This window comes from Phocoena sinus, chromosome 3 (assembly GCF_008692025.1).
Source record: "Phocoena sinus isolate mPhoSin1 chromosome 3, mPhoSin1.pri, whole genome shotgun sequence".
Lineage (NCBI taxonomy): Eukaryota > Metazoa > Chordata > Mammalia > Artiodactyla > Phocoenidae > Phocoena > Phocoena sinus.
The window spans coordinates 78,027,207-78,149,102 of NC_045765.1; the positions used below are offsets into that span (position 1 = coordinate 78,027,207).

At 36.9% G+C, this 121,896-nt stretch overlaps 2 protein-coding genes across 3 annotated transcripts; both read left to right on the forward strand.

The window, feature by feature from the left end:
* Positions 1–24,741: 24,741 nt before the first annotated feature.
* On the forward strand, positions 24,742–55,172 carry CCDC112 (coiled-coil domain containing 112). Its single transcript, XM_032629214.1, has 10 exons — positions 24,742–25,010; positions 38,127–38,248; positions 41,856–41,977; positions 44,800–44,889; positions 47,393–47,468; positions 47,866–48,256; positions 51,389–51,802; positions 53,244–53,339; positions 54,230–54,348; positions 54,562–55,172. Exons 1-10 carry the CDS (start codon positions 24,894–24,896, stop codon positions 54,590–54,592), a joined length of 1,578 nt encoding a protein of 525 aa, XP_032485105.1. The 5' UTR covers positions 24,742–24,893; the 3' UTR covers positions 54,593–55,172.
* Positions 55,173–58,074: 2,902 nt separating this feature from the next.
* PGGT1B (protein geranylgeranyltransferase type I subunit beta) lies at positions 58,075–114,652 on the forward strand. Of its 2 annotated transcripts, XR_004349321.1 has the most exons (10): positions 58,092–58,239; positions 66,121–66,239; positions 77,649–77,716; positions 81,462–81,613; positions 83,221–83,353; positions 96,285–96,330; positions 103,838–104,022; positions 109,535–109,643; positions 112,077–112,247; positions 113,229–113,358. XR_004349321.1 is itself a non-coding variant. In XM_032627948.1 (9 exons), exons 1-9 carry the CDS (start codon positions 58,100–58,102, stop codon positions 113,408–113,410), a joined length of 1,134 nt encoding a protein of 377 aa, XP_032483839.1. In that variant the 5' UTR covers positions 58,075–58,099; the 3' UTR covers positions 113,411–114,652. The 2 variants fall into 2 exon arrangements, 1 of the variants encoding a protein (XP_032483839.1); XM_032627948.1 differs by lacking the exon at positions 112,077–112,247 and having other exon boundaries at positions 58,075–58,239; positions 113,229–114,652.
* The last annotated feature ends 7,244 nt before the right edge of the window (positions 114,653–121,896 follow it).

Here is a 121,896-nt window from a genome sequence, read left to right on the forward strand (position 1 = left end):
AGTCTGACATCTTGTTCTGATCTTTCAGTTCTGCATAAAGGAAGATGAGTGGTTCAGAACTGTCACAAGGGAAAGACTTGCTAAGAATCTTTACATAGAAACTCTCTAGGAAATTTTCCTCTTTTGGAAATCTCTGACCCTGAAATTTGCCAGTGGGCTCTGTGAAACATCATCTGTCACGCTAGTTTTTTTTTTGGTTGAATGCGTGGGTCATGGGGGCAGAGGACATAGATTTTTATATCATCCTAATGGATTAATGGCTCAAAGTCAAATCCTGGCAGAGTATCAAAGACTCACATAAGAAATGCAAGGGTGAAAGTTCCCTCTCTTGAAAATGTATAATTTGGGACTTATTTTTTAAATGTTGAATATATTTATCATTTTCTTTTAATCTAAGAAATCAAAAGAAAACCACATGGTGCCAAAGTAGGAAAGAAAGCCTCCAAAGAACACAATAATTTTGGAAGCAGTAAAAATCTACTTTAAAAGATTTGCTTGTTTTGAAGAGCAGCTAAATGACCTCATGTTTCATAGCAAATTCTCAAATCTGAGCATTTGTATTCTGTCTGCTTAAAAGTCCTGTACGGGAGTCCAAGCAAATGCTTTGTTCAGCTGCTTTGTGCCCTGAGCTGCGTCTGCTGTGACAGGATTTCACCTGCTTCGGTTGGCAGGAAGGTTTCTGGCCACAAACTCCATACTCAGGGCTGGATCTCAGCAACGTTGTGAAGTAAAGAGATTTTTTTTAGCGCCCGGCTTCCCAGTTTGAGCAATCTTTTTCTTCTTTCTCTGCATTTTCTTCTGTCTCCTACCTGTTAAAAAACTTTGGTTCTTTGTTAGATTTAGGTGCAAATAACTGACAGTAGCTTAAACTTTTACCCCTTTAAAAGTACCTGCATTTGATCATTGGTGCTGTAACTGTGGCATCCTGGCGTCAGCAAGCAGGTGAGGGGCAGGTGAAGCAGGACTCTGTGGGCACCAGGGCCTTCCAAGTCCCACATAGTGAGGGGGAGGCTCTTTCATCTGCTCGTCTGGGTGCCATTTCTCTTCTCACCAGGACTCTCACTCCGTTGAGGCCAACAGGGTAATACTTCTGTGCCTCTTCTGTTCAAAGGAGAGTCAAAAGTCAGCAGGGCTTCATATAGTAACTGCTTCAGTATGAGCCCCTCGGAGGCCTCCAGTGGAGGGAATTGGTGAGAGCAGATGGGGCTCTGGCCCCTCCCCAACCCTGTTCTTCAAGCAAAGCAATTAGTTTTTCCTTTTCTTCAGTGTAAAATGTTTGAAAGTGGGGTTCTGTGGCCAAAAGAAAGATAGAAAACAACAGTGAAGGAGAAAAAGCTCTCTGGAATGGGAAAGATCTGGGCTCTAACTCCTGCTTCCTGAAGCTCAGGTGAGTTCAATATGCAGTGACTGATATGAATGAGTCTCAGTGCCTCGTCTGGCCAAAGGAGATTGTGCCCTACAGCCACATCCCAGCTCAGGACACACATTTGTAGAGAGGGGATCTCTGCACTCCATTCTTGGGACAGGAAGGATAATGTACATGAGAGGGACATTTTCAGTAAACATAGAAAATCAGACTGTGGTAAATGACATGTGATATTTTCACTAACTCTCCAAGCCTCAGTTTCCTCATCTGTAAGATGGGAGTGATGGCAGCATCCTCATAGGGTTGTTGTGAGGATTGAGTAACGAGTAACATGCAAAGCTCTCTGCCCAGTGTTTGGCCCACAATCAGTGTAAGTGCCAGCTATTACCATTAAGTATATGTTGTTCTATTTCACTCTCCAGTCTCTTCATGTGGGACCGTGTGTCTCCCAGCTGGACAGGAAGTGTTTGGATGGCATTATACTTCTTATCCTATATTTTTAAACTTCCATTTCCCTACAATACCTAGCGCAGTGTCTGGCATATCATGGGTTCTCAACAAAAACCTATCAGTTGAGTCATTAATATTGCAGCTGAGATCATTGACTCTTTTTTCTTCTGCAGTCCATGAAATTGTGTCACCTCGGCTGCCCTCATTTCTGTTTGTTCTTTATATACAGAATGCTACCTTTACTTCTACCTTTACTTTTGATTTTTTTTTTAGAAAAAGAAGTTTCTCCTGTTTGATCTTTTGGTCTACCTACATGAAAATGTAAAGGAAAAAAAGGGATAAAAATCAACTTCTTCTGGGTTTTTTTAAATGTACTTTTAAGTCAACTCAATAAGACCTTATATTTTCTGCTCTTAAACTACAGGATATTGGAAGAATCTTTTTGCTTTATACTCTTTGCTTTATACTGTCCTCTTGTAAAAAGAGGAGAAAAACATGTTCTTGAGTGCTGCAGAGACTGTCTTGTTTTTATAAGATTAGAGAGGTAAACATCAATAAAGATGAACTGTGTAAAGTGTATTCAGTAGTAGGGACATGAAGAGGATTACATTCTCTTCCATCATTGGGTGGAATTTAAGTTAAAAATAGATCTGATATAAGGTTAACTTTGTAATTTATGAGGTGGCAAAGTAAACGGTTTAAGTTTTTTAAATATGAATCATAAACATTGTAGCTAATATTGAATAACAAAGGAGTTTTCTTATTTAATGTATGCTTTAAAAACAAATAGGAATAAAATGGTAGAGTTACTCCAGAATACCGTTGGGTAGTTTCTTTAATACTAAACACGCACTTACCACATGACCCAGCAATTGTACTTTGGGGCATTTATCCCAGAGAAATGAAAACTTACGTTTACACAAAAATTTGTACATGAATATTCACTGCAGATTTATCCACAATAGCCCCAAACTGGTAACAACCCAAGTGTCCTGCAGTGGCTAAATGCTTAAACAAACTGTCATCCATCCATACTCAGCAATAAAAAACCCAACTATTGTTACACACAACAGGAATTAGGCTGAGTAAAAAAGCCAATCTCAAAATATATGATACTACATACTGTATGACTCCATTTGTGTAACGTTCTTGAAATGACAAAATTAGAAGGATGGAGAACAGATTACTGGTTGCCAGGGGTTAAGGAGGGAGGGCATAGCTATAAAAGAGTAGCATGAGGCAGCCTTGTGTTGAGGAAACAGTTCTGTGTCTTGACTGTGGTGGTGGTTACGTTCATCTACACGTATGATAAAATTGCATAGAGCTGTGCACACACACATACACACACACACACACACACACACACACACACAAGGGCATGTGAAGCTGGTGAAACCGAATAAGCTCTGTGTATTCTACCAATGTCAGTCTCCTGGCTTTGGTATCGAACTATAGCTGTGCAGATGATACAGTTGGAGTAAACTGGGTAGAGGGTATTTAAGACCTCCCCATGTATCTAACTCCAGATATGTCTATTAATCTCTTAAAAATCCAGGCGCGTTCCCCAGCACGGCTATTAAAGAGCACACATACTTATCCATATTTTTAGAGAAATAAAATGAAGCAGAAAATGTCTCACTGGGTGTATAGTTTATGCTACCGAATTTCTGTTATCCCAGAAATCCTTTATTCTCCACAGCTCTCTATATTTCTTTCCCTTTTATTTGATCTTCACAATAGTCACATGAAATATGTAGGGGAAAAAACAGAAGTACAGAACTCTTAGGCTGCTAATACTACAGTTCTGTGAACTGCCAAGATGATCACACATATCCAGGCACAGGTGTCCTCAGTAACCCAGAGACCCCTGGTACCCCTCAAATATTACATCAGAAGGACAAGGACACAGAAATGTGGAGTGACTTGACCACTCCTCCGAAGCACTGTGCTGATGCGAGCATTGTACTGTTCGGTTCATTCCGTCCCCCAGCCTTTTGTTCTTTCACAGTCCTATGAGGTGTAGGCATCTTATAAAGAATCCAGGTAACTTGTAAACTTTGATGAAGTCTGTAGACGACTGAGCGCAGGGCTAGTCCTGGCCATGGCACACTTGAGGTGCCTTTGTGCTCAGTGCCTGGAGTCACTCTGTGTGGGTGTGAACTTCAGCTCTGCAAGGGATGAGCTGTGCCATCCAAGCCAGTTACCTGGCCCCTCTGTGCCACGGTTCATTTGTAAATTAAAGGCTATAGAGTGTTTTGAGGATCAAATAAGTTAGTACATGTAAGTCACTTAGACCACGGGTCATCAGTAAGTCATTTAGATCAGGAGCCGTCAAGCTGTGTCCTGTGGGCCACATCTGGCCCCACCCCTGTTCAGGAAAATTAAGTTTCGCTGGAACACAGCCAGACTCGTTCCTTCCGTATTACCTGTAGCTGCCGTCTTACTACAGCAGCAAAGTTGAGCTCTGCTAGCAACAAGACCAGATGGCCCACAAACTGAAAACACTTTCTGTCTGGTCCTTTACAAAAGTTTGCCAACACCTGAGTTGGATGAATGCTTGGCGAAAACTAAGTGCTCAGGAAGTGGTGACTATTGTCACTGTTATTGTTAAAGTTGACCCTGAAGTCTTGGAGAACAGGCTTGCGCCATCCATTGAGGGCTGGCACAGTTCATACTTCAAGTAATTTATCCTTCAGTCATAATTCTGAAGTCTCTCACTTAGAAAACCTATACAGCTAGCCATGTTTTAGGCCTGTGTCCTGAGGGCAGTCACCTGGTAGAACTGGTTTATACTTTCAGGGAAAACTACAGTCACTCTAATTAATCTAGTATAGCTGACCTGTCAAAAATTCTTGGTTTTTGGCAGAGTTGCAGCATAGCTTTTCCAGGTCAGACAAACAAATGTGTTTGCTAGGAAAGCATGAGGCAATGGACTGATTTTCTCCTATACTAGGTCATGATGGTCATGTTCTCTGGCGCTAGGAGAGGTCATCACCTAGAAGGCCCTGCTGTTTCTGGAGGTCAAGTCTAAAGATAATAAGGAGAAACAGCAGAAGCTAATCTGGATTTGCAAAAAATAGAAAATAAAAGTAACACTGACCCCAGTAGAACTCCTGGATGAATTGGGATCAGCCCAAATTATAGAGCTAAAATAGATCCACTTGTCACATAGCATGTAGCTCCATCTTTGACAACAGAGCAGGTTACATCCCTCCCTTGACTAAAATCTTCCACCAACTTCTTTCTAGCATAAAGTCAGAATTCTACGATCTTACACTGCTACTTCTCTGACCTCGATCTGCCACCAGTCTCCCCCTTGCTCACTTGGACACATCACATAAGCTTTCTTTCCCTCCCAGCACGTCCAGAGGCTCCTGCCTGAGCTGTTTGTACTTGCTTTCCTCTCTCTTCTCTCTGCCTGGAAACCTGTGTCCCACATCTCCACAGGGCTGGTTCCTGCTTATGTTGCGGGTCTCAGCTCAAATGGCACTTCCCCAACCAATTTTCTCTCAAGATCACCCACTCACATTCTCCATTACATCTTCCTGTTCCATTCTGTTTGTAGCCCTCCTCACTAACTGAAATGATCTTATGTATTTGCTTACTTGATAACTGTCCTTCACCATTAGTATCCAGGCTCTGTGATAGCCTGGAATTTCCCTTGTACATAATCGGTGCTTAATGAATAGTTGTTCAATGAAGAATGAATGAGCCAGCAAGGTTTTTACCTCACAACTTACCAAAAACGTCTGAGGTAAAAAAATAACTCTCTAGGGAAAATTAATTTAGGTCAAAGAGTAGGGTGTAGTTGGAGTGCAGTAAAGTAGCAGAGACTGTGTCAAGCAGAGCTCTTTGGGATGTGCTTTCGAAATGTGATCTACTGATACATGCATCCTGTCTCCTCCCATTTAGGCAGGACTTTTCTTCTTACAAAGTCTATGGAACTGTGCTTTACCTAGCAATTCCATTCCTCCTTGTTAATCGTCATCAAGCTGCCTTTAAAGCCAGCAGACAAATGGAATGTCCCTGAGTGTTGAGTTCACCTAAATGCCTGCAGGTAACTTTTCCTTTCAGGTAATTTTTCCTCTGGCATCGTGGTCAAAAGGTCATGTCCCTCTTTCAGTAGAGAACAAAAATCACTTATAAACACTTTTTGAACTTTTTGTTAATCGTTCCATTTCCAGTTTTTTAAAAAATATGAAAAGTTATTAACACATAAAAGCCCATTCAGGAAAACAATTTTGTATCTGAGAGTAGTTCTGTAATATTTTCACAAAAAGTAAAACCGGATTGTCATATGGAAGAAATGATGTCATTAACCCTTGGAAAGACCTCTAACAGAAGTTCTTTTGTACTACTACCAAAATTAGACAAACATTCCACCCAGAATGAGAGATCTAAACAGCCCCTTAAATTATCTATACTGGCAAAATAAGGCTGCTGTGAGAGCAGGCATCCGTTCTTCAGGAATCTCTCTTAGGACCAAACATGTCTAGTTCATTTGTCAATAGCACATGGGTGTTATCATTGAAAATATATTTAAATTTTCATACAAGGTAAAATGTACACAGTTCATACATGTGAAAGGTTCTAGATTAACTTTAGAAATGAAAAAGAGAGGAGAGTTAAAAATAATTAAAACTACTTATAAAACTCAGTGCATTTAGATGAAAAAAGCTTAGCCTAGTACAGATCTTATTTTCTAGCCCAGATACTATTTTTTTAGTTGTGTGGTAAAAAGCTTACTGGTTCATTCACCATTCATGCATTCATTCATTCAACAGTGACCTATTAAGTTTCTATTATGTACCAGGTGAAATTCTAGATTCTCACAGGACTTATATACTAGCGAAGGCAGACAAACAATTAACAAGAAAGAAATTTAATTTCAGATTTAAAACTGGAAGTTTTAAATGTCAAGCAAACTGTCTGAAAGAGTTATAGTCTTGACCAAGCTTTAATATTCTTCATGTAAATTATTGGACATCGATCTGGGCAGACTTAGGGAACATTAATTCTAGCAAGAATTCAGAATTTCACATAGACACAGATTTGAGTGAGAATTTCAAAGTGGGACAGATGAGAAGTGTGTCTTACAGTAGGATTTTATTTTTATTGAATTGAAAGAGGATTGGGCCCAGATTTTACTGAAACAAATTAAATATTGGGCATTTGCTCTAATTTTGTAACTAAATGCATTTTGTAAATGGAGGTTATAAAATTAAAAAAAGCTTTTCATCTATTTGGTGGATTAGAAAGACCAGTCTTTCATGGAGTGATACGTTTTGCTGTTCTCCATGGAGCGCTCCTCTGAGATGGGTCTCTGAGGGGGAGCACACGTGTGTAGGAAAACTCAGGGCCTTACTTGCTGACTGCTGGGTCTCTGCCATGTGTAGAGGGCTTTATAGCCATCACCTCATTTAAACCTCACAGACAGCCCACCAAGACAGGTAAAGGAAATGGACAGAAACAGAGAAGTAATTTGCCCAAGGTTTGCACAGCTAGTAGGTTAGTGGGAGAATCTAGATTCAAATTTAGGTCGGACTCAAGAGTCCATAAGCCCTCAGCCACTTCACTGGGACCTCTCGCAGTTGAGAAATGTGTGGTGAACTTGAATTTGAATCGAGAAAGCGTTAATGGGCTGTTTGACTATTTCCCTAAAGGGAACTGCGCAGATCCCCTGGACAAAACTCCAGGCATTTGACAGGCTTATTTTGACAATGCCTGACAAAGGTATTTGGTCCCAGTACATAGTTTTCACTATGGATCTTCACTGTGGGTTTTGCCTTAAATTTTTGTTTTTCCTACAAATTTGTTAATAAACCATATCAAAAGGAAATTCGTGACATATTTAAATGCTAAGAGACCAGGGGACAAACTTAGCACTGGAAATAGTGACCTGATTTCACTAGACATTACAGGAAAATTACTGATTTATAGGTCACTGTTTTTTTTCTACCAGAAGTTTTTGACTAAATTAGGTTACAGCCTGCAGGCCCTTCACCTGTCTCTCACATAAATAAAATTTCCCAAGAGTGCCCTCTCAGCCCTACTCACTGCATGGCTGACACAAAGACATTTCAGCTAGTATAAACTACCTTTTTGTTTGTTTGTTTATTTCAGGAGAAACTCCGTTCCCTCACATGGGTGTGGGAGTGATATGAAGATTTGCTCAAAGCCAAAGGTGAGTGATAAAACATAATAGTCTCTAAAAGGATCTTTCTATGATTCTAGAATTCTTTGATTATAGGATATGTAATAGAAATTAATGAGACATGTTTCACATAAATGAGCAAATCTAGGATTAGAAGTATGTCATAATTTAAAGACAACCCCAAATTTATTTTTAGGCTGCATGAATCCTTCAGGGTCCTTGATTTACAAAACAAAAACAAAACACATTCTAGTTTAAGGGAAAAATATTTTTTTTATTAAAGGTTTTAAGTAGTTCTCAGAATCCTGGTGAGGGCCAGAGAATCAACTATGGATGCTCTGAGACCAGGAGCTACATGCAGCTTACATAGGAGGATGGTCCTAGGGGATACCTCACTGTCCCTAGGCCTAGGCAGCTCATCTCTTGCCCCCAGTGGTGGACCCTAGAGGCTACTGCCAGGACCTCTGGTCATGGTCTCTTGAAGGTGCTGCTTCTCCCTCCACCTGCCATGATGGATTGCATGAGGTACCTTCTTCACTTCCACATGGAGTTCTCAGTCAAGTGGGTCTGACTGACAGAACCTGGACCCTATATTTGGACATCCTCCAAATATAACATAAGCCCAAAGATAATGAGTAGCCAAAAAACATGACAAATGCCCACTTCAGTAAAGCAGTATAACCTCAGCTTCCCCTTGGTGCCTGGAGACACTGAGTCATGCCTTTCCAGGGTAGTTAATGCCCCACAGGCCCCACTGTTGACCAATGGCAAGTGAGGAGTGGGAAAGAGCTGACAGATAAATTCCTTTCCCTTCCCTTCTCCTGATGGGCTGCCTTGAGATGCAATAGCTTATCTGGTCTTACTGAACACATCGCATGAGATGGAGCATTAGCTATACTCGTTACCAACAACAGGCTGACTGAAGCCTCCCTCACGTTGCCTCTGCCTCACTCCTTTCCCCCTCACTCTTGTTTCCCTGAGATTATACCTCCCTAGAAAGTGGCAGCTCATCAGCTTTTCCCTTAGGCTCTGGTCTCTCGCAACCCAGGCTACAAGAGCATCTCTTGCAGTTGCAGTGTATTCTCACTAGAGTCTTTGCCTGGCCTCTAAGACCAGCTTCAATTATTTTCTCTAGAAAACTAGTAATAGTAGCTCGTGCTGATTTGAAAACCTGCGTTTGCCATAACTGTCACTCATGTTGAAAACTTTTCTACTGTCTCTATTTTTTCCTCATGCACAAACAAAAAAGAAAGAAAGAAAGGAAGAAAAATTCACCGGGAGGTTGGGTTGTGAGAGTGGGAGTGGAGGCATTAACTTGTCATTGAGAGTCTCCTAGCTTCTAGTTAACTCTCTTCTAATTCCCTAAACAAGCCATAGTGTCTCATTTCTCTGCGCCCTCCCTCAGGTTATTTTCTCTTCTAAAAAGCTATTTGGGGCTTCCTGGTGGCGCAGTGGTTAAGAATCTGCCTGCCAATGCAGGGGACATGGATTCGAGCCCTGGTCCGGGAAGATCCCACATGCCGTGGAGCAACTAAGCCCGTGTGCCACAACTACTGAGCCTGAGCTCTAGAGCTCACGTGCCACAACTACTGAGCCCATGTGCCTAGAGCCCGTGCTCTGCAACGAAGAGTAATCCCCGCTCACTGCAGCTAGAGAAAGCCTGCGTGCAGCAATGAAGACCCAACGCAGCCAAAAATAAATAAATAAAATAAATTTATTAAAAAAAAAAAAACTGTTTGCCTTTTCCTTATTTTTACAGTTAAATGTTTCTTGTCCTTGAAGACTAATCTTGGGTGTCTCCTCTTTAAGGAAACTGTCTTGACCCCCGACCCAAATCTAATTTACACTGAGCTGTGTATTCCTATGGTACCCTGTACATTGCATTTATGTGGGCCATGCTGGACTTCAGCTATTGGTCTTCCCTAAAAGCCTGTCTTTCCTAAAAGATAGTAAGCTTCTTGGGGACAAGGACCATGTCTCATTTGTCTTTGCAGCCCTGGCTTAAATCAGTATAACTGGCACATAATGATTACTCAATTTAAAAATAGCTGTTGAATATGTGATTAATATATGTGGAATAACTGGTTGAATAATTCCATTCAGGATCCCTGTGCCATGTTGTGGCAGTGCCTGGAAAAATCCCCCATCTAAGCCCTTGGCTGGGTGGAAGAGTTGTTTCACCCTTGCACCCACCTAAGAGATAGACAATAATTGCACTGCACTGTTCTACTTGACAAATTCCAGTAATTTCTCCAGGAAAGAAGAAAACCCTATGAAAGGATTTAGTGTTGTATTTTTTCTTGGTTCCTAAGTGAGTGAGTGAGGGTGATAAGAAACAAAATTTCTACTAAAAAAAATAAGTGAAGTGTAATTTCACCTAGAACTTGCCTCATAGGTAACCAGTGTTTTCCTCATCTGCATACCACTTGGCCAGTGGACAAAAATAGCTGTTAAAAAAGACATTTATTTGTTCCCGTGTTTGGCAGCCCTGTCTAAACTTAATCCTCATTTCATATATGTGTCCAAATGTGTTCTAATTTTTTGTGTAGAAGATATCTACTCACTCATTTATTCATGGATCCATTTAACAAATGTTTATTGATGCCTGCAATGGGCTTGTGTTGGGCTAAGGATGCAACAGTGAGCAGAACAAAGCTCATTCCTCATGGAACTTGCATTCTAATAGGGGAGGTGTACAAACATTGTAATCCATATTCAGTAATTCTTTCTTTAAATAAATTTTAAACATTATTTATTTACAAATAAATAAGTAAATATAAATTTATTTATATTTATTAAGCACTGCTGATGACTAGATGGTAAATATATGGGTGCCCCATGGAGGCTACTCTCTAGATCAAATCAAATGCTGACAACTGTTAATGAAGGAAGGGATCCAAATTTCGGTAGGGGTGGAGGTGGCCAAAGAAGGCTTCCTTGGGAACTGACATTCAAACCGTGTGCAGAAGGATCATGACTAATAAGATAAAGGGAGGGTTAGAGGTTCACTCTAGATTGCACTGCTAACATAGGCAAAGGGATACTTGGCACATTTGGGGATCTGAATGAGGCCCAGGGTAGCTGGAGAACCAGGAGAGAAAGAGTGGGAAACAAGAACGGTGGTCAGGGCCAGATCACACAGGGTTTGTAGATCATTTAAGGAGTCTCGTCACACACACCCGGGGATAATAGACTATCGAAGACTGAATGAGACTGTTGGTAAAAATGAGTTTGTGAACTTCAGAGTTACTAGTATCTATTCTTTTGGCTTACATTCTAGTATGAGTAGTTGAGTTTTTTAACTGTTTACATCATGTAGAAATTAGTATTAAAAGCTGTTCTAACAATTTTCACTAAAAAGGACTCTTATATTTAGTATAAAATTTGGGAAACTCAATCTATTTAAAAGACTTGAATGTCAGTTGACTATATTTGAGAATCTGAATATGAGAGTAAATGTTTTTACTTTTCTGTCTGGGTTTTAACTGGTATGTGCCTTCATATCCCTACTGCTGGTATATCCTAGCAAGAACTTTCTAATTGTTATGCATAAAAGATGAAAATATTATTCTTTTGCAAAGAATCAAATATAGACTCCCCACTGTTGTTTATTGTTTCTCAGGTGACATCTGGTGGATAAAAACTGAAATGCAGAGTTCTCTGTAGTTTAGGAAAGGTGAGGTTCTCAAATGTCTTTGGGAGGAAATCATTAAAGAATATGAGCTGAATTGGTTGAAGATTAATTTTGCTTACACTTTTGGCATTATATTTTCTGCATTAAGTAAGCATTATGGTATCAGATATAATGGAGAGAACACTCCAGTGCTCTGCTGGATTTGGCAGGCTTTGAGTTCTGCTCAAACCTCTGACAGTAAATAACAAAGTGATTTGCTATTGTTTTTGCTTTTTTAAAGAGCTTCAAAATTAAAGCAAGAGATTAGCTACAGATGGACAAGAATCAGATAGCTATTGGACTTCTCAGTGGCTATACTGGATAAAAGAGACAAGAGAACAATATCTTCAACATTCTGAGGGAAAATTTCTTTCTATCTAGAGTCCACTACCAAATCAGGCTCTCCTTCAGGTATGAGCAAAATAAAAGCATTTTCAGACATGCATGGGTATGAAAGTTATCCTTTTGTGTAAGTCCTCTCTGAAAGAGTTACTAATTTAAAATGTTGTCTTTGTTAAGCACTATGTTTCAGTTTATTTTTAGATATTTTCTTTTTTGCTGTTGCAATTTTGGTCTTTATTTCCATTATGTTTTCTTTTTTAACTTTGAGATGTAATTGACATATCCATGATGTTTTCTAACTGGTTGTTTGTATAGATGAAAGCGATTAAATTTTGCACACTAATTTGATACCCATCCATCTCGTAAGTCCTCATACTGTTTGCAACAGATTTTTAATTGAGTTTATTGGGTTTTCCAGGTATACAATTATCTATAAATAGTAATAAATGTACCTCTCTTCCAATGTTTATACCTCTTATATCTTTCTCTTGTCTTATTGCATTGGTTAAACCTCTAGAGTTATGCTAAATAATAGTGGTGACTGTAGACATATTTGTATTGCTGTTGATTTTAATGGGAATACTTCTAATGTTTCCTCATTAAACATAATGCTGGCTTTTAAGAAATATGGATCTTTCCTATTTTATGAAGATTTTTAAAAATTAATTATGGATACTGAAATTTATCAAATGCCTTTCCCGCATATTTGAAGAAAATTGTACATTTTTTCTTTCTTTTAATCTGTTTTATCATTCAGAGTTCACTTGCAGAAAACAGAAAGGGATTTAATACATGGAGTGAACTGCTTATAAATCAGTGGAGAGCTAGAGGTTCAAGCTCTCTAGAAATAACTCCCAAATCCACACTGTAGAACTGGCCCACCAAGAGTGCTGCTCCCTCTGCCACAGTAGAAAGTCATGTTCCCACCGTTAGCTCCAGGAACACACCATCTTAATGTGATCTGGGAACGAGAAGTTGCCACCAGAATTCTTAGCTGCCAGAACACACCTTCTTATCTGTCACCTCTGAATCAGAAAACTAATGCTAGAACTGTCAGCTGCAGAGTTTTACTATGTCTGCTATAATATGTCCCAGCAAAATGTGTGCCTTGCTGCTATGTCTTCCCCTATTTAAATGAGTTCTGAAATCGAATTTCACACAAGTGTATCTGATTAGCAAAACATAATTTACATTGAGGAACCTAGCTGCAAGGGAGCCTGGGAAATGAGGGTTCTGAGCTTTCCAGCCTCTGCAGTATACATGGCACACTAAAAAGAGGCTGAAATAGATGCTGAGTGAGCCAACCAACTGTACCCAACCACTTCCTAACATAGGAAATGAAACTGAATCATTCTTATGATACTGGGAGTGGGGGGAACTAGTTTTCTTTTAATTCTTCTAAGATGTTGCTGGATTCAGTTTGCTGAAACTTGGTAAACATTTTCTGCATCAATATTTATAACTGACTTTTGTCAGTAGCTTGCTTTTCGTGTTATTGCTGTCAGTTTTTGGTAACAAACGTATGCTACTGTTACTAGAATTCGGAAGTTTTCCTCTTTTTGTCTCTGCTCTGGAACAGTTTAAAAAGCATGAGAGTCTGTTTATTCTGTAAAATTTCCTAAAATCAGCCTATGAAGCCCTCAGGGCCTGGTGCTCTTTGGGAGCCTACCATTTTAACAATGTTTTCCTTTTTCTTAGGTTTTTAATATTTAATGTTTAGATTTTTAATTTGCCAACTTTAGTAAACGGTGTTTTCTTAGAAAAATGATTCATTTCATCTGGATCTTCACATTTATTTGCAGATAATCGAAAAAAATAGTCTCCTGTGATTCTTTTCTTTGTATTTTTATTATGTATATTTGTGCTTTCTTAATTTTAATTCTTGATCAGGTTAGCTAGTGGTTAATCTGTCTTAACTGGTTAAATTTATCCATTAGGATTATCATTCCTCTGGTTTTTATTATTTTTTTCTTTCACATTTCTTAATTCATTTCTCCTTTTTTCCGTTTTTGATTATTATTTTTTCCCCTATCTTCTTCAGCTAGGTGGTTAGTTCATTTATTTTTATTCTTTCTTATTTATTAAGGTAACTACTGAAACTGCTAATTTTCTGCTGAGGATGGCTTTAACTGTATTACTTGGATATTGGTTTGTAATATTACCAATGTTTTCTAATTAAATTGCAATTTTAGTTTTGATATCCTCTTTGACTCAGGATTTTAAAAATTTTATGTGATAGGGTCTTTCTGTCTTCTCAGTTGATTTCTTTCGTGACCAGAAAATTATATCTGCATTATTTCTGCTTTTTGACATTTATTGAGGTTTTTGTGGCCTAAATATATGGTCATCTTTGTGAATATTTCATGAGTGTTATAAAATATAGTCCCTATTTTCAGTGAATAGAGTTCAGGATATGTCAAGTAGAATTACCTTATAAATCTGTCATCTAGTCTACTCTTTATTGAAAGCCCCTTGTCTGTGACCTTCTCCAGGTAGTCTCCCTGTGGCTTGGCAGCCTTAAAGAAGGAGAGCAATTCTGATATAGGTGTCTGACAGCTACAGTCCCAAGCTCTGCCAAGAAAGTGAACATCCCTGCCTCCCCAGCTAAGAACTAGTCCTTGCAGAAATATTGATAGGCAGGGGAAAGAAATCTGCAAGAGCTAGTCATTATGTCTTATTCATTTACACTGACCAATAGCCAGGTCAGGCACACACTTGGCTTTACATATTTGTACAAAACCAAAACCTTTCCTTTTTTCTTTCTTTCTCTTTTGATTCCACTGAGGTTTCCACCAAGTACTTCCTGCAGACAGTTGTGTAACACCCTCTGAGCAGTCTTTCAGTGCTGCCTACTTCCATGCCCAAGTCAGAATGGCACTTCCTTGTATTTCCCTGTCCTTGGAAACCTGGTTTGGTGTCTGCAGTCTTCCCCTGATCATGGCCTAACGCTTGTTGATTTTCCTTCCAACATGAGCAAGCCATACAGTGTCTCTGTGCTCCAGATTCTGCCCATCACTAGACATTTACTGGTGTTATAAGCACCAGCTAGTGTTAAAATGTTAAGTTTATCTCAGTCTATGTGTAACAAAAATTCAAAAAGCACTGGTTTTAAAAATAGTTCTTTTTCTCACATAAAAGGAAGCCTGGAGGCAGCTGGTACAGCTGCTCAAATTAATACATGATAATTGTAAAAAATCTCAAACATTACAGAAGTCCCAACCATTCAGTAATATTTTCTTTATCATTTTCATGATGTACAATTCCTTAACTTCCACATTTATATACAGAGATCTGTTTTTGATTTAAAATTCTCAAGCAAGAGTTTAAATACTTAATTGAGAAGTTATTTTGTTCCTGTGAGCTAGGAGTTCCTGAAAATTTTCCCATAAATCCAAGGGAATATATAGATGATATATGAGTTTAATTTTCTATCTAACTGTAGAAGAATGACCCTGTGATAACTTCTGAAATTAATTTTTTAACGATAGGTTCATGTTCATCAAATGGGTTTGAATTTTCAGGGAAAAGTGCTCTATTGGGACTAAGTGGTATAGTCATAAAACTGTCAACCATACTGAAGATTTTTCATTTCCCTGAGTCTGATCTGAAGGATGTAAACCTGGGACTACCTCCAAAAGAATAATCAACATCCATTCAAACACAAGTGATTATCTTCTTTATTTTCTACTGGCTTCCAGGAAAAAAATTACTTTTCAAAAGAAGAAAAATAGACTTGGAGGTTTTTTTTGCTTTAGGAAAATAAGTTTTAACTATTAAGTCAGATCCAGGCTTGATGCTTGGCTCTGCCATATTCTAGCTGTATTATCTTAGAAAGTTTATTGACTAAGATTCTCAAACTTTATTTATTTACAGCAAAGAGTAGCTGTGTGTGTTGTTAAGAGTGTTTGGCACATGATAGGCCATCAAAAGTAAGGATTATTATTTTTAAAGTAAATATTCACATTTTTTCCTTTTATCTAGACCTACCTTTAAATTGTCTTAACAGCTACATTTGGTGTAAAGATTCACTGTTGTTGCTTTAGCTGTTGTTGTTGTTACTGTTCAACAATAAATATTTTTGCCCCATCAGGGAACTGACAATCTGTTGGAGAGTGTCTGATTAGGGAACTCTGATATTACCGAGGAACTATAAAAAAAGAGCTGAAAGACTGGGAAGTCTTTACACGACTTTCTCTTTTCAGTTTCTATAAATATAGTTAAGTTTAAACAATTGAACATTTTGTATGGGGATAGTCATTTAAAGGTCAGTGGAAGTTCAACTGTTTTTATTTGAGAATAAAAATTGTGGAGGAAGTTATCACCCCTTACATAAGTAATATTGATTAGCTTTTTTGTTTTCCATTAGGGATATCAAGAGGTATCCTTTTTTTTTTTTTTTAACATCTTTATTGGAGTATAATTGCTTTACAATGGTGTGTTAGTTTCTGCTTTATAACAAAGTGAATAAGCTATACGTATACATATATCCCCATATCTCTTCCCTCTTGCATCTCCCTCCCTCCCACGCTCCCTATCCCACCCCTCTAGGTGGTCACAAAGCACCAAGCTGATCTCCTTGTGCTATGCGGCTGCTTCCCACTAGCTATTGATTTTACAGTTGGTAGTGTATATATGTCCATGCCACTCTCTCACTTTGTCCCAGCTTACCCTTCCCCCCGTCCATGTCCTCAAGTCCATTCTCTAGTAGGTCTGCATCTTTATTCCCATCCTGCCCCTAGGTTCTTCATAACCATTTTTTTTTTAGATTCCATATATATGTGTTAGCATACGGTATTTGCTTTTCTCTTTCTGACTTACTTCACTCTGTATGACAGACTCTAGGTCCATCTACCTCATTACAAATAACTCAGTTTCGTTTCTTTTTATGGCTGAGTAATATTCCATTGTATATATATATGCCACATCTTCTTTATCCATTCATCTGTCGACCGACGCTTAGGTTGTTTCCATGTCCTGGCTATTGTAAATAGAGCTGCAATGAACATTGTGGTACATGACTCTTTTTGAATTATGGTTTTCTCAGGATATATGCCCAGTAGTGGGATTGCTGGATCATATGGTAATTCTATTTTTGGTTTTTTAAGGAACCTCCATACTGTTCTCCATAGTGGCTGTATCAGTTTACATTCCCACCAACAGTGCAAGAGGGTTCCCTTATTGATTAGCTTTTATTCTGATTTCAGAAGTCAATATGAAGCAACCTTATTCCAGACCTGTCAGTTTATACTGGTGAATTCTATAGCTCACCATAAAATTATCCATTTGTTAGTGTATTTAAGACAGTAATACAAATATTTTGTTAATAATTAAGCCTATATAAAAGAATAAATCTGGTGCCCAGGCATAAGAGTCAATTTGATTTTGCCTAACTGTCGAGCAATTCCACACATTTTCAGCATATTATTATGTAGCTTTGGGATGGATCATAACTGCTTCACCATTGTTCAGTTTGCAATAGTGATCTCTACATAATTATTAAAACAAAATATTTGCCTCTTCTAAGTCCTAGTTTCATGATCTGACTTCAGGGGAACCCAAATTGAAAGCCTTTCTTTTTAAGTTAATTTTTATTGGAGTATAGTTGCTTTACAATGTTGTGTTAGTTTCTGCTGTACAGCAAAGTGAATCAGCTATACGTATATATATATCCCCTCTTTTTTGGATTTCCTTCCCATTTAGGTCACCACAGAGCACTGAGTAGAGTTCCCCGTGCTATACAGTAGGTCCTTATTAGTTATCTATTTTATACACAGTATCAATAGTGTATATATATCAATCTCAATCTTCCAATTCCTCCCACCCCCCTTCCCCCTTGGTATGAATACATTTGTTCTCTATGTCTGTGTCTGTATTTCTGCTTTGCAAATAAGATCACCTATACCATTTTTCTAGATTCCACAGATATGTGTTAATATACGATATTTGTTTTTCTCTTTCTGACTTACTTCACTCTGTATGACAGTCTCTGGGTCCATCCACATCTCTACAAATGACCCAATTTCAATCCTTTTTATGGCTGAGTAATATTCTGTTGTATATGTGTACCACATCTTCTTTATCCATTCCTCTGTTGATGGACATTTAGGTTTGACAGCCTTCTTCCATCTTCCTGTATGGAAGAAGTGTGAGAACTGGAAAGAAAGCGATAACATGATCTCTGTTTGCAGATAATGTAATAGAATACAAGGAAACTCTAAGATAATCATTCTAAAAATAAAACCAAAATTAAGAGAATTGATTAAAGTAGCAGCATAAAAAACTAATAAAGAAAAATCAATAGTTTCATATATCCGAAGAATAACTAGCTAGATGATGTCAAGGGAGCGGAAATCACACTTGTAGTTGCAAGAGAATATTTTTTTTTTAAACTTAGGAATAAGCTTAAAATGTTTACTCTTCAAAGATGCAAAAGTAGACTGGAACAAATGTAAAGGCATCCCTTGTTTATGGGTAGGGCAACTCTACATCATACTTATGTTAATTCTTCCCAAGTTAATAAAGAAATTTAATGTGATTCCATTAAAAATATTGAGATTTTTCTCTTAAAGTAGACTGTTGAGTCTAAAGTTCTTTTGGGAAATGAGGAAGCAGGAAAAGGAAGGGAAACCCAAAAACAAGAACAATGAGAGGAGCTAGCCCTGTAAGATGTTAAAACACTGTATAATTTCCCTATAAATAAGAAAAGCATGTTCACTGATACATAACTAGATATACAGAATGATAGAATAGACAAAAAATTCAAAATAGAACAATTATATGTGAAAAGTTAAGTGACACCTCAATCACTGGGGAAATATACTGTTTTAAATAAATATTTTTGGCATAACTAGATAGCCTTTTGGGAAAAAGTAAAATTGAATCCATATCTCATCCTGGATATCAGAATGAAATCCAAATTATCCAGATATCTAGATGTAAAAAGTAAAACTGTACAAGAACACAAGGATTCATTTCTTTATAAACTGGGAGTGAGAAAAGCCTTTCCAACTATGATTACAAATCCAGAAGCATCAAAGAAAATACTAAAACATTGACAAACTTGACTACATAAAAATAGAAAGAACCTTTTCAAAGCAAAAAAAAAAGCAAAAGTCACTAAACAAATTAAAAACCCAGAAGAAAATATTTTCAATTTATATGAAAACATTATATAACAATCACCTAATTGATAAAGAGCTCTTAAAAACTGGGAAGACCGTACACAAATATAAACTCCAAATGGCTTAAAGACTTAAATGTAAGACCAGACATTATAAAACTCTTAGAGGAAAACATAGGAAAAACACTTTTTGACATAAACTACAGCAAGATCTTTTTTGACCCACCTCCTAGAGTAATGGAAATAAAAACAAAAATAAACAAATGGGACTTAATTAAACTTAAAAGCTTTTGCACAGCAAAGGAAACCAAAAACAAGACAAAAAGACAACCCTCAGAATGGGAGAAAATATTTGCAAATGAAACAGGCAAAGGATTAATCTCCAAAATATACAAACAGCTCATGGAGCTCAATATCAGAAAAACAAACAATCCAGTTATAAAATGGGCAGAAGTCCTAAATAGACATTTCACCAAGGAAGACATACAGATGGCCAAGAGGCACATGAAAAGATGCTCAACATCACTAATTATTAGAGAAATGCAAATAAAAACTACAGTGAGGTATCACCTCACGCCGGTCAGAATGACCATTATCAAAAAATCTAGAAACAATAAATGCTGGAAAGGGTGTGGTGAAAAGGGAACCCTCCTGCACTGTTGGTGGGAATGTAAATTGATACAACCACTATGGAAAAAGTATGGAGGTTCCTTAAAAAACTAAAAATAGAACTACCATATGACCCAGCAATCGCACTACTGGGCATATACCCTGAGAAAACCATAATGCAAAAAGAGTCATGTACCACAATGTTCATTGCAGCTCTGTTTACAATAGCCAGGACAGGGAATCAACCTAAATGTCCATTGACAGATGAATGGATAAAGAAGATGTGGTACATATATACAGTGGAATGTTACTCAGCCATAAACAGAAACAAAATTGAATTATTTGTAGTGAGGTGGATGGACCTAGAGTCTGTCATACAGAGTGAAGTAAGTCAGAAAGAGAAAAGCAAATACCATATGCTAATGCATATATATGGAATCTAAGAAACAAAAAATGGCACTGATGGACCTAGTTGCAGGGCAGGAATAAAGAGGTAGACATAGAAAATGGACTTGAGGACATGGGATGGAGGGCAAAGCGACAGATATACACTACCGAATGTAAAATAGTTGGCTAGTGGGAAGCAGCCGCATAACACAGGGCGATCAGCTCAGTGCTTTGCAATGACCTACAGGGGTGGGATAGGGAGGATGGATGGGAGGCTCAAGAGGGAGGGGATATGGGGACATGTGTATGCATATGGCTGATTCACTTTGTTGTGCAACAGAAACTAGCACAATATCGTGAAGCAATTATACTCCAATAAAGATCTATTAAAAAAAAAAGAAACTGGGAAGAGGAAGACTAAATACCATTGGGGACAGATGTGAACAGTTTAAAGAAAAAACTGACATTCTTCAACTTACGAAAAGAGGCTTCATTCATAACAAGAGAAAGGTATATTAAAATTACTGAGAGATACCATTTTTCACCTATTCAGATTGCCCAAAATACAAAAACTTGAAGAAATACTGTGATGGCAAATAATAAGGAAACAGGCACCCTCAGGCATTGCTAGTTGGAGTACAAAATGGTACAACTTCTATGGAAAGGAATTTAACAATATCTAACTACATTGCCTTTGCATTTATCACTTGACTCAGCAATTCCACTGAAGATACACTTCCCCAAATATGAAATACTTATCATTACTTGTGATGGGGTTCAGGGCAGGCCACTCCAAAATACGCTACTTTGGCATATTGATTGCTTTGAGTTCAAGTTACTTGAGAAACAGCCAGTGCAAGATGGACTCCCTGACCCTGCCCTCTTTCCGCCTGAAAGCAGGAATAAATTTCCCATCTGAAAGGCAACCTCTGAGCACCAAGACTTAGTGACATTCTTACCTCCAGGGATAGAAAATTCAGGGTGGAAAAGGCTATGTAAACTAATTCCGCTTAGTTTCTTCACTAATTAATACCCAAGCCTAAGTGTCTTTGTCAGTTCTTCACAAATTAATTGTTTCTTTGTCTAAAAAGTATAAAAGCTGCCTGCTTTGGTCATTTCTTTGAGTCTCCTGTTTCTGTGAACTCCCATATGTATGAAATTAAAATTTGTCTCCTGTTAATCTGTGTCATGTCAATTTAATTATTAGACTCTCAGAAGAACCTAGAAAGGTAGAGGAATATTTTTTCTTCCCCAATACTTGTCACAGCAAAAGACTGGAAATAACCCAAACATCTGTCAATAGATGCCTGGTTGAGTAAAATAGAGTATTATGCATCCATTAAAAAAATGAGGAAGATTTCTGTGAACTTACATCAAGCGAGTTGTAAGATATATTGTTAAGTGAAAAATGTAAGGTGTAGAGTATTATATGTGTGTTATGAGTTGAATTGTGTCCTCTAAAGAGATATGCTGAAGTCCTAATGCCCAGTACCTGTGAATGTGACCTTATGTGGAAACAGGGTCTTTACAGATGTAATAAAGTAAAGATAAGGTCATACAGGATTAGGGAGAGCCCTAATCCAATGACAGGTGTCCTCATAAGAAGAGGGAAATTTCGACACAGAGACACAGACACATAGGAGAGAAGGCCATCCAACCATACAGGCAATGACTAGAGTAATGCTTCCACCAGCCAAGGAATACTACTGGGTGCTAGTGACCACAGGTGCTGGGAGAGAGGCATGGAACAGATAACTCACTCTCAGGAGAGGAAGGAACTCAGGAACCAACTGTGCCGCCACCTTGATTTTGGACTTCTGGCCTCCTGAACTGTGAGAGAATACATTTCTACTGTTTTAAACCACCCAGTTTGTGATACTTTGTTATGGCAGCACTAGCAAAATAATACAACATGCTACATGTTTTTGTAAGAGAAAAGGAAAAATAAGAACACATATATATATACTCATTTTTGCAAAAAGAAATGTAAAAGAGCAAGCCAGAAATTAATAAAAAATGGTCACATATAGAGGATCAGTTGAAAAGGCCATGGAGAGGGTGTGTTTGGGGGCAAGATTTCCTTAAATATGTCATATCATTTTGACTTTACATACATTACATATGTTTTACATAGTTTTTAAAAAGGATACCATAAAGAAAAAAAATAGAGGAAACACTAAAAGTGAAGACAAATACAATCAAAAGAATCTGACTACCTAAAAATAGATTCTGTTACCACCCAGAAAAGAGAAATTTCAGTAAACTCTTGAACACAACACTCTGACTGAATATCCTGTGCGGGACATATTCTTAGGGGCAAAAAGAACTACAAAATGATCTCAAACTTCTTTCAGTAGGTTTACTGTTAGTGGTAATTTCAGAATTGTAATTTGAAACTACATAATTGTTGCAAGAAAAAGCAAATAAGTAAATATGTTGATATTCTAAGGAACCAAGATTTTTAGTGTTTAAGAGAAAAGAAATACACATATAAAAGAAATTAAGGAATGACAAGCCTCTGATGTAATGTTAGAACTGGTACAAAATGTAAGAAATGAAACTATACAATGAGAATATATTCTGTAGCTCTGGCCACTGAAAGGGCCCCAAAGTGAGGGCCCAGGCAGCTGCCTAATCTTCACGTTGCAAAGGCCTGCTCTGGTTTTCTGTTTACGAGATTCTTAATCATTTTTTGGAATTTTTCGTCCTAATAAAACAGTAAAAATTTTAGTGGCCATCTTGTGTGTTGTTACTATTAATAGATTCCCTTATAGTATCCAATCCAGTGTTGTCCCTGGCAGAGACCACTCAATTCAAGTAATAGGTTGACTGTTTTCCCTTGAGGCTACCAGATTATTCTAGACGAACAGTTACAGGAACTCAGACAGTGCTGTGACAACAGACCTCATTTTGGGTGAAAGGTAAGTACATAAGTTAAAGAGGTCTTACCTTCTCAATACCCGGAAGCTTCCCTCTTCCTTCTAGTGCATGGGGAAAGGAGAGCAGCCCATCTTTTGTCTCCAAATCTACCAACCACCTTGTGCTGCAACCCTCCAGTAAGGAAGAGCAGGTGCCCCTCTTAGAGACCAAACTTTCCATCTGTGACCTAGACTCCAAGGTACAGATGCCCTCCGCTAGTCCCCAGCTTGAAACATACACACACACACACACCACATGTATCTTCTTTGATCACACATCTTCAAGCTACCACCTCATTTCACTGATCACCTGCATCACAGAATCATCAAAATAGTTGTCTAAAGACATTATTTCCACCCCTCACCTTCATCATCTCCTCAGCTGTCTCAGCCAGGCTCACCACCCCACTGACGGTGCTCTTGTCAGGGTGGCCAGTGGCCTCCTCATTGTCAAATCCAACCATCAGCTGTCTGTTTTCATGTCACTCAACCTATGGGCAGCAGACCACACAGTTGATCATTCTTGAAACACTTTCTTCCATAGGATTCTGGCTTTCCTCCCTTCTCACAGACCTCTCCTGTCAACTCCTCCTGTCTGTGTCATCTGTGTTGGAGGGCTCTAGGCCTCTGTTCCCAGACTTCAATTTATACTCTCCCTGACTAATCTCATTCACTTTTTAAGATGTTTTCTACTTGGAGATGAAGACCAAATTCATATATTTAACTCTAGTCTCTTTCCTGGGCTCCATCTGCCTGTTTAACATCTCTACCAGGATGGTCTCTGGAGTTAGACCAGCTAGGCTTATATCCCAGTTCCTACTTGTATATGGTCTTGTGTTACTTAACATTATCCGTGAAATGAAAATGATAATTGTACCTACTTCACTAGATTGTTTAGAACAGTACTGGCACAAAGTAAGTGCTCGATAAACACCCCGTTTGTTTACTTGTTTGAATTCCCTGGTAGAAGTTTGGAGAGAAGGAACTTCGCGTGTGTGTCTAATTCAACAGTTAATTCTCAAGGTCTGGCGTATAGTAGCAGCTGGATATTGATTGAATTAATGAATCGATGAATGGATGAATACATTCCTTTAAAGGAGGAAAACGCAGTGCATCCACAAATCAGCTGAATTGCCACTGGTTGCCAATGCCTTGACTGCAGGAGTCATCTCTGGCTTTTCTCAACCTTCCCAACACTGTATCTTTGGAGTCTCTCTTCTAAATGGCCAAGTCCTAGGAGTGTGACATCCCTGCGTCTGATATCTGATAGTGTAGGGCATGCTCTGTTTTGTTTGAAAATGTGAAATATATTGTTCAGGCTCATCAATAATGTTTTTTAATTTAGACTCAGTTTCACCAGAACTTAGTAGAAACCTAGAAAGAAGTTCTATTATGTAAAGTATATCTCTCTATGGATATATAGATATCTATGTATATCATATATCTATATATAACACGAATAAATTTAAGTAGGACAGTGAAAAACAATGAATTTTCCCGGTGGTTAGGGGACAGGGGCCGGGGAGAAAGACTTTTTGCCAAATAGAGAGTAGATAACGTGCACTGTAATGCAACTGCGCCGCAGAGCACAGCGAAGCCGAGCCCGCCACCGGCCCGCGCCCCGGCCCGCGCTCGGGCCCCGCCCCGATGCCGACCCCGCCCCTCCTTGCACCGCGGCCCACCTCCGCCCTGCACTCCCGCCCCGCCCTGCGCTCCCGCCCCGCCCTGCGCTCCCGCCCCGCCCCACATCTCGGCAGCGTTCTCCCTGCCGGGGGAGCCCTGCCGCCCCGCCAGAGCCAGAATCTTCCCCCGCCCGAACCCCTCCACCCCAGGCCTGGGGGGCCGCAGCGTACCGAGCGGCTCGGCGTGGAAAGATGGCCGCCCTGACGACGGTCGTGGTGGCTGCGGCGGCCACAGCTGTAGCGGGGGCTGTGGCCGGGGCGGGCGCGGCCACCGGGACCCGCGTGGGAGCAACGCCTGTGCCGCAACAGGTAAATGGAGGAGGCAGACGTGGGCCGGGAGGCTGCAGGCGCCAGAGGCTGGACGGGGCCCCAGGCTGAACAGGTGTGCTCTGCAGCGCAGTCCCGGGAGGCGGGAGCCCTTTGCTCGGGGCCTGGCACACGCCAGCGTTTCGCTTTGTTCGCTTGTGCGTTTAACTGCTTTTACGGAGCCGCCTCTCTTGAGGTTTTGGAGTGGAGGAAGATCTGGGTGGAAACGCTGGCTCTGCCTCTTCCTAGCGTGTGATAGGAACATATTTAACCTCTCGGTGACTCAGTTTCTAATCGAAACGTTGGGACTGATAATATGCAGCTTCCCGAGCCGTGCACATTGTCTGGGAAGCCCCTGGTACAATGCTTGGTTGGAGAGAGATTCGGTGCCCAGTGACTGGTGGCTGCTGTATTATTGTATCAGCGCTGGGAACACAAGGAGGAGTCAAACATGGGATGGTCTGAGGCTGATGTGTTTCCAGAGATCTTCTCAGGACCCGTTTCTCTGCAGTGAGGACCAGAGGATCCCCCAAAGGAGAATTGTTGGATCCAGCTGCTCAGGTCAAAGAGCACCTCTGCTTCTCTCACAGCCCACACCCCAGAGCATGGGCAGTTCCTGTCTGTTCTACCTTTGGAATAAGTCCAGAATCCCACTCTTCTCACCACTTCACATGGTGGTCCACAGCATCATTTCTCCCCCAGCAGAAATACTTTCCTAATTGGTTTCTATTCTTCCACTCTTGCCTCTGTCAAGTATTATCAACAGTCAGGTGATTGAGTCCAGTAATGACACTTGTCTGCTCAGATCCCTCAGAGTAAAAACAAACGTTTTTACCATGGTCCACAGGGCCTCTGAGCTGCCCCTACCACCTCCCTGTCACCTCATCCCCAGTCCCCTGCTCTGAGTCGGCTGCAGCCATACTGGCTTCCTGGTGGTCCTTCGGACAGGTGGAGCACAGTCCTCTCTCAGGATTTTTGCAGTTGCTGTTCCCTCTGCTTGGAATCTCTTTCCTCATGGTCTCATGGCCAGCACCATCACCGCCTTCAGATATCTTTGTTCAAATGCCATCAGCTCAGTGATTCTTTCCTTGACCTCCCCTTACAGAATCCCCCTACCCAGCACACCCTGTTGTCTTTTCTGGTTTTGTTTTTCTCCATAGCACTTATTACCATATAATATATTACATATTTTATGCTTACTTTTAAATTTTTCTCCACCCTGCCTGGGAATGTAAACCCTGCCCTCTATGAGGGAAGAAACTTTTGGAAGTTTATTCACTACTGTATTCCCGGCACCAAAAGCTGTGCCTCTTTAGTCCAGGAACATAGTAGATGCTCATTAAATATTTGTGGATTAGTCCAAACCTGAAAGAAGGCTGTTACGAGCTGAGGACAGCTTCTATCATTTTCTTCCTCTAAGGAAATACAGTGTCTTTACCTGTTTCAAGAAATTCAAGAAATTCCACCTCAGACAAATTTTCTCACACGTCCTCTGTATTTCTTTTTATTATCTAACTCTGGCCCAAATGTCTCAGGAAAAAAATATAAAATACAGAAAAATACATAATAGATATATAATTTTTTCAGATATATTTAAAATACTTTTAAAATCTTTTTAAAAATGTATGGCCCTAGTGTTTTAGTCCTCTTGGTGGCTCTCTCTGGCTTACTTTAGTTGAAAATGATTTGTTCTCCAAATTCTTATAACCATGTTTAACCTCCTGGTTTGCATTTCTCACAAGTTGCCCAATACTGTTATTGATGCACACTCTTGCCGACTACAGTGATTCTCAGAGGTTTGCCTTCCTTGGTGTTGGATCAGAATCACCTGTGGAGCTGTTTCAACTGTGACATCGGTTTCTCACATTCAGCAATGTCTGGAGACAGTTTTGGTTGTCACAGCTGCAGGTGGACTGTGGGGTGTTTGTGTGTGCTGCTAGCATCTAGTGGGTACAGGCCAAAGGACAGCTCCCCCAAAACAAAAAATTACCTGGTCAAAAATATCAGTAGTGCTGAGGTTGAGACACCCTGCTTTATATCCTCTCACCAGTTTAGGGAAGGCAGAGCCTCATGACTGACAGTCACAGCAGTAGTGAGGTAGAATTTCTCAAGGGTGTTTGGGTTTAAAAAAAACCAATTACAATCTCTACTGTACCATATTGTGCTTTTTGAGGAGTTTAACTATGTGTTATCCCTCTGTGTATTCCCCCCAACATACCACATACACATACACACAGACACACACACATACACACTATACACTCAAATTCTACATCCTAGAACTGAACTTGGATATTTGTCATAGGATTTCATGAATGAGTATTCCTATTGACTCTAACAGTGAAACCAACTAATGTTTTCCTGAGAAGAGATAATTTTCCTCATGATATTAGAGATGTCCGCCAAAATATCTAAAGTTCCTATATTAGCCTGCTAGGGCTTCCATAACAAAATACCATAGACTGAATGGCTTAAATGACAGAAGTTTACTTTTTTACCATTTTGCAGGCTGGGAAGTCCAAGATCAAGGTGCTGTCAGGGTTAGTTTCTGGCTTGTAGAGAGTCACCGTCTTGCTGTGTCCTCACATGTGCATATGCAGAGAGAGAAAGACTTTTCTGGTGTCTCTTCCTCTTTTTTTTTTTTTTTTTGGCGGTACGCGGGCCTCTCACTGTTGTGGCCTCTCCCGCTGTGGAGCATAGGGTCTGGATGCGCAGGCATAGCGGCCATGGCTCAGGGGCCCAGCCACTCTGCGGCATGAGGGATCCTCCTGGACCGGGACACGAACCCACGTCCCCTGCATCGGCAGGCAGACTCTCAACCACTGCGCCACCAGGGAAGCCCTCTTCCTCTTTTTATAAAGACACCAGTCCTAATGGATTAGGACTCTATCCTTATGATCCCGTTTAACCTTAATTACTTCCTCCAAATCTAGGGCCTCAACCCGTGAATTTGGGGGGTGATAATTCAGTCCGTAACTGTTTCATTAAATTATTTTGGAATAATTATCTTTGAAGTTTTAGAACTATTTTATATTGTGTTTTATTTTACAACCTCCATAGAGTGTGGAATCCCATAAATTTCTCATTCATTTTGGAAAGAAATAATGTACCCTATCTGTGCATTTTAATACTTGTATATTATTTGTCCATAATTCTCCTCAGCCATTGCCTTTCAAGGCCGAAGACCATGAATCTCTTGATTGTCCTCTCAGATGCCCTTTCCCTCTTGATCTTTCCAGCAGCTGAATTATAATTTTTTTGAAGTATCTCTAGCCGTATCACCTAGTGTATGTTCTGGTTTTGTACCAAGATAGAGCTGTGTCTTCTGTTTGATTTGTTTCTAATGACCTTCCTGTGATGACTTGTATTTTATGGCATTTGGCTGCCTGGAGTGGTCCTTCAGTAATAAGCACATTACTTTTCTGACTTTAAATGATTACTCAAAATGGATTTCCTCTAGAAGATCACACACATGAATAGGGCTGTGTGTGTGTGGTAGAGTGCAGAATTCCCCTCCCCGCTCAAGGATAGTCACATCCTAATCCCCAGCACCTGTGAATATGTGACCTTACATGATTAAAGGAACTTTGCAGATATGATTAAATTGAGGATCTTTAGATGGGGAGTTTATCTGGGTGGGCTGATATATTCACAAAGGTCCTTGTAAGAGGGAAGCAGGAGGATCAGAACCAGTAGGAGAGGTAACAGTGGAAGCAAGAGGGTGAAGTTATGTGAGGAAGGGGCCATGAACCAAGGAATGAAGGTGGCCTCTAAAAGCTGAAAAAAAGGTAAGGAAGTAATAGATTCTCCTCTGAATCTCCAGAAAGAACACAATCCTGCCAACACCTTAATTTTAGACTTGACCTCCAGAATTGTAAGAGAGTAAATTTGTGTTGTTTAAGCCTCTAAGTTTGTGGTAAACTAATCTTTGGTAAGTTTGTTATAGTAGTGATAGGAAATGAATGCAACCAGAGAAGGCCTAAGAAGGCCTGAGCTCTCACCTTTGGCTGGTCTTGAAACTCTGTGCAACAGGAAGTGAAGGCTAAAGTAGAGTTTTAAACTGCTTGCCCGGGTACTGATGGCATGCTCCAGCATGTACTTAGACCACCTCAGCAAAGACTGGGGACTTAATTGGTTCAAGACATCTAAGAAAATCTTTGACCAACTGATTGTTCACTGACAACTAAGCTAACAAAACAGGGATTTCAATGCCACACAAACAAAGAATACAGACTTTACCGAATTGGTTCAGAAAAGTGACTAAACAAACAGTGACAACAAACAACCTTGGAGAGGGGAAAGAATCTCATTTTCAGAGTTGCCACATTATATTATTTAAAGTGTTGAGTATTTGATAGACAAATTATGAGATGTGCAAAGAAACAAGAAAGTATGGTCCACACACAGAAGAATTAAAAAAAACAAGAACAATAAAAAGAAACTGTCCCTTAAGATGACCAAACGTTGGACATAATAGACAAAGACTTTAAATCATCTACTTTAAATATGTTCAAAAATCTAAAGGAAACCATTTCTAAAGAAATAAAACAAACTATGAGAATGGTGTCTCACCAAATAGAAAATATCTATAAAGAGAAAAATTATAATAAAAGAATCAAATAGAAATTTTGGAGTTAAAAAATACAAGAACTCAATTCACTAGAGGGACTCAACACTAGATTTGAGCTGGCAGAAGATAGGTCAGTTCAGATTATCCAGACTGAGGAACAGAAAGAAAAAAAGAATGAAGAAAAATGAACAGAGCCTTAGAGACCTGTGAGATACCATCAAGTGTCACAGCTAATGAGAGTCCCAGAAGGAGAGGAAAGAGAAAAGGGGGGAAAGGAATATTTGAAGAAATGATGGGTGAAATATGAATCTACACATTGTTGGAACTCAGTGAACTCCAAGTAGAATAAACTCAAAGAGATCCATACCTAGACATGTCATAATCAAACTGTAGAAAAGACAAAGACAAAAAGAAAATCTTGAAAGCATCAACAGAGAAGCAACTCAACACATACAAGGGATCCTCAGTAAAAACTGGTTTCTCAACAGAAACCTTGGACTCCAAAGGCATGGAATGATAGACATAGTCAAAATGCTGAAAGAAAAGGACTCTCAACCAAGAAATCTGTGTCCAGAAAAATAATTGTCTAAAAATGAAGGAGACTACATCAAACTAAAAAGATTCTGCACAGCAAAGGGAACATCAACAAAATGAAAAGACGACCTACTGAACGAGAGAAAACATTTGCAAGTCATATAAGGAGTTAATATCCAAAGTATATACCTGTACAACTCAATAGCAAAAAAAAAAAAAAAATCAGATTGGAAAATGGGCAAAGGAACTGAATAGGCATTTTCCTCAAGAAGACATACAGATGACCAACAGGTACATGAAAAGATGCTCAGCATCATTAATCATCAGGGAAATGCAAATCAAAACTGCACATTTTAGAATAGCTGTTATCAAAGGGACAAGAAATAACAAGTGTTGGTGAGGATGTGGAGAAAAGTGAACCCTTGTGCACTGTTGGTAGGGATATAAATTGGATTAGCCTCTCTGGAAAACAGTATGGGGGTTCCTCAAATAATTAAAAATAGAACTGCAATATGATCCAGCAATTCCAATTCTGGGTATTTATCTGAAGGAAATGAAAACACTAACTTGAAAAGATACATGCACCCCAGTGTTCACTGTAGCATTATTTACAATAGCCAAGAAATGGAAGCAACCTATGACCACTAATGATGAATGGATAAAGAAAATATTATACACACACACACCACTGGAATACTATTCAACCATAAAAAGAAGGAAATCTTGCCATTTACAAAAATGTGGATGGACCTTGAGGACATTATGTCAAATGAAATAAGTCAGACAGAGAAAGACAAATACCATATGATCTCACTTAAATGTGGAATCTAAAAAAAAAAATTAAACTCATAGGTACAAAGAACAGGTTGATGGTTGTCAGAGGCAGGGGATAGGGGCTGGGCAAAACGGATAAAGGTAGTCAAAAGGTACAAACTTAGTTATAAAATAAATAAGTCCTGGGGATGTAATGTACAGCATGGTGACTAGTTAACAGTAGTTGCTAAGAGAGTAGATCTAAAAAGTTCTCGTCACAAGGAAAACAATTTGTAACTGTGGTAATGGATGCTAACTAGACTTGTGGTGAGCATTTTGCAATATATACAAATATTGAATCATATTGTACATCTGAAACTAATATACTGTTATATGTCAATTATATCTCAATTAAATATCAAAAGAAATTGGAATTCAAAGGGAGCTTGGAGTTTATCTAATAAAATATTTTCATAAAAATAACTTTAAAAATAAAGTTGAGACTTAAAGATATTAAATAATTTGCCTCAATTTCTGTTATTAGATATACATCTCAATAGAGGCTCTGTTTCCAGCATAGTGTTTCTGCCAATGAAACATGCTAACTCAAGCTCTAAGTGAGTTGATTTGTTAAAAATATAGTTTTATCCCTTACAGCCTAGTAAAACCCAAAGACTTTCTTGTTTGCCAAGTTATTTTTCATAAAAAACATATAAAATGGAAACCTAGGTTACAAAATTTGCTGCCACTAATTATAAGGACATCTTCACTCTATTGTCCCCAAAATATAATGGCAGTAAAATATAATGGATAATGGTAGACTATGGAAAATTGAAAACATATGCACAGGTCCTCTATTGGCTCCCATGTAAATTCTCCTAGAAGTCCGCATCCCTGGAATTCACATAACTAGAACAAGTAAGTGTACTTGACCCTTAAACAGCACGAGGGTTAGAGGCACCAACCCCTGCATAGTCAGAAATCTATGTATAGCTTTTGACTCCTCAAAAACCTAACTACTAATAGCCTACTGTTGATCTTTTGGTCAGTTAACACATATTTTGTTATACTGTATTGTATACAGTCATATAATATGACTGTATTGTATACAGTCATATAATGACTGTATATAGTCATTATACTGTATTGGTACAATTAAATAGGCTAGAGAAAGTAAAATGTTACTAAGAGAATCATAAGGAGGCAAAAATACATTAACAGTACTGTACTGTACTTATCGATACTGTAAGTTTACATGATTTGTTTGTAAGATGAATTGCCAGTCAGTATCTACATCAGTATTGTCTTATACAAAACACTATAGATGTTGTATGTATTACTAACACTAGACATCAAAAATGAAAACATAATGTGAAGAAGAAATTCATATTTATTTACAAATATAATGGTCCATGCACTGATAATGAAGAGCAGCAATATGATTGCTTTATGGTAGCCTAATATAGTCGATATGTTTGCTTCACAATAGCCTAGCCTATACACCAATGAATGAATCATTATAAAATTTTTATGGCATACAATATTATCATCATATTCATAATGTAACATTGGGAACATTGTTCCATTTTTTTCAAAAACCACTTACCTCTGATGTTAGGCTTCTAGGCTCTTTCTCCAATTAAGAGAGAGAAAAGCATACTGTACGGTAATGTAATTCTTTGAAAGCAAAGTTATAAAACAGTAAGAAAACTAACGCATTATTAATTTTATATGACTATCACTCACCTTATGCCTATGTCAGGATAGACTAGTATCTACATATATTTCATGCATTCATGACATACCTTTTTCTTAATTTTTTTGATATTTCTAGGCTGTGTGATTCGTCTGTTTTTTTCAAATTGTCACAAATCTCCAAAATTTTTTCCAGTATATTTATTGGAAAAAATCTGTGTATAAGTGCACCTGCTTCAAATCTGTATTTTTCAAGGGTCAACTGTATAGTACTTCTCAGAATTGGAGCATATTTTCCTCAGCTAAACATAATTTCCCCATATGATCAAGATTATATTATACTTATAAGCTAATGAACAAATTTTTAAAAATTGTATTCTCTACACACATTTCTCAAGTAAAATGTAAAAATCTTTAGTGAAAAAAATGGAGAAATTTAGACAATCCCAGATTTTAAAAAACTGAGAGGATTCATTGCCAGCATATCTGCCCTACAAGGAATACTAAAGGAAATCCTTCGAGCAAAAGTAAAAAGATACTAGGTAATAATTCAAATCCAAGTGAAGAATAATATCAATAAAGAGTACTGGTAAAGGTAAATATAGAGGTAAATATAAAAGTCAGTATAATGTAAAGGTATATAATAATAAAGGTAATGTATGATAATATAATATATTATTATAATAAATATATTATATTTGTAATATTATAAATATTTGTAATATTATAAATATAAAATAATATAATATTTGTAATATATAATAATAAAGACAAATGTAGAGGTAAATATAAATGTCAGGGTTTTTTTTGTTGATAACAAATTTCTTTCATAAAATAGAGAAGGGAACACTTCTCAACTCATTCTATAAGGCCATTGTTACCTCGATACCAAAATTAGACATCACAAGAAAGAAAATAACAGATCAGTATCTCTTATGCATACAAATGCAAAGATTCTCAACAAAACACTATCAAGCCAAACCTAACAACATAGGGGAGGATTTTACACCATGATTAGTTGGGATTTATTCCAGGTATATGAAAATCAATCAACATAATAGAACATATTAATAGAATAAAGGACAAAAACCATATAATCATCTCAATAGATGCAGAAACAGCAACTGAAAAAATCCAGCACTCTTTCGTGATAAAAATATTTGACAAGTTAGCAATAGAGGGAAACTCCTCTGCCTGGTAAAGGCATCTATGAAACACCAACCTCTAACATAATACTTAATGACAAAAGATTGAAGACTTCCCATAAGATCAGGAATAAGATAAGAATATCCACTCTCACCACTTTACTCACTGGAGATTCTAGCCAGGCAACTAGGCAAGAAAAACAAAAAGCATTCAGATTGGAAAAGAAGAAATAAAACTATCCTTATTTGCAGATGACATGATCTTGTATATAAAAAGTCCTAACTAATACTCCAAAAAAACTATTAGAGCTAATAAACAAGTTCAGCTGTTTGCAGGAACTTGCAGGAAACAAGAGCAATGTACAAAAATCAGTTGTACTTCTATACAGTAGTAATGGACCATTCAAAAATGAAATTAAGAAAATAGTGCCATTTTGGAGTATTACTCAGCAATAAAAAAGAATGAAATATTGCCATTTGCAGCAACACAGATGGACCTACAGATTATCATACTGAGTGAAGTAAGTCAGACAGAGAAAGACAAATAGTATATGATATCGCTTATATGCAGAATCTAAAAAATAATACCGATCAAGTTTTACAAGACAGAAACAGACTCACAGAAAAAACAAAAACAACAAAAAAAGTATGGTTACCAAAGGGGAAAGAGGGGGAGCAGGGATAAATTAGGAGTATGGGATTAATGGATACATACCACTATATATAAAATAGATAAAGAACAGAGATTTACTATATAGCACAGGGAACTATATTCAATATCTTGTAATAACCTATAATTGAAAAGAATCTGAAAAAAATGTAAGAATCATTTTGCTGTACATCTAACACAATACTGTAAATCAACTATACTTCAATTAAAAAATTTAATATTCCATAGTATAACGAAGAATAAAATACATAGGAGTGAATTTAGCAAAAGAAGTGCAACACGTTTAAGTTTTTGAAACATATGTTTCGAAAACTCAGAAACATCATTGAGAGAAATTAAAGAAAACCTACCTAAACGAACATTTTGTGTTCATGAATATGAAGACTTAATATTCGTGAGATGGCAGTACTCCCTGAATTGATTTACAGATTCAATGCAATCCCTATCGGTATCTCAGCTGTCTTTTTTTGTTTTTTTTTGCAGAAACTGTCAATCTGATCTTAAAATTCATATGGGAAATTGAAGGGACCCAAAATAGTCAAAACAATCTTGATAAAGAACAAAGTTGGAGAACTCCCACTTCTTAATTTCAGAATTTACTGTGAAGCTACAGTAATCAAACAGTATGGTACTGGCACAAGGATAGACATACCAGTGAGAGTTAAGAGTAAACCCTTACATTTGTGGGCAATTGATTTTCAACAAGGGTGCTAATATAGTTCAATAAGGAAAGAATAGTCTTTTCAACAGATGGTGTATTCACATACAAAAGAGTGAAGTTGGACTTCTCTCACACACCACATATAAAAATTAACTCAAAATGGATTAGAAACCTAAATGTGAGAGATAAAACTGTAAAACTCTTAGAAGAAAACTTAGATGTAAGTTCTCATGACCTTTAATTAGGTAATGGTGTCTTCTATATGACATCTAATGCACAAGCAGCTGAAGATAAAATAAATTGGACTTCAGCAAAATTTAAAACTCTGTGCTTCAAATGACATTATCAAGAAGGTGAAAAGACAGCTCAGAGAATGGGAGAAAATATTTACAAATCATATTTTGATAAGGACATATCTAAAATATATAAATAACTCTTACAACTCAAAAATAAAAACACAACCCAATTTTAAATATAGGGAAGGAGATAAGTAGATATTCCTCCAAAGAAATAGCTAATAAGTACATGGAAAGATGCTCAGTATCATTAGTCATTATGGACTAACGAAAAACCACTGTGAGATACCATTTCACATCTATTAGGATGACTGTAATAAAAAAAGATAGACAATAACAAGTGTCAGTGAGGATGTGAAGAAACTGGAACCCCCATACAGTGCTGGTGGAAATGTAAAATGGTGCAGCCAGTGTGGAAAACAGTTTGGCACTTTTTCAAAACCTTTGTGCTTCAGAAGACATTATCAGGGAAGTGAAAAGGCAACTCAGAATTGGTGAAAATATTTGCAGATCATTTATCTGATAAGGGACTTATAAGAAGGCTTACAGCTTAAAAAAAAAAAATGAAATTTTTAAATGGGAAAGTAAAAATGAGTTACCTATGATCCAGAAATTCCACTGCTAGGTATATACCCAAGAAAATTGAAAACATATGTTCATGCTTAAACTTGTACACAAGTGTTCTTAGTAGCATTATTCATATTGACCAAATAGTGAAAGTAATCCCATTGTCCATTAACTGATGAGTAGATAAACAAAATATGCTAGATCTGTATGGAATATGACTTAGCCATAAAAAGGAATGAAGTACAGATTCATGGTACAACGTGGATAAATCTTAAAAAACATTATACTAGGGACTTCCCTGGTGGCTCAGTGGTTGAGAGTCTGCCTGCCAACGCAGGGGACATGGGTTCAATCCCTGGTCCAGGAAGATCCCACATGCCATGGAGCAGCTAAGCCCGTGCGTTGCAACTACTGAGCCTGCGCTCTAGAGCCTGCGAGCCACAACTACTGAAGCCCACGCGCCTAGAGCCCGTGCTCCGCAACAAGAGAAGCCACCGCGATGAGAAACCCATGCACCGCAACAAAGAGTAGCCCCTGCTCGCCACAACTAGAGAAAGACCGAGCAGCAACAACAACCCAACGCAGCCAAAAAAAAAATAAATACATTAAATAAATTTAAAAAAATTTACTAAGTGAAAGAAACAGACAGAAAAGGTTGCATGTTGTATGATCCTGTTTATATTAATTGTCCAGAATAGGCAAATCAAGAGCTGGAAAATAGTTAATGGCTGCCTACGGGTATGGGGAGTGACTGCTTAATGAGTACAGGGTTTCTTTTTGGTATGATGGAAATATTCTGGTACTAGATACTGTTGATAGTTGCACGACTTTGTGAATATACTAAAAACCACTGAATTGTAAACTATATGTATACATTTTATATGGTAAGTGGATTATATCCCAATTTTAGAAGTATTTCCTAAATTCATTACTTTATTCTTGCTTGCTTCTCAAAATTTAAAGGCTTGTTTCCTTTTTTCTTTTTCTCCCACATCCAGGCTGTCAGCAATTCCTCTTGGTTATACCTCCCAGATATATTTAGTCTTCTTACTTTTAATCTTCACCATCACCCTGGTAGCCCTGAACGCCATCTTTCCTTGTCTGTGTTGCTGTGTCACCTGCCTCATTGATTCTCCTGCTTCTAGTCTTGCCTCACCTCCTCCTCCACCGTCCATCAATTTATTCTCCAAAAAAATAGCCAGAAGGATTTCCTTTAAAAATTAAGTGTATATGGGCTTCCCTGGTGGCACAGGGTCCGCCTGCCGATGCAGGGGACACGGGTTCGTGTCCCGGTCCAGAGGATCCCACATGCCGCTGAGCGGCTAGGCCCGTGAGCCTGTGCGTCCGGAGCCTGTGCTCCGCAATGGGAGAGGCCACAACAGTGAGAGGCCTGCGTACTGCAAAAAAAAAAATTAAGTGTATTGTGGCATTCTCCTACTCTAAACCCTTCAGTAAAATCCAGACTCCCCTAGTGACTTAAAATGCTGGGGTGATGTGCCACTTGGCTACCTCTGTATCCTCATCTCCTACTTTACTCTGCACTTTACTAATCTCGTGTCACAGTTGCCTTTTCTCTGCTTTAACTAGCCAAGGTTTTTTCCTGCTCTAGGGCTTTTGCACGTGCTAGTCCCTCTGCCTGGCACACCTTTCCCTATAGTTTTTGGCATGGCTGGCTCCATTCTTCCTTAAACATCATCCCCTCAAATAGACCTTCTGTGGCCATTCTAACTGAAAAAAAAAAGAAAAAAAAATAATGCTTTGCCCCATTATCTTCATCTCAACATTGTTTATTTCCTTAATAGCACTTACCGTGTTTTTGTTTTTAATTTATTGCTTTTTTACTCTTTTCTTTTTAAGTCTGTTCCCCTCACTAGACTTTAAGTCAAGGCCCATATTATCATGGGCTATCATTGTTTCCCTAGTTTCTAGTGCAGCACCTGTCACATCATAAGTGTTCAATACATATTGGTAAATGACTGATTGAATGAAAGAATTAGATCTTTTTCTGAAAATCCCTGAAGACTTTACATATCTTACTTACTAATTTAGCATTTTAAGATACATATTCCTTCTTCCACAAAATGTATTTTTAAAAATTAAATAAGATTGCCCCCCAAATTATCCCCTGAGAAACTCCATCATTGATGTTTTTTCTCTGAAAATAATTCCACCTTCATCTCCTACCATTTTTATTATTGAGGATAAATTTATTTTTGTTTTCTATTCAGAGTGATGGCTGTTTTGGTACTTCAGGTGGAATTCGTCCTTTTCAGCTTCAAAACTGGAAGCAGAACGTTAGTCGGACTAAGAAAGCAGAATTCATACGTACAGCAGAAAAATTTAAAAATCAGTAAGTATAAAAACATTATCTTCAAATAACATTACTAGCCATTTTATGGTGAACAGTATAAAAATTCTACTCCACTCTATCCAATCCCACACTAAGTTATGAAATTCTAGTCACTAGTCTTTCAGATGTAAAACAAGAGAAAGGTGAGAAGTGTGAAATAGACAAATGATAATAAGCTATTTAGTATAAAGTTAATTTTAAGTATAGTTATTTAAATTTTATTCATTTATTTTTACCATTTTGAGACAGTGTATATCAACAAAAACAAAAGCTATTTCTTTAGATCACATATATCAAGTAACAGATTAAATACATTTTTACTTACCAAGGTGAGTACTTAGTAAATCTTTTTGAGTGAGTGAATAATTTTACTGAAATGTCTGTGCTGTACCCCTGAGGTTTTTTTATTGGCCTTTTCATTGGTTTCCCTTCCTTGGTCTCTGCCCTTTCAGATCCATCCTGCACATTATGACTAGAATAATTGAGAAGTTGGCATTTCTTTTAAGTTTTAGTGTATACGTATTTTCAAAATAACCAGTGATATTTACTCAATGTTTAACATTATCAGTAGCACCATATGATATGATGAATATCATGAGTAAAGATAAAAGAATTAGTATTCAGAACACCCAACCCTATCCTATAGTTGGAGGCTTTGTACAAACACTGCTCTGAATTTATACAGTATCAGTTTGCTAAGGAACCAAGAGAAAAGGAGTCATTTGTAAGAAATAGTCTCTGGACCAGAATTAGTGGCAGTTGGGTCTGTTTAGAAATTCTACCAATAAAAAGTGTACTGTGCGAATTTTGAAAAGTTAGACTGTACTGTAGTCTTGTGAGATTGAATTCTCACTGTATTTGTATAATTCTTATATTTTTAATACTCAGAATTTGATAAAATACAAATTTTTTAAAATTTCCAAAATGCATTACCTTAGATAGAATTGGACTCTAGGTTAAGAATTCTGGTCATGTGTCTCTCTAGATAGGGTAATCCACCAGGCGGTTAATGTCCATATATATAGCACACCAGTAGATTATGCCAGTATAGATAGATACCTTGTCTATCAGTATGTGTAGGTTTTGTAACTCTGATTAATCTTCCTTCATCTGTTGTAAGGTTTTAGAAAAACTCATTGAAAGAGTATTAGAAAAATCCATTGAAATTGAATCCAACAATTCTCATTGGATGCAAAGGAAAGAACACCATTTGTAATATAATTGTTTTATTTTCAGAATAGGTTATACATTCACATAATTCAAAAATCAGTTCATATCAAAGGGTCTACAGTGGAAGGTCTTTGATTCAAACACTTCCCTTCCCCTCAGCTAGTAGTTTTAGTTTCTTGTGTATCCTTCCAGAGATATTTTATGTACTTATAAGGAAATAAAAAGACATATTCAGATGGTTCCTTTTTTATATAAATGGTAGCATACTGTATACACTGTTCTGCATCTTGTTTTGTTTTTTTAACTTAATATATCCTAGATACCAAGGAATTATTGATTTTGTCAGGCATGATAATGGCATTATAATTATATATGTCAAGTATCCATAATCTCTAGAAATGCACACTGAAGTATGTTGGGGTGAAACTATATAATGTAGTAGATTTACTTGAGAATACTTAAGCAAAAAAGGAAGAGAAAAGATAAGAAAAGGTAGCTGAACCAAGAAGGAAAAAGGTAAAATTGTTGAGTGAGTCAGAGTGATATGAGGTATATATTGTATGAAGCTATCTGAGGGGAGTCAGTTTACCATTCTCTACTTTTGGCTATATCGAACATTTTCATATAAAACCTTTGTTAAAAAAGAGTGTATCTTGGAGATCTTTTCTTATCAGTACATAGAACATGGTACTACTGCATTGTATTCCACTGTAGGAGTGTACCATCATTTATTTAACCTGCCCCTTAGTGATAGACATTTAGGTTATAGTAAATCTCATGTTATAACAAATAATGCTGAATTAATTGCAGTTTCCACATAGGTTCACATTATTTTGCACATGTGTGAGTGTATCTTTAGGAACAATTCCTAGAAGTAGAAATGCTGGGTCAAAGGTGTATGAATTTGCAAATGTGATGAATATTGCTAAATTGTCCTCCATAGGCAATTTATGATTTCACCAACAATATATGAGAGGACCCATTTCATCACAGTTTTATCATCAGAATATATTATTTAAAGTTGTGATTTTTTTCCCTAGTCTGATAGGTACACAGTGTTACCATGGTATAGTTTTAATATTCATTTCTCGTATTATGAGTGAGGTTGAACACCTTTTCATATGTTTGGCAATTTGTCTCCATTATTACATTTTGAATGTCTTTATAGGTTAATATTTCTAATCCAGGAATATCAAAACATGCTTACTGTCGTCGCATATCCTGTGTCCATGACAAACATTTCTATTTGATCATAGTAACTTCCCCCACCCCAACCAGAGACTAGATGGGCTGGAGTCCTCAGTGCAGGACTCCAGTAGCTACCCTCAATCTGTTAGAGTTGACCTGCAGACTGACATCTATTTGACGTCTCTGTTCTACCCCTTCCTTCCTTTCCCAACATACGTGCAAGTTATGACCTCTTCAGCCTTTGGGGCAGCCAGGTAGGGCCTGTGCCATTCTCATCTGTTTACCCCAGTATGCCTTATGGATATTAAATTTTTCTCTATGTGTGGCAAGTGAAAAAGATTGGGAAACTCTACCTTACATAGTTGCCCCTCGGGTTATATGAAATTAAGTCAGTGGCCAGAGATACTCCACCACTCATTAAATTCAGGATTAGTGGAGAAGTCATGTTAATTTCCACCTTGTGGGAGAAAGAAAACAGGTGTTGAGAAAGTAAATTTCTGTGTCCAACTAAAAAGTTTCTTGATGGTAATTGTCTTCTTTTACCCCGGGGTTCAAGCTAACATTAAAACTCCTACCTACCAATAGGTAGATGGACTAAAGCCAAGGAGCAAGGATGAGACGAAGGAAGCTTTGAAGTAAATGTAGACAGTATCCCTTAAATATACGAAAATTCCTAGATTGTTTGCCGTTGAAGTTTTAGTTTTACTAATATTAATAACTTGCATTTCCATAGTGCATTTTACTGTATAAAGATCCCTCACATATATTATCTCATACAATATTAATCACAGCCCTGTTGGGTAGTGGTGAGTTGTTATTATTCACTTTTTATTGATGAGGATGTTCATGCCTGGAGAGGTTAAATGTCTTGGCTCATGCTACAAAGTTAACAGTATCTCCTGTTGAAAGCAGCCATCAGCAGTGGTGACAATTTTCAGCCCACAGTGAGATTGAGTTGGAATCAATAGCCAAAAGTTTATGTGTTTTCAAAGCAAGTCTATGATTAAACTTTCTTAAATTAACATTTTGTAACTTAAGTAACAATTCAAATTACTCTTGATTTTAGTTGAACTTAACAGTTTTCTAACTACTATTTTGACTCCTTAGCCTTATTCATCCAAGTAATTATATTTTGAATCCTTAGATGAATTAATCCAAATATAAAGTACAGATTGTAAGTATCTTCATATTTTAAACAATTAAAAATATACTTAAATCATATTTACACTATTTGTTTCTTTCCCTAAAGAGTTATTAACATAGAAAAAGATAAACACAATCATTTCTACAACCAAAAAAGTGACTTCAGAATTGAACACAGTATGCTGGAAGAATTGGAAAATAAATTGATTAACAGCCGGAAAACAGACAGTAAGTTGAGTTCATGATGAGCAAAACCTGAGATATAAAGTTATAGTTTTGCTCTGTGCTTTGTCTTTGTTCATTGACTGTGTTATTTTCTCTATCAAGGTACTTTCTAGCTGGTAATGAGTTTATCTTTTAGGGGTATGTATTTATTTTTTGGGGTCACTAGTTATTCTGACTGGATTGTTTTCTGTGTATATTTCTTTAATTTTAATAGGAAAAAGAGGGTTTTGTTTTCTGGTTGTCAAATCAATTAATGCTATTAAATTTTTTTAAAGTAAAGGGAAATTGATTCCTGGGCTGTCTGATCTTAGCTCATCACCACGATCTTACTGACTGAGCCCCGGACTAAGTAAGCATCAACAGATTCAGAGCCTGTACTTAGTGGTATGAAGTGGTCAAGTCACATAATTGCTTAAACTGGAGTTTACTTGTCTGTGATATAAAACCTACCATTTCTACCAAAGTAGAGCTGTCTGTGCACCTGATGAAATAATATATAAGAAAGTGCCTTAGTGAATATGTTCTGTTGTTTGTTATGAATATTAATCATTGTTAACAGTGTACTAAATGTTGGCCTTAAAAAAGAATTCTACAAGAATACTTTGTTTCCTTGTAGAGTAGATTTTATATGCTGCAAAGTCCTTATGTTATAATAATAAAAACATCTTAGCTTTGATTAAAGGAAAAATAATGGTTATCAACCCACTAAGCTTTATAAAATATTAAGACTTATTATATAGAGATTATACTGCTCATGGGACTCCCTTACAGTCAATTAAAAGGATATTTTAATAAGTTTTTCCTTTCAGAATGTAAGATTGCGCTATTTTAAAAAGTCATCTTTTGTGAGATAGTGGCAAGAATCATTCTGCCTCTTGTGTTGGAATGATAAGACCTAACATAAATGCCAAATTTCCAGTTCTCCTCTTTGATTCATAAAGGAATCTAAGCATCCCTTGTTTAATATTTCTTAATGTCCCTCAGTTCTTTTACAGACAACAGCAAGGCTGATCTTTCTGTCTCTCAGTCATGCCATTAAGTAGAGTGTCTCCATTCTGTGCATTTTAAATTATTTGATTTTCCCCCCTTTAAGGCAACTTTATTTTTATCATTTTATTTCTCTTCTACAATTTTGCCTCTCTTTATTCACACTTTGTGTTTATTTTATCTAGGAGAAGAAGGAATGCACTGTGTTAGTATAAAGATACAGAAATTTCCCCTTCACATATTACAGCTCAGGAGTACTAAATACATATTCCTTACATCAAATACCATGCCACAATTTTAGCCTGAATTTATGTAATATTGTATTTGAATGGTTTGCCTACAGTGCAGAATGTCAGTTCCAAATGAATTAATAAAAGATCATTTGCCCGGACTTCCTTGGTGGCTCAGTGGTTAAGAATCCGCCTGCCAATTCAGGGGACATGGGTTCGAGCCCTGGTCCGGGAAGATCCCACATGCCGCGGAGCAACTGAGCCCGTGTGCCACAACTACTGAGCCTGTGCTCTAGAGCCCGCAAGCCACAACTACTAAAACCCACGCACAGCAAAGAAGACCCAACGCAGCCAAAAAAAATAGTAAATAAATTAATTAATTAAAAAAATAAAAAGATCATTTGCCCTATAGCAGTATCACTGTAGCTGATCAAACTATGGCAAAAATAAAACAACAAAAAACACTTTCCTGATTACTTTACTAGGGAAGTTTCTTGACCTAAAGTTTCAACAGTAAGACTCTGTAAAATACATTGGATAAAGCTTCTACTTTTATGGAACACTTGAATTTTAATAAAAAATAGAACAAGCCAAAGTCACATACACATATTTGAGGTTTGTTTTTAATATTAGCACTGGCTTCAAGCCTAAAGGTAAACTTTTTAAAAAATAATTGCTTTTAAGGACTTTTGAACAGAGCCTTTTGGTGCCTCATGTTCATTTGTGGAAAAGTTGCAAAAAAATAAGGGGGGTGCATAAGTAAAATACCCAAAGATGACAAAATATTACTATATATGAATAGGTATATGAATGTGAATATTTGACTTTAGCCTAATAATTTAAGTAAATATTAAAGTAAGATTACAACTTCAGAAAGAAAATATGAAAGAAGAATCCAGTCTTCCTGCTGCTGATATGGAACATCTGAAAATGGCTTTGAGACCCTCTTCTGTTCTTCAGGCTTTTATTGTGGGCATAACACTTTACTTCAGACTGGTCCTTTGGCTGAGCTTGGCAACCTGTAGCATACATACCAGTAAATGGCACCTGAGACATCTCCTCAAGGCCATGACTGTGATACCAGTGGGTGTCACCAGCCCCATCTTAGAGTTTGTGGTTAGATGAAGTTAATTCTCACTAGGAAGTTTGTCAGTATTCATAGAATTAATATTGGTTAGACAGTTTTAATATTCCAACAGTAGTTGAGGTTAAAATCTATGTCCATAAATTATAACAAATTAAAAGAGAAAGAAAAAAACTGTTAAAGAACAAAACATGACTAAACCTATGGTACTGATCCATGTATTTGAGTGTCCAATAACTCAGTCTCTAGAGTTTAAAAAAATATTTCCAAGGACATTTCCTTGGCACAGGTTATAGTAAGATTTAGCCTATTGTGCTTTAAAACATTAGAGGAAATTGAGAGATGGTTTAGTTAGAGCAAGAGTTTGTTCAGGCTGTTTTGACACTTACAAATAACCATCTTTTGTTCATTATTTAATTGCTCTTCACTATCATTTATTAAATAGTGGTGATCAGTCTTGTGTGAAGAATCCTGAACCACATTTGTCATAGAGTTATTTTAAAGTACATACTTCTCCCTTACAGGAGTAAAAATCCAGCAACAATTGGCCAAAATACACAACAATGTAAAGAAACTTCAGCATCAGTTAAAAGATGTGAAGCCTACACCTGATTGTAAGTAAATTTAGATTTTATATTTTTTCTCACGTATTAGTTTTTTTCTTTTGTTCATTAGAAAAGTTTATACTTTTCTAATAAGAATTTTTCTATTTGGCATTAATGGAGGAGCTAAGCCCTACTTTTTGGTTAGGGATTAATAAGGATACATCAGAAAACTGTAATATCTGGTGTTTATGTATTTTTTTATCTTTAAAATGCTATCAGACTCTTACAAATTATGAAGTAGACAGAACAGGTAATAGTGTCACATACAGGATGAAGAATCTGTGGTATGCAAAGATTCAGATTCAGCTGATGAAGAGGAAAAAAAGACTGATTTCTTGATTCTTAGCCTAGTGTTTTCCCATCATTTGCTTTTTGAAATTATTGCCTTTCAGAGGCATTTCGAATACCTAAGGGAATGGCTAAGTAGTATTGGGGCAAATTCTAGTCATTTGTGAAAAACAAAATTGTATCCTTACCTCCTTGCTTAAGCCAACATTCATTTCTGAGAGATCAAAGCAATGCAGTAAAGTGCTCAAGATGTATGGACTTAAGAATCAGACACATGTTGGGTCAAATCCTTGAACTATCAGTTAAGTGATTTTAGGCAAGTTACCTGATCTCTTTGAGCTTTCATTTACTTAGCTCTAAAATGGAGATAATCATACAACCTAACTCATAGAGTTGTTGCAGGAATGAAGTGAGACAATGCACATAAAGCATTTAGGCACTGCTTATAACATAGTAAGCAATAAAAGAATAGTAAATATAATTATTATTTATTAAATTAATACATGAAACCATTAAAATATTAGAAAGGAACATGGGTTAATATTTTTATAATTGTATTATAATTTATAAGAATGACAAAGATCAGAAACCATAAAGAAAAAAGTGGACATAATTGACTATTAAAAAATACCTCAAAACCATAAGCAAAGTTGAAATACAAATTAGGAAAATATTAGCAGTATATATGTAACTTAAAAAGCTAATATCCATAATGTGTAAAGAGTACCTACAAATTAGAGCAACAGAAAAATGGGCAAAGATTGTAAGTTGCATATTATAGCAAAAGAAACACAAAACACATGTGAAAAGGTGGTCAGGCTTATTAATTATTATAAAAATGTCAATTAAATCAATGACAATAAATTTTTGGTTATTTTGGAACTGGCTGGAATTACATGGGAAGGAGCACTCTCAAGAACTGTAAAGAGATAGAGCCTCTTTGAAGGACAGTGTGACAGTATTTAGCATACTGTAAAGTGGGCATACTTTTTTGATTTAGCATTTAAGGTTATCAATTATCCTCTGAAAGTATTTATTTGAGGTGGCAGGGATAGACTTAGAGTTTGGGATTGACATGTACACACTGCTATGTTTAAAATAGATAGCCAACAAGGACCTACTGTATAGCACAGGGAACGCTGCTCGATATTCTGTAATAACCTAAATGGGAAAAGAATTGAGAAAGAATAGATACATGTGTATGTATAACTGAATCACCTTGCTGTACACCTGAAACTAGCACAACATTGTTAATCAACTATACTCTGATATAAAATAAAAATTAAAAATATTTATTTGAGCATGCAAAAATATGTATGCAAAGATAGTTACTACAGCATTGCATCTATTTAAAGGTTCATCAGTTGGAGAATTAATTAAATGAATTAGGGTAGCATTAGACAATGAAATACCATGTAGCCATAAAAAGAATGAAGTAGCCATATGTATATTGATATGGAAAGTTAACTACAACATTTTGTTAAAGAAAAAGTGCATGTCACAAAAAAATATATGTGGTATAAAATATTTTTTTGGGAAAAATATTTAAGATATGTGCATAGGAAAAAATCTGTAATCAAAAAACTGCAATCGGGGCTTCCCTGGTGGCGCAGTGGTTGGGGGTCCGCCTGCCGATGCGGGGGACACAGGTTCGTACCCCCGTCCGGGGGGATCCCACATGCCGCAGTGCAGCTGGGCCCGTGCGCCATGGCCGCTGGGCCTGCGCGTCCGGAGCCTGTGCTCTGCAGCGGGAGAGGTCCGCGTACCGCAAAAAAGAAGAAAACAAAAACAAAAAACTGCAATCATAAAAATTCACTTTTTAAAAGCACATTTTTTTCTTATCCTTTAGGCTAAGACATGTGTTTTTTTTTTATATATATATATATATATATATATATATATATATATATATATATATAATTTTTGCGGTATGCGGACCTCTCACCGCTGCGGCCTCTCCCGCTGCAGAGCACAGGCTCCGGACGCGCAGGCCCAGCGGCCATGGCGCACGGGCCCAGCTGCACTGCGGCATGTGGGATCCCCCCGGACGGGGGTACGAACCTGTGTCCCCCGCATCGGCAGGCGGACCCCCAACCACTGCGCCACCAGGGAAGCCCCCTAAGAAATGTTTTTAAATTAAGGGAACATTCTAATTTTCTTCCTAATTTTTAATTCTTAGTCATAATAAAATATGACATAATTTTTCCTATTTTTCTTTTTACAGTTGTTGAAAAGCTCAGAGAAATGATGGAAGAAATTGAAAATGCAATTAACACTTTTAAGGAAGAGCAGAGGTTGATGTATGTTTTAAATACATTTTAATATACAATTATGTACCTTTTTTTCAATAACTCTTCACTAGATTGTTGTATGTAAACTATTGTTATGTATTTAATACTAGTCTTACGCAAAGGCAATATAAAACCTCTTTTCTTTTGCTTTAGGCTTTAGACTGCTTTTCATGTTTGAAGAGAATTTTCATTTATATTTGGACACTATAAAATCTCAAATAAGAATTTGAAAGATTGTTTTTTCTCTGAGGAAACTCTTTTAAGGCTTAGATTTATAAATGTTAATAATGTAAAGTGGAGAAGATGACATCAAAAGAGTTGGGAATAATAAAATTTGAAGAAAAATGAAGGGTTAATATGGATTGGTTTGTATCTTATTTTTCAAACTTTATTTTTAAAATTTTAGCTATGAAGAGCTTATTAAAGAAGAGAAGACAACTAATAATGAGTTGTGTGCCATATCAAGAAAAATTGACACATGGGCTTTGGATAATTCAGAAACAGAGAAAGCTTTCAGAGCAATGTTGAGCAAAGTTCCTGTAGGCAAAGTAACACCAAGTACTCTTCCAGAAGAAGTGGTAGAGTTTGAAAAATTCCTTCAGCAAGCAGGAGGGCGACAAGGGGGCTGGGATGATTATGATCACCAGAACTTTGTAAAGGTGAGAAACAAGCATAAAGGGAAGCCAGCATTTATGGGAGAAGTTCTTGAACACCTTCCTGGAAGAACACAGGATGAAGTTCAACAGCATGAGAAATGGTATCAAAAATTTCTGGCCCTAGAAGAAAGGAAAAAAGAGGTAATAACAATGATAATAGCTATTATTTGTTGTATATTTTTGTGTTCTAGGACTGTGCTAAACTCTTTAACATGTATTATTAACTTTACAACAACCCCATGAGGTATGTTACAGTTTTTCCCCCCATCTTATAGAGGGTGAAACTGAGGCATTGAGAAGTGAAGTCATTTTAGTGGAACTATAGTTGGACATCCTCAACATCCAGCATATCTACTCCAGTAAATAATACAGCGGGTCAGAAAACGTCTGACAGTGGGCAACACCCTCTGTGTCCACTAGAAGTGTGGGGAATGCAGATTTACCCAGGCTTTTGATAAAAGTCATCTTACCAGCAGAGGCCACATTATTTTCAACAGAAAATAAAGAGGCAGTAGAAAGAAAGCTCTTTGACTCAAAAGTTTCTTTTAGTTTTGGCATTTCAGCCTCATTGTTTATTTTAAAAGACTCAAAATTTTGGCAACACCAGAGTAAAGGGGTAACTCTTAATTGCAGCAAATACCTAAAAAGTTCCATTTTCACAAAAATATTATTCTGGCTCTGGTTTAGATCAGGATTTCTCAACATTGGCATTGTTGACCATTTGGGCTGGATAATTCTTTGCTCTGGGGGCTCTCCTGTGCATCGTAGGATGGTTAGCAGCATCCTTGACCTCCACCCATTAGATGCTGGTAGCATCCCCTGAATTGTGATTATCAAAACTATTTCCAGACATTACCAGATGTCCCCTGGAGGGTAAAAATTGCCCCTGGTCAAGAACCATGGATTTAGATAGTCTTAAGTCTGAGTCACTTTTTTGTAGACTTCAGCTAGATAAACTTTAACTCGATTGGTTTAACAAGAAAGGTATGACAATTCAACAAACAACATACCTAAGGAGCATTAAAGAAATATTTGATTGCACGTGTAGTCTAAAGTTTTAGAAGAAATAGCTGGCATTTGTTGTTGCAGTTGTTTCTGTCCAAAATAAGTTGAATGTTCGTAAGGCTGAGACTTGAAACTTTAAGAAAAACTTTGAAACATAAGTCATTTTTAAAAACTCAAAATAACAAGCAATTAAGAATTATTTGGGATTTTTTTCTCCACGATACTGAAAACTTGAGGTCCACAGGCCAGCAAAGTGGTCTGTGGACCAGCAAAGTCAGCATCACCTGGGAACTTGTTAGAATTTAGCAGGCCCCAACCCCAGACCTAATCTCAACTCTGGGGGCAGGGCCCCAAAATCTGTGTTTAAACAAGTACTCTAGGTTATTATGTTAACAAGCTAAAGTTTGAGAACCACCTCTCTAGGGAAAAGGAACAGACACAGTGCTTCTTGTAATGAAGGTAAACCACCTGGATTCCGGCTTTCTCTTCTTATTCCCAGCCACTCTGTTTCCTGATATCCGATGATTGATTGGATGTAGGGGTGAGGTAAGAGGGGGTGTGAAAGTGGAGGTGTCATTTACTGAAGTAGGACATGGTGGAAGAGAAGAGGGAAGTTTGGGGATACAGCACCAGGAATGCAGTTTCAAATCTGTTGAGTTTAAAATGTTGAGTAGGAAATTTACCATTTTTATCTCCCACTTCCTTTAATATATCCTGTGTTTTGCCTAAATGAACATACTTATTTTCAGACATTCCATGAACTTTCTGGCCCAACTACCCTTGCTTATCTTGTTCTCACTTTTTGGAACCTCCTTCTTTCTTCCCCCTTCCACTATCAACCTGCCCATATCTGCCCAGATCAGATGCTGCTTCCTTTCTGCTCACTCAAACATAAATAGTCCGCTCAGAATTTCACTAGTACTTGTTTATACGTCTTGTGTGATGTGCGATGGCACATTCTGTATTCTAGTATTTATGTACATATCTCACCTCAAGCAATGCTGCTCAAACTTGGTGCATGGACTGGATGTTAGTTTGCAAACTATTCTGGTCTTCAGTGAGTTATCATGATTGCATGAGAATCAGCTACCCAGTAAGTACACTGTTTAGTTCAGGTGGCTGTTTTTTCATAGAAAACTTTCTCATTGAGGAAGCAGTACACTGATTTACATCCTGGCATGCATTCCTGATATTGTTGTGGACCGGTACTTTGAGTAGCACTATACTAGATGGCATTTGGTATTGTTTTAATCTTCTATGGTTCCCGTCACATTGTCTTGCGTATAGTACACATAGCATAAGGATTTATTTAATGAAAATGAATGATAGACCATAAGGAAAGTTGAGGAAATGATTTCCCAACTTGAGGGGAAAGTAATTCAGTGGATGTTTCCTTTATGGCAGAGAAGGCTGCTAGAATTTTAAATAATCTTTACATACCCATATATAAAGATCTGAAGCTATTTTACTTTTTACTTTTTTTTTTTTTTACACTTATGAAGCACTATGTGCCAGGCATTTACTCATTTAAACTTCACAACAACCCTGTTTGAGAAGTGCTGCCTACCACTTACAGATGAGCAAAATGAGGACAGAGACATTTAGCGGCTCGTCCAAGGTTACACCTAGTAAATGGCAAAACCAGGATTTGGTCCCAAATACCTGGCTTCAGAGTACATACTCTCAACTACCCCACTTTTAATTCCTCTTCTGATATTTTGACCAGAGATAGGTCACTCAGAAAGGATTCTAAGCCTAGAAAGAGGATTTGGAAGCAGAAGTGAAATGATCAGAGGAAAGGGATGTTTCCCCTGAACACAAATGAAGGAGGTAAAAGGAGGTAAAGGGGAGGAAGATACTTAATGAGGTGTTGTCCTTGTGTACCTGGGGATTAAAAGAGGAAGAGAAAGGCTGATAGAATAGCCATTATTCAGTGTTTTAAAAGATACATTAAATTTTTTACAAATAGAAATAGAAAAAACCTGCATTGGTTTAAAAAAACACTTTTAAAAACTAAGCAACTAGCATCCTGCATCACTATTCTAGAAAGAAAGATGGATTTGAGGTTGTATTTTAAAATGTTTTTGGTGGGAATTTTCTGGCAGTCCAGTGGTTAGGACTCAGCTCTTTCACTGCTGGGGCCCAGGTTCAATCACTGGTTGGGGAAGTAAGACCCCGCATGCTGCACAGTGTGGCCAAATAAAAATAAAAAATAAAATGCTTTTGGCTATTAAAAATATTTTTTCTTGCTATGTTTTAACCATTTAGTCTATTCAGAATTGGAAAACCAAAAAGCAGCAAAAAAAGGAGGAAATTTTCAAGTTAAAGGGAAAAGCAGAGAACATACCAATGCTTTTTCATAATAAACAGGAAGATAATCAAAAGCAAAAAGAAGAACAAAGAAAGAAGCAGAAATTGGCAGTTGAAGCTTGGAAAAAACAGAAAAGTATAGAAATGTCAATGAAATATGCTTCCCAGTTAAAAGAAGAGGAAGAGAAGGAGAAAAAGCAGCAGAAAGAACGTCAACGCCAATGTAAACTAAAATTGCTGCTAGAAACTTATACTCAGCAGAAGAAAGAACAGGAAGAATTTTTGAGACTTGAAAAGGAGATTAGGGAAAAGACAGAAAAGGCAGAAAAAAGAAAAACCGCTGCTGATGAAATTTCCAGGTTTCAAGAAAGAGTGAGTAAATACATTTCCTAAATAATTTTTCAGTGATACACATGGAGGTATTACTTCCAGGTTCAGTTCAGCAAAAATTAATTGAATCCTTCTTATATATCTGGTCTGGACCTAGCATTAGTACACCAAAATAAGTGGGCCATGCTCCCTGCTTTCTAGTAGATTATAGTCTACTGGGAAAGACTGGTGTGTAAATAGAGGACTTCAGTATAATATGGTAAACAGTGTGGTGATTGAGGTGTGGACAGAGAACTTTCGGAGGTGGATGTGCAAGAAGGAAAGCTTACCATAACTGTGAGTGTGAGGCAGAAGGTGATACTTGAGTTGAGTCTTGGAAGAGAAGAAAGGGGAAGGAAAGGGGAGATCTTTCTTAGTAGAGTGAACATGAATGGGCAGCTTGGAGGAGTGTAACAGAGTAGTTTGTGGGGGAAACTGTAAACACTTCAGTATTTTTAGGGCATCAACTGGGAGATGGGAACCAGCAGGAGACAAGGCTGGAAAGGTAGCCACAGACCAGGCCATGAATGTCTTGTTTTCTCTGCCAAACTGGCTGGCTTTTCCCTATAGGTGATTTGCTTACTAGTTCACTGTCCATCTCCCTACCATAATGTAAGCTCCATGAAGGCAGAGGTTTTGCCCTTTTTGTTCATCCTTTACCCTAGGGTCTAGCACATTATAGATACTCAACATATACTTAAAGGAATCAAGGTTATTGCTGAGAGGATTATAGATGATTTTAAACAAATGTATATAAGAAAAATCCTAATCAAAGAAAGAAGTTGCAATCTTATTATCAGACAGGGTGGAATTCAGTCCAAATGTATTAAAAAAGACAAGGAAGGGTACTTTAAAATGAAAAAGAGTACAGATGAGAGGTAAGTGCTATGAATTGTTATATGCATCAGAATACATAGGAACAACACTCATAAAGCAAAAAATAAAGGAAATACAAAGAAAAATAATAGAAAAAAAACACATTACTAGTGGGATTTCTTTTGGTTCATATATAAAAATCTCCCTAGATAACAAAAGATCCACTCCCCAAAAAGGCAAGCAGGTCACATAATTAAAAGCTTAGGAAAAAAAAGAAAACCTGTTATACAGAAAATATATGAGAGGTCTAAAACCAGACATATCTGTATTGATAAGTGAAAATAGGCTAACTCACCCATTAAAAGGCAGTTTTAGACTGAGCCATAAAATAAAACAAGAAACACCTAAAGAAGGTGATTCAGAAAGGATGTGCATGTATTACATTTATATTCAGAAAATAAAGCTCTTACCTTTTTTGGAAAAAGTTGATATTAAAGGAGTATTGCTACTTAAGGTAATTTAATTTTACTTTAAACTTTATTAAAGTTTACTTTAATAAACTTTGAAACAGATTCTAGCTAATTTTAATTTCTTAATGTTATCTTTTTTGTTGGTATATGTCTTTTAGGATTTACATAAACTTGAATTGAAAATTCTAGATAGACAATCAAAGGAAGATGAAAAGGCAGAAAAACAAAGAAAACTGGCAAAATTAAAAGAAAAGGTACTCAGTCCTGAGATTAATTTATTTTCATTGTTATTATCCTAATTCATGGATTTGTAAGGATACAAACATAAAATCCATTTTCTTTTTATCCATCTCCTTCATTTCACACTTATTTATTTACATATTACAAAAAATAACCTGGTACAACTTAAGCAGCTGTTGTTTGAATTCTACCATTTCACATTATAAGCACCTCATTTTCTTTTACCCTAAATTCCTTCACTCTTCATTCTTTTCTTCATTCTTCCTATATGAGCCTATATTTTAGACCTATAGCAGCTATGAGCATTGTTTAATTTCATTAGTGATAAAGATACTGGTGACTCTCATGGATAAAACAAAGGACTTACTGGTGTTTATTTATCTTAAATTTATCGTCTGGCTATATCACTATCATACTTTGCTGCATTACATTTCCCTCATGATAGAAATAGAAAAAAATACAACAGTGGAAGTAGAATAAAATAATTGAACTTGGGCTTCCCACCGCCTGCCAATGCAGGGGACACAGGTTTGTGCCCCGGTCCGGGAAGATCCCACATGCCGTGGAGCGGCTGGGCCCGTGAGCCATGGCCGCTGAGCCTGCGCCTCCGGAGCCTGTGCTCTGCAACGGGAGAGGCCACAACGGTGAGAGGCCTGCGTACCGCAAAAAAAAATAATTGAACTAGAAAAAACCCCTAAATTAACACTTTGTTAATAGATTGATATAATCCAAATTTTATTTTAGCTATATGAGCACAATTATAAGTTTACTGAAACGGTTTTATTTCTGTCTAGCGAATATCAAGTATTTTCCTTAAAACTGCTGTCTGTTACTAAGGATCTTACAAGTACAAACTTAATAGTTCATATAAATTAACTGGCACTCATTTTACTTCTGATTACAGGTTGAAAACAACATTAGTAGAGATCCCTCTAGAGTTTACAAACCTACCAAAGGTTGGGAAGAACGCACCAAAAAGATAGGACCAACAGGCTCTGGGCCACTTCTACATATCCCACATAGGTAAAAAGGAGTTAGAATGGGTGTTCACTCTGTAATAATTTAATAAACTGCATATAAATTGTATATATTTTATGCAGTTTATGTATGTATATTGTGTTTTATAATAAAAAGTTGATAAAACAAATCTATATACTTTTTTAAAGTTAACATTTAATCAGAACTTTAAAAAAATAACCTATATATTTGTAATTGCTCTTTTCTTCTTCTCCTTAGGGCTATTCCAACCTGGAGACAAGGAGTTTAGAAAAGAATATGGGATAATGAAATTGGCATTCAGTTGATGAGAATGTTAGCATATTCCGTTATAGGAGAGAGTGACTAACTGTGTTCTTGAAATATTACTAGCCTAGTCAGATTGATTATTGTGTTGCATGTGAATTGGCAGGTATTAAGTTCCATGAGGCATTGTCATTAGTATTTCCTGTTTATACTAAGAGGGTAATTAATGTACAAGTTGGCCTATTATTGATGTAAAAGTTCCTTGAATAAGTCTATGTTAGAAACAGTATTTCATTTAAATACTTAGAACATTTGAAAGATACTTTGTTTTTGTCACTGCATAGCAAAATAAATTGAGACAATCTTAGAGTAACATTTTTAAACCAAAATTGTAAGATTTATAACTTGGAGCTAAATTAGCCTGAGTAACAAAAATGTAAAGTTTCTTTTTTTGAGTTATGAAATAAGTTGGTACTTTTTCTAAGTTTAACAAATTGGTAATTTGTCAGTTACTACATTTTTGTGTACCAAATATTTTGTATTTGTTTGAAGCATGCTTTGTTTTATATAGAGAATATTTATTTTAAAAATATGCCTCTCATCTCATATATACCCTATTATTTATATTTAATCTTTTTGGTTTCCTTTAGCTATTCCAAATCTCCTTTCAGCCTTTCTGGACTCCACACATTTATAAAATCTTGTGTCTTTCACATCTTCTTGGCTGATGCAGTTTTCTTTTCTGCTTTGTTTGCCTCAAAATATGAAAATCTTCTGTTTTGAAACATTATCTGAAATGAGCTGGCTTTAGAATACTATGATTTCTCTTAGTGGTATTTAAAATGTTTTAAAATTGCTAGACTAATATATTTGGTCAAAAGAGTTAATTTTAAAATTTCCAAACTTTCGTAAATGAAAACACAATTTAACGTAATTTGACTCAACTTTTCATATTAAAAAAATCTTAGTTCCTAACTTTAATTAGTTCCCATCTTATAGGAAAGGTATCATATACATAATAAATATAGAAACTCATTTCTTATAACTTTTATATTAGAGTATCTTTAATTGTAATTTGATACATTTAGGTCAAATGACTCAGAAATTTGCTATGAGTAGTAGTCAAAACCTTTTCATATTTCAAAGTTAATATTCAAAGTAGATGGCCTCCAAATTATGGAAACTGAATTCTGATTATACAATTATTGGTGCAAAATGAGAGAATTAATATAAAACATCCTTAATCAGGAATGCCCATTTCATTTATTGTACTTGTTCTCCTTAACTTTTTAAAATGATTTGAGGCAGTTTAGAAATAAAACAAAGAACAGGACAAGGAAATTTAAGAACAGAATTGAACAGCAACAAGATACAGAAAAGTAAAGGTTTCTTATACATTACTTTCTAACGTGTTGCTTTTTGTTGTACACAAATACAGCTTTTAGTTTCCTGCATCTAAGGTAAGCTTACTGGGTGATATGGTTCTTATAGCTTTTTGTTTTATTTTTTGTTTTGTTTTTTTTTAATAAAAGTAATTATGGAAGTATTTTGAAGAAGCTAGTCCTTCTAACTGAATCTATTGATAAAATAAACGAGGAATTTATCATATGGATCCTTTGTATAAAGGACGTAGAATAAACATAATTAATAATGTCTACAGTTACAGGCTCATAGAAGAGATGTCAAATAAACATTTCTTTTACCAGATTAAAAAGTATATTAATAAGAAATTTAGAAAAAAACACTAAAGGAAAAATGTTATAAAGCACCCATTATTCCACTACCCTAAGGTAATTTCTTCCAGAAATACACCTACATATTTTAAATAGGTAGTCTTAGAATACATTTTAGATATTACACTGTAATCGCTTAACATTACATCACATATTTTTCTGTTTCTGTATAGTTCAAACATTATCATTTAATGGATAAATAGTATTCAATTTTATAGATACTCTATCATTCCTATACTTTGAAGACTTGTGCTATTTATACTTCTTAATAATGTAGAGTGACATTTTATGTAGGGGGTTAGATTCTGTCACATGTATGTCAAAAATCTTGTATGGTCAGAATCACCCATGAAAAGGTGGGTGATTACTTACCTAGGAGGTATATTATCTCTCAGTGAGTCCACCATAGAAGTATTTCCTCCAGATTTGGATCAGATTAGTGGTTCTTGGGCTGAGAATCAGATGAAATATTGGCTCCCCTTTAAGGGCCAGGTTGAATAGGATTGTCTTTCTGAGCTTATATAGAATGTGCATAATTGATTCTAGTAAGTTATATGTGTGTGATGTAATTTCACTTTGAACATCTTCAGACATTTTGTGGTGTATATGTGTAAGTGAGAGAGAAAGATCTTCATCGTAATAATGGAGTGAAAACTCCTCTAAACTGGGCATACCTAAAGGGCAAGGACTGTTGGCCTCTGTATTTGTAGGGAAGCACCAAGGACAGCCCTCTGCCCCTACCTGGCAGTTGTTAATGCAATATTTGTTAAAGACATGCAGGAGTACCTGTGAATAATTAGTTACTAGTACCTAACATTATGCAAGGTGCTTTGGATTGGTGAATTAGGATAACTCCAGCCCACATGGTATGTTTTTTAAGAAATACATTTTCTAAGAAAGCTAACAATTGAAATTATGCCCAAACTTCTATTAGTTGATTATAAAAACCAAGTTCAGGCCTGATCCTTGCGTGGATTTTTTTCCCCCAAGACTGAATCGTAAACTTTTAAAGGGAACAATATATGGTTGAAGCAACTTAAATCCTTCTTTTTGAAGAAGGAAAAAAAAAGCTAGAAGCCTATGTTATTTCATTTTTTTAGCATATGCGTAGAGAACACGTTGCGCATATTTTCCGTTGCAAATTGATCCAACATTGATGCTGGATGACACATTGACTCAAGGAGTAAAATCTTTGTCCCGTAAAAGCAAATGATACAAATCCTCGCATGCGAGTGAACAGGGAGTGTGTGTGTGTCTGTGTGTCGATAATTATTTAATAAGCATTTGGTTATCCCCATAACCAAATAATTTAATTTGTAGATTGAGTTTCTCCATCCATTCAGCTTAAAACTGTGGCCTTCCAAAAATGAGTCTGTTGGCAAATTTATACTGGCCCATCTCCATTTTCATATGTACCACCTTCATGTTCTTTAGGGACTTACTTTTCTCAAAGCGAACTTGAAGCTACTGACCTTGCACTTCCTCCCAAATATCGAGGATAAAAGTTCTGGAAGGATTTATGGATTTGTGGGCTGAATTTTACAAGGCTTGCGAGGTGTTTCCAAACCTTTGGAGCTTAGAGTAGAAAAGGCGGGGTCGTGCGCTACCTACGGAGAAATGGGAGGGAGAAAGCGCCGCGTAAGGCCTTCCGTTGACAGCGTGTAGCTTCAATCACCGAAGTGGGAAGCGGAGGGCGCACTTGCCCTCCCCACCCGACCCCCAGGTGTTGCCCCTTGGGTTTTCTTCGCGCCGCGAGCCAACTGCTTCCGGGTCGCGGCGGACGTCGTTTCCGTAGCAGCATGGCGGCCACGGAGGAGGAGCGGCCGGCTGGGAGTGGAGAGGGAGAGCGGCTGGATTTCCTACGGGACCGGCACGTGCGGTTCTTCCAGCGCTGCCTCCAGGTCTTGCCGGAGCGCTACTCTTCGCTCGAGACTAGCAGGTAACTGGTGGCCACAGTCAGCAAGGCCGACACAGGGCCCGGCCCCCCGGAAAGGCGCTGCGGAGCCTGATGGCTAAGTGGGCGCCCGCTGAGGGCTGCGCCACCGCCCACCCGGCACTGCTTCCCCTCCCGGGCCGGGCTGCAGTCACCCTAGCTCCCGCGAGCTACGGCGAGAGGGCTGGGGCGAGCTGTAAGTCGAGGGCTTTTGGAATCTACAGGTTTCGCCCTTTTCACTTCTCAACCATGTTTTCGTCTCAACTTTGAGCTTCCTTTTTACCCTGCTCCGAACCTGTGAGCCCCTTGGCCTCGCTTCCGAGTATAAACAGAAAAAGACAAAGGGTTTGTCATCGTATTTTACCTAAATAGCCTCTCCAGTGCTTCCCTTTCGTCCATAAAGTCATTAATTCTTAATTGAATGCTTGTATGGTGTTCAGTGTATAGGAGCGGTAGGGAGCCTCTAAGGTTTGCGTAGATAAGAACTTTCCAGGAATCGGGAATCTAATGATAGGATTGGCGAAAGAGGTGCAGTGTTGCTGGAAGCAGCCTGTTAAAGTTTATTTGCAATAGCATTGTGAGTTGGGGTGGTCTGAGGACTGTGATCTGGCAGAGGCTAAGAAACTGTGAGTTAGTCATTAAGAGTAAACGTCTGGGGATGAGAATAACGAAAGGAGGCGGCGATCTTTGCTTTGCACTGTTGTGTTTTGAAGTGAGACTCCAAAGCTTCATGGGACTGGCTTGGAAGAGAGAGCCAGTTGGTTTTGCTCTGATCTTTTCCGTATTTTCGTAACTGAGTCTGTGGTGTATTTTGAACACTTCAGTTTCGGAAGTTTTATAGATTACTTTCGCATACATGGTCAAAAATATTTATTATGGTAGGTGCTGGAGGACAGCTGAACAAGACGTACAGGCAGTTTCAATAGGGCAGGTTCCTAACCCGGATTTCCTTAGAGAGACCTTCCCTAATCACCCTTTCCAAAGGAGACTACTTCCAGTCACCACCTGAAATTATATATTGATGATACCCTTCTTTCACACAGGATTGTAGACTTCATGAAGGCAGGATTTTTGTCTTTCTTGTTTACCTCTGTAATACCAGGGCTGCCCTGTCCAATTTGGTAGCCACATTTGGATATTTAAATTTGAATTAATTAAAATGAAATAAGATTAAAAATTCACTTCCTCTGTTTCCAGTAGATACCACTTTTCAAGTGCTCGGTCACCACATTGGCCTGTGGCTTTTGTTTCTATCTCAACATTTACGTCATCTCAAAAAGTCCTACTGGACAGCATTGCACTAGAACCTTGAATAATATCTGGCATAAGAGAAGGCAATACGGACATATTTGTTGAATAACTATTCCGAGCTGAGCCCTGAAGGATGAGCAGATTTTTGCTAAAGAGTGAAGCATCATTTATATTCCTTTCTCCATCTATGTATATTGATTGACTAGCAGAGCCCATACCTCGATCTAAATTAACATTTCCAAGACTCAGTCATTGATTGTAATGATATGGGATGTTTAGAAATACATTGATAAATCACATATTTTATGAGGATTAATTTTATGTTAATTTAAAGCATTTGAATAAAGAAGAACATCCATCCTATTTTGACTGTTAAACAGTTGAACTTTGCTTGTAGCTATCACAGGTCTGTGGTGGCATTTTCAAAATGCTAGTGTGTTTGGTCTATAAAATTCAGCAAGGACAAAATCATACAGACTAACGCGTGTTGGCAGTAAACTGTAATCCTGCTCGCAGCATAAATTGTCTGATTAAACAACTAACTTAACAATAGATTTAATAACTTAGTATGATCTTAGGATTTACACCAGGCATTGTATATTAGATAATAGATATGTAATATCACACTGCACTAGTTTAAGAGATATTAATTATATCCTTTTTATGCCTCATGTTTGTCACTTAAGTATGTTTTATCATTTTGGTTTTTTTTAATGGCTCAATTCATAACCACATTTAAGATAATATGCACATACTGGGTTTTGTGGTGATTTTTTTAAAGTTTTTCAATTTTTCTCTTTCCTGATTCACATTCTTTACTTTCCTTAGTTCAGCATTAAGTCCTTTTGTGGTGTATGTGACTCATAATTGACTTTAAGACGCTTGTGGAGAACCTCCAACTTTTTAAGCAAAGGTGACTGGTCACGAAATTTTTACTAATAGAGTTTTAAGATAAAACAATGTATTAACTGAGTCATAATTCTTAGCTAGTATCATAGTTCAATTCCACAAGCATTTATTGAGGGGCTACCATGTATCTGGGTATGGGGATAGGTATAAAGCAATGATTCAGGTTTTCCTGTGTTCATTTCTTTTTACTGATAGATGTGAAACAGCTGACTCCTAGGAAGGCTGATATTGAGCTAGACGTTTAGACCCTTATTTTCTGACCCACCATTTTGACAAAATTATTCTATTTCCCTGTTTCTTTTAGCCCGATCAATAGAATAATTTTAATTTTTCTAATAGCGGTGGCTTTATGAAAATTATAAGGTATACTGTTTGTTGATTCACTCGAGGTTTTTCTTTTATATTAACTTCTGAAAAGTGATGGTTACTAGTTAACTCAAGTGAATATAGACCTTGGATTGTGAGCTTTGTCAGTTAACAGGTTTCTTTTCATGAGTGGCTTAGAGAGCTTTTTGGTTATGTGATGTTGTTGTCATTTGTGTTTGGGCAGTGGGCATTAGAGTAGGCCTTTTTAAATTGGGGAGCAAAATATTGACCATTTTCTTTTATGTTATTTTTACAGACCCAGCTCTTCTAGAGGAAGGGTTTAGATGATTTTTCCCCCGCCCCCAAGACATTCACAATCTTTCTATTCTGGTTTGCTCCGTATCCCCTTTGTATCCTGTGTTGTAACCATTGAGCTGCCTACCAGCCAGCAACTTCTCTGTCCTTTTGTTCTCTCCATTATCTGAAGTATATCACAGTCTGGCAGTGTGTCTCTCGAAGTGTGTTGGTGAGGGAGGCTTTTCATCAGTGATAACAGAGTACTTATAAAAATACACATACCTGAGCCCCTCCCCAGATCTACTGCATTCGACTTTCTGTATGGGCCTGGGAGTCCAGGTTCATAACAAGCATCCCAGGTAGTTCTGATGCACACTAAAGTTTGAGACGGTTTGCCTAATAGGAGAAACAAAAGTACAAACAGATTATTTAATACAACAGTGCTTCCCAGCTCTAATGTGCATATGAATCACCTGGGGATCTTGTTAAAATGCAGGCTCTCGTTACATAGGTCTGGGTAGGGTCTGAGATGCCGCAGTTGTGACAGGCTCCCAGGTGAGGCTGATGCTGCTGATCCCCTGGCCCACGGTGATATTGTTTGCACGGTGATTGTGATATTCACAGGGCATTCCGGAAGCACCTAATCAACCTGAAGAGAGACTCGAGGAAGAGTCTGAGGCTTCCTGGAAGAAGTAACCCTGGAGCTAAATATTAAAGAATGTGTTGAGTTTTTGTGTGGGTGGGTGGATTATAGGCAAAAGGACAATAAATAAAGGCAATAAAGATAGATAAGTGAGTATTGAGTGGGGAAACACCAGTCAGTTCTCTGACAGTTGTTCAAAATGTAAGGCAGGTGTGGTAGGAATTTAGTATGGAGAGGTAGACATAGGCTTTCTTTGCCATGTCAAGAACCTGGGAATTTGATATTATGTAAGTGACGGGCAGTTGCCAAGCAGTGGATCTTTCTGGTTAGATATGCATTTTAGAGTGATCATTGGATTTGAGATTGGTTATTGTATCAAGTGGGACAAAACCAGAACCAGGGGCACCAATTAGGAAGCTGTTGCAATAGTCCAGGAGTCAAGTGCTGGGACAGCAAAATTAGGGATAGAAAGGAGGGGATGAAGAAAGAAGGAGGAGTCCCAGAATTCTAGGGTTGGAACTAGCAACTGGTCTAGAGAACAAGAGGCAAAAGGAGCAGATTTAGAAAGGAAGAGGATGTTATCTGTAGTAGCACTTAGAAACATCATTTAGTTTACCTGCAAATTGATCTATTGGTGAAGCAACTTGATTGTGGGGGTGGGGGGGGAGGGGCGGTGGTGGGGATGTTACTTGTTCATCCGAGTAAGATAAACTTTTTATATGTACTGTCTGGAGGAGGAGAAGGGGCAGGAAGACATGGCTTAGTTCAGTTTTTCAGAGTTCAATTATAGGGAAAAGAAGAAAGGAAGAAAACAGACAGATGCTCTCCAAAGAAGTAATAAAGTAAAAATCACTTCACTGGCCTGATTTTAGGTGCATGCATTGGCAAGATTACCCCTCTAGATGCCTGAACCAAGGCAGGTTGCCTAGCAGTCTCTGCCCCAAGCAGCAGTCAGCTGGGCACCACAAAACCCTACATTATTTCTCCCAGAGGCCCACAGCCCAGAATTCCTTTTTATTCCATGTGACTTATTTAATTCTCTCCCTCTCGGTGTTTTAGGACTACTTGAGAACTCTAGTGTGGTCAGAAGAGGAATACTTTCTTATTATCCTTAGAGGAAGTCTGGATGTTTGCTCCAAACTGACTTCTTGGTTCTGTCTCCCAGCCACTGCTGGGTGTTTAACTTGATAAACAGGCTTTTCACTATAGTGTTGTTAATCCTATAAACCTTAGTCTAAACTGCTCTGAGTTGAAAATGCTAGACCTCGAGAAGCTTTTAATAGTTAAGTATGCAGGACTTCAAAATAGTTTACCATCGGATGACTGAATTCTGGTGTTTGCATCCATACCGTGGAGCAAGTAAAACAAAAAAACAGATCATTCAGGTATCTCTTATATACAGATAACAGTATGACTTTAGAGGAGAGTTTCTAGACCTTTTGGGCCAGACACTTCTTTGTTGACTGGGGCTGTCTTGTGCATCATAGTACATTTAGCAGCATCCCTGGCTTTCACCAACTAGATGCCAAATAGTACCCTTCCCTAGTGGTGAAAACCAAAATTGTCTTCAGAATGTCCGCTGGGGAACAGTATTGCCCTAGTGGAGAATCGCTGTGCTTCTAAAGCCTGGCTGCCCTTTAGAATCATCTGGGAAGCTCCCCATCCTCCACCCCGTCCCCACTTACCCAAACACCAGGTCCCAGACCCTACCTTCCATCTAGAATTTATGATACCTTTGTCGTGGAGTAAGGCCTAGGCCTCTCCTGGTTTTGGTGGTGGTGTATTAAGTTGTTTGTTTTTAAGCTGATTCTAATTGCACCACATTTGAGAAACACCCCTTGGGCTCAGAATTCCTTGAGTAGTTTTTATTGGTTATCTAGCATTGAAATCTCAAGTTACTTGAATTCTTTGGACTTTCTTATCTTGAACTAGAAAAAGAGATGGACTAGATAATTTCTGCTTTTAACTTAGGAAATAATACCTACTTATTTTTATAGCCCTTTGGATATGTTTTCTTACAACATGTTTTAGTAACAGGAAGATGATTGTTTTATCAACACCTCATGTTGTTCCTCACTTTTATCTCTTCCTTTTGCTTTTCTCTGTAATAATGATTTAATAAACTAAAATATTAGGTGCTTAATTTTACCAGACTGTCGTCATTCACTTTATAGATTACAGCCAAACTGAACCCTATGATAGCTCTCCAGGAGGGCTAGATGTAGTATTGCAGGTCTTTTATTTGTTAGGTAATTCAGTAAATTGAGTGCATAGCATGCACAAGGCAGACCTTATCTCATGAAACATAATTAGCACCAAGAGCAGTGATTTTCACATGTGAGTACTGTTAGGTAGAAATGTTCCCCATGTCTAAAATATTTTGTTTTGGAGAAGAGCAGTTGGGGGGATGGTGGAAGTTGCCAACTAATGAAAAGGCCTGTATAGTGTAAGTTAGTCCTGTCCCTTCAAATCAGGGAAATACTAATAATAATAGCTTCCACTTATTTAGTGCTTGCTTTTGAGCAGGTAAGCACAATAACTGTGTGAAGTTTAATGATTTACAGATAAGGAAGCTGACTTAGAAAAGGTTTGGTAACCTAACCAGATTACATATGGCTAGAAATTGACCAACCTAGGATTTGAGGCTAGCTCATTTTATTGCAGATCTGGGCTCTGAACTACTGCTTCCCATATAAAGGTGTTCCACTGTCCTTAATTTATTCCTGATCTTATCCAGATAAATCACCTCCCTAATTCAAGTGGATTTCAGTGAGTTGTTAGAATTAAATTGAGATAATATATGAGAAATTTCCTAGCCCAGTGCCTAATACATAGTAATGCTCTCTCGATAATGTGAGTTTCCTAAAATGTATTGTTCTTTTTTTCTTAATTTTTTTTTGTTGTTGTTGTACGCGGGCCTCTCACTGTTGTGGCCTCTCCCTTTGCGGAGCACAGGCTCCGGACGTGCAGGCTCAGTGGCCATGGCTCACAGGCCCAGCCGCTCCGTGGCATGTGGGATCTTCCCGGACTGGGGCACGAACCCGTGTGCCCTGCATCGGCAGACGGACTCTCAACCACTGCGCCACCAGGGAAGCCCTAAAATGTATTGTTCTTGAGTGTACCAGTATCTCAGTTTTAGTTTTTGCCTTTAAGCTTTGGTTGGAATTAAATTGCTCTCTGATTTCTCCTCCTGTTATCTAATGGATGCCAGCCTTTTCAACCAGGGATCAGAGAGAGAATTATACCCTTTAAAAAAATGAGTGACTATTTTCTCATTTCCCCTAAAGTTGGTAATACCATTCTAGATGCAGAGAAGTTAATTATATACAGTGGTTGCCTTAGGGCATTAAGGCTTAATTTTCTCTTGGAATCTCTGTTTAGAAGGTTATAGAATGCATCAAGTGGCTCTGCTAGAAGATTTTAGACCACATAATTTGAAGTATTAGTTTATCAGTATTACTCATAAGAATTATTAGAATATGGAAACGAGATAACCATGCTCAATCAAACACTGTAGAATGCATCTCAACAGGAAAGGAAATATATGAAACCAACTCTTTAAGTAAAAAGCTACCACTAAGGGGACTAGTTTTTATACGAAAGCACAAGGCTTAGATTTCTGATTTAGTGCACAATCTTGGAGGGGAAAGATACTGCTTTATAGTGTTCCATTTCATCAAAAATGTTCGTCTCGGGCTTCCCTGGTGGCGCAGTGGTTGAGAGTCCGCCTGCTGATGCAGGGGACACGGGTTCGTGCCCCGGTCCAGGAAGATCCCACATACCACGGAGCGGCTGGGCCCGTGAGCCATGGCTGCTGAGCCTGCGCGTCCAGAGCCTGTGCTCCGCAACGGGAGAGGCCACAACAGTGAGAGGCCCGTGTACAGCAAAAAGAAAAAAAAAGAAAAAGAATGAAGAAAAATGTTCGTCTCTAGGAAAATGGAAACTGAAATGCATTTGCATTTTTAAAAGTGTTCCTTATTCCCCAAAATTCATTATAAATTTTTTCCAAGGGGTCACATTATTCATAAACAAATTTGAATAATGATAGATTTATTCTAACATCCTTAAGAATTAAGCACCAGCTACAAGCATAATTGCTCTTGGCAAATCAGTGAGAATTGAGATTTTTATATATTTTCCACCTTTTTGGCCTTATATATACTGATTAGGTGCAGGGAATTCGCTTTTTCAAATCTACTTTTAGCCTTCAGGTTGCTCATAAACTGGTTTCAGTGAATTCATGTATACTTCAGATGAGTAGGGTTGATTTCTTAACCCTTAAATGTCCCTTTATTAAAAATTAAAACAAAGGTTTGATTGATACTATTAACTTATAAGAATAAATTGGTTTTTTCGGCTTTTGCAAGTTGGGAATATTGTTTAAATTATTGTAAAGTTGGAACGAGTTTATTATTTTTCTGAACCAGAAAGACTTCATTGGTTTGATAGTTAAGATGGAATTTTATATTTTTCTCTTTTAGATTGACTATTGCATTCTTTGCGCTCTCTGGGCTGGATATGTTGGACTCCTTAGATGTGGTGAACAAGGATGATATAATCGAGTGGATTTACTCCCTGCAGGTCCTTCCCACAGAAGACAGTGAGTGAGTTTTTAGCATTTTGTTTTTAGTGTGACTAGTTGTACCTGGCATAACATGTGTTGCACTCGGAAATCTTAGTATTTGTTCCTAAACTATTAACATATTTTATTCATCTGTGTTTTCCTTGTAACACTCCCTTTCTGTTCAAACACAGTGATGACCAAGTCTAGTTAGTCATTAATCTTTGGAGAGAACAATTTAGCGATGTCTAAGGTTGGATGGAGATTCACAGCTGTACACCATGCTGTGTTGCATATTTCCATGCTCACGACTGCTTGCTGAGCAGTATTGTAGTCCATATTTATGTTTGATTAGTTTTGTAGCATTCACTCTATTTTTCATTCCCAACCATTCTTTTTGTCTCTTCAGTGAAAAACTCGTTGCTGTCAAAAAGTTTCATTCCAATCTCTTGGCCATTTTTCCTCTATAAAGTTCCATTAGTATTTCTTTAATGGTTTCTTAGAGCTCTTATTTATACTTCAGTCATTTTTATGCTTCTTAAAACTTTATACATTTTTATCAATTAAATAAATTCTCAAAATTCATAAATTATTGATCAGCTAAATACACACAAGTTTTATAAACTCTGTTGTTCACTCCATTAAGTGTAAAATACCTAATATCTATTTAACTTATAAATGTTAGAAATTCTAACATTGAATTGAATTAGAGCAAGCAGATAAACTCACAGAAAATCATGCAATTTTTGTCTGTGGTCACTACTTACCTTTCTTTTAAGAGTCAGCATTTATAAATTAACTGTGTGGTTCATTGGTTGGAGTAATCATGTATAAATCTCACCCAGGTGAACTTTGGGGAAATAATAAGCTAAAGCTTTATTTAGAAATAAAGTGCTTTGATCTGTTAGCAGATGCTGTTGGACATGGTTTGTGGCTTTCTACTTTATTGTTATTGTTCTTGAAGTTTGTAGTTTTTTTTTTTTTTTTTTTGCGGTATGCAGGCCTCACTGCTGTGGCCTCTCCCGTTGTGGAGCACAGGCTCCGGAGGCGCAGGCTCAGCGGCCATGGCTCACGGGCCCAGCTGCTCCGTGGCATGTGGGATCTTCCCGGACCGGGGCATGAACCTGTGTCCCCTGCATCGGCAGTCGGACTCTCTCAACCACTGCGCCACCGGGGAAGCCCTGTAGTATTTTTTAATACATAATTTAAAAATTCTGTGCCTGTTGATGAATTCTTGTTAAAAAATGATTAAGCATTTTTAGATCTATCAGAATTTTATTACATATCTAATCATTTTTCACCAACTACATGAAGCAGCATATATGATATATTGCTGAGTAGTTATAGATTCTAACATGTTGCTGAGTAGGATTTATTGAATGTTTTGCTAACAGTACTCTGCTAAACCTGTGGAGAGGGGCTGTGATAAATTACAAGATATGGTTCTCATTCCCTGAGAGCTTGTGGCTGCAGTGAGGTCACAGTTCTAGTCACCTACAAAATGGGAATAATTTGTGTTTTCCTTTTTTAATCAGGATTTTTTTTTCACTAGTTTAAGTGAAAGTCTGGAACTTTTAAAAAACTTAGATATTAGACAGATGTAAGGTAGTTTTGTTATAGATTATGTATAATTTTTATTTACTAAAAATACATGTCCTAATCAAATTATACATTGTATTTTCTTAAATATATTTCACTGATTCAGATATGAAATTATACACTGTGGTACATAGGAAAGCTATTGTTATAAGTTTTTGTTAAAATATATATTATTTTTAAAATTATTTATGATAGTCATTTCCTTGGAATAAAATAGCTATTGTCTCTCTAGAAATGTAGGGACCATAGCATTTTAGTGAGAGACTCATGCTATAGGTTACAGTTACCAGAACACTAGTCACTTATTCACTATGCTTCCTACTTTCTGTCTTTTCTTATATTTTTATCTACCTTTAAGGACTGTTTGCCAGCTCCAGCTAATTAATATCCATATTCTTTTTGAAGCCTTCTTACTTTTCTCATTATTTGATCTTTTGTTGTGAGAGCTTTGCTGTTATCTGGACTTTCATATTATCCCTGATAATTGTGTTTGCTACATACTCACTAGAACGGCCAAAATGGAAAATATCAAATGTTGATGAGAATGTTGCACAACTGTAACTACTATTTTACAACTACTATTTAGCAGTATTTACTAAAACTGAACATATGTACATTCTATGAACCAGCAGTTCTACTCCCTAGCAGGTATCCAACAGAAATGAAAAAATGTATTCACCAAAAGATATGTACTAGAATGTTGATATCAGTATTTTTCACAGGAGTCCAGAGTAGGAATATACAAACTACCCATCATTGGTATAATAGATAAATGATATATTATAATTCACACAATGGAATAGTATACAGTAATGGGAAAGAACAATTTAGACCTACATGCAGAAATTTGGATGAATGTCACAAACATGTTTTGAGATAAAGAAGTATATAGTATATTATTCTATTAATACAAAGTGAAAATGTAGGTAAAACGAATCTGAGCTTTTGGGGCGTGACAAGAAGGAAGTAGGATGGGGCTTCTAGGTTGCTGGTCATGCACTTTTTCTTGAGCTGAGTGCTAGTTATACAGGTGAGTTTACTTTGCAGAAGTTCATTACTTGATGAAAGTTAACTTTGATGAAAGTTAAAAATTTTTTTGAATTAGGGTGTACTCACTATCTCTTAAGATCCATCAGAATTCTCTTTCCTATTGTACTTCCAACTACATGGACTTCATTGGATTGAAGCCCATTGCTAATTTTTAAGTTTTTTTAGTCATTGTTGCTTAACTGTTGCTTAAAATATTTTTGCTTACATCTGAATTGTAAACTTCTGGAGGGCAGTGAATGCGTCAGTCTTACATTTCTTTTCCCTTTTGGTGCCTAGAGCATTTTTGTGTTATCAACAGTTGTTGGACTGCTAAATTACCTACACCTTTTCCTACTTTTCTTCTTTTCTCTATTTTCATGTTTAGCCTAGAGCGTCCTCTGGCTCCTCAAATATTTTCTCATTCATAAGACATTTGCAGACTGCATAGAACATGCTTTCTGTAACTCTTAGCTCTGTATTTGTCCTACTTTGTGGTATCACATAAAATCTTAGGGAATTTAAAAATCTTAAAAGTGTTAAACAAAACCCAGAGACCATAAAGGAAAAATTTGGTAAATTTGACTAAATAAATATTTTTAAATGTTATATAGGGAAAGATAAAGTTGGATAACTGATGGACTTGGAGGAGATTGTGCCAATATATATACCAGACAAAATATTAATATCCAAACTATAAGGAATTGTTAATGATAAAAAAAGACACATTGCCATTTAGAAAATGACAAAATTTATGAATAGGTAGTTTGCAAAAGAAGTACAGATAGTCATTAAATACATGAAAAGAGGATTAATGGATACTAGAAGTTAGGGAGATGCAATAGAAACAAGGATGTTAACATTTTTTATCTAACAAATCAATTTAGCAAAAAGTTTTTAAAAGTTTGTAGGAATGTGGGAAAAAGAGCACTTTAATATTCTTTTGGTGGAAGTAAAAATTATTGCAGCCTTTGGAAGAGCATTTTAGCAGTGTAACTTTTTATCCTCACATATTCTTGTGTGTGTTGTAATCAGTTAAATAATGGCCCCCAAAATATATGCCCATCCAGAACCTCAGGATATGACCGTATTTGGAATAAGGGTCTTTGCAGGTATAATTAAGGTTAGGATCTCAAGATCAGTGACTAGTGTCCTTCCAAGAGAAAGGAGAGGGAGATTTGAGACACAGAGGGGAAGGCCATATGAAGGCAGATGCAGAGATTAGAGTGATGGGTCCCCATGGTAAGGAACATCAGGACTCCCCACAGCCACCCAGAAACTAAGAGGGGGCATAAAATGGATTTTCCCTTAGAGCCTCCAGAAGGAACCAACCCTGCTAACAACTTGATTTTGGACTTCTGGGCTCCAGAACTATGAGAGAATAAATTTCTGTTGTTTAAAGCCACCAGATTTATGGTAAGTTGTTACTAACCTCAGGAAACTAATACATGTGTGCAAAAATCTGTATAGAAGAATGTTTTGGCATTGTTTGTTACAGTAAGAAATTAGAAACAAAATAAATATCCACCAAAAGTGAAACAGTTAAATAAACTATGGTTCAGTAAAGAGTACAGCCCAGTAGTAAAGTGACTGAGGTAGATCTATATATGTACCGACATGAAACTGTTCATCAAATATAGTTAAATGATAAATGCCAACATGTATGTACAGGGGTGTTTTGTTTTACTGATCTATTAACATCAATGTATAGGAAAAACTCTGAAAGCGTGCATAGACAGTCTTTGTGGAGGGGGAAGTAGATGAAAACAGAGGTAGGGGATGGCAGGATAAGGTACTTCAGTTTTATTCTATATATCTGCATTGTTTGAATGCTTAGAATAAATATGTTTCTGTATTAAAATTCAACTTAAAAAACTTTAGCTTAATCGCTCTTCAAAACACAACAAAAATAAAAACTAAACCCATTTATATGATTATACACAAATATCCATATTTTGCTACTGGCAGAAGCAATGCTGTACATTATTTAATATTTTGTAATTTTCAAAGACATCATCAAATTTGTTCTTCTCCTAATCTGCCTTCCCCAGAAGTGGAGAAGAAAATGAGAGGCAGAGTGATTAAGAGACTTGCCCGAGGCCATACACAGATGCAAAGTAGTAGAGTCAGACTGAAATCCCTGGCTTCTGACTCCAGGCCCCAGTGCTGCTTTACTGGTGAAGTATATAGGGCCCTAGTGGAGACTATCATGAATGGAACTTAAGTACATTATGAATATTTAATCACAATTAACTCTGGCCTTCCACTTAATTCCAGGGTTGTAAAGACCCTGTGGTATCCTAGTAATAAGTGTGTGGTCAGACCATTGGAGAGTTGGGGCCCTTCTCATCAATATCAGGAAGTATTTAGGAAACACAAGGGATCAGGCTGGGAATTTTGTGTTACCCTCTCTGATCAGGGACACAACCAGAGAATTTTGGAACTAGAACCAAACAAGGAATATTATAGTCCATCATTTTACAAATGAGGATATTAAGATCCAGAGAGAGTAATGATTTGTCCACAGTCATATAGCTAGTTAATGCTAGGGGCAAAATTAGAATACAGTTTTCTGTTTCTAATTTTCAGTTTTTCTAATACTAGTCCCATGCAATAGATGCTCTGTTTATCATGTATGTTTTTCTGTAAGATATGGATTTTTTCATGAGAACTCTGAGGCTGTCTTACGGTGATAAAGGAAAATAAATCTGTTATCTCTTCCATAACAGAGCTCATAAAACATTAGAATTAAGTGTTTGGAATGGTGGATAAGGTGGTTTAATATTAAAAGGTAAAATGTTTAATGATTTCAGTTTTTTAGTAGATTTCTCAATCAGCTTGTGCCTTTTTTTTTAACAACATGCTGAAAATGTAAGTATAGTTTCATGTGGCTAAATTGAGCATGTTGCAGATTTTAGAAATTATAGAGCACCTGTTTGGGAAGCATTGTAGATCAAGAACTTTTTGCAAAGATAGTCTCACAGTGGTTGGTCGGTTGATGTCCCCAATTGCCCCTAGTCACATGTCTGGTAGGCTGTACTACAGGTCTTTTCACAGTCCACCTGCAATTCCAAATAATCAGTTTACCATTTGGTTGGATGAAACACTATTAAATTTCTAATCTCTATGAGAGAAAATCTCCCACCTGCCTTCTGTTTAATTGCCCTGTTCTAAAACTAATCTGTGAAATTTAGAAAATAGATTTTAAAAAACCCACTTTTTAAATTATATAATATTTTATGTACCTTGTCTGGGTCTCTCTTGACATCCTGAAACAGTTATGTAAGGTGTGTCCTTTTACTAGGAAACCTTGTGTTTCTTGAGACCTGTGAGGAATTACTTCTATAGCCATAAAATATAAACGTCCATTTTTACATTAAATCACCACATTCCTCTCTTGAATTCTCTTTGCTTATTGCAAAAACCTAACATTCAAAATGAGCATTAGAAAGTTAAGAACATGACCAAAACAAGTTTTGAACTATATTTAAGCAGCATGACCACCATTAGTAATATGATATTTTAGCCCAAGAGTTGTCCTTTATTAGAAGCACCTAAATATAATTTTTAATGTATTTTTATTTTATCATTCACAATAAAATTTTCTCCTAAAAGAGGGGAAACACATTTTCTTATGAAAAGCAAAATAACTCTGCTGATTAAAATGTCTTTTTAAACTCATTAAAGTTTTACATTCTACGGGTTTATAATCATTTTCTTTGCTTTTTAGAGAATATCTAAATGCATTGTCTTTGTGATGCTTGACATATAATTGGTGTTTATTTGAGCTTAGTAGTAAAATCCTAGGTTGTAAATGAGATATGACGCAGTCATCAAGCAGGAGTCAGCCTTGTAGCTTAATAATTGACTTTCATGTGCAAGCATGCAGATAAAGGGATTGTTTTCCTTATGGTTGATAGCTAAACATGTTATATTCTCTAATAACACATCCCTCTACGTGCTCACACATAAATACACATATATGTATTATATCCATCTGCATATGCACATTTTTGCTATTTTCCTTTTCTTTCCATAGACCCAGTTTCATTTTTTTAAAGTAATCTGGGTTTTTTTGATACATAGCTATCTAGACTGCTTCCATAAAACAAGGAAACTAGTTTGACTTTATGTATGCATTCACCAAATCAGTGGTTCTCAATTCTGACTGTGTATCAGAAAGGGATTATTTTTCTTTCTTATATATGATTGTTCAGGCCCTACTGTGAGAGTTTTGATGTGGGCCGAGGTTAGGACCCAAGAGCATCTATATTTTTCCAAACTGTACTTGATTCTGTTGGTCAGCCAGATCACACTTTGTTTGCTTCGTTACTACTGAATAGGAACACTAGATGGCGCTATCTAAAAACCTCCAAAGAGGGTTTAAACTATCCTGAATTTGCATGCAGTTGTAAATTTGGAATAAATTACATGTTTATATTTTAATAATTATCGTGAATAGGTAAGCTTACTAGAATTATAAAAGAACGCACAATAGCCGACAAATCTTGACAGGAACCAGAAAGAATGGCCTAATGAATTTTTTAAGATGATGATATGTACTCCATTTTGAAAATGGAAGGAAAGATATTTTTATTTTAAAGAAACTTTCCTTGATAAATTGTAACAGAAGCTGTTAATTTCCTCCTGTTTCACTTTTGATAACATCTTATTAGCTCATGTTAAATGGTTACTATTTATTGAGCCTTAGTCACTGTGCTGAACACCATCTAAACATGCCCTTGAACCTTTAGAAGAACCCTGCTAAATATTGATTGTAGTATATTATTGTTCCTAGTTCAAAAATGGAGGGAACCAGCTCAGAGAGGTTGTTACTTGCCTATAGAACACAGTGCTAGCGAGAATAGGTTATTGAGTTTGATTCCAAGTGTCCATGCCACAGCTCCTAACGTTATGTGGTATTTTTGAGCATCAATATTTCTGCTACTTTTCAGAAAAGTTAATAATTTAAGTGATATAAAAACACAGAAATGAGCAAATAGAAATTCCATTCATTTATTTCTAAGGAAATAATTTCATTGAGAAACACATATTTATTAAACCCCTACTATATGTCAGCCTCTGTAAGGCTGACAGAGGCTAACTAAGTTACTTAGTTAGCCTAACTAACTTAGTGGGGGCTCCAGAAAGGCTTCCTAAGGGAAGTATAAACTCAGACCTGAAACATGGAATCAGAGCTTTCTTCCATCAAAAGTAGAAATAGGATTTGATTTTCATAGAAAACTATCAGCAAATCAGTAGCTTGAAAGGATAACGTTTAAAAAGGCAGTCTGAAGGAAATAAAACTGCTTGCAAAAATTTTAAGTCATAATAGGAAAACATTTTAGGCATCAGATCAAATATAGAGCCTAGGAAAATATACCTTTTGACGCTACCCCTCGCCCAATTAAAGATGGATTAAAACAAGTGACGATAAAAGGATAAAGGCACCCATGGCTTGGTAAGGAAGGGATAATTTAATTTTAGATTTTAAAAGTACAGTGTTACATCCAATTTGGAGCATTGGAAGGAGTATTAGGCAGAATTCTAAAGATGTTGCCCCCTCTCCCACCAAAATTCCTGTTCCCTGGTTATTTAATCAAACACTGAGTTCTACAGAATTTGCAGGTGAAGTTAAGGTTACTAATTAGCTGACCTTAAAATGTGGAGATTGTCGATGAGTGTTATACATACAGGCACAGTATAATCACATAAGCCCTTAGTAAAGAAGAAGGCAGAAGAGTCAGTCAGAGAACTGCAGATTAAAGAGGGAAAAAGAGAGATGCTGCAGAAGGGGAAGCCAGAGAGAGTCTAAGCATGAGGCGGATTTGAGCACCATTGCTGATTCTGAGATACAGGGGCCCAGATGCAAGAAATGGCAAGAGTGCCCTTTAGGAGCTAAGGGGGTCCCCCAGCTGACAGCTAGCAAAGGAATGGAGACCTTAGTCTTAAAACCATAAGGAACTTGATTCTGCCAAATAACTTGAATGAACTTGGAGGCAGATTGTTCCCCAGAGTCTCTAATAAGGAATGTAGCCCTACCAACACTTTGATTTTTAGCCTGGTGAGACCTGCCTTGGACTTCTGACCTTACAGAACTGTGAGATGATAAATGGGTGTTCTTTTAAGTTGCTAAGTTTGTAGTAATTTGTGATGACAACAATGACTAATAAAGAGAACAAAATTCACCTTTATTCATATCCTCCCACACAGTATTATTTTATTTATTCTCTTCCAGGCTTTGATGATAAGCCCACTTTGCCTAATTATAAACATAATACACATATATTTTTGTATCCTGCTTTTTCTTTTAACTTGAGCATATATATTTCTCTATGTTACTATGTAGTTTTCCCTAATCATTACTTTTCATAGCAGTATAATATTCTTTTGAGTATAGTATGTTATATTTAACCTGTTGGATTTTTGTGTCACTTCAAAATTTTTACCATCATAATACTATAGTGAGTGTTTCTGTGCATATGACCATCTCATATTTGAAGTTACTGGAGTGGACTTTCAGGTGCATCATTACCAGTCAGAAGGTATGAGCCTTTGTATAACTCATTATATATTGGCAGGTCTTAAATGGCTTACCAATTTAAAATTCTTAAGCAAAGATAAAAGAACCATGTTCATCAAAATCGTTATCACCATTAGATAGCATTCTTTTTTAAATAATTTTTTTGTTAATGGGGGAAGATGCTTGGTGGAGAGTTTTAAATTTAGGGATAGTTTGCTAAATTACTCAAAGAATTAATGTATAAGCTACTATTCTAAGTATTTCGGGTGTATAAAGCTGAATAGTTTATAGTACCTGAAAACCAGTTATTATGATTAGTCATGTACCAGTCATAAGAGATATGAAGCTAGTTCCTCACCTCGGAACCTGTTTTTAAGTCAACTTGGTTTTTTTTGTTTTTTTTTTTTTGCGGTACGCGGGCCTCTCACTGTTGTGGCCTCTCCCGTTGCGGAGCACAGGCTCCGGACGCACAGGCTCAGCGGCCAAGGCTCATGGGCCCAGCCACTCCGCGGCATGTGGGATCCTCCCGGACCGGGGCACGAACCCGTGTCCCCTGCATCGGCAGGCGGACTCTCAACCACTGCGCCACCAGGGAAGCCCAACTTGGTTTTTTTTTTATTAGCAATGCATGTACAGTCTGTTGGTACTACATTCCTACCTTCTATTTTTATCATGCTGATTTTATAATAGTTCTCAAAACCATAATTATTTTCTTATTGTGGGTATGACCATTTTTTTCATTGATATTTTTAAATTTTTTTTCCAGCTTTCTGGAGATAATATTGACATATATAAATTTAAGGTGTACAGCATGATTATTTGATACACATATATACTGTGAAATGATTACCACAATAAGGTTAGTTAACACCTCCATTCCCTTTACATAATTGCCTTTTTGTGTGTGTGGTGATAACATTTAAGGTTTATTATTTAAGGTCTTAACTTCCAGGTATACAGTACTGTATTGTTAACTATAATCACCATGCTGTACATAACATTAAATCCCCAGAACTTATTCATCTTATAGTTAAAAGTTTGTACCCTTTGGCCAACATCTCTGCTGCCAGCCCTGACAACTACTATTCTACTCTCTATTTCTATGAGTTCAGCTTTTTTAGATTACACACATAAGTAAGAACATACACTATATGTCTTTCTCTGTCTGGTTTATTTCACTTAGCATAATGCCCTCAAGCCTCATTCATGTTGTTGTAAAAGGCAGGATTTCCATCTTTTTGATGGCTGAATAATATTCCCTTGTGTGTGTGTGTCTGTTTGTGTCTGTGTATGTGTAACACATATGACATTTTATCTGTATATAACTCACATTTTCTCTATCCATTCATCCATCTTTGGACACTTAGGTCGTTTTCACGTCTTGGCTGTTGTGAATAATGCTGCAATGAACGTGGGAGTACAGATATCTCTTTGAGATAATGATGTCATTTTGGGGGGGATATATATACCCAGAAGTGAAGTTGCTGGATCATGGTGGTTCTATTTTTAATATTTTGAGGAACCTCCATACTGTTTTCCATAGTGGCTGCAACGATTTACATTCCCAGCAGTAGTCACAAGAGTTCCCTTTTCATGGATGTAGATATTTTCTTTGTTAAGTTCCCAGTTATATTCCATTGACATCTCAAAAAATTTTAGGTAGGAAAAATTATCAGTGTGAGTAAACACAGTTTGAATAACTAGAGACTAAGTGCTAACTTGCAGTGTTCTTTTGTACTTCAAAGCAAAGTGTTGGACTTAGAATGAAGGTCTAATACTAAAATACAAAGTACATATATTTTCTGTGACTGTAGAGCAGTTTATACCTTTACCTTGCTCCCCTGTAAAGAAGCCATGAGTTAAAGTAAAAAGGCACTAGATGGGACATTAGGTTTCTAGATCCTTTTATGTTGCTAACCAGCTATTACCTTGAACATGTCACTTAACATCTGGGCTTCTGCTTTCTGTTCTGTAACATGAGGGGTTGAATATGTTGATGACATGAAAATGGTCATTTAGGAAAAGTATGAAAGCATTTTGTACTCAGTGAGTTAGCCTTAAATTAAAGGTACCTGGTAGGAGGTCATTGTTTTGGTTTGGACTGGTTTGGAAATTAAATGAAGAAATTCCCATAAAGCTCCTAGAGCAGACATTCAGTGTTGCCTAGCATGAAAATGGAGACAGTGACAAAACTTTGGTACTAAAATACTCTGTTTCTGAGAGACTGTATAACTGAACTGCTTTAGAATCTGTACAAAAATAAGGTACATTTAAAATAAGTACATATTTTTATTTTCCAGGATCAAATCTAAATCGCTGTGGTTTCCGAGGCTCTTCATACCTGGGTATTCCATTCAATCCATCAAAGGTTAGTTCTCTTTGCATTAGGAGGAAGGAGGAGAGGGAGTGGAGAGATTTTAGTAAGAAATAAAACTAAGAAAGTAACAGAAAGAACCAGGCCTCCAAGTTTCAGTGTAGCTAAATACTGTCTAATAAACTGTGTGTTATGAACTAGAACTTTTTAAGGGAAAGCTATACCCACCTTACTTCTGGAAGAATGCACAGTATATAAAAGAACAGAAATTCCTGTTGTTAAAAAATTGTCTTTCTTACTATCGTGTGTGTGTGTGTGTGTGTGTGTGTGTAAAAATTATTGGTGATTTCTTGGAGAAAATGGAAATCACTCAAGAACATGATACTTGTTCTCTAAGAAACCAATGAACCATGTGTTACAGAAGGACTTTATATTTGGTTCACATTTCTTAGGAATGAAAGAGAAAGCTCTTGCTAAGCAGTGATTGGAGACCCAAGTAGTGATGAATTATGATGACCTTCCTGACGGTAGGCAGACTGTCTTCAGACTTATAGGCAGAGGCTTTGGTACCAGCACATGCAGGTATAGAAAGCAGTGAATCCTGACATATGAGAAGCTTTTTTTCTTCTTCAAAGAAGCAGACCCCAAACAAACTTTTGTAGGTGTTTCATCTGTGCATAAAATATTTTTCTACAATAGAAGGCAGAGCAAAACTTCATCATTTTGTGGAAAGAGACCTCACAAAATAGAAACTTTTTCCTTGATGGGGGTCAGTCTGCCTATATAATGGTTACAAGCCAATATCTGGCTACACTGAGTACATCAAGATTTATATCCCTTTCCAAGCTGAAGGTAAATGACATGTTGCCAATTTTTCCATACTCTGCTTCAAAATTTTGGAATAAATAGCAGTGATTTTGGAAAAGGTGACATGATTTGATAGAGGCACTGCTTCAACTTTCTTCCTCTGCCCATGCCTGTGTCAAAGTCATATGACTTTGCTAAGGTGTCTCCAATCATGTATGCCAGTTGCTTTTAACAGAGAATCTAGAAACTAAGGATCCATAAAAATTGTCCTTTTTCCCCATACATATAATACTTTCCAACTTAAGCCAGTCCTGAATAGAGGTAGCTCTCCATTTAGTCATAATGGACAGGATATCTAAAAGTCATGACACTGATAATAATGACCATTATACAGCACCATACCCTATACAGATGTATACTTAAACTTGTTGGGGTAAAACAGTTCTTTGATAACATTACTTTTAAGAGACAGCCCCCTTACTCCCCTCACCCCCTTCCAAGGCATTTTCGAAACAAAACGATAAAATGTAAGGAGAAAACATTTTTTGCCTTTGATTCACAGAGTCTCCTGAAACCCATTTTGGGCCCTTAATTCATCGAGACCCTGGCATTTTCTGGGGAAGCTAGGTCTCATTCCATTCTGTGTTGCATTAATCTGAATCTTGAGTGCTAGAGGGAGCTAGAGACTCTAGCTGGAATCATATAGGGCCACAAGGAGTTGTCACTTAGGGTGGTGGCTGAGAATCCAGGAGACAGATGAAGCCAAGAGAATCTGAGGAGGCACATATGATTTTTCAATACAGTATGTAAATAGTATCTTCGCTTTTTCGTCTGAAACCACCTATGGGCCATTCACTTACCTGAAACATGTCCAGGACCTTTAGTGGCCATAGAACACTTTTTGAGAAACACTAATGGATCTTCTCAGCCCCCTTTTCTCACTGTTTTCCTTCAACAAATCCCATATTCTCTATTAAATTATGTACTGTCCTTAACACATACTACATAGCCTGGAATCTTCCTTCTCTGCTTTCCTTTTACTTTTTCTTCTACCTGTAACGCCGCCTCTTCATCTGTACCTAACCAAGCTCCTCTTCTGCTGCAGAAAACAATCCTTTATCCATGTATTATTGTATCTCCATCATGACACATACAGCATTCTACTTTGTAGTGTACTTATTCAAGTAGCCCTCTTCTCCCTTCAAGGTTAAGGTCCACATTTGATTTCTGTTCGGATTCCCCACAGTGTTTTTAACATAGCAGATACTTAGTTTGAGTACGAAAAAATGAAATGTTACAGGATTTCTAAGAAGGCAATTATAAATGTGGAATAGGATATCCAGGAGTATTAAAGCTTGAGTTCTAAGGAGGAGCTCAGAATGAAAGAAATACCACAGTGAAAATTTGCTTGTCATATTTGTGAGACCATATAAGGAATTGTATATGTAAGGCTGGATAGGTGGGGTGAGTTCAGATTATAGAGGATATTGAACACCTTTGCAAACTTATTCTGTGAAGAACTACAGAAGGTCAGTGAGCAGCAAAGTATTCTGATTAAGTCACTAGTGGTTTCAAGACCCTTGAGTTGTGACTCCAAAGAAGTAGTGGCCCTTTTGATATTTGCCTTGCACTTGCATCATCATCAGTAAGATAACTAGCATCTGTATAGACAGTAATTTTATGTAATCCTCACAGTAACCCTGTGAAAGAGGTACTAATATCTCCATTTTCCAGAATGAGAAAATGCAGCAGTGAGTAGTAGAGCCAGGATTTGATGCCTTACAGTAGTGTAGAAGTTAACATTTATTGTAGAAAGCAGAGGAGTCTGTTTTAACCAAAATCTTGGTACAAGCTTCATTTTAACTTTCTAATGTTATGGGCAGTTATTCTAGTATTTGAAGCAATTATTTATGAGCCCAAACTAAAACAGAAGGAAATCCTGTGAGAAAGATGAATTTAAAATACACTCTTATTCTATCAAAATTAAAACTTTCTTAAACTGAGAAATAGTACAATGTGAAATTTTACATTTTTTAAGTGAAATCATCTTTTTAAAATAACCAAACAGGATTGGCTATTTGAAAATAATTATAAAACTTTAAATGCTTTGTGTATTGCAGAATGTAAAGTTACTTGGTTTTACATTTTTACTTTTACTTTAATAAGTTTTTAAATTAATTTTATCTATGCCAGTGCCAGCTAGAGTCTACAGGATTTCCTACAAGGAGTCACATATTTTATAAACCTTAAGAGATGTTTGATAACTGTGGATAGTTTTGTTGAAACAGTCAAATCAGTGAAACTAATCTAATAAATATTCTGGTTATATGAGTTTCCTAGTTTGACTTTCCTAGTTTGCTCTGCCTGGGCAATTACTAGTCTAACAGTCTTCACAAAAGACTTTTTGCAATCAATACTCATTTGGTAATTTAAACTTTAAAAATTAGATTGTTTTATTTCTAGAGAATTTTTCAATATTAGTATCTGGAGCTCTTCTTTGCATTTTTTTGTCATTCTAAGTGTTAATATTATTAGAGACTCAAATAATTAAACCATATGAGAATAGAATAATGTTTTTCAACTGTATTGTTTTGTAGGATTTTTAAATGGTGATCACTACTGTGGTATTTAATTTGAATTTGCACAGCATAAAAAATAATTATTTCTACATGCTTTTCTAACTTTATAAGACTTAAATTATAAGTGATATGGTTGGTCAAATAGGAAGTTGAAATAATATGGCTTATTTGAATATCAAATCTACTTCCATAAACTTGAGGATAAAATTGAAAATTACGTAGCCTGGAAAGTATTCAATAATACTTACGTTGAGACATACACGAAATTGAGTTTTGTTTGTCTCTATCAGATGTCTATGCAAATCAGTATAAACAACATTTAATTTTACTGTTTACTAAAACCTTGTCAAATTGCATAATGAAATAAGATCTCATTTCAGTTTTCTAATTAACATTATTAATTTTGAATCTAGAATCCTGGAACAGCTCATCCTTATGATAGTGGCCACATAGCAATGACCTACACTGGCCTTTCATGCTTAGTTATTCTTGGAGATGACCTAAGCCGAGTAAATAAAGAAGCTTGCTTAGCAGGCTTGAGAGCCCTTCAGCTAGAAGATGGAAGGTATGGGTCATTCTTTGTTACTTGTCTTTTTTTTTTTTTTAAGAAAAATTATTTGGAATTAAAAGTAGATATAATACTATACTAGAATTGTAGAGTTTATCATAAACTCTTATTAGAACCACCTAAAGTTCACTGTATACATACGGTTTAAGTGCCTAATCAGTGAAATATTTCTTATGTGAATGAAAATAAAAGTAATCACAATAACAATTCCATTTTTTCTTAGTTCATTTTTCTTTTTTTTAAAGGCGATAATAGATCCATAAATAATGGTTTAATAGTTTCAGGATTAGGATCTACTTTAATTTACATTCTGGGTAAAAAAAACGGACATTTTGAAGCAGATATACATTTAATCTAAACTTTTATGCCTTAAGACATAGTGATGGGGGAAAAAGGGATGAACACAGAATATTATTATAGTCTAGTGTAGGTAGTTTCTGTGATATTATTAAAGGATAGAAAAAGTAGTGAGTTCATTAATATTTGATGGTTTGAGTGGTGTGTCTAACAAAAAAAAAGTTTTAAGGTGAAACATTTTTTTTAAGTTTAGGAAGTGATAAAGCAGTAGTGATGCTATCTAAAGAAAAGACTTTGCAAACAAATCCTGCCACGTTGTTATTGCTGTAGCCCATCTACTGCTGTGTCTATTTTCCTGTCAGTATTTTAAAAACACTGCTGTTGATGAGGGGAAAATTAGTGGAAACATATAAGGTAAATTGACATTAATTGGAAATACTATAAAACTAAATATTTACCTCAGCAAGTACATGTGACTAATTTCTCAATAATTCATTATAGTCTTTGGTCACTGCTATCTTATCCTTATTTTTGGTCACTGCTATCTTATCCTTATTTATAAATAAAAGAATAGATATGAAATACAAACTATTATGTACTTCTCTAAAACTAATTAAATATGTGAAAATTAAAACAATATGATCGGGGCTTCCCTGGTGGCGCAGTGGTTGAGAGTCCGCCTGCCAATGCAGGGGACGCTGGTTCATACCCTGGTCTGGGAGGATCCCATGTGCCGCGGAGCGGCTGGGCCTGTGAGCCGTGGCTGCTGGGCCTGCGCGTCCAGAGCCTGTGCTCCGCAACGGGAGAGGCCACAATGGTGAGAGGCCCGCGTACCACAAAAACAAAAACAAAAACAAAAACCAATATGATCAGTTAATTAATGGTTATCTATATATACATTGAGAAGAAATTTCACATAAGCAGAACTTGGGCTTGAGAATTTCTTACTACCCAATAGGGCCCTGCTACTTTTTCTGCTATTAATTCTCAAGCCACTGTGCCATAGCTTTCCATGGCTGAGAGCAAAGAAACTTACTCTGAGTGGTGGCATCTGGGAAAGAGTAACTGTGGTAGTATGTTAAGCTACCCAGAAATTGAACTTGGGAGTACAGTGTTGATTTAGAGATAGTTTTATATTATTCAAATTAATAGTCCTTTATTGAATAATACAAGTAGTATATGGTTTTTAAATCTGTATTTAGTGATAGCTTTTTCTGTGAGTGAAGACATGAAGTAGGTGTTTCTAACTAACCCCCCTACAAAAAAATAAATTATAGTACAGTAAATCATATGGTTATTATTTTCAGTTTTTGTGCAGTACCTGAAGGCAGTGAAAATGACATGCGATTTGTATACTGTGCTTCCTGTATTTGCTATATGCTCAACAACTGGTCTGGCATGGATATGAAAAAAGCCATCAACTATATTAGAAGAAGTATGGTGAGTTATGTTGATAAATTGACTCTTTGTTTTAAGTTATTACTGCTGATATATGGGGGCTGGGGCATGCCTCATCTCTTCTAGCAATAATTTGGAAATAAGGATAATAAGATTGCTTTCTGGGTACATCATAGATCAGAATAGCCATTTAAGAATAATATTCAAGGGAAGTTTGACTCTTTAGCCATTAAATTTTAAATGTAATCTGATTGTGTCCAAAGAAACTGTCTTTAGCAGAAAGAGATTAGTCAGCCTTAGAAGCAAAAAATAGTAAAATCTCAAAGGCAAATGTTGATAACCTATCTTAATAGGGATCATTGGGAAGTCGCAGCCAAGCATAAAGGAGAATTACAGTGCCCTTGGTGAGATTATTCCTGTATTGGGTGTGAGGTGTGAGTTCCTTAAGCTATTTTGACTAGCAAGATTGACTGGGCTGACAGTAGATTTTTGGATCACTTTTGGTTTCTTAATACTTTTATGTGGGTTTTTTTTTTACTCTAAGGTTTATTTTAAGGAGAATATCAAGTAGAAATTTTATTCTTTCACACAATACAATTTAGTCTTTTTATCAACAATAGTAAGGAAAACTTAGTTTAGTCTCAGCCAGAACTATCCTTTGCTCTACTTTTTAGTCTCTCATATACAACCAGAGAAATAGAAGTGCTGCTTCCCAGGTCTATTTTACTTCCTAAATATGAAATTTTTATAGATTAGAATATTTTAGGCTGTTAATTCAACTTTTACTAGTCCATATTTCAGAACAAAAATGTAAGTTCTTAGAGGAATGGAGTTATTTTTAATTGAATGTGTGAATGTGAATCAGATTTTATAGAATCTATAATAGCACAGGTTTTTAAAAGCCTGTGGAGGCAGAAAGACGAAACCTTTAAAGGAGTTTTAACATCTTTATTGGAGTATAATTGCTTTACAGTGGTGTGTTAGTTTCTGCTTTATAAAAGGAGTTTTAAGAGGAAAGGAGATTTATGTTATAGACAAAAGTGGGAGATATACATTTTGGCATGAATATTGCAGAAATAACACCATGTTCTTCTCAGTGCATTGTATTTGGAGATACAACATGTTGATTTGCTCTATTATTGGTGATGTTAACTTTAATCACTTGGTTAACTTTAATCACTTGGTGTATGCCAGATTTTCCTCTGTAAAGTTAGCATTTTTCCCTTTGTAATTATTTAGTATCTCATGGTGAGATACTTGGAGACTGTATAAATATCCTGTCCCTCATCAAACTTTTCCACTAGTATTAGTATGCATTGATATTTTCCAACTCCATCATTCATTCTGTAATTATCAGTTAAAATTCTACAGTTATGGAAAGCTTTCCCTTCACCTTTATCGACTTAATTTATTTATTTAATTTAAACAGGCACTCTAGATTCTTGTTTTACTCAATGGGTTATTATCTGTAACTATCATTATTTATTTTGATGCTGTCCCAGATTCAGCCAGCAAAAACCCCTTCACCCCGTCAGCCAGCAAAAACCCCTTGTGCCCTTTTGGTATGTCCCCTTCATTCTTTGAGCACCTCCTTGTCTTCTGGTACAAGATATTCCAGGTTCATAGTTTAATTTCCCAGCCTCAGTTCTGAAATTGGTCATTTCTTCAAGGAGTTCTAGTTCTTATTGGAGGGTGATGTTTAGAAACCACGATTTGGGCACAAAATGTGCTTATTGGTACTTATTGATATCACTGCTTCTAGCCCCTCTCTCAGAGGTAGGAAATGTATATATGTATACGCAGACATCCCCCTTACACACTTATACACATCTATATCTTTTTCTCTATCAATCAAAAACCGTGAGTTCACACTAATACCTCAAATTTTAATCCAATACCACTAGGTTCATTTTAACCTTCCTTTTTTCATTTGTAACTCCCTTCTCAGAGAGTGACAAACCTGTCTACTATTATCCAGAATGCATTGGTTCCTTTTGTTTAGCGCCTGAAGGTATATAGTCAAAATGTTATATTTAAGAAACACTTGAGTTACTTCTTTTATTCCCTCCACCCCCAACCTTTAGTTTGTTTATGTTAATTTATTTGAAATAAAGTTGTTTATTTGTTTCTGTTTGGATTCTATTTTAGGATTCCCCCCAACTTTGTTGATTTTATTTCTTTAATATGTGAAATATTAACTCGGTTTTGAAAGTCATAACTATACAAAAAGTTATATTCAGAGATGTGTAACTCACAGGGCTTCCTGTTCCTTCTATCTCCACCCCCTTCCTAACTCCCATGTTTACCACCTTGTTCCCATTCACTCTGTAGGTAAACGTTCTCATTAGTTTTTGGTTAGGCCTCCCTGTACTTCTTTTTGATGAACAGATATGTACATTTTTATTTCTGCTTTCTTACTCAAAAGAGTACTTTTTTCAGTTTGCTTTTTACATTTAACAATATAGCTTGAAAACCACTCTATATCAGGTCATAGAAATTTTCCTCATTTCTTTTTTAACAGTTTTGTAGTATTCCATCATGTGCACATGTCATAGCTTTTTCCAACTCTTCTGTATATAGGCTACGTATTTTCCAAATGGGAACAGTGTTGAAATTCATACCTTATACATGTGTACTTATGTATTGTTGGGAATATAACTTCAGAATAAATTCCTAGCAGTGGAATTGCTTAATCAAAAAGTAAATGCATACGGAGGGATTGGTTCAAGGTGGCGGAATAGAAGGACATGCACTCACTCCCTCTTGCGAGAGCACCAGAATCACAACTAACTGCTGAACAGTCATCGACAGGAAGACACTGGAACTCACCAAAAAAGATACCCCACGTCTAAAGACAAAGGAGAAACTGCAACGAGACGGTAGGGGCACAATCACAGTAAAATCAAATCCCATAACCGCTGGGTGGGTGACTCACAAACTGGAAAACAATTACACCACAGAAGTCCACCCACTGGAGTGAAGGTTCTGAGCCCCATGTCAGACTTCTCAACATACGGGTCCAGCAATGGGAGGAGGAATTCACAGAGAATCAGACTTTGAAGGCTAGTGGGATTTGATGCCAGGACTTTGACAGGACTGGGGGTAACAGAGACTCCACTCATGGAGGGCACACACAAAGTAGTGTGCACATCAGGACCCAGGGGGAAGGGGCAGTGACCCATAGGAGACTGAACCAGACCTACCTGCTAGTGTTGGAGGGTCTCCTGCAGAGGTGGGGGGAGGCTGTGGCTCACCGTGGGGACAAGGACACTGGCAGCAGAAGTTCTGGGAAGTACTCCTTGGCATGAGCCCTCCCAGAGTCCACCATTAGCCCCACCAAAGAGCCTGTAGGCTCCAGTGCAGGGTCACCTCAGGCTGAACAACCAACAGGGAGGGAACTCAGCCTCACCCATCAGCAGACAAGTGGATTGAAGTTTTAACTGAGCTTTGCTCATCAGAGCAAAACCCACCTCTACCCACCACCAATCCCTCCCATCAGGAAGCCTGCACAAGTCTCTTAGATAGCCTCATCCACCACAGGTCAGACAGCAGAAGCAAGAACTACAATCCTGCATCCTGTGGAACGAAAAACCACATACACAGAAAGATGGACAAAATGAAAAGGCAGAGGACTATGTACCAGATGAAGGAACAAGATAAAACCCCAGAAAAACAATTAAATGAAGTGGAGATAGGCAACCTTCCAGAAAAAGAATTCAGAATAATGATAGTGAAGATGATCCAGGACCTCAGAAAAAGGATGGTGGCAAAGATCGAGAAGATGCAAGAAATGTTTAACAACAACCTAGAAGAATTAAAGAACAAACAGAGATGAGCAATACAATAACTGAAATGAAAAATACACTAGAAGGAATCAATAGCAGAATAACTGAGGCAGAAGAACGGATAAGTGACCTGGAAGACAGAACGGTGGAATTCATTGCCACGGAACACAATAAAGAAAAAGGAATGAAAATAAATGAAGACAGCCTAAGAGACCTCTGGAACAACATTAAATGCACCAATATTTGCATTATAGGGGTCCCAGAAGGAGAAGAGAGAGAGAAAGGACCCACGAAAATATTTGAAGAGATTATAGTCTAGAACTTCCCTAACGTGGGAAAGGAAATAGCCACCCAAGTCCGGGAAGCGCAGAGTCCCAGGCAGGATAAACCCAAAGAGAAACATGCCGAGACACATAGTAATCAAATTGCCATAAATTAAAGACAAACAAAAACTATTAAAAGCAGCAAGGGAGAAACGACAAATAACATACAAGGGAACTCCCATAAGGTTATTAACAGCTTATTTCTCAGCAGAAACTCTACAAGGCAGAAGGGAGTGGCATGGATATTTTAAAGTGATGAAAGGGAACAACCAACAATCAAGATTACTCTACCTGGCAAAGATCTCATTCAGATTCGACAGAGAAATCAAAAGCTTTACAGACAAGCAAAAGCTAAGAGAATTCAGCACCACCAAACCAGCTCTACAACAAATGCTAAAGGAACTTCTCTAAGTGGGAAACACAAGAGAAAAAAGGGACATACAAAAACAAACCCAAAACAATTAAGAAAATAGGAATATACACATTGATAATTACCTTAAATGTGAATGGATTAAATACTCCAACCAAAAGACACAGGTTCACTGAATGGATAGAAAAACAAGATCCATATATATGCTGTCTACAAAAGACTCACATCAGACCTAGGGACACATTCAGACTGAAAGTGAGAGGATGGAAAAAGATATTGCGTGCAGTGGAAATCAATAGAAAGCTGGAGTAGCAATATTTATATCACATAAAATAGACTTTAAATTGATGAATGTTACAAAAGACAAGAAAGGACACTACCTAATGATCAAGGGACCAAAATCCAAGAAGAAGACAATAACAATTATAAACATATATGTACCCAACATAGGAGCACCTCAATACATAAGGTAGATGCTAAAAGCTATAAAAGAGGAAATCGACAGTAACACAGTAATAGTGGGGGACTTTAACACCTCAGTTACACTAATGGACAGATCATCCAGACAGAAAATTAATAGGGAAACGCAAGCTTGAAGTGACAAAATATACCAGATAGATTTCATTGATATCTTTAGGACATTCCATCTGAAAACAGCAGGTTACACTTTCTTCTCAAGTGCACATGGAACATTCTCAAGGATAGATCACATCTTGGGTCACAAATAAAGCCTTGGTAAATTTAAGAAAATTGAAATCATATCAAGCATCTTTTCCAACCACAACGCTATGAGATTAGAAATAAATTACAGGGAAAAAACCCATAAAAAACAAACACAGGGAGGCTAAACAATATGTACTAAATAACCAAGAGATCACTGAAGAAATCAAAGAAGAAATCAGAAAATACTTAGACACAAATGACAACAAAAACACGATGATCCAAAACCTATAAACAATCTAACCTTACACCTAAAGGAACTAGAGAAAGAAGAACAAACAAAACCCAAAGTTAGTAGAAGGAAAGAAATCATAAACATCAGAGCAGAAATACATGAAATTGAAACAAAGAAAACAGTAGCAAAGATCAATAAATCTGAAAGCTGGTTCTTTGAGAAGGTAAACAAAATTAATAAAACTTTAGCCAGACTCATCAAGAAACAGAGGGAGAGGATGCAAATCAATAAAATTAGAAATGAAAAAGAAGTTACAACGGACACTGCAGAAATACAAAGCATCATAAAAGACTGCTACAACCAACTCTGTGCCGATAAAATGGACAATCTGGAAGAAATGGACAAATTCTTCAAAAGGTACAACCTTTCAAGACTGAACCAGGAAGAAATAGAAAATATGAACAGACCAATCACAAGTAATGAAATTGAAACTGTGATTAAAAATCTTCCAACAAACAAAAGTCCAGGACCAGATGGCTTCACAGGTGAATTCTATCAAACATTTAGAGAAGAGCTAACACCCATCCTTCTCAAACTCTTCCAAAAAATTGCAGAGGAAGGAGCACTCCCAAACTCATTCTACTAGGCCACCATCACCCTGATACCAAAACTAGACAGAGATCTACCAAAAAAAATTACAGACCAATATCACTGAGGAATATAGATGCAAAACACTCAACAAAATACTGGCAAACAGAATCCAACAACACATTTAAAGGATCATACACCATGATCCAGTGGGATTTATCCCAGGGATGCAAGGATTCTTCAGCATACGCAAATCAATCAATGTGATACGCCATATTAACAGATTGAAGAATAAAAGCCATATGATCATCTCGATAGATGCAGAAAAAGTTTTTGACAAAATTCAACACCATTTAGGATAAAAACTCTTTAGAAAGTGGTTATAGAGGGAACATACCTCAACATAATAAAGGCCATATACGACAAACCCGCAGCAAATATTATTCTCAATGGTGAAAAACTGAAAGCGTTTCCTCTAAGATCAGGAACAAGATAAGGATGTCCACTCTTGCCAACTATTATTCAACATAGTTTTGGAAGTCCTAGCCACGGCAATCAGAGAAGAAAAAGAAATAAAAGGAATCCAAATTGGAAAAGAAGAAGTAAAACTGTCACTGTTTGCAGATGACATGATACTATACACAGAAAATCCTGAAGATGCCAGCAGAAAACTGCTAGAGCTAATCAATGAATTTGGTGGAATTGCAAGGTACAAAATTAATGCACAGAAATCTCTTGCATTCCTAGACACTAAAACGAAAGATCAGAAAGAGAAATTAAGGAAGCGATCCCATTCATCATTGCCACAAAAAAAATTAAATACCTAGGAATAAACCTACCTAAGGAGGTAAAAGACCTGTACTCAGAAAACAATAAGACAGTGATGAAAGGAATCAAAGATGACACAGACAGATGGAGAGATATACCATGTTCTTGGATTGGAAGAATCAATATTGTGAAAATGACTATACTACCCAAAGCAATCTACAGATTCAGTGCAATCCCTATCAAACTACCAATGGCATTTTTTGCGGAACTAGAACAAAAAATCTTAAAATTTGTATGGAGACAAAAAAGACCCCGAACAGCCAAAGCAATCTCAAGGGAAATAAACGAAGCTGGAGGAATCAGACTCCCTGACTTCAGACTATACCACAGAGGTACAGTAATGAAGACAATATGGTACTGGCACAAAAACAGAAATATAGATCAATGGAACAGGATAGAAAGCCCAGAGATTAACCCACGCACCTATGGTCAACTAATCTATGACAAAGGAAGCAAGGCTATACAATGGAGAAGAGACAATTCCTTCAGTAAGTGGTGCTGGGGAAACTGGACAGCTACATGTAAAAAAATAAAATTAGAACACTCCCTAACACCATACACAAAAATAAAATCAAAATGGATTAAAGACCTAAATGTAAGGCCAGACACAATCAGACTCTTAGAGGAAAACATAGGAAGAACACTTCGACATAAATCACAGCAAGATCTTTTATCACCCACCTCCTAGAGTAATGGAAATAAAAACAAAAATAAACAAATGGGACCTAATGAAACTTAAAAGCTTTTGCACAGCAAAGGAAACTATAAACAAGACGAAAAGACAGCCCTCAGAATGGGAGAACATATTTGCAAATGAAGCAATGGACAGATGATTAATCTGCAAAATATATAAACAGCTCATGCAGCTCAATATTAAAAAAACAAACACCCCAATCAAAAAATGGGCATAAGACCTAAATAGACATTTCTCCATGGAAGACATACAGATGGCCAAGAGGCACATGAAAAGCTGATCAACATCATTAATCATTAGAGAAATGCAAATCAAAACTACAATGAGGTATCACCTCACACCGGTCAGAATGGCCATCATGAAAAAGTCTACAAACAATAAGTGCTGGAGAGGGTGTGGAGAAAAGGGAACCCTCTTGCACTGTTGGTGGGAATGTAAATTGATACAGCCGCTATGGAGAACAGTATGGAGGTTCCTTAGAAAACTAAAAATAGAACTACCATATGATCCAGCAGTCCCACTACTGGGCATATACCCTGAGAAAACCATAATTCAAAAAGAGACATACCCCAATGTTCATTGCCGCACTATTTACAATAGCCAGGACATGGAAGCAACCTAAGTGTCCATCAGCCGATGAATGGATGAAGCAGATGTCGCACATATATACAATGGAATATTACTCAGCCATAAAAGGAAATGAAATAGAGTTATTTGTAGTGAGGTAGATGGACCTAGAGTCTGTCCTACAGAGTGAAGTAAGAAAGAGAAAAACAACTACCGTGTGCTAACACATATATATGGAATCTAAAAAAAAAATGTTTCTTATGACCCTAGGGGCAGGACAGGAAAAAAGATGCAGATATAGAGAATTGAGTTGAGGACACGGGTAGGGGGAAGGGTAAGCTAGGTCGACGTGAGAGAGTAGCATTGACGTATATACACTACCAAATGTAAAATAGCTAGTGGGAAGCAGCTGCATAGCACAGCGAGAGCAGGTCAGTGCTTTGTGACCACCTAGAGGGGTGGAATAGGGAGGGTGGGAGGGAGACTCTAGAGGGAGGAGATATGGTGATATATGTATACGTATAGCTGATTCACTTTGTTATACAGCAGAAACTAACACAACATTGTAAAGCAGTTATACTCCAATAAAGATGTTAAAAAAAAGTTCAAGAAGATTTCTCAGAAGGGAAAGATCTGAGTTTCCAGATATCCTTAAAGGACCACTGAGGGCCCATTATAATGGATGAAAATAGGCTCAAACCCAGGAACATTACTGTGAAATTTCATAACACTGGGACAAAGGAAAGATCCTTCTTTACCTTGACTCCTAGAGGATGTTCTCCACCAAAACAAAAGAGTAAACCAAGAAAGAGGAAGAGATAAGAAATCCAAGTCAGGTGAAAAACATAGGAAGTTCCAAGGTTGATAGTGAAGGAAAGTCCCCAGATGACAGCTCCGCAACAGTGTGGAGAGCACTCAACCCAGATAGGACAAGGATGGAGGAGTGGGGGGCTCTGTTCAAGAGAAAGGCAGACACTGGTAGGTGTCTAATGGTGGTTGACTGTGTCTCTCAGAAGCTGTGTCTATTAGACGCTCATTACAAAGTAAAACACACAAATGGGGGGAAAAGGAAACAGTTAATTTCAGGAAAAATAAGAAAATAAACAACCATACTCCACAATGCTCAACTGTGAATTGTATTTTCGTAGACAGGTTACATAATCACAGAAGTTGATTTAAGCAAAGTGTAGTATCCTCGGAGCATGGGGCACAGGAACAGAGGGGAATGGGGTGTAAGAGAGTTGGATGCTCATCTACCATAATAAATGATAGAATATGTCTAAAAGTCACAATTTAAAACAGTATGATCTAGGCATATTATTTGGAAGCACCAAGATGTATACTCCAGAAGAAATGGCCAAATACTGAAAAGTGGTTGCCTCTGGAAAAGGGTACTGGAGGAGTGTGAGGAATGATGCAGGGAATCACTGTTTTGTTATAAATTTTTGTTATAAATTTTTCAGTACCATTTAACTTTCTAAATGATGAATGTATATACCTTTGATGAAATAAATTTTTAAAAATATGTTATGCTTTTCTAGGGTTTTATTTTAATAATTTTTAAAAAGCATATGTTATGCTTTTTTTCAAAATGAAAAAATAAACATAAAGGAAAAAAAAAGAATTACCATATGACGTAGCAATCCCACTGCTGGGCATATACCCAGAGATAGCTATAATTCAAAAAGACATGCATCCCAGTGTTCATTGCAGCACTGTTTACAATAGCCAGGTTATGGAAGCAGCCTAAATGCCCATCGACAGACGAATGGATAAAGAAGATGTGGTACATGCATACAATGGAATATTACTCAGCCATAAAAAAGGAACGAAATTGGGTCATTTGCAGAAACATGGATGGACCTAGAGACTGTCGTGCAGAGTGAAGTCAGAAAGAGAAAAACAAATAGTGTATATTAACGCGTATATGTGGAATCTAGAAAAATGGTACAGATGAACCAGTTTGCAAGGCAGAAATAGGGATACAGATGTAGAGAACAAAAGTATGGACACCAAGGGGGGAAAGCGGAGGGTATGGTGAATTGGGAGATTGGAAATGACATATATACACCAATATGTATAAAATAGATAACTAATAAGAACCTGCTGTATAAAAAAAGTAAATGCATACATAAAGTTTATCAGATATTGCCCATTTTCTCTACAAAAGGTATGAACCAATTTATATTCCCACCAGTGTATGAGAGTGCCTGTGTCCACACAGTGTCACCAATAGAATGTGTTTTCACACAGTTTTTATTTTTACCAATGTGATGGGTGAAAAATGGTATCTCAGTGTTTTTAATTTGCATTTATTTTATTAGGAATGAGTTTGACCATTTTCTTAACTTTAGGACTGTACAAAACCAGGCCACAGGCCAAATTTAACCTGTAGTGCCCAGTTTGCTGACACCTACTTGTAGTCCATTATTTTTCCTTTTTCTTTAGGTATTCCAGTTTAGTGTGTTTTCTTTCTTTGCTTATCTTTCATTTCAACCACTTTCTCTCTGACCCTTTTTACTTCTTTATCTCATTTGTATTCTCTTTGCTGTTTTCAGCCTTTCTTAAATGTTCCTTACTATGTTTTCCTGAAATCATTTAATTTTTATTTCTTCCTAATGTTTATCCTTTTCATTTTTTAACGGTAAATCTCTTTTCATATTCCCGAATGCTTATTTGAGGATATGCAATTGAGTTTGGGGTGCTGTATTATAGTTTTCCTTTGCTTTATCACCATTTTTTGGAGGTGAAGGCAGATTTTCCTATACTGGGATGTTTTCATTCTGACTGTTGTGTTTTCATCTCAGAGTTACTTTGTGTAGATTTGTTTTTTTCTGTTTAGTCATTAGTGGATTTTTTTTTTCTTACAAGAATTCCTAGTTTAAGAGTGCCCTCTTTTCAGTGCAGAGAAACAAAGTATGATTTCTTTAATTTAGAGTGTCTTTTTGTTTGTTTAGTGATTGGGGAAGGTTTGTGAGTTCTGTGATTTTCTGGTAGGAGAAAGGTTCTCTTTTGTTTCCCAGGTTTTTGCATTTTGCTCTTTGGAGTTTTCATTTATTTGGTCTTCAGTGGGCCCTTCTCCCTTCCTTTTTTAACTATCTTCACCAGACTTATGCCCATTGAATGCTGCCACCTTGACTTGCACACTCTCCTCGGTCTTTTCTCTGTAGTCACTGTTCAGTGTTATCAGAGCTCCTACAGTACAGGCATCCTCACTTTGCCTGGTAGTGCCAGACTGTAATGATGGTCTTGCAGGCTGAAATGATGCACAGTGATTTTAATCATCAGTGGGAAAAATGGCAGTTGTTCTGTGACCTTTATAATTTTTTGCCAAAACATTAAAAACTATTACTGTTATAAATGTACACAGAATTTTTAAATGGTAAAACCAATGTTTATTTATTAGTACATTATAATTTAAAACATTAGCAATATTGAATATTAAAGTGTTTTCTGTGTAAAAACATTCATCAATAGTAGCTTGAACAGCACTGTTTGTCTTCTCGTTATATAATTTATAATATGGAGCAGGCATCTTTTCTGTCTTGGTAAATGATCATACTCCTTTCTAAGTTTGTATCAGCTTCCAACATTCTGTCCTTTGCATTTTCATTGTTGTGAAATATCTGAGAGTTCCTTTTATGTGAAGTTTTTGCCAGCATCTCTTCTCTAGAACATCTCCATCTTTTTCATCAGAGCCACTTTCCTCATTTATGTAGGTATTTCGCCTTCACTTGATTTTTCTGACTGCATGTCTAGTCTCAATCAGCCAGCACTGTCATGATAGCTGTTTCTTATATTACTCTGTTTGATCTCAATTTCACTTTCAGTGTTAACTGCTTTTCATTTCTTTACTGCACTTTCATCTTTGGTAGCCAGTCTCCTTTTTTGATTATGTTTTTAAAACATCATGTGGGTTTATCACTAAAAGACAACGAGACAGCACAGCCACATACCTTGCTGTCTGTGTGAACTGAAAAACATGTGCAGTGACCAATTACTACAGACTTTGAAAAAGGTGACGTGATTGGTCACCGATTGTGATACACATCTATTATGTACGTAATGGTTTGTGGACTGAGGAGCTAGCAGCAAGTTTGTACTTTATGCAGTTGCTAGCTGTTAATATATTGTTATTACTGAAATTTGAACCATACTATGTTACCTAACTAAGCGGGGGTACCTGGAATCTGTGTATATTGGAACTGTGCAAAGCAAGGATTGCCTGTATTTCACACTCAGGCTTTTCCTAGTAATTTAAGCTAGTGATTTTAGGTAATCTCAGACCTGCCATTAGCGCCCCTCCTCTCTCTTCCTCTCAAGTTTTCATAGATTGCCCTTGCTCTCTGCAAAAGTACGTCAGGAGTGTGGGATTTGATGTTTCTCTTCTATAGACAGGAAATTTGAAGCTTGAGCATGTCTTCTAGCTTTGACAAGGTTTCAGTTTTATGTAGTTGTATTGTTCTTATCCTGTTTTGATTTTGTGGGATATGTGGGGAGATTCAAATTTAGGCAGGCACCATTATCATTGGCTACCTAAGAGCCTCAAAATAGATTTGTGTTTATAATGTTATAGGAGTATAAAATCCTTACATTTTCCTTAAATTCATATATTCTTGAAAGTGGGAGAGGAATAAAGGTTGGGGCTTCTTATTGGGTAGAAATTAAATATGTAGGTGCCATCTTTGAACAGTCTATTCTCAGAATATGCCTAGTGCATACATTTACTGATTTGGCTTGGTGAATAAGACAAGAGCAGGTACTTGAAAATGCCTAGATCTATTTCATTGTGGGAAAGAGTGCATATTTTGAAAAATATAAAGGAGAACTAAAATTAGATCAAGAGGCAAAAAATTAGCATAATGACAACTTATTTATTTATTATTATTTCCCTATTAAACTGAACATATTTTTCTTTTTCAGTCCTATGACAATGGGTTGGCACAGGGAGCTGGACTTGAATCTCATGGTAAGGCATCTTAAAATAAATGGACATGTAGTTTCTTTTGTTCCTTCAAATAACATCATGGTATCTTCAACATGTAGGACCTCAGAAGTCTGTCTCAACTCTTGGTGCAGCCTGACTGTCTTCTTTCCTACTTCTCTCTATTGACACTGCTGTGCCAACTCGAGCCTCTCCTAGGTCAGTAACCATTCAGAGATTATTCAGACCAGAATGTTCAAACAGCACTTTCTGGTGATCATTTCAGCTGTTAGTTGCATGAAAACATCTTGGGATGATTTAGAATATTGTTAGAAAACAGCACGTTTTCTTCTTTGGTGTAATACTAAAAAGCTAGATACAGAATATTAAACATGAATCAATGAATTTGTGAAGAAAAAATTTTTTTTACCTTCCTTAATATAATTGTCCTAAGTCATAGTGATAAAACATTTTGCCACATAGCATATGTTCACTACGTACTTTAATACAGTCTCTCCTTTCACACTTTTCCTCAATTTTGGCAGAACCAGAGTGAGTGATAGTCACTTAGTTTGTCAAAACATCAATAGCCTGAACTCTTTCAAGTGGAATATATCGTATAGAAGTAAATGTACTTCCTTGCTCCTTTTTTTTTTTTTTTTTAAAAAGAGCCCAGATCCGGGAGGCTCTCTGAGTGAAATCCTTGTTTCCTCTTCATCACAGCAGTGTTTTTGTGCTCACCTGTGTGTCCATCCCTCTGCTAGCACGATAGAGTAGAAAGAACACGTCAATATTCAGGTCTCAGCCCTAACACTAGCTATGTGGCTTAGGCCCCTTACTTAATCTCTCTGAGGATTTCCTCATCAACAGAGTAGAAATAATTATATCTTTCTTTAAAATTATTTTTAGAGATATGAGGGAAACTGGTTTGTAAACTGTAAACCATGTATAAACATTTTTTTAAAACACATTCCTTGTGCTTTCCCTAGGACCTGTCCTATCAGGTATCTCTTCCCTCTCTGACATTTTCACTCCCTCCTTCGGTGGTATTTGTAGAGTATATGTGTCACTAAGGGGCGTATAGAAAACTGTCTTGGATTTTCCTCTGAAGCCATACTATAATTAGGACATCATAATTCTTGTGTATGTCTATATGAGATTGGGGGTGGCAGTAGCAATTATGTCACTGGTCATCACCACTTGGTAAGGAGGGGTATACTTGTAGTTGCACAAAGAGGAAATCTGGCATCTATAAGAATTTCTGAGAAGACGAGGTCTGGGCTTACTATCGTAAAGGATGTTAATTGGCACTCAGGCGGAGGAGATACTTTGCAGTGCAGGAGACCTGTGGAACAAACACTATTGTTCCCCAGAAGATGGGATTACGTTCTCTGGGATATGAAACAGAGAGGGCCGCTCAAACATGATACTCTCTGATGGAAAAAAAAGTCTTGCTGAGTCACACAAGTAGTGATTTGGAGTCAATATGACTCGAGTAGGATCACACCCAGCAAGATCATCATTGATGGGCTGTGGTTCATGCCAAAAAGCTTACATCTTCCTTTTACACTCTTTTTGTCTTGGTAGATTTAAGGTCTAAAGCCTGAGAGGAGGGCTTCCTACTCAGGGTGCCACAGTACAGGGTGTGCTGCAAATGGGCTATAGGCATGCCAAGCTATTGCTGCCTGAGCCTTTGGAGCAGCCAAGACCTAGGTGTCTAGAGCTCCCGTTTAGGTGTCAGGAGCTCGCTCCTCAGGTCACCGCTGTGTGTTCTGCAAATGTCAGACGTTTTAATGTTCTTGTGTGCTGTGAGGTTAGATAAGCTGAGAAGTACTACTCTAGAAGGCTTTGGTATAGCCTCCCTTCCCTATCTTATCACTGTCTACACTGGCAAGAGAAACCTCTTTCTAAAAAATAGTCTTGCAGATTGGGCACTCTGAAGTCATGGTGTTCTCCCTTTTTCTCCTTTTATTAATCTTTTTAGAATAGTGGTCCAGGTATACTATTTGCCCTTCTACACAAATGGCTTGTTCTTTAATTTTTCTGTGTAAGATTCAGCAACTTAAATGAAATATTTCTTTTAAAGTCATGAGTGGTCTACATTTCAAATCCAGTGTTTTTTTCTCATTCCTCATCTTCTATTTATTGAAGCAAATGAAGCTGTTAGCCTCGCCCCCTTCTTTCTTGAAGTATCAATTCCTCTTGTTCTTCTTCCTGACAAGTTGTTTCTGGCTCCTTCACTATTTTTGTTTCTTCCTCTCACCTCTTTATCTTAGTCCAACTTTCTTCTTTTCTTTGGATCATTCATCTTTCTAAATATCAGGACTCTTATACTTGCTTTTCCTTCGATATAGAATCCTCCACTCCCATCCCTAGCAAACACCTGGCTTCACTTCACATCCTTCAGGTATTGGCTCAAATGATATTTTTGGAAAAGCCCCCTTTTTAAAATTGCAAACCACCCACAAACACACCTCCTGTTTAGAATTGCAAACCAACCACAGATACATACCCCATTCTCTGTCCCCCTTTCTGGCTTTATTTTTCTCCATATCACTTTTATTTTATTTATTTGTTTATTGTCTGTCTCCACATAATATATGCCTCATGAGATCAGAGGTTTTGGCCTGTTTTATTCACTGTTTTATCTCCCACACTTGTAACATGTGGCACATAGTTAAATGAACTAACAGATGGTTCCCTGTCAATCATCCCTGGGGTGATGGCACCCACACTTTGTTTCCAAATCTATACTGTTGCTTCTGAGCTGCATACTGCCTTTCTGTGTGCCTGCCAGGCAGAGCTAGCTACCTTTATATCTCTCAAGCTGCACATTTTTAAAAACCATCATTCTGCTCTTTCCTTCCTTCCAAGTCTGTTTTTGCTACTCAGGAATGTGGAACTATTCTGATCTACTGATTTTTCACAGAGCCAGAAATCCAGAATTTGGGGTGTTTAATCTCCTGTTCTGTTTTTTGTTGTTGTTCTTAACTTGCCAGTCACACCAGTCCTCCATTAGTCACCAGTTTATAACCTTTTACGGACTTAAAAGGAAAAGAATTTATTTATTAAGCAGCTGCTCTGTGCCAGCTAACAGTTATTCTCACTTAATCCTCACACCAGCCCTCCGAGAGTGGACATCTTTGTATTAGTTAGATTCAATCAGAAGCAAAATCACTATGAATATTAAAGACTAGGAATTTATTATAGGAGTAAGATTTTACATGGTTGTGGAAGAAGATGGAGAAGTAAGGCCCTGAAAGGGGTAGTAGGTGGATCAGGAAAGAGTCACTGACAAGCTCTCCTGAGGCACTGGCACAGGTGGACAAGTGGGGGAATCTGGAGAGCCAGGTGCATCCAGCTGCCAGAATGTAACTGGAAGGCTGTTGTTTGTACATCCATTCGTGGGCCTGGTGTCACTAGAGCAAGAAGTAGAAAGAACTTGGATTCCAAGTATATGGGAGAATAAGGGCAAGCTAGACTCTCACAGCACCTCTACCCTTGTCTCTTACCTTCTGTGCCCACAACCAGGGCAATGGCTACTGCTTCACTTCCACCTTAGAGATCTCACACAGATTTCTCTAGCTTCAGACCATATAAAGAAGGGGATTCTGGGAAACAGTTCTCGCTTAGCCAAGTTAACACAGTATAAAACCACTACAGTGATTATTGTCGTTTTACCCAGAGAAGGTAAGTAACTTAACTCCTAGGCTCACATATCAGGTAAGTGTCCTGAAACCCTATGCTTGTTCAGCAGTACCATTCTGCCCGTATTTAAATCTCTTCGTGTAGTTCTCCGTGGTCCAGTGCCAGCCTAGCTTTGTAATGTGAGAGATCCCTTCCATGTGCTCTAGGTTGCAGAGAAAATGTATTCTCCAAATGTTCTTACATGCCTTCTCACCCCTGGACTTTACTAATGTTCTTTTTCCTATACTTGAAATGCTTCCCCTTTACTTCTCTTCATTTCCCTTTTCTTAAACTTCAAATTTTACCCATCTTTCTATGCTTAGTTTCACTGTCACATTCTTTGTAAAATCTTTCATTGTTTCTTGTCCCCCCAGCCCTAAGCAATTTCTCCCTTTTCTGTATTCCCGTAATACTTGGTTCGTACCATTTACTTCTGTTTACCTTCTCTGCTAGGTTGTAAGCTGATCGTGTCTTATTTATGTCATACTCCATATGCCCTTGAATATTGTAGTTGTCCAGTACATATTCGATGAGTTAGTTATGCTGTATTCCACTCTGCGTCCGAAAGCTGGGAAGGCTGAATTTAGAATGTGTACTTCTGCTACAGTTTGATGTTAATCAAGTTTTTTCATGTGTTCTTTGTCCTAATTCTGCAGTCTAAATGCTACTTAATATACTGTTTTCTTTTTCTTTTTAACTCAACTGCTGTTCTCCAACACCTGCTTAGCCTGGAGTCCATTTGTCACAAGAACTAAATAGGCACATTGTACCCTTCTAGGCCATGATTATCAAATGTTGTGATTCTGTTTATCCTAGTGATTCTTTTATGATAGTACAGTTTTAGGGGAAAATGTTCATGTGTTTTGGAAGAATTAGATTTTCCTACTTTGCTAGGATTGAAACTACTTTTCCTCTTGAGATTCATAATGTAAAAGTTCACATATATTCATTTGATTCCATGATTCTTTTAGAATATCTCTACTCCTTAATCCAGAAGAGAAGTATTAAACTTTACTTGGCCTGATTTCGTCTAAGCATTCAACTCCCTTGAATCTACCTCACTTTACCTTTTTCATGTGGTGTTTAAGAGTAAAATGATGTACTTATTTGTGTACCTGTTTACTTAGCTTTCTACTTTAGCTGTATGTTTGTTGACCATCTTAAATTACACATTTCAGAGCACATAGATTCTTTCAAATTATTTGGTATATACAAATAGATACTAAGAGAATGCTTAAAAACGAGCTTTAAAACCTTATGGGAACAATAAGTTAAAACATAAGTAAAGCATAGCAAACAGAACCAGAGTCAGTAACATCTCCTTTACCCTGCAACTGGAAGAACTGGGGTAGGTTGTAAAGAGAGAACCAGTCCCTCCCAGCTGTGATTTTTTTATGACAGTGGTATTCTGTGTACATTAATTATCCATATAACTGAAGCATTCCACTTTAGGTGGCAAACTTTCAGCAATTTCAGGTGGAAATCTTTCTCTTATTTGTATGTGCCTTAATATTCTCGTACTCTTACATGCCTTCGATACAGAAGGTTATTTTCATAACCTTCTTCAACCAGAGCATAATGAACAGAATTTCATCTTTTCTTGAGGAATTCAGATCATTATTATGAGAAGGAATTCTTAAATTGTACTTTAATATATATAGTGATGTAACATTCTCAAAGTTTTTTGAAGCTTGTAGGAATCATTGACCTAATCCTATTTAGCCCCAAAAGGATATTCTAGTTGAGTTCTTGTGCCTGCTTTTTCTTACTGTACTTATTGTCATAATGTTACCTGTCTTTTCTTGCTGTTTTTGTCTGCCTCTAACACTCTTCTAACATCCTACTTTTAATCCAGATTTTTAGAACTGGTGTTCTAAAATTGTTTACACAGGAACCTCTCGTAAATGTTGATAAGTGGATTTTAGCTTAAAGAATAGACTTTGTAATGACTGTGTTTGGCTACTCAGAGACCAGGCTTACTTCAGAAATTGTCATTTTCAAAATCTGGTCATTTGGGCAAAGTAAAGAGTATTTTTATTTTGAATTGTGCCAGTTTGCTTTAAAAAATCCAAACAGTTATTTTGGAGAGTAACAATTAAGTGTGTCTTTATTTCTTGGTAGATAGTTTTAAAGATTATGTACTTTCTCTTAGAGGCTTTATATTTAATGATGTAATAATACCTGAAGTCATGGCCAGCTTCTCATGAAAGAGAAATTGAAACTAGTAGGTCATTGAAGGGGAAATAAGATTGATAGTTGCTGAATAGAAATTATTCTAAAAGGTTATGATAAATTTGTTTTACTTTTATTTTAATTCACTCATGACTAACATAGATCTCCCTTTTTTTTTCCATTGGGAAAAATTCTGAAGACTAAATAGTTCTTACAGTGTGACCCTTTTATTTATTTATTTTTATTTTTTGACAGTGACTCTTTTAATGTGATAGCTGCCTTGCATTTTCTAGAGAAAATGCTCACTTTTCCTTTGCCAGAGAATACAGCCAAGATTTGTAACACCAGAAGGAAAGTTACAGGATGAGGCATATTAGGAACAATCTATTTAAAGAGATGGAATTAATAAAAATCACTAGGTCAAGTTGTAATAAGTTGGAAATATAAGTATTTTCAAATTGTTTGGGGTTGACAGCAGAAAACGCCAATGGAAAGTGGCGGGGGTTTTTTTGTTGTTGTTTTTTCCTTTATGGAAAAATACTGACTTTTCATTTCCCGAGGAAAGTAATTACCTTTGTGACTATATTGGTTCTATTGATGCTATAACATTTTAATAAACTTAGGGGTATAAAACAACACAAATTTATTCTCTTACAGTTCCAGAGGCCAGAAGTCTGAACTGCATCTTACAGGGCTTCAAATCAAGATGTCAGCAGAGCAGGTTTTTTCTGGAGGCTCCAGGGGATAATCTGTTCCTTTGTCTCTTTCAGCTTCTGGTGGCTGCTGACATTCTTTGACTTCTTGTCTCATCACTTTAGTCTCTGCTTCCATAGTCACAATGCCTCCTCTTTGATTGTAGTTTAATCTCCCTCTGCCCCCCTTTTATAGGGACACTTGTGGTTACACTTAGGGTACACCCCATCCAGGATGATCTCCCCGTCTCAAGATCCTTAACTTACATCACATTTGCAGAGTCCTTTTTGCCATATAAGGTAGCATGCCCATGTTCAGGGATTAGGACCTGGATATCACTGGGAGGCATTACTCAGTCTACCATAGTGAGCATGGACCTGTATTGTGCATCTACTTCCAGATACAGTTTTCTTCTCCATACTACCCCCATCCCCAACACACACACACACACACACACACACACACACACACACACACACTCTTGCCCTTGGCTGAAACTTTTCTTCCTTAAATTTCTTAAGCTGACATATAAGCTTCTAGTTTATGTTATATGTGAAAATCAGTCTGTAGCTTTAGGCAGATGGAACCTCAATCCATAATCAATACACTGTCTTTAAGGGAATTAAAATCAGACGCAGGTGATAGAGTAGTAGACAGGGAGTAGGAGTTCTAGATTTTAGTTTCAACTTTCCCATTAACCATATAATTTTGAACTACTTTCTAAATCTTTTTTCATTTAAAAAATTGTTCTTACGGCCTTAAGTTATTTTAATTTTTTTTCTATTTCATCAAGTTCATATTGAAGACTCCAGTGCTTAGTGGTTATTTTAAATAGTGAAATTAAGGTAAATAAAATAGTGAAATAAAAGTAAAATTAATTGTCTTTTAATTTTATTTCACTATTTTCTAGAGTTATTTAACCCTTTTTTTCTTCAATCATTTCATATTATTTTCCTAGACATCTAATAAGTTTAAAGTATTGTGTGGTTTTAATTAACAGGAGGATCAACTTTTTGTGGCATTGCATCACTGTGCCTGATGGGTAAACTAGAAGAAGTTTTTTCAGAAAAAGAATTGAACAGGATAAAGAGGTGGTGTATAATGAGACAACAAAATGGTTATCATGGAAGACCTAATAAGCCTGTTGACACCTGTTATTCTTTTTGGGTGGGAGCAACTCTAAAGGTAAGAGAAATAATAAAAATGAGAAACCTTTACTCTTTGTTAATAAAAAAACTGTGCGTAAAGGGTTTGGTCTTTGTAATGTTCATTAAATATTGTTAGGTTTAGGGCAAAAGGTTTTTCCTGTTGCTCTGGCAAAGCTAGTCTCTGTATGGTTTTTCCACAGAATTCAGTTATCTGTTGTACTACTTAGAAATTTCTATTCTTATAAAGCTCTAGTGTCCCAGAACCTATGTAAGAAAGTAGGTGTAATGTCATAAAAAACTTTTACCTGAAACTGATCGGTGGTCTGTCTAGTGAGGAGATCTGTCTGAACATACCAGTAAAGGGTTTATGGGGAAAATTTAATCTTAAAAGGTAAACCATGGGTCATTCCTTTAGAAACCATCTAAGGTTTTCTATTTTGTATTAATTTATTTGTATAAGCCTTCTGAAATGTACTGATTAATATGTTCATACATTTTCCCCATCTCTACTACCTTTTGATGTACCTAAATACATAAGCTTATTAGCCATTGCGTACCCACAAGTTTTCAATACCTTAAAATTGCCCTTTTTGCCTTTAAAACATATCACCTAGGCCTGATATTCAGGAATCTAACAAAAGTCTATGTTCATCATCTGTACACAGTAAGTCCCCTGCATATGAACAGGTTGCGTTCCGAGAGTGCGTTTGTAAGTCAAACAGAGTTAGCCTAGGTACCCAACTAACACAATCGGCTGTATAGTACTGTACTGTAATAGGTTTATAATACTTTTCACACAAATAATATGTAAAAAACAAACACAAAAAGTAAAACATTTTTAATCCTACAGTATAGTACTTTGAAAAGTACTATAGTGCAGTACCACAGCTGGCATACAGGGGCTGGCATCGAGTGAACAGGCAAGAAGAGTTACTGACTGGAGGAGGGAGAGGAGGTGGGAGATGGTAGAGCCAAAGGATCGTCAGCAACAGGAGATGGAGGGCAAGCTGCAATTTCACTCATGCCTGACGTGGATGGCACAGGTTCTGGTTCCTTGCTGGATTCAGTTCTATCTAACCTCTTGAAAAAACGATCCAGTGATGTCTGGTTAGTAGCTCTTTTTTTCTCGTCATAGATGACACGCTAGCACTGGATTGCATTCTGAATGGCTGCTGCAACCTTCGTGTACCGTTCTGCATTCGGGTCCTGTGCCTCAAAAACTAACAGTGTCTCCTCAAATAAAGAAAATCCCCTTGCCATTTCCTGCATCATGAATCTCTTCGGTTCTTCAGTTACTACTTCTTCCTCTTTCTCTTCATCCTTTCTCTGGGCCTCCAGTTCCATCAGGTCTTCATTAGTAAATTTCTCCTGTTGCACAGCAAGGAATTCAATGAAGTCGTCCTCTTGCAGATCTAGCTTGAAATAAAGATACTGTACTACTGTACTCTATACAGTACTGTACAGTAGAGTACACAAAAAGCACAACCACTTGTAGAGGATGCACGCATGTGACAATGTACGCCAGACATGTGAACTGACTTACGCGATTGGACATGTGAATGCACGTTCGCATCTTTGAATGTTCACAACTTAAAGGTTCGTATGTGGGGACTTCCTATAATATCCTAATTTTTTCTCTTAAACAAAATTCATACATGTGGTTGAAATGAATTGGGAAAATAGAACAATTTAAAATGAAGGCAGTAGTCTCTGTCTCCTCACTTCTAGTGCCATTCCTCAGGTGCACCATATTAATTTTTATAATTATGAAAAATTTCAAACATACCCAAAAGAAGAGAGAATAGTGTATAATGAACCCTTAATATGTTCATCAACCAATCTCAACAGTTGTCATCCCAAAGCCAGCCTTCATTCATCCATATACTTATCCACTTCCCTCACCCTCACTGACTAATATTTTAAAGCAAATCCCAGATACCATTTTTTATATTATCTGGAAAATTTTCAGTATAATCGCTAAACAAAAAGAGCTTTTTAAAAAATGGAACTGTAATATCACTTCTAAGAAATCAGCCATAGTTCCTTATCATTAAATATCAAGTCAGGATGATACATATTTCCTATTGCATCACATCAAGAGGCATATAATATAATCTCTGGCTGTCTCTCCTTTTGATCAAAGGCTCCAGAGTTGTCAAAACTGATTCATCCATTATAAAGTTTCCCATGAGCCTTCTTTGTTCACTTTTTTTTATGGTGTTAAAAGATACGTAATGTAATAAAGTTTATTTATAAGTGTACAAAGCACAGTGTTGTGTAACCAGTACCACTGTCTATACCCCAAACATTTTCATCATCCTAAACATAAACTGTGCTCATTAAACAGTAACTCCCCATTCTCCCATCCCTCCAGCCCCTGCTAACCTCTATTCTACTTTTTGTCTCTGAATTTACTTATTCTAGGTACATCATATAAGTAGAATCATATAATCTACTGTGTCCTGTGTCTGGCTTGTATTTCTCAAGCTCCATCCATTTTGTCACATATATCAAAATTTCGTTCCTTCTTATGGTTGAGTAAATATACCTGTTTTATGTATATACCACATTTTGTTTTTCTGTTCATCTGTTGATGGACACTTGGATTGTTTTCACATTTTGGCTCTTGTAAATATGGTGGCAGTGAGCACTGGTGTAAAATAAATATCTGTTTCTGGATAATTACCTAGGAGTGGAATCAGTGTATTGCATGGTAATTACGTGTTCAACTTTTTGAGAAACCACCAAACTATTTTCCACAGTGGCTGCACCATTTTACATTCCCACTAGCAATGTATAAGGGTTCCAATTTCTCTACATTCTCACCAATACCTGTTTTTTCTTTTTTTTTTTTTTATAATACCATCCTAATGGCTATGTGGTGACATCTCATTGTGGTTTTGATTTGCATTTCCCTAATGATTAGTGATATCGAGCACCTTTTGATGTGCTTATTGGCCATCCTGTGTATCTTCTTTGGAGAAATGTCCAATTTATCTATTTTTTCTTTTGTTGCCCGTGCTTTTGGTTGTTATTCCATGAAATCATTGCCAAATCCAATGTTATGAAGATTTTCCCCGATGTTTTATTCCAACGGTTTTATAGTTTTAGTTCTTGAACTTAGGTCTTTGATCCACTTTGAGCTGATTTTTGTATATGGTATAAAGCAAGAGCTTCAGCTTCATCCTTTTACATGTGGACATCCAGCTTTCCCAATGCCATTTGTTGTAAAGACAGTTCTTTACCCATTAAATTGTCTTGGCACCTTTGTCGAAAATCATCTGTTTATTTCTGGGCTCTCCATTCTATTGCATTGGTCCTTACTGTTTTAATTACTGTAGCTTTGTAATAAGTTTCAACGTCAGGAAGTATGAGTTCTTGACATTTTTCTTTTTAAAGATTGTTTTGGCTCTTCAGGGCCCCTTGCAATTTCATGTGAATTCAAGGATTGGCTTTACCATTTCTTAGGGAAAAGGCTGTTGAAATTTTGATAGAGTTTACATTGAATCTGTAGATTGCTTTGAGTAGTGTTGACATCTTAACAATGTCAGATCTTCCTATCCATGATGATGGAATGTTTATCCATTTATTCAGATCTTTAATCTTTCACCAGTGTTTGGTAGTTTTTTGCATACAGATCTTTCACCTGCTTAGATAGGTTTATTCCTAAGTATTTAAATTCTTTTGGAAGCTGTTATGAGTGGAATTGCTTTCTTAGTTTTCTTTTGGATTGTTTGTTGCCGATGTATAAAAGCTTCATCATCTTCTTACGGAATGGTTTTAGCAGCTGTTGAGGATCATTACTTAGGTCCATTATGTCATTGGGGGTTGCTGTATGGTGATATTCTATCATTCCCTCTAAATTTATTAACTAGGATTCTTTTATAAAGAAGAATTTCACTTTAACTTAAGGTATGGTTATACAGAGAAAGGCAGATGATTCTTTCTCTTAATTTTAATAATGTTCATTCAGTCAGTGAGTTGGTTCCCTAGCATCCTCTAAAGTTTTCCAATAAAATAATTGGGTTTTAGGGGTTTTTCTTTTTTACCCTTTGAGTATCACTGTGAACTCATAGATTTTAATATATTTTATCCATTTTAGTCCATTACATTGTTCTTTTTAATGCTCAAATTGTCCCATCTTTAGCCAGTAGGAGCCCCTTCAAGTTGTTTCTTGAGTCTTTTTGATATGACCTTGGTGGTCTTTGACAACTTTCTAAAGGCAACTACTTTTAAACCTTTTTAAAATTTTTAATTCTTATGGATAACTTTAAATATGCTGATTTCTTGACTTAATACCTTCAGGCATTATCCCAGCTATGAAAACATATTCCCAACTATGAAAAAATGAAGATTTGGCCTCCCCTTTTTCCAGCATATTGTTACTGGTATATATTTTTTTTAGTTCTGAACCATTTCTCTTCCTCTCCCTTCTAAACCTTTCAGTTTACCTTTACTTTTACAACATCAACTTAGGTGACATTCATATTTTGTTCAGTAACAGTGATCAAATATTTTATGCTTTGCCTTTAGGTTGATTTTAAAATTTGAAAACCAGTAATCACATATTAGGGCTGTATAAATACTTTTTATTGCTAAACCAAGTACAGTGTTAAGATTATTGTTCTTTCTTTCTATGTAATGACCTATGTGCCACTTGATGAAAAATGTTTCTAGCATCAGGAGTCTAAAGAGTCTCTGCTTATATTCTATTAATTAAACCAAATGAATGAATAAGTTGGTTTCTTATTCGTACCATAACCTTATTATTGGTCTTGTTTCTCTTTTTGAGAAATAATGCTTCTTTATTAATCATTAATACCTTTCGTGGCTCTCTGATTTATTGACACACTTTCAGCTGCTTTGTGACACTTCTTGAACTTTCTTATCTACTGCTCACCACTCCCCGACCCCGTTCTCTTCACAGTTTGACAATCCTTTATTTTTTTCTATTGAATGGGATCTTCAGAGAAAGGACAAATACATGTCCTAAATCTTTAAGCTACATAATTATTTTATGCTAAAATTGTATTTGTCTCACCTTGTATCTTTCCTAATTAAAGAGCTTTAATTTTTTACTATTCTCAAACAAAACTGTCTCTAGCACGTGGTTAATAATTTTTGTTGCTCTTTTTTGAAATATTTTTAGTTTTCATTACCAGCAATTTGTAACTAATAGTTCAAAAGCCTGTCATAAGAGTTAGAATATAGGTTAATTAAATTGCCCTTTTAAAAATAGCTGGTGAAGTTGAACATACTGGGAAGTTGTGTTTTGAATGTAGCTAAATGTGATGCAGAGAAGTCAGTTGGGTATGGTTCAAAAGAAGGAAATAGTGAGTGGGTCAAGAAAAGGAGAGTATATTTGATAAGATGATAAAAAAAAAGTTAATGTGGTTGAGAATTTTAAATGCTCAAGCCCCCTAGGCTTGCTCTGAGAGCCTTACTTAATTAGAGAAAAGCATATTTAAATTACATATATCTGAAAATTGAGCCAAAGGTCAATATGAAAGTTTTATGTCAATAAATTTATATTTGTAATGTCATTTCAGCTTCTGAAAATTTTCCAGTATACTAACTTCGAGAAAAATAGAAATTATATCTTATCAACTCAAGATCGCCTCGTAGGGGGATTTGCCAAGTGGCCAGATAGTCATCCAGGTAATTTACTTTTTGTATAAATCCAGAGCAACTTTTGTTTATTTTTTGAGTAGATCTTCAAGCATCTTTGTCAGAAAGGGCATATGGTAGAAAATATAGGCACAGTTGTAAACTTACTTTAAATAATGTTTTTAAAAAGGTAAATTGTTTAAGTTTACGGTAGATTTAGGGTCTTTGGGGTGTAAAGGAAGGATTTGATTATCAAGATGTATTGGTATAGTTTGCCCTTTTTTCCATATATTTCACTTAGCAGTGTTTCATCTTGTTGCGAGCAGTAAGGCAGATGGTCTGAATGGTCCCTGTCCAAAATAGAATTGGTTCATCCAAGATCTTTAGGATTACTAGCTATCACTTGAGCTCTGCAGAATAAATTACTCTTAAATCCAAAAGGGAGCTAGTTCTTACTCTTTTCATAAGTCATTAAATCAGAAATCTCAAATCCTGAATACAGGTGCCGCTTACTGTCCATACTCTTATTCTCCGAATTTTGGCAGATTCAGGTTATTTTTTTAGATGAATACTTTTGCTATATGAACTCTCAAACCATTCACTCTCTAAAACTCAGGAACCAAATAGATTCAGACAATACAATATTCCATGCTTTCCCAGCTCAGGAAAGGTATAGATGTGAAGAACAGAGGATTCTTGTATTTCATAAGTACTTTTAAAAGGGTTCTTCAGAAATAATGACATTTCTTCAAAATATGTGGATAATTCTGCTATTTTCCAAACCTAGACAGGCCATAGTCTAAGCTGCATGCTCTAATATAAGAAAGTCAGTAACTACATGGATGCCATCTACAGACCCCTCAGGCCTAGCCTGCCAACACAGCTCATCATCTCTGTGCTCTGCCCTGCCCCAAAACTTTGGTGGCACTAGGCCCAAGTTCAGGCCTAGGATTCTGAAAGTGTCTTACCAGTCTTCCTCTAGTCCAGTGCCCCTCCTAGTGACACTGTGTGTGTGTATGTACATTTGCTTAAATGAGAGGAAAGGGACCAAAGCTCTTTTCAGACTCCCAAAGGGATCTCTGATGCAAAAGAGAAGCTCTAATCTAAACTCTTCTGTTAAGTCTGTTACAATTGTTGAAAAACTTTCTTAGCACTCAGAGTCAGTTGGCACTGCACACAAGGCCCTCCCAGGATTTGGCTCCTCTCCCACCGTTAGCATCGTTCTCCAAGCTGCTTGCCCTTCCCCCTTAGGTTTCACCTCCAACAAAATGAATCTATTTATAGCTTCCAAAAAACTCAATTCAAGACTTTGTTAAAAATAAGTCAGAACACTGACACTTTTGATAAGCAAATTGACCAAGTATTAGCTATAAATATATGACACTAGATTTAAGGAATGATTGTTTTTGCAGCATTGCAGTAGTGTCATGGTTTTTATTATTAGTCTAGAACCTCTTCACCTCCTCTCTTGTCATAGAACAGTTACGGTCAGAATATGTACCTGAATTGAAGTATAAATAAGGGGCTCATGGAATCATGTTTTTTTACCTGAAGTGAGCAGGAATATTTCCTGACATCCATATTTACGTGTATTTTCATGCAAACTATGCTTCTTTTTAAAAAATGTACAATGCTTTTAATTTTAAAGCAAAATAATACTTTAAAATTTTGATATCTATAACACATAGCTATAAATATGTTTGAAAAGTGCCTCAAGATAACAGTTCTTTTGGTATTGATTCCATTGTTTTCAATCAGTACATGGTACTATTTTAAAAAATAATGTACTGTTTTAACAAATAATGGGAATAGGGAAATGACAGTCTCTTGAAAAGCATTTGTTACATAAACATATTGAGATACATTTTGATTTTTTACAGTAGCTTTTTTAAAAGAAAATTCTTGGAGCTTTTTTCTAGAGAGATCAGTTGTTTAACATTTGAGTAAATACTTGGATGTAATATTTTTTATAGATATGTTACAATGTCTTCAGTTCCTGTACATTACAGAGCATAGGAAGTCTTTGTATGATAAATTGAATTTATGTGGAAAAGATCTGTTCCCAGAGCTGTTATAAAAATCATTTTAGTAAGAGTTTTTTAAATTAGCTTATTCTTGGTTCTAATAAATCAATCTAGTAGCAGATTTGACACACAGAGATTTTATATACATTTATAGGAAAAACTTATGAAAAAATGAAGTTTTATGATGAGGAAAATATATATTTCAACTCTAAAGTGCTTGAATACGTCATCACCTACAGACAAAGAGGGTTTTTTGTTTGTTTTTGAGGATTGAAACATTTAACTTCTATTTCATTAGCTTTTACAAAACATCCTTTTGGGAAAAAAATTTATTCTTACGTTACTGGAAAGTGTAAGATCCTATTTTATTTATGCTAAGTGTATTTTCTGTTGCATTCTTTTCCTAGAAAAGTTTCCTTATTTTTGTACAATAAAATTTAATGTTGCTTTTTAATTTTAGAAAAACTGCAAGAAAACTATAATAGTATAGGAAAAATCAAGTTTATTTTTTGTGGTCTGAAAATTAGAGGAAAATGAGCTAGAAGAAACCTAAGTATTCTCTGAAAAAGACATAAAAGGGGATTAACATGGACCTTCATTGGTGAAATAACTTTTTCACAAATAACATTGAGTAAGCACAACTATCTGTCATTCCTTTTTTGAAAAGTAAATGATACTTCTGTGAGTAAAACTTTCTCTTTAATTCTTTTGACACAAAAGATGTTTTGAACTTTAATAGCTCATGAGACCATAAATGATGACGAACTCAAAAACAGAAAAAAATTTTGACTGCTACAAAATCTGCATTTTGTAGCGTTCCCATAACTGCAGAGCTCTGAGCCCTTTCAGAAGTCATATAAGGCTCTCAGGCAAGCAACAGCCTTGTGATTTCAGTGGCCATTTAATGGAAGAAAGTTGCTGCCCCCCTGAAAGATGGGAAACAGTAGTGAGGCCACTGTAGAAGAATTGTTATGGTATGAACACTCACATTATTATGACCAAATAGAATGTGTGAGTTTGTTTTTATTGTCAGGTCATATATTTTTAGAATGACTGACATTACCTGAAATAGGGAAATTAAATATGGTACAGCATTCCAGAATGGATTATTTTGCCTAAGCTTCTTTCATTTAACATAGTATTGTCATCATATATGGTTTAGGAACTGTCAGAGGTAAAACTTAGGGGGGAGGGCTAATGCTACTTAGATTCTGAGGTTTATTTTCACTTTTAAGAAAAAATTTCTGTTTATGATATAAAGCTCCTTGTTTCCATATTCTATAGTAAGCAAAAGGGAAAACCCATTAGAGTGAGAAGTCTTTTATATCACTGGTACTCTTCCTTTTTGTTCTTTAATCACAGAGGATGTTGGTAATGTCACTCCTTCAGCTAGGAACTGTTCTCCTTTGTTAGTGATGTTTTCTTGAATAATGTATCATCTGATTTTGATCACCTGGTTTTTAAAAATTTGGGGTTTGAGACAGCAAATATTTCAAAAACTGTATTTAGTATTTTTCTAAATTTATTTTTAATGTAGTGATGGGCTGATAAGTAGCTAAAATATTTTGTACAAATAAGAATGCCTGTTGTGATAAAACTGCCTTATTTTCAGATGCTTTGCATGCATACTTTGGAATTTGTGGCCTGTCACTAATGGAGGAAAGTGGCATTTGTAAAGTTCATCCTGCCCTGAACGTAAGCACACGGACTTCTGAGCGCCTTCGAGATCTACATCAGAGCTGGAAAACCAAGGACTCTAAACAGTGCTCAGAGAATGTACACATCTCCACATGACTAACTTTAGATTGGGAGGGTGGGGGGATTTGTAGCCTAACTGTAGCTCAAGGTTAAAAGCCATGTATAACCAAGTGTGCTCTTTTTTTTGAGAGGTAGAGTCTTACAATCGAATCTTGTGCTGATGTCACTTTGGTATATGGTCTTGAGCCAGTAACCTTCGTACTAGGTTTCAAGGAAATCTTTGTTGAAGTTTGAACCACAGTGGACTCTGTTGTGGTTCTTAAATGTTTATATACTGTATTTCTAAGTTCTCCGAGGCAAACTGACTGTATGTATGAAGGTTATCTTTTTAAAAAGCTCTTCAGTACAAAATTGTATCATAAATACAAATCTTCAAAAGAAGTTTACAGTTCACATAGCGTTGATAATCTTCAGGTGAACACTTAGTGATCATTTAAAAAGCTTGACTGCTGATGGTAGAACATTGCTTTAATGAATTAAGTATCTGGGATTATTCTTTGAAAACAGATGATCCCATAATTTTTAAAAAGAAGACTTATTTTGACTTAAGTAAAATGTGCCAATTAAACTTTTGTGGCCTATACAAATGAAATTAACTTCATAGCAAGAATGAATAGGCTTAACTAATACAATAATTTTCTAAAGGGAGATTGTTTTAAGAAGACTATTATGTAACTGAGGGACAAGTAATATAACTCTATGTGATTGTGAATGGGGAAGTTTTGTGCTGTGCATGTCATTTATTTTAGATGTTGCTGGGGTAAATAACAGTTATGTTTGATTTTAATCTCAAATCATTAGTTCCTTTTGTTTCCTTTCTGCAGAGAAAACAGTCTTATCTAGAAGGAAAGCCATTTAATGGTTTTGTTTCTTTTTCTGAGATATGTGATACTGTAAATTATACTTGTACTTTTATAACTGAGTTATTTTTAGCCATTTGGATTCTTATTTTTAGTTTGTTGCCCCAGTGTGTTAGCTGCTCAAATTTCAAACTGATGATTTTCTAATTTTTTCAAATGAAATAAGTAAACATTTAAGTTAAAAAAATAGCACCACTCAAGTAAAGTTAATGGTGTAGCTCCATACACGGTCATTCATATTTTTGTATTTTCAGGTAAGTGGGAAGGAAATGTACCATTTAGGGGTTAAGGACTGGGGTTTTGCTTTTCTTTGTTTTGTTTTCTTCATTCTGTGACCTAGCTAATTGTAAAGGAATTAGTATAAAAACTCATTTTTATTAGTAATCAATTTATCAATAAATTACATCTGTCACTGTTGCTCTATGACGTTCAAAGTTATGAGAGTAGTGCTGAAATGGAGAAGGAAGTCTCTTCACCAGAGGGACTGGGTTTCATTTAAAGTCTTGGTGATAATAAATGTTGGACTGTTAGTTTTACAAGTATCAGTATAAAAACTAAGTTACTAATATCACTGTTTAGGTATTGTAATATTTAAATTTTTATTTTAATTTCTTTCCTAGAGTGGAGAAAAAATATCCTTAAACAATGGTCCTTCCCAAAGGAGACCTAGTATATACTTGGAGAAATGATTCATTTATTATTGGCATGCTTAGTTTTAAACCTCAATTTGCCAAAGTCAAAAAAAAATTTTTTTTTTAATTAGAAATAAAATCAGTTTTCTAATGGTGGGGATAAAATAAGCCTAACAATAGATGTCATCCTTCCATGAGTTATTCCAGTTTGTACCAGTTTAAATTCTGACAAATTAAGACATCTACATCTCAAACTAACTCATTTCGTAGACATCAGGAGTTAAAATGACATATATTAATGGCTTTAGAACTATTCAAAAAGCCCCCATTTTTTTTTTCCTGAATTGCCATTAGTGGTTGGAAGCTTAAAAAGTTAGTAATAGTAACCGTATTCATATGAACGAGAATTCCAAGATCAAAGTATTTCAAAAAACTACTAAATACTTTCTAACTCCTTGTGTAATTTAATAGCATAAGATTATATATTACAATATGATTCTAATTGATATACTCGTGAGAGACCTCCTTGTGAAACTTTATGGGCCAGTGAACGTTCACATTCCACAGCAGCATATTGACCAAAAGAATACCAGCTCATTGTGAATTGTGGAGAAACTATTCCCAACTTTTTCTAAATAGTTACCTACAAGGAAAGTATTAATAAAATAAATTATAAGCACTATTTCATATATATACTTGGTTCTTTAGCAGTGGTGATAGAATAAGAAGGGGAATATGAAGTCTCAGTAACTCTGTTCCCTATGCTCTACGGCCAACTCCAGTATGGTATTTTTTAGACTATGGTTGGAGAGGCCTTGTTTTGAGCATATGCATGAAAACAAGGTTCATCAGGTCGTATAACACAATTCAACCTATTTATCATCTACAGTGCTTTTAGATTTGACCTATAATATGTGTACATTTTAATTAGATCTTTAAATAATTATTTATAAATATTCAAATTCAAATAGAAGTTTTGCCGACAGTGGTACATAGTTTGAAACTGTTGGGCCTGATAATATTTGAGAGTCAGTATAGTAAGGAGGTGCTCTGGAGTCAGATGACTTGGGTTTAAATCCTAGATCTGCCAGTTCACTAGTGTAATCTTGGACCCTAACTTCCCCTTTGATAAAATGAGGGGGGAAAATCTAACTCACAAGATTGTTTGAAGATCAAATGAGGTAATACATATAAAGTACTTAGCATAGTACTAAGTAAATAAAGTAAATTCCTAATTATAATTTGTCATAACCATCATAAAATTGTTTTTAAAACCTCTCTTTTCTGTAATAGAGATCCCACACAGTTTAAACTCGAGGAAGATGATGGCAGCACTGTAGTTTCTGAATCTCCCCATTCGAATCCAGAGTAACTAGGATAGCTATTCTACAAAACTAGATGACAGGGTGTCCCCATGAACTTTAGAATACAGTTTTTTAAGGACAAACCACTGACCAACATAGTTTCAGCATCTGTGTGGGAGGAAGTGAAAGGCAGGCAGCTGGTTTCTGACAGCCTTGAGAATAGAACTGTAGCATTGCCCCCAGTTTCTCACTAGAAAGTACAGTGGGCCAGTCTGAGAACAAAAGCTGAAACTGGGAGGGGTTCTACAGGTCCCCATTTGCAGGTAAGTGTTAGAGCAATATGATATGGTCTGATGATTGTGCTAGAGCAGTCTGGGCCCTGTCCTGTATACATCTTAAGACTAATGAGATAAAGCCTAGCTAGAATTAGAATCCAAATTGGACAGGATAGGTACAATAGGACAAAGAGAAGAGAGAGTCCAGATAAATGTTGGGAAGGAAAGTCAATATACCTAGACATTATATGTGGACATAGATAATCTTTTAAATCACTTTGTGAAAATGAAAGAGGAACTTTAGGGCCATAGAGCAAAGAAAAGTCGTCCTAGGGCACCCCTTCCTCCTAAAAGTACAGGAAAACTCATTTCACCCAAAAACAACAAAACCTGAGAAGGATTACAGTCAAAGCCCATTCAAAGTTGTTTTAAGGAATAAAAGAATAAGCAGCCCAATATCCCCACAGACATTGGAAGCACACCAGCAGGACATGACCACAAGACTGATGAAAACCTAGTATTTATTGACTTAAAAAAAAGCCATTATGACAGGAAATTTATAATTTTAGAGCAATATCAATAAAAATGAGAAAAGCTAAGAATTACACAATCGAGTCTTAAAAACTGGAGGAAAAAGCAAACCAAAAGGAAGTAGAAGGAAGGGATTAATTAAAAGGGGGAAGGAGGGAAGACAAGATAGACAAACCACCAGACAATCTTTTCAAGAAAAAAAGGGAGGAAGCAAAAACACAAAAGTTTAAATGACGAGAGAGATAACATAAAACAGGAAATTTTTCAAAATTATAACACTACTTTGAGTAATTTTATATAATAAATTAGAAAATAATAACCTTTCTTAGAAAAATGCCAATTGCCAAGATTACCAAAGTAGATACAGAAATTCAAAACAAATGGACTCTTTACAAAAAAAAAAATCAGGCCCAGATTGTTTCAAGGGTATTTCTACCAAACTGTCATGATTAAATAATCCTAATGTTGTTTAAACATTTCCAGGGGCTATAAAGAGACTCTTGAGGGCAAAAAACACAAAAAAGGCTTCTAAATTCATTTTGTAAAGTGAACATGATACGCATTGTTTCTAAAACCTGACAAAGTTTGTACCAAAGAGAAAATTATAGACCGCTCTCACTTATGAATATATCAGTACATAAATGTTAACAGTACATTAGCAAACAATTCAACAGCACTTTCAAAAAATATTAAGTCATGAGTAAGTTGGATTTATTATAGGAATGCAAGAATATTATTAGACAATCCATTAATATCATATTAAAAGAGTTAAGGAGAAAAATCATATGATTATCTCCATCTTTGCAGAAAAGACACTTGACAAAATTTAACATTTATGTTAAATACACTCAATAAGTAGAAATTGATGAGTAATTCATTGACAGTGTACCTGTGCCCAAAAGCCAGCATCTTAATGTCGATACTAAAGTCAGGAACAAGGCCCACTATCTCCTCTACTATTTAACTTTGTGTTGGGGGATTTAGTCAATGAGACAAAAGAAAACAAAGACGTGAATTGAAAAGGAAGAGGAAAACTTTTAAAATATGATTTTATATCTGGAAAGCACAAAGGAATTTGTTGAAAAGCTATAAGAGAACTTAGTAAAGTAGCAATTGCATACAACTAACATACAACTATCAGTAGCCTTCACCAGACACAGAAGAGTGCATACTCTGATTCCATTTAGATGAAGTTCAAAATGGGCAAAATTGTCTATGGTGTCAGAAATTAGTGCCCTCATTCAATCACTACCTCCCTCCTCAAAGGTAAGCACTATCATGACTTAAATCACCATCAGTTATGTCTGGTTTTGAACTTTCTTTAAGTGGAATCATAATCGACGCATTAGTTTTCAACTGGTTTCTTTTGCTCCACAGGGACTGGAAGAGTACAAGGCAGAGTCTGTGGTGCTGGCGATGTTCTGTTTCATAATTTAGGTGCTGGTTACATAGGTGCATTCACTTTATGAATATTTATCAAGCTGTACACTTATGATTTGTGCACTTTTCTGTACGTATAATTACAGTTCAATAAAAATGTTTACTAAAAAGAATAAAAGACTATATATGTATATAAACCTAAACTAGTTAGAAGATGTTCTTGAAGAGAAGATCCCTTTTATGATTGCAAAAAAAGAAAAAAAAAAACAAGAAACGTATATGTAAACTTGAGGTCCAAAACCTGTATGAGAAAATCTTAAAACTCTTGAAAGCCCTCACATGGCTCTGATGCACACTGAAATTTGAGAACTAATCACTGATTTAGAAAAAGCAGCTTGGGCAGGAGAAGCAAGTAAGAACCCCATAGTTATTTGGAAATGTAAATTTTTTAAAGTTTTAGTTAACAGTAAGCTGAGTGCGATTCAACAGTGTGCTCTTTGCTCCCACCCCAAAAAAGCTAATGTGACCTTAGTCTGTGGTAATAGGGTTGAAATGTAATAAATGCTCAGCTATGCAAAGAAAATATGACATTTATTTTCTCAAATGGACCCAATCTTCATTTGCCCGTATCTTCGTCTATCAAGAGGTAGCGGAGGCTAAGGAGCGGGGCCATTTAAATTTGTCAGCTAACAATCTCAGTCTCTTCTGATATCAGTGTTTTTTTCTCTCTCTCTTGCTCCTTGATGGCTGAGTATATGTGCCTCCTGGCAGTTCGTGGGGGCCTCTGTTGCAGGTTGCTGCTCTGATCTGGTGTCTACTAAGGTGTCTGCCGCCAGTCTAGTGTGGCCTTTGCAGGTGGGTTGCTGCCATTTGCCACCAGTTGCACAGTCCCAGCGCTATGGCCTTTTTGCTCTAATCCCAGGCCACCGCCAATCTCCCTGATTTTAGTGACACTGTATCTGCACCCTCCTGTCCCCTTCACACACACACACACACCCCACCCCATCTCTTTGGCCTATGCAGAAGCTCCTAGGTCTTTATTCCTGAAACACTGTCATTTCATTTATCTAGTAACCTCCCCTTCCACTTGATGGTACTGAGCCACCCTGGGTGTAGAGGTAAGCTAAAACTATTTCTCCTAGGACTGCAGCCTCTTCTAGGAAGCCTGGAGAAGCAGGTCAGAAGGCCACTTCACGTACCACATGTCTAAATATTTAAGAGTTACAAATCACACCAGAAAATTATGTTCTATCCTCCTAGACTGACAAATATAACAGATTTGGTGGGGGGGGAAGCAAGTCATACCAAATAATTGTGAATAGCATAAATGCACAATTAACTTCATTTTCCACCCCAGGCCATGATTTGGCAGTCGGTGTTGCTGGGCTGGAGCAGAGCAGGCAAAGGGGAAGGATTTCTCCCTGATTTGCTAGCCTGCCAGCCCTGGCTCCCTGCAGTCATTAGAGAGATCCACAGATTCCACATTCACTTCTTCTTCTTGGAGGGAGTGTAGGGGGTGGCTCTTTCACACCCACTTGATCTCTCTCCACCCCCCTGCACCTCCTCCATCTGAGCACAAGCTTCTCTTTACCCCACACAGTCTGAGTCAGGTGATCTTCGCCCACATACGTGTCCAGCCTCCTACCCTACCAACATCACCCTATCAAGCATCTCAAAGGAAACTCAGGCTCAGATCTAGAAATCTTGGCCTCCTCAGGGTTCCCAGCCCGTAGCCAGCCCTCTTTCCCCACCCTAGGCCCCCTCTCACACCTTGACAAGCTCTGTGTCATCTCCACCTCCCCCAGGCAGCTGCTCCATCATCACACCTTGGACCCAAGTGTGAACACACACCCTGGCAGCACAGTCCAAAAGGGACCCAAGAGAGAACCCCATGGAGGCCCTGGAAGTGGGCTCACACGGGAATTCCATGATCTCTGGTAGCTGGGGGCATGCTCTAGAAAGGGGACCCACCAGTCTTATGGGGAGCATTGGAATGGGGTGCTCTTGCCTGGATCTAAGGGCAGTACTGACAGACTACCAGGCCCCATGTCCTTAGTTTCCTTCACACCTGTCTAGACCTTGCAAGTAGGCATTCCACGCACCTCCTCTCCTCTGCCCATCTCTTTCATCCTTTCCACACTTTCCCAGGGCTGGGAGTAAATAAGATTTCTCCCCTTCGTTTGTGGCAGGGACTTTCTTCATTTTCTGAGTTCTCTCTACCATTGCCTTGACATGTTAACTGGAGGGGGTTTTTTTTGTTTTTGTTTTTTATCTATTTTTGGCTGCATTGGGTCTTTGTTGCTGTGCGTGGGCTTCTCATTGTGGTGGCTTCTCTTGTTGCGGAGCACGGGCTCTAGGCGCATGGGCTTCAGTAGCTGTGGCACACAGGCTCAGTAGTTGTGGCTCGCGGCCTCTAGAGTGCAGGCTTAGTAGTTGTGACACACGGGCTTAGTTGCTCATTGGCATGTGGGATCCTCCCAGAGCAGGGCTGGAACCTGTGTCCCCTGCATTGGCAGGCAGATTCTTAACCACTGCCCCACCAGGGAAGTCCTTAAACTGCAGTTTAATTTATAAAATCCTTTCTCAAATGACAAAGGCTAGCTTTATGATTCTTATTTTGCTACAAACTCTAAAGCTGCTTATTCCCTCCCTTCCTCATTGCTGTAATATGCTAAACCTCTCAAGGTAAATGAGTGCCTCTGGTGGAACAAGAAATGCAAAGGCAAAAAAAATCAACAGTTTTTCAAAGTTACTATCCCTGCCTGTCAAAGTATCATTTTAATAGAAGCAGGGCAGCTAAAATGAAGGAGGTGATGACACCACTGTGTACTGTTGGTTTCAAGGTACCACATATTAAAAAGGTCAGAAGTGGGAAGATCAGGCTTTCTAGGGGGGCAAGGAGAAATGGGCCATATTTATCATATTCAAATAGATGAAGAGCCGTTCTGTGGAATAAGGTTTAGATTCAGTGCCAACTCTAGAATTTCTGTTTAGTGGGGGCTTAGGGGGTGGCCATCTTAAGAAGGTGAGGCCTAGGGGACTTGCCTTGAAGTTGATTTGCATATCACCGAACTCTTTATTGTGTGATCATTTGAGCTGGCTTTAGAGCATGTGAGGATTAGGGGTTAATCTTAACATATATATCTCCTTAGTCACATTCTGGCTCCACCAGTAACTGGACTGCTTAAAACTTTAAACATGCACAACAAATAATATTTTTCGAATAGTGGAATTGATAAATGAATCCATATGTGAGAAAGATAAAGGACTGCAACGTCAGAGCTGTGTGAAGCTGGAATGGAACCAGTAAGCTCCCTGCCCTGGAGAAGGTAAGCTCAGCTGGGAGCCAGGGAGGAAGCAGAGGACTGCAGGCTGGCAGTGCATAGCTAGACTCACTTTCAGATGACAGTCAGTTTGGACAGGGAAGTGTCAAACAGGAAAACAGACACCATTATTTTAGAGCATTACCTCATTTCTCCAAAAGTCAGCATTCCTATTGCCTGTTCTTGAACAACCTGCATTTTCAGAGTAAACAAATCA

Bases quoted from the DNA above. Each gene is read 5' to 3' on its own strand.
- CCDC112 (XM_032629214.1), top strand. From the start codon at position 24,894: ATGGCCGCCCTGACGACGGTCGTGGTGGCTGCGGCGGCCACAGCTGTA. The intron at 41,978-44,799 runs GTAAGTTGAGTT...TCTCCCTTACAG, and splicing joins TAACAGCCGGAAAACAGACA to GAGTAAAAATCCAGCAACAA. The intron at 53,340-54,229 runs GTACTCAGTCCT...TTCTGATTACAG, and splicing joins TGGCAAAATTAAAAGAAAAG to GTTGAAAACAACATTAGTAG.
- PGGT1B (XM_032627948.1), top strand. From the start codon at position 58,100: ATGGCGGCCACGGAGGAGGAGCGGCCGGCTGGGAGTGGAGAGGGAGAG. The intron at 58,240-66,120 runs GTAACTGGTGGC...TTTCTCTTTTAG, and splicing joins TCTTCGCTCGAGACTAGCAG to ATTGACTATTGCATTCTTTG. The intron at 109,644-113,228 runs GTAATTTACTTT...CCTTATTTTCAG, and splicing joins GTGGCCAGATAGTCATCCAG to ATGCTTTGCATGCATACTTT.